Below are 117909 nucleotides of genomic sequence, written 5' to 3' on the forward strand. Positions count from 1 at the left end.
CGAAGAGAGTTGAAGACTATACAAAAGAATGCTTAGCTGAGAACACGTGCTAGTTGCTACATCCATCTCACATCTAAGAATCACTAGTCTCTTGCTTGCTTCCCGCTTTTCTCTTTTTATCTTTGCTTTCATGCATGGATTTCTCCTTCCACCAAATTTAGTACTACTTAATTAGTACTACTTCAACTATTAACTTATTTCTTACTAGTACAAATCCTTGCTCATCTACTTAGACCACACCAATTTAAGTAAAAAAAAAATAAAAAAAACTACCCTCTTTCTCTCTTTCTCTTAAATTTTGATTATTTTCTTAATTTTCAACTACCCACAAGCTAATTAGTGAGAGAATCATCATTTTTAGAGAGAGAAACAAGTTAAAATGTAAAAATTTTCCTACTAAAAATACCTCCCCTTTTCTTTAATCAATAGTTCAGATCTTAATCTTGCTCAAAAACAGCAACTCCCCTCTCCTACTTTTACCTTCTCCAAACTACAAAAACTCTACTTTCTTTTCTTACTTCAAACCAAACACTCCTCAATCTCACAATCTTTACTTCTACTACCAATCTTTTGATCCCTTTTTCCAGTTGTTTTCCATGGAATTACAAGCTTTGAAACATGTTTGTAAGTTTTGCAAGAAAAGATTTCCTTGTGGAAGATCATTAGGAGGTCATATAAGGTCTCATTTACCTAAACCAGGGTATGGACTTAGAGAAAATCCAAAGAAAACATGGAGAGCAACTGATCATGGTGAAGTACTTTTGAATTCTTCTTTTTCTTCATCATCTAATGAAAGTGATAACCCAAATTTGAGTAAGGTGGGCCCAATTCAAGGGAAAAGATCTAAGTTTGTTAGAAATAATTCTCATTCCTCTGTTTCTGAGATTGTTGAGGAAGAACAACAAGAAGAAGTTGTTGCAATGTGTTTGATTATGCTTTCCCAAGATGTTGGATCTTGGGGTGATCATATTTCTTCATCTTTTGTTAAGAAAAAGAAGAATAGGAAACAGAAAGTGCAGGGTAATGATGATTCTGTTTCTGGTTACTTGCAAAATGAGTTGAAATTGAAGGGAATTGAAGTTTCTGCAATTGGGTTTGGATCAAATCATAAGAATAATACTGGAAAAATCTTGAAATCAGAATTTTCAGCTTCTGGGTATGTCGGAAATGGTGCAAAAAACAAGGAATCTGATGTTTTAAGAAATGGGTTTGTCTTAAATGATGAAAAAAAGAAGTATACTGAGAGTAAGAGAAAGATTGGACAGATTTCAGCTTCTGGGTATGTCAAAAAAGGGTCTAAAATGGAGGAAAATGAAGTTTCAGAAGATGGGGATTTTTCAAATGATCAAAAATATATTGATCATGATGAAATTTTTCATAAAAGGAGCAAATTTGAGTGTACTACTTGTAACAAAATATTTCACTCTTATCAAGCCTTAGGTGGGCATAGAGCTAGTCACAAGAAGCTTGTTGGTGGTCTTATATGTTCATCTAATGATCAAAAACAACTCAAGTTACACCAAGAACGAGAACAAGAAAATGTTCTTGAAATGAAGATTGGATCATCATCATCAATATTATCCAAGAAAAATGTGCAAAAACATGAGTGTCCGATTTGTTTTAGAGTTTTTCCATCAGGGCAAGCACTTGGAGGGCACAAAAGGTCTCATTTACTAGTAGCATCCAATCAAAGTCTGGGACGAGTCCAGAATACTAGTACAGGGTCGGCCGAACATAAAATTGGTGAAGTAGTTGAAAGATTATCAATTACTAGTGACACAAAAGACTTGCTTGATCTAAATTTTCCTCCTGTACCTGCCCAAGATGAGACCATTTCAACTACTAATGTTACTACTACAAGTAATAGTACTTCTATTGGTGGGTTTATCAAGCCTTATTGGTGTGTTGAAAGCTCTCATAAGCATGAACCATGTTTGGGATTGATCTCCAATTGATTGATAAAGATTCATATAGTATTATATGCTTATTGATTTCTATACATGAGTGTACAGATTACTGATATACTTTGCTATTGATTCATTCATTTTTCCTTTTTCAAGTATAAAAAAACAATGGATGGCCTAGTGTTGTACTTTTATTTTCATTTTTACAATCAATATAGTCCTTGTACTTATTCATCTAGTGAAAAGAGACAAAAGGTGAATTGCAATTAATGATATTTTTAGCAACTTGTGTTCTAATTCAACCTTAGACCTCTAAAAACTTGTACGTATCAGATAGTCTCGTAATAATTTATTGTTACTACAAAATAAAAATGTATTTGTACGTGTTAGATAGCCTCGTAATAACTTATTATCACCCCTTAATTTAAGTTTTTTTTGTTATTGAATGTTGGAGAATAATTTTAGTGAAACGGTGTCACGTAAGAATAATGAGTAAAATCAAGAGTTACTTTTGTGTGTGACGACGTAAAAATGTCCATATACTCATAAATTATTATATGTATCAGATGGGCTATTTAATCCATGTATAAGGTGCATCTCTCGTTAAGACTGTCTCATACAACAATTTGTATAAAATCAATAGCAATCTTGGATTAGAAGATTAATGAGTGAAATCTTGAAAGTTGGAAAACATGGATATAGAAGAAGAAAGCAAGAAAAAAAAGGTAGTAATAGTATGAGTAGAGTGAGAAAGGCAAAAGAGAAGCAAGTAATGCATATAGTGATTTAGTTTAGTAGTGTACACAAAGATAGCATATGAGCATAGGGTGATTGTGTAGTCATCAACTACCTTATACATGACAACCCATCTTACTTGCTCCTCTCTTAGCTCACTTAACTTAATACTTTTAGCATACAACTTGTGCTAGGTGTTTTCTTAATAATCACCAAGCTCATTGGAAAGATATCAACTTTTCTAGAGGACCACTCTTTTCATTATGAGCTCCTAATCACTTACACTTATAATGAGGTTGATAAGCTAACACCTAATCACACTTAAATCTTATTCAATTTTTTTTGCTTTTAATTGATTACTCTCCCAATCTAAGTTAAACTCCTCCAACTATGTACTAGATTGCAAGTTATGTGATTACATTTAGAAGATAAAAGTTTTTGCTTTTATTCATTATGAATGTTAGGTCTATTGAATTTGCTACACTAGAGCAAAATTACATGAAATCAAAATAAAATGATTTTGAGAATTTAATAATCTAAAAATGAAATCAAAGAGATAATACAAAATGAAAAATGCGACAAATTTAAAGATATCGACAAGAGAGTACATGCTTAGTTTGTGATTGTTCGAGAATATTAATGACTTTATTTAGCCTCAAACTAGTTTCAGCTAGTGTATAATTAGTGAATGTGGTTAATAGACAATTAACATGTTACAATGGATATAAATCAGAGGTGTTTGATAAAATATTTTATTGAAAAATTTTAGTTTAAATCGGTACAAATAGATGATTTGGCACTCAAACCCATTTATAGCCAGTGTTTGGTAAATTAGCTGCAATTAACTTTTTTAAGTAGATTGCTTTTAACGGCGTGTTCAAAATCAGCTAGGCAACCAATTGATAAAATCAATCACTCAAATCAATAATTGTAATAATCTATTAGTTGTTTGGCAAATAACATAATGTATTAGCATAGTTATATAAGTAATGTCAATGTCCTTAAAATCAGATCAGAAGATAGAATTTTCCAACCAAAGTTAGATGGCAAGAGTAGGCAAAGTGGTTGCTTCACTTGCTCTACTTGCTTGTGGACGGTGGTTACTACTTTCAGTCTTTATTTATGGCGTTATCTGTGCTTGCTTTTATTTTATTTTTTTTAAAAAGTGAATTTTATACCGTCTTCATAAAGAGGAGTGAGGACTAGCCTTCCATACTATAGACTACGTGATTCTAAACCTCTAGTATTACTCATAGATGTGAACTTAATAATCTACTGTTCTTTCAAATTTGCTATTAAAAATAACATATCTGTCGTAATAGTGTTAGTTTTAATTTCACTTTTATTTTTAAAATAATGTAAAAATACATGACATTTTTGGTAAAATTAGTTCATCTAGTACATACTTAGATTATAATGATAGATTAACCATATAATAATGTCCCAAACATTTACTAGTTTCAATTCATAGAACCACTATTACATTAATGTTAGTATCACAATTTTTTTTGCAACAAAATTTTGCTTTCTATATGAATGTTTATATATGAAATTATGAATGTATACATAACTATTTAGCATGATTTCCATTTTCGATTGTTCCTCTTATTTTCCATTAATTCTATTTTCGGAAATAGACTCATCACTTTTTTTTATCTAAATAATTCAGTCTCTGTCGTTATTTATTATTAAATATCTATATTTTTTCTAAGAAATACCGCATTGTATCTTTGATGCTAAATCAAAAGGAGGGAGGAGTGGTCAGAAAAAATGGTGCCAAATCTTGTATTGAAAACATGTCTAAGATCTACGGAGAGAAATCAAGGAAAGACATGATAAGCAAAAATTGATGAGGATGGCTTGAATGGTTAGACATAATCATAGTTTAAGTTGAGAGGTACTCTATATGTTTTGTGGTAAACAAGTCCATAATCAATGTTTGAGATCTAACAACTTTGTATCTTCATTAAAAAAAAAAAAAAAAAAAAAAAAAAGCCAAAATTGTAGAAAAGATTGGTCGTTGAAGTATAAATAGAATGTACTTGTACTTGAGTAGTCACTAATACTTCCTCCTTCATAAATCATCAAGTTTTTGTGAAAATACCAATGTACCTACAATTTGGTATGATACATCAAATTTGGCTCCATTCATAGATTATGCTCCTAGAAAGTCCTACTCATTTGTTCAATTAGAAAGTGATAAATCATTGTTCGAAGATAGAAATGATGCAGATTAAATGAAATAGATCAACATAGAAAATGCTGCAAATTCAATAGGATAAGGGTATTTTGTAAAAGAAAAAAAAAAAAAAAAGTGAATATGAGAAGGTGAAATTGACGTGTTGAATTGAACTGAATGTAATTCAACTATTGTGAATTGAGTTGAAAACAAGTTCTAGATAATGAATGCTCAACAAATAGTAGTAAATATTAGTAGAGGTGGGGGATTGTTAGGGCTAATAATCTTGGATTTAGGTTGTTCACAATATTTAATACTGAAAATTCTTATTATAACTTTAATGATTATGTTTATTCTATTTTTAATTATCATGTCATTTTCTTTATAAAATTCATTTAAATACATTAGTTCATTATCATTGTAATGTGTCATTAGGTGGTAATGAAAAATTATAAATAAAAAAAACATTTTTATAATTAACATTTTATTACTAAGGGAATGACATGAGATTTTTTTTAAAAAGTACAACACAAATCATTTTCACTACCATTATGTTACTACCATAAACCAATACGGGCTGCTAGTGTTTTGCTCTTTCTCTTTATGTTGAAATGAAGCAAAATAAGTAAATATAAGCCAACGAATTGAATGGCTTATTAGTGCTAATTTGCATGAGTAATTATGCTCATTAATAGTGTACTCGTCTGAGCACAACACAAATTTGCACAATAGGCTTCCAGCTTTGCACGCTTGCTCGAGCACAACGTGTGCTCTTCCGAGCAGTTTTTGTCCAACAACCAGTAGCATTAGAAAGGCCTACTCCTCCATTCCAAGCCATACACTCGCCTCAGCATGATGCTATCGCCAAATTACAAGTTGCACCATGCATTGTTCGCAGCTTGCTTGAGTTTAGTGTTGTTTGTCCAACCTTACACCACCCAACACACCCAAGCTCTTCCCATGCTACCAATGTTCACCATTACTTCATTAACCACATTCATAAAAACAATTATTGATTAACCCTCAACACTAATATTCCAACATGCCAATCTAAGTTAAGATCTAATTCTTTTCGGGTTTATATCCTTAATACCAACAATCTTTGCTCATTTGAACATTCAAATATAGAACACAATGCTTCTGAGAGACAGCCTAGCAACCATTTAATACTTAACACTAAACCCGAGTCTCACAGATGAAGTGTAAAACCCTTGATCATTTGGCACCACATTTGAGCAATCTACCGCACCGAACTAGGCAAAATCCTAGAAACTCCTGCCCACATTTCACTACACCGGGTATGGAAAATGCAGCACCTCACTGACTCCCCTATGCTACAATGCATGTCACTAACCTAATGCAACCTCCTTCATTCGGGATTAGGACCGACACACAGAATTATATAATATATCTGTATGTGCTGTCATTAGTTTAAAGAAGGGCAACAAAACTGGTATAAACACTTAGCAAACCATTCAGTTTACAAACTCAATGTCTCAAACTTCCTGTGGTAGCAGATAGAATAATAAATCTATATACAGAACTGCTCAAGTAAACATCCAAATTCAAGAGACCAAAAATTAATTTCAAAATATACCAAAAAAAAAAAAGAGAATATTCACCATGACAGCTGAAGAGAAGCATTTTAGTAACCATCATCGCGCTAAATTTTCATAGCTCCTGCAAGAAAAAATTGCACGGTGATGAGTCGCAGAATAAATTTAACGAAGAATCCGTGAACACAAGCAGGGATGGCCCTATAAGGGGGCAAGAGGGGCCTGTGCCCCAGGCCCATCTAAAAAATTATAACAAAGACGCTTTAATATATAAAAGTTAGGGCCTATAAGGCTACAATAGTAATATTTAGTAATTAGGGATCTATAATAAATGTTTTGCACCGGGCCTCTCAAATCTTAGGGCTGGCCCTGGACAAAAGTCTAACCACACATTTTAACTAATGCAGAGAAGTTAGACAGTGTAAATGAGTCAAACCGAGTAACCTTGTTTATGTAGAAGCTCATTGTTAGCTTAGTCAAATTCGAAATCAAGACCTCAAAAAATATGTTCATCTTAGGCTCATTCAATAACTATTACTTAACTAGGTTCATTAATTAATCAAGCTAAGCTCATAAAAGCTTTCTAGCTTCACTCTATTAACGCTAGTCAACCAAAGCTTTGTATATACAGTTGAGCAAGCTTCAAATTCTAATCGAGTAAATCAAAAAATTCTTTTTATAAACAAAATAGTTATTTGATCCCTAATAATCTTTCAATAATAAAATAAATTGGAATTCAAAAACATAAACTTTAAATGAGCTTTTTTTAACAAAACTTCAAAAAAGGGCTCTGCTTTAACTCATTTTAGTTCTGATTTGGAAATCCTTGAAATTTTCATTATGAAGCTATATTATCCGCTAAATATAAAATAACTTCGAGCCTACCGAAAATTTGTTGATCAAGCTAAAAGAATAAAGCTCGTTATGAGTCTATTAACAATAAATACAAAGCATGAAAAGAAAATCTCTTAATGAGTAGTGAAATAATAGAGCATAATCACAAAACACGACTCAAGATTAAATATGTTAATATCTAAACAATCAGAGGATTGACTTATAGCTCGAGCTTGTCTCATTTATTTCTGAAATAATAAGCACACTGGGGTCTAAAGGTTCAAACTTTATCCCTAAAACCCAAGAACTTTATCCCTAAAACCCAAGAACTATGGTAGGGGTGTTCTATTCAATGAAACAAACACTTCAATAAACTAGTAATGAAAAGCAATAAGAAACAATGCAATAAACAAAAGACACAATATTTACGAGGTTCACCCAATGTGGGCTACGTCCTCGGTGGTTGTTAGCTTGCTTGTATTATGTGAATAATCAATGGAGTTCTCAAGAACTCATACAATGGAGAACTACACTTGAAGAAGAAGAATAGAGAAAGAGAAGGGTTTGTGTTTGGCTTAGGGTTAGAATCCACTTAGGGATGTGTGTAGGGACTTATCGCGCAATGATACAATCCCGTATAACTTATCGCGCAAGAAAACAGACTTCGGCTGCTCCTTGCTCGACCAGTCGAGCAAGACAGGCCTGGTCGAGCGAAGGTCTTCTTTGGTCGAGCGTGAAGGCAGTAGGTTACTGATCTGGTCGAGCCACAGTGCTCGGGTCAAGCAGTTATGAAGGTGGGTCGAGCAACTGATCAGAACACTCTGATCTTCACGCAAAGCAGCAGGCAATTGAAGAGGGGCATCAACATACATCTTCAATGCACTTCCTCATCATCTACACACCTTCAAGTAGACCCATACACCATGATCAAGCAAGCAAGCATTACACTCCACTCATGGTGCACTCAAGTCACACTAAACTCCAAAAATTTCTTTTTCCTACTTCCGTCCACAGAAAATTTAAGGAGGCAGAAAATTAAAGAAGTTTCAGCTTAAACTTTTTACATCTAAATAAGCTTCTGGTTTTTTTTGTGAAAATAAAAAATAAACTCCGAGTGGTGTATTGCAATTGACGTTTCAAGTATCATAAAAGAATAGAATCAGCGCTACATATAAAGAAACTTTACACCAGCGCATAGATTAGTAACATTATGCTCACACAGGAATTCTTACCAAAACTTTATCAGATTTCATATTGGATACGGGATGTCAGGTTTACGAATCAACACCCTGTTCAAGACCCTTAGTATTCATCATCACATTTGAATCGATCTGTTTGTCAAATTTCTTTCTCCGACGTGCCTCAAACTCTTGAAAGCCTTCCATCTATTGTGTAACATGATTAAGCACCATATTAGCTTGGTTGAAACTCGCCTCAGGTGAAGTTCATGCACATTACAGATGATATAATTTAGCAAAGAATAATGGGATAGTAACTTGCCTGTTGAAATTGATCCATATTTATGGGATTGTTGTGCAAAGAAATACTCTGCAGAGTCTTGCAGTCTTTGAGTATAGTTGCAGGCATCTACAGATAAAAGTTGGAAAAAAAAAATACAAGAAGCATTTTTTCATAAGACAAATCACTAATCCGTATATTTATGGTTGAAGGATTTGGATTTTGGAGAGAAGGGAACATGAGGTGGATAAGGGGGGCAATGTTCCAGTGTTTGGACTCCCCTAAGATAACAAACCAAACAAGGGCTCAAAATGCACCAAATTTCAAAATTCAAGATAAATTATCCTAAATTGTTTAACCACACAAAATCCTTGTATTTCTAAGAGATTGTCTCCTCTCATTCTAGCCATGTTCAAACTCCAATAAAAAAAACTAACTGTATTGGGTTATGAATAATCTAGCAGGGCTTGGTCCCGATGCATAGAGGATTCAGACTTTAAAATGGGTTGGAACTTAGCAGGGCAAGGTATGCACTTAAGAAATCTAAAATTCAGCTCCACAACTGTTTAGGACAAGATGGTTGAAACTAGGGAGTCATGCATGATATATTGCAAAAATTACCAAATAAATAAAAAAACTTAAAAGGAAATACAAAAATAGTCCGGCAATGAGCAAGGAGAAGATTGTAGCCAGATAAAAAGTTCACAATAACAATTACAGAGTCGTTTACCTGTTTTACTTTGTTGTTATTCAAAGAGAGTGACTTCAGATGAATGAGATTACAAACAGAAAGAGGAAGTTCATCAATGGAATTATCTGCGAGTATAAGCATACATCTTAAACAAATTTCACTCATGAATTTCACTACACATCATATGCAGAAGGGGGTCAGGGACTCGGGGGGTAAGAAAGGAATAAGGGCTTGGACATATATGGCATAAATTATTAAATTATTAAAGGTTCATATGACCAATTTACTACAAAGGAAACAAAAACATTGTTGAGCAACTCACAAAATCCTCCATACCTGTACACACCAAATTGATACCAATACTAAATGGTACTGATGGCAATAAATTTTTGTAGTTTTGCAAGAAAGGTCTTATGTTAATCTCCATGATAATGCTTATCTACACCCAAACATCCTTTTTATATATCATTTACCATCTAATTCGTTAGCTTTAAAAAACTACAGGCTCAAGGGGCTGTCGTGCGCTGTGGTGCACTTTTGGGAAAAAAAAAGGCTTATGCCCTAACACGTAAGTTTGTGTATGTATTTAAAATTTTCACCTTGGACAAAGATTTGTAGTGTGCCTCATGTGCGTCTCATGTGTGCCTTGTGGATTGCGCTTAATTGGACTTGAAAACAAATATTTTTTGCGGGCACCTTGTGCCTAGGCCCTAGGCATGTCCTAGAAGACCTTTTTGAAACTAAGGATATTACCACTTAGGAAGGTGATATTGAGTGGTAACTGAAATTCACAAAGAAAAACACATGACTGGGAGTGGAGCTTCATTACTCAGGAAATTGCTGAGACCTTTCTTGCAAGTTAGGCTAAAATCGTTACACATAGCATGGGCAACCAAACAAGTCATCAATATTATAAACAACTAAAAATATGAAACCAAATGGAATAACTTTTGACGTAAGATAAGATTTGAGTAAACTTAAATGAACTTCAAATGTAAAACATCCTGGGAGACACTTCAAGTGGCAGCACAAGAAAAGCAAGAAGTTCACCATAAAGGAATAAAACACCTCAAATATTCATCTGATTTTTGATAACAGGGAGTCGTGGAAAGACAGAAGCAAAACATAAGATACAACTTCAAATTTAAATGAACAAATTAACTTTAAAAGTGCATTATTGTAATCACCGCATTAGAAATCAATATAAATTAGAGGCATGTAGTTCTGATTAACACAAAAAACCGGTTGTTAACAAGACAAAGGAGGTTAAAAATACCGTTTGCTTGAAGCTCCTCAAGTGAAAAGCAACTTCCGATTGATTCAGGAAGATACTTTAATTGATTGTTAGATGCATTCAAGAGCTTCAACTGCATCCCAAAAACAAATAATCAGAACAAGAAGTATAGAAAAGGCCAATAGATTTACTCGTGAATATTATCCTCTTTGACTTAACATCAAACATTTCTTGCAAGTTGGATAATGTTAATGAGATTAGAACTCAGCTGAGCATATCATATTTCAAAGCAGTATGCTCAGTGTACAAGACCCCCATTACTTATGTTCTAAACAAGCACGGGTTAGTACCCGCTTGGTCTCCCTCTAGCCACCAAAAAGAATATTTGCATGGATTCCTGATTTCCATGCAGCAATACATTTTCACTTTCCCTTTCTATTGTACTATTATGCACTCCTACTTTGTCTCTCTTCATCCACTTCCTCTCATTTACCCTTCCACCTTTCAAAATATGAATTTAAGTTTGAAAACTATTGTTAATCAGCATGCCTAAATAAACAAATGCATTTATAATCAAATACTCCATCTATCATCCTATCTTAATACATGTTAACATTGTTTAAAATACTTACTGGCAACATTTTGACTTTCTAGACACGCAACATGTAAAAAGTAACCTCGATTCTTGATGTTTCCTTGAAACATTTAGTATCTAAAATCAAGCCAGGAAGAAGCAAGAACCCATCATTTCAAAATACTAGCGATGTTTGACTTTCTACACACGCGCTTGACCATTAATATCTTTTATTACATGATACCAAAAATCATAACAGTAAATGTTTTCATACAACCAAACGATAATGATTGTAATCCTTTCTCCATTACAAATTAGCTGATACATAATCCTTTTGGGTCGTCTCACTCTCAATCTGACAAAAAATTCCCTTTAGTGGTGATTTTTTTCTCATCAACCTTATCACCTAATCTACTTTAGTGCATTTTACACGAACATCATATTAAATAGCAACTAATTTAATGCATTTATACCGTCCGGCCTTAATTTCCTTGTCTGCAATTCAAACTCTTCAGTCTCCAATCCTCCAATCCAAAGCCAAAATATTTACTCATCAATGAATTTGGGATGGGAAAGTACATATTAGTATTCAGTAGTTAAAAAAAGATGACGATTTACTGATAACAAAACATAAAATGGTGAGCAAAAAACAAGATGAAGAGAACAAGCCAAAACCGCAGGATATTAACTTACATTCCTAAGACTCCCTAGAGTCTCTGGTAAGTATGTCAACACGTTCCGAGACACAGACAATTGCTCAAGTCGTACCAGTTGACCCACTAACAAGACAGACTTTGTCAGTGACAATCACCATGATTTCACAAAAAAAGAGAGAAGCCCATCTTTAGATTGATAGAGAAGAGTACATTACATTCATCAGGCAACCCAGAAAGCTTGTTTCCATCAAGTGTCATTACTTTCAATGATTGAAGCTTCCCCAGGTTCATTGGAAGGCGTTCAATAAGATTGTCTGCTAAAATCTGAGAGAAGAGTTATGTATTAAATGAAATATGATACATTGAGTCATTAATATGGATAGATAGATAGATAGAAACATCATTCTATATACTAAAGTAAAGACCACCTAATCACACATGTCAGCCTCTGGTAAAAAATTTTCCGCTCAAATTAGCTTCTCATATACACTTTCTTATAACTTTATTGTAGCTTTCAAGACAAGATTACTATACATTAATGCATGCTATTGCAATTCTATATGACTATTAATTTTCCTATTTAAGATTAAGGAGATTTATATCTTTATACGAATTGGAATAATATATGTGATCATTCTATATACTAAAGCAAAGTCCACCCGATGACACGTGTTAGCCTGTGGTAAAAAATTTTCCCGCTCAAATTAGCTTCTCACATACACTTTCTTATAACTTTATTGTAGCTTTCAGGACAATATTACTATACATTAATGTATGCTATTGCAATTCTATATGACTATTAATTAACCTATTTAAAATTAAGGAAATGTATATCTTTATACGAATTGGAATAATATATGTGATTTTAGTAAGATTGAAAACAAATTTTCTTCCCTTTATATGTGTTGGAATATAATGTATTTTAGTAAGATTGAAAATAAATGTTCTATTTAAGATTTATCTTCTATATACTAACACAAATTACTATGATACTTTCTACCTCTAAATTGAGCATGCCTCTTTATTTACACTGTATATTATTAGTCATCATTTGATATGCTAAAATGTTTACTAAATGAGGTTGATAAATAACTTGATCGAGCAAGTGGCTAATTGCAAAAATATTTTTCTTCTATTGCGAAGCAAAGACAAAAAGAGGTCAAACAAAAACAAATAAACTTATTATTATTAAAAAAGAAATGGGTAACTCAAAGGCTTAAAGTTAATCAAATGAGGTGAGCAGCAAAGTGAAGGTGTATAAAATGTGGTCATTTGCAAGATTATGACTTTCATACACCATTTCTATTTATCAACACCCAGAAATAAATGTTGCGTTCAAAAGAAAAGTCTCCTAGAAAAGAGAAAGGCAAATGAGATAAAATTGTAAATTGATAATTTTTCTATGTTTGAATTCTTCTTTACATTTATAAATAATACTATGTGGAAATTCATTAAAATATATCAACAATTTAAGTTGATTATATTTCGCCAAGTACTTAGTCATTGAAAAAACGTTATTTAAAATTAAGGGGTCTTTCTTTAGTTTATTGTATGATATGATATGATGACTTCACTATCTTTGTCTCACTTGGTTTGTGCACATTTTCAAATATATTAATTGATGTCCTAATGCATCTTATTGTGTATAATTATAAATTATAAATAGTTGATATTAATAAATTGCATTATAACGAATCAAATAAGATCTCAATTGACTATAATTTAATTTATATATTTGGAATGATTCAAATTAAGAAAGTTAGGAATAATGTTAAAAACTAAATTGGGTAAATGAAGGGAGTATGTTTTAAGTATAGTTGAATTTGAATAATTAGAAGTGTTAAAAACTAAATATGGTACAGGAGTTTAAGGTATCTCGAGGAGAGATTTTCTTAAAAGAAAAGTTGGAAATTGGTAAGAAATTGATTTTTTGTTCGAACATCGAAAGGAGAGAGAAGCTTTGTGTTTTGGGTTTTTCAAGAATATATTTTCCTTATCTTACAAGTACTTTTTATTTTCATTTCGTATAAGTTGTTTAATCTAAAAATCAAAATAAGCATTTATCCATGCATTTTTCTTGTATATCTACTCCATTACATACGTTGTAGTATTTATAGTCTATTCAATTTTTGATAAAATAACTTTTTGTATATCCGTGTTTAACACGGGTAATCAACTAATATTATCTACATACATTTAATATATAGTAATTATTAAATAGCTCGTGCTTAGCACGAGTAATCAACAATTATGTTCTAATAATGTGTAAATATTGTTATTTATTATTTAATTTTCTTTGTTGTGATTTTTTAAAAATTATTATTCATAGTTCTCTTTCTTTACTTTTATATAATCTGTTTGTAACGATTATATTATTTATGCACAATAATTTCTAAATGTCTCGTGCTTTAGCACGGGTGATCATCTAGTAGATAGATAAACAATCCTAACTTATTAGAGCAAGCATCGATGGTAGTGATCAAAGAATAAGATAATATAATAATTTTGTTGGCAAAGCCCTAGAAAGGTTTGGATAAGATGCACCATTTTTCTGACGGCCCAGGCTCCAAGATCAAAAGAGTAATTTTTTATCGTACATTTTAAAGGAAAGGTAGCAAAAGCCTCCTTGCCCGAGGCACCAATTACCCAACAGCAGAATGACAACAGTCCATGCAGACATATGAAATCAAAAAGGAACTCAGCCAGTTATGAAGCACACAGATAAAAGCTCCAAACTTTTTACTTAACTTCATGCTGAACAACACATCTACAAAGTACAAACTCTACCAAGCACATACTCTTATTCTAATCCATCAAGGTTTCACATCAAAATATTATACTAATTTTTCAAAAGAGAATTAACCAGATTGTTAATCAAATTCAGAAAACAACTATACAACTGCAAAAACTCTCCAGGTTTAAAAAGGTAAATGATTCTTACCAAACGCTGCATGTTGATTAATTTGTTAATCTCTACAGGAACATCAACTGCAAAGACACAAAAAATGAAGAGAACTAATTGTAAGAAATGGAGTATGAAAGGTAATAAAGAGATAGACACATACCAACCATAAAATGAATATGATCATTTGCATAATAACAGACATATTGCACACAAAAAACACACCCCCAAATCTGTCTACTTTAGATGACTTCAAGTTCAAGTTTGATAGATAGAAGAGACAATTTTGTCAAAAAAACTCTTCAAGATCAGATGACTTTCCAGTAGTTTTCCCTAAATTTAGATGATATCAAAAATACTCAAATTCTAATTTAGTGTCAAGAAATTTTTTAGATTTAACATGAAAATACTCTTCTTATATTTCAACAATTCAAACCATTAAGGGTACGTTTCTTGTCAGATATTGTATAATATGAACTTCTAAGTACTCAATTGCAATGACTAGCATCAACAGCACAAAGAAATGATAAATTAACAAAAAAAAAATACACTATACCTATTTTGTTATGTGTTAAATCCACTGTGCGTACAACTCTGTCAAGGTCAAGAACTTCATCAGGAAATGTCTGCTCAATGAAAAAAATTCACGAGATGTTAGGTCTAAGCCTATTTAGAAAATTCACTTGAGAATCTAGAAAGAAACGTCAAAGCTCCTCTTCAAATATTTGAAATAATAACACAAATTAAGAGAGAATAACATTGGCATTTTAACTCGAAAAAAACATAGTAATGGAGCTAATGATCATGTTACTACACATCCTCTATACTCACCAAGATTATCTGTATTCCGATTGTAACAAGTAAGAAGTAGAGAGAAAATTAAAACAAATAGATCATAGCCCACAACATCCCAATTCCAGAAGGAATAGGATGTCTCAGAAGAGAACCAATTCCCCATATTCAGAAACACACAAGAAACATAACTTATTTAAAAACTTAAGCCAGATATCTGCTACCAAACTCTAAGGAGCCTTTAACAACTAACTTGTTGTAAACAGTGTTTTTTTAATATCAACACATAGTGATTGAACTAGCCGACACACTGAAAAACTCGATATAGATAAAAGAATTAAGGCTTTATAACATCTGAATAGCACATATCAAGGCCCATGGGACAACACAATTCACTTTCCTGTTATTTTCCCATCGTAAAACGGCATCTAAATTTATAATGTCAGCCTTATGACAAGATTCCAATATTCACTCTGTTAATGAGAACACAGGTTTCAATACCAATGATGCTCTTAACTGTTGGAATTGCCACTAATAACTCATGAGCATATAAGTTACAAAATCAGTACATAAGACAGCAGACAGGTATAAAGCAGTACTTCATATTTAAGTGTCCTGATACATGTGGAAAAATATCGAATACTTGAATGAAAATGACATGACAAATAGTTGGATTTCTCTTCCAAAATTATTTCTGTATCAAGAGTCCTAGTACCCTATTTTTGGACTCCATCCTCTCACAGGAACTTGTACCCTACTCTTTGAATCCATTCGCAAGAGAGGAGGGTATAAAGAGGCAGAAAATTAAAAACTCCGAAATTGATAGTCTCTGTAGAAGTTCAGTAGGTAATTTAACAAAAACTGCCCATTAGTTAATCACACCTAGTAACCTTCGAACCTCTTGCATTCAAACTAGTCTAGCAGATGAAGATAACATATAATACTCCCTTCTATTTTAACCAAATATCCCATTTGATTTTACACACTTGCCGATAAACTATTTCAATTCTAAATATTGCTAATGGTGCTTGGTTAAAAATCAAAAAAGTTGGTATTTATAAAATCCACGTTGATATGATTCAAAGGAGATTACACTTGACTATATTTTAACTTATAGATGAAAATAAAGTACAAACTAAGAGTGATTTGCAAATAGTACCAAATAAACAAATGGGACAATTGATCAAAATATGAGGGAGTACAACTACATCAATCATCCATTCCACACCTAAGTTTGGACTGTTTGCTTAGAAAAAAGGTTGATACTGCTCCCATAGTCCCTAAATATGTGCCCCATATACCCCAAAGTCTCTCACATGTGGTAAACATCAAGGGACGGAGGGAGTACACTATACTATTTCTTTTTAGAATCTAGCAAATTCTGACTAATTTGACTCTCAAGTTAATTTTGACTAATGTGACTTCCAATGTGTTATTTCTTTCTAGAATCTAGTTCATCTCCTGAGTTATTGTTGTAGATACTTTTTATGAAAAGTAAAACAAATTTGCTTTGGAAAATAAAATGCATATTCCAATTTTATTCTAGCCACTCAATAAAGGTGAGACTTGAAAATAAAAAAATAATTACAAACCAACTGTACTTCTTCTCTCTCCAATTATAAACATAGAATCTAACATTTAGCAATAAAGAAAAAAAATCCACAATTGCTCAAAAGCCAGTCATAAGAATCAACATTTCTCAGTAACAATAACTTGAAGATCATCAAAATACTGATATATATTATATATCAAATTCAAATTAGAAAAGCCCATCATTTCTTTTCCCAGTGAACATTCCATTGAATCTTAACTGGAATACTCAACACACATTTTACATTCCCAGCACAAAAAAATGAAACCTTGAATTTTAAAGTCATATCGAGACCTCAGATATCACCCACTAAATGTAATTAACCAAAACAACAACAAAAGGAACAAACTAAACCAATTTAAAAATTGGAAAATCGGAAATTTTCTAAAACGCCACAATCATATTAATGTAATTCAAAGAAAATTTCGTTAATTCAATTAAAACAAAGAAAGACCTTTAATTTGGAATCTCTTAGAGCAACAATCCCAGTGGAACGCCAACGAGCAACTCTATTGGCTTTAGAATCAGCTGGTTGACTCGAAACACACCCCATTATTATCTGAATCCTCTTTGTTATTGCATTGACCGATCAAAGAGAGAGTTTTAAGCAAAATTAAAAACTACCCAGATGAGAACATCAAAAGCAAATTCAGATTATGGGAAATCCTCACAAATTGTAGCAATTTGAATGGAAATGAACGTTGAAGAGTTTTTGTAGGTTTTTGATAAAATTTGATTTGATTTGATGATATTCAATTGGAATAATGGGAAATACCGCGTTTCTGCTTTCTCTATCATCAAGTTGGGTATTGGGTTGTACAATTTTAGATTACTTGTCCGTTCATTTGTTGACTGACTTTATTACGTTCTCTTTTGACGTCATGCTTTCTTCCTTAGAAAATGTTTTGATTCCCGATTCTTATTTGTCGCCACCCTTTTCATTTTATCGCCACCCCCCCTCCTAATAAAATTACGAATTTGCCCCTGATCTTTAAAAATTTACAAATTTGCCATTGAGTTAATAACTTTTCATTTTCATTTTTTTTTTTAATTTTTTTTAATTATTCTTATTTATATTATTATTATTATTATTATTATTATTACGATTATTATTATTATTATAACGGTTATTATTATTACGGTTATTAATAATAATAATAATAATAATAATAAAATTAATAAAAATAATAATAATAAAAAAAATTAAAAAAAAAAATACCAGTCACACAAAACGTGCGACTGACAGTCGCACAAAATGTGCGACTGACAGTCGCACAAAACAGTAGCACGTTTTGTGCGACTTGTATTTTTTTTTTAATTTTTATTATTATTATTATTATTAATATTGTGGTTGTTATTATTATTATTATTAAATTATTATTTTTGTTTTAATTATTATTGTTATAATTGATGTAAGAAAAAAAGCGTAAAATTTTATTATTAGAGAAAACCCAAAATACAAATATTGGCTAGATTATAGAAATTAGGAGTTTATAAATTACTCCAATACAGAAAACCTTAGCTAAAACAAATTTTTTTGGGATGATGCAAAACTAATGCCCAAGACTCCTTTTATAAGGAGAAGAATAACAAGCCTTTGTTATTCTTCCGATGTGGGATAATGATAAACATTAATCTTCCAATGTGGGATAATGAAAAACATTAATCTTTCAATGTGGGATAATGACAAACATCAATCTTCCAATGTGGGATTCAAGACATAACCTTACATTGGAAGATTGATGTTTGTCATTATCCCACATTGGAAGATTAATGTTTTTCATTATCCCACATTGGAAGATTAATGTTTATCATTATCCCACATCGGAAGAATAACAAAGGCTTGTTATTCTTCTCCTTATAAAAGGAGTCTTGGGCATTAGTTTTGCATCATCCCAAAAAAATCTATTTTGGCTAAGGTTTTATGTATTGGAGTAATTTATAAACTTTTATTTTCTATAATCTAGCCAATATTTGTATTTTGGGTTTCTTCTAGTAATAAAGTTTTTCTCTCCTCTGCATTTGGACTTAGTCGACACATTGTCGGTAAACCACGTAAATTTTGTGTGTTTTGTGTTTGTCAATTTTTATGCTTTTTTTCTTACATCAGTTATAACAATAATAATTAAAACAAAAATAATAATTTAATAATAACAACAACAATATTTATAATAATAATAATAATAATAATAAAATTAATAATAATAACCGTAATAATAATAATAATAATAATAATAAAAGTAATAATAAAAAAAAAAAAAAAATATCAGTTGCACAAAACGTGTGACTGCTTTGTGCGACTGTCAGTCGCACGTTTTGTGCGACTGATATTTTTTTTTTTAATTTTTTTTAATTTTTTTAATTTTTATTATTAATGTTATTATTATTATTATTATTAGTATTATTATTATTATTATTATTATTATTATTATTAATAACCGTAATAATAATAACCGTTATAATAATAATAATAACCGTAATAATAACAATAATAATAATAACCGTAATAATAATAATAATAATAATAATAATAATAATAACTATGATAATAATAATAACAATAATAATATAAATAAAACTAATTAAAAAAAATTAAAAAAAAATGAAAAGGAAAATTTATTAACTCAATGGCAAATTTGTAAATTTTTAAAAATCAGGGGCAAATTCGTAATTTCATTAGGAGGAGAGGTGGCGATAAAATGAAAAGGGTGGCGACAAATAATAATGCCCTTTTGATTTTTAGACTTGTATTATATGTATATAGTTGGAAAGGTGATGCGTTAGAGTGTGATTAAAGCCATTCTTAGTAACGGTTTTCTTAATTGACATTTTATTCATAATCATGAATTGCAAATATAAATAAATAAATAAATAATATAACAAAATATATAATTTACTGTCATTTTGAGTTTGCCATTGCAAGTCGGAGAGAGTACTTTATATATTTATATCATGAACGTGAAGATTGTTGTACAAAACCCAATTTGAGAGAAATTTTAAAAGTTAACAAAATAAGTATTAGCCAACTATTTATTCAATTGATAATCAAATTTTGTCTTACATAAAAAGTAAGTATTACTTCTCGGTAAAAGTTATAGGTTCAAATCACATTTAATCATCTCATCGCTTAGTCTACCTTATAATAAGAAAAATATTTAAGAATCTTTTCCCAAATTATTATTAAAAAAAGTAATACGGACTTTACAATGTAAGATAAATATTTTCCACTATACCATCCATGTAGAAATTTAAATTAATAAAAGTGCCGCCGAGTAAAATAACAATAACAATAACATGTATTCCTTACTTGAACATGTTTTTAGAAGTGAAAATAGGTTATTCATTTGTTTGACATTGTACTTTTGATTTTCAACATATTGTTATGTAAAATAGTGATATGTTGAAGCATACACAAATTCTCCCATGAGACAGTTTCACGATAAAATTATTTTTATTGGACTGATTCAATATTATACACACACTATCTTTAAGTGATTATTTATAGCCTTAAAGTGATCACTTATAATATTAAAGTAAATAATTACAATAATTATAATAGTCAAACGAATTAACACATTAAAATATTTGCATATGTAAAAGAACACATCTGCACCTATTTCTTCTTAGTTTGCCCAGTTTATCCTTTACAAGGCCAGCTAAAATCTCTCAAAAACAAGCAACTGACAAGATTAAAAAGTTAAGACCTAGCGAAATAGCTTGGATATACAATAATACAAGCAAGCTTTTATTTTTATTTTATTTTTTTTGCCATCGTTAGTAATGAGAGCATCTTTAAGGATTCTAAAATTGAAACCACTATTATCACAGTCCAAAAACAAAAATTCTGTACATCTTATATATAATTATGCTTTTGGGAGTCAAGGGAAAAGGGTGACAAAATTTTCCCTTAAAACACAACAGTAGAGAATCCTACAAAGTACAAACCCAGCAACCTACAACATACAGAAGACAAGCCAACTATACACAGCCACAAAAAAAAACTCACCACAACCAACCAGTAACATTACGAGACATCATCTATGTGGACAGTCGTAACGCCATTTCTTGCAGAAGAGCTCGTTTTTGTGCGGTGTTGATAACTTGACTTGATTCTGCATTTTCTAAAATATCTGTGAGTATAGAAGCAGCATGGCCAAGAGGTTCCTCAGCTGCTCTCTTCAACATGAACGCCTACAAATTTTTATTGAGAACATTCAAGTAACATATCTTAGCCATAGCAATGAAACATCAACAAATGGACTCATGGATGCCAAATAAATGCCACGTGGAAAATAATCATTTATTGTAATGTAAAGTTTTTGGCAACTACACAGACTGAGGTTATATTCGCAAAGGATAACCCAGAAAGCGAGTTGCAAAGGGCGGTAGTGATACATTAAAAAGAAATCGCTTGAGAGAAAAAAAAAAGCAAGTTGCACAAGATAACCTAGAAAGCGAGTATATAGAGTGTAACTTTAGCACAAATGACATAACGAGAGACACTATAAAGCTAGAAGAGAAAGTAATTGCTCCAAGTAGATGCTTTAGATACCTTGGATCCATATTTTAGAGTAATGGGGACATTCAACAAGATATGAACCCGGGTGGCAAAATTGGAGAGCGGCTATTGTAATATTATGTATTGAGGTATGCTCTTAAAGCTAAAGGGCAAGTTTAATCGAACGGTCAATGGATAGAAGCCGGGATTTTAGAAAGGAACATAGTAGGAAGATGAGAGTAGCACATATACGAATGCTTTGATGAATGATTGGGCATACCTTAAGAGATAGAATTTGAAACAAAAAGACATAACAAAGGGTTTAGGAGTTGCAAATATCGAGGATAAGAAGAAAGTGAATCATTTAAAATGGTTTGGGCATGTGCAAAGACGGAGTATTAGCGAATTGGTAAGAAAGATACAATTATACAAAGTTCAAAATCGGGAGACTTTAAAAGAAGGCAAGGGCAACCTAAGATGACTTGGAGGACACAAGTGGAAAATGATAGGAGTATAAAAGATCTAGACTTACAAATTAAAAATAAAAGTTGGAATGAATGGAGAAGAATCCATGTGGACGACCATTGTAACCGATATATTGGTTATGTAGCCAGGCTCAATCTTTTGGCAATAAGGCTATGACATTGTTTCCATTATATTCCAAGCAAATTCCATGACCAAAAAAGATGGCAATCCTACCACTCTTTCGTCATAATAAACACAACCTCTTATTTCTATATCCTATTTACCTCCTTTAACATTTAATCAATGCCCAGCACAATTCATATACTACCTATTACGACACATTTTATCAAATCAGAGTATTACAGGCGGGATGTTAACCTCACAAATACACAATCAAAAAGGCAAAGACCAATTCATTCTTAAGATAAGCCCCCTGATAATTACCGAGGCTCAGAGCACCAAACTGTAAAGAATCACTATATGCAAGTATGAATATATTAGCAAGGATTACCAGAAGCAGCTGTAAGATTGTTTGTATATATATTTCTGTGAATGAAGAAGATCAAAACAGAATACCCCACTTCGAGAGGAGGAGCTCTCCAAAAATGAGCAAGCTCAATAACAAACTTTTTGATACCCCTTTACAATGCATGCCTCAAGTATTTAAACAAAACAGAAATAACAAACTGCTGACATCATTCACAACATTAATGACATCATAATATATTCAAAAATATTAATTAATTAATTCTTAGCTGTCCTCTTCCTTGTGTATGTGAATACGATTGGTGGTTTATTAGGCTGACCCGGTTGAGTCCTTGCATCACCCCTGCCACAAAGAGCCACCTTGTCCTCAAGGTGAAAGTCAGGAAAGCGAGCATTCAAAGAAGCATAGTCTTCCCAAGTGGCCTCAAATTCTGGCAGACCCTTCCATTTAACCAACACTTCCGCAGTTACACTTCCTCCAAGAGATTCATTACGAACTCCCAAAACCTCCTCTGGTTCAACCACCAAAATCATATTCTCAGTTAATTGAGTAGGAATAGTAGGGTTTACCTGAGCAGAGCCTACGGCTTTCTTGAGCTGTGAAATGTGGAAGACCGGGTGTATCTTGGCGTCGGGAGGTAAGGCTAACTTATATGCAACCTTCCCAACTCTTTCCAATACTTCAAAGGGTCCAAAGTAACGCGCAGCCAGCTTTTCATGTAGCCTGGTAACCACTGATTTTTGACGGTAAGGTTGTAATTTCAGGAACACCAGATCCCCAACTAAGAATTCCATATCCCTTCTTTTAGCATCTGCCTTTTTTTTCATGATTTGCTGAGCCCGTAGTAAATGAGCCTTCAAATCATCGAGTATGGCATCCCGTTCTTGCAACTGTTCTTCAAGAGATGAATTTGCTGTACTACCCTTCTCAAAACGAATCAATGCAGGAGGATCACGCCCATATAAAGCTTTGAAAGGCGTACTTCCTATTGAATTGTGATGGGAAGTGTTATACCAGTATTCTGCCCAATCCAGCCATTTACTCCAGCCCTTAGGTTTATCTCCAACAAAACACCTAAGATACGTTTCAACTCCCTTATTCACCACTTCGCTTTGACCATCCGTTTGTGGGTGGTACGTTGTACTCCTCTTCAAGTGAGTGCCTTGAAGGCGAAATAACTCCCGCCAAAAGTGACTCATGAAAATTTTATCGCGATCAGAGACGATAGAGGAAGGGAACCCATGTAATCTGACAACTTCATGAACGAACACTGCTGCCACTCCTTGGGCTGTAAACGGATGCTTAAGAGGAATGAAATGAGCATATTTCGATAGACGATCCACTACCACTAATATCGTATCGTAACCATGAGATTTCGGCAGCTTCTCAATGAAATCCATCGTGAGGTCCTCCCAGACCTGAGATGGGATGGGTAGAGGTTGTAGTAATCCTGCCGGACTGAGGGTTGAGTGTTTGTGGCGCTGACAAATAATACAGGAGGATATATATTTAGATACACAACGCCTCATTCCTGGCCAGTACCATTCTCTAGCCAAACGTTGATACGTTTTAAAATCCCCAGAGTGACTCCCAATAGCTGAGTCATGATATTCCGCCAACAATTTAGTAACCAATTGCAAATTGCCAGGAATGACTAACCTCCCCTTGTATTTAAGGTTTCCATGCTCGATATTATAGCCTTTAGGCACCGTCTCTCCTTGTTGAATGGCAAGAACCAATTGCTGAATAAATGGGTCCTTGTGTAGTTCCTGTTGGAATTCTTCCCATTTGATACCTCCTGCTGAAATGAGAGTGTTGCAATCAATTTCGGGTTGTTCCTTACGTGACAACGCATCGGCCACCTTGTTATGAGCCCCTGGTTTATACTGAATTTCAAATTCATACCCCAAGAGTTTACTCATCCATCTTTGATACTCCGTTCCCACTTCTTTCTGAGCCATAAGAAACCGGAGACTTTGTTGATCTGTGCGAATAATGAACTTCCTTCCCAAGAGATACTGGCGCCATTTTATTACTGACAGAACGATTGCCATTAGTTCTTTCTCATATATTGATTTTTGCCGGGCTCGTTGCCCTAAGACTTTGCTGAAAAAGGCTAGGGGATGATCTAGTTGCATAAGGACTGCTCCTATCCCAAATCCCGATGCGTCTGCTTCAATGATAAACAGCTGATTGAAATCTGGCATAGCCAATACTGGTACCTGGGTCATAGCACACTTCAAGGCTGCAAAGGCTTGGGTGGCCTCCTCACTCCACTTGAATTGATCTTTCTTGAGTTGGGCAGTTAGGGGGGCTGTTATGGATGCATAACCCTTCACAAATTTACGATAATAACCCGTTAAACCCAAGAATCCTCGGAGTTCCTTAATGTTTGAAGGAACAGGCCATGAGGTCACTGCTGAGATTTTTGATTGATCCACCGCCACTCCCGCCTGTGAAATCACATGTCCCAGATACGCTACCTCCTTCTTCCCGATATCACATTTTTTCCAATTGGCGAACAGTTGATGACTAGAGAGCAACTCTAATACTTGTTGTAAATGCAGTATATGTGCATCCCAAGACTTGCTGTAAATCAAAATGTCATCGAAAAAGACCAAAACAAACTTCCGTAAGCAAGGTCGGAATACCTCATTCATCACTGCCTGGAACGTGGCAGGAGCGTTAGTCAATCCAAAGGGCATCACCAAGAATTCGTAGTGCCCTTCATGTGTACGGAAAGCTGTTTTGTGGATATCTTCGCATCTCATTCGTATTTGATGATATCCTGATTTAAGGTCTAGTTTACTGAACACCGTAGCTCCACTCAACTCATCCAATAATTCATCTATGACCGGAATAGGGAATTTGTTTGGGACAGTCACCTTGTTGAGTGCCCTATAATCCACACAGAACCGCCATGACCCATCTTTTTTCTTCACCAACAAAACCGGGCTGGAAAAGGGGCTCTGTGAAGGTTGGATTATTCCTGCTGTCAACATGTCTGTAATTAAGGACTCTATCTCATTTTTCTGTCCTTGAGGATATCTATAAGGTCTCAGGCTAATAGGATCGGTACCCTCTTTGAGCACTATAGCATGATCATAGGTTCTCTTAGGAGGTAAACCCAAGGGCATGTTGAAAACGTGCTTAAACTCTTGCAAAACCCCATGTAATATTGAGGGAGCTTGTCCCATATCCAACTCGTCATTCTCATGTGGATCACTTGACATTTGGTTGAATTCGACTAAATATCCTCCACCCTCCTTCTGCAACGTTCGTATCATGGCTTTCAATGAGATTTTAGTCCTTCCCAGCGAAGGGTCCCCCTTAAGAGTTATGTGCTCACTGCCTAACTGAAATTTTAGTGTTTGGGTTTTCCAGTTAGTCATGATAGTCCCCAATTTCTCCAACCATTGAATTCCCAGAATAACATCCGAATTTCCCAGAGGAAGAGGAAGGAAGTCCTCAATAATAACCATACCTGGAAGTTGTAAGTTGACTCCCTTGCACAACCCTGCTCCTTGCACGGATTCCCCTGTCCCCAATGACACACCGAACGATTTTGTAGGTACGAGTGGTACACCCAACGCTTCAATCACTTCTCTGGAAATGAAGTTGTGAGTGGCTCCTGGGTCGATCATCACTACTACTTCCTTGCCCATTATGTAACCCAGCATTTTCATAGTACGAGGGCTCGTGAATCCCATCACAGAATTGAAGGATATTTCGGGTTGTGGTTCATCCGCCATCTCTGTATGCGCCATCTCCTCCGTTTGCCCATCTGTAATCAATTCGAATTCCTCCCCATACTCCTCATCTTGTGAAATCAACACACTGAGCTCCTTTCTACGACATCTATGGCCAATGGACCATTTGTCATCGCACCTGAAGCATAATCCCTTCTCTCTCTTTTGTTGGACCTCCCGCTCTGTTAATCTCCTTATTTCTCCAGATTTTTGGTTTAAATTTGTGGGAGTGAAGGTTCTATTTTGAGGGTGGGGTGTGATTTGGTTCTGGGAAGAGGTGGGAAGATTCGTGGAGTATGAAGATGGAGGAAAGGTATTTAGGGATTTTGGATTTTGTTTTAAAAAAGGGAAAGTTTGGGTTTGGGCTGTATTTTTACGAGGAGGCCCAATTCTTAACTTCTCTTCCACTTTTGCCGCCAAGTCCATCGCATGGTCCAAGGTTATTGGGCCTAGTAACCTTATTTCGGCCCGTACCTCTTCCTTGAGACCATTTATAAATTGCCCCATAGCTATTTCTTCAGGAACACCTTCCAAGGGAGCCAAGAGCTCTATGAATCTTCTGCGATACTCATCTACTCCTCCTAACTGGCGATTACTCAACCACTGTTCTTGGAGTGTGCCGGTGGAGGTGGATCGGAATTTCCTCAGGATCAATCCTTTCATTTCGCCCCAAGACGTCATAGGGTGACGCTTGTGCTCCCATTGATACCAAAATAGAGCGTCACCCTCCAGCGCCACCACCGCCGCCTCCAGCTTATCCTCCTCTGAAAGTCGGTAAAACTTAAAGAAGCGTTCAGCACGGAGGATCCATCCATCCGGATTCTCTCCATTAAAGGAGGGCATGTCCAACCTCTTGAATCTCCAATTAGCGTTGTTAACTGGGTTCGAACCCATACCCCCATCATCTTGATTAAGAAATTGATTTGGCGAAAACCGACGTGGTGGTGCCCTAGCCTCTGATTCTCCTGACTCACCTTCGTAACGCGAGCGTAGGGCCCCCAACGAGTCTCGCACCTCTCGCTGGAAACGCTCCTGTTCCTCACGGTTGTGCGCCACCTTCCCTTCCAACTGAAGTGAAAGAACCGTCAACTCTCGCCGGAGATGTTCCAATAATTGTTGCTGCTGTTCAACTCGCGAGTTAGCTAGGGCATTTGCAATCTCCTCAGCCACGATTGAACGCATCTCCGTCACCCCTTGTTCCAGTTGTTCGATTCTCTGATTTACTGTGGAAGGGGCCATCTTCTCTGCTCACTGATCGACGATGCTCTGATACCAGGTTTGTAAAGAATCACTATATGCAAGTATGAATATATTAGCAAGGATTACCAGAAGCAGCAGTAAGATTGTTTGTATATATATTTCTGTGAATAAAGAAGATCAAAACAGAATACCCCACTTCGAGAGGAGGAGCTCTCCAAAAATGAGCAAGCTCAATAACAAACTTTTTGATACCCCTTTACAATGCATGCCTCAAGTATTTAAACAAAACAGAAATAACAAACTGCTGACATCATTCACAACATTAATGACATCATAATATATTCAAAAATATTAATTAATTAATTCTTAGCTGTCCTCTTCCTTGTGTATGTGAATACGATTGGTGGTTTATTGGGCTGACCCGGTTGAGTCCTTGCACAAACCAGTAGTTATATTAGGAATCCTCAAAATAAATGAGATCACATTGGCACTGTTTCTTCTAGACTTTCCATAGAACTGGAAACTAGATCGTTCAGTTTCCATTATAAGAACTTTGCCATGTCCATATGAGGGAGAACAAATCATTGCCACCACAGTATGATCTAGTAAGGACTTGATTTAGGCTTTGACCTTGTTAAATTTAATAAATAACAGGAAAATATAGTCAAACAAAATTCAGAAAAATTCAAATAAGAGCCAATCAGTTAACATTAACATTAGTGCATATATTTTAGTCCAGCCACGTTATTAGATAAAGTTTCCAAAATCTTAGACCAGAGCATCTTGTGCAACTACTTAACAAAGATCATAATCCTCAGTGGCTCAGCTGTGAGTCAAAGGCCAAGCGAAAGGAGATCTTCCCTCATCTTCCAGCCAATGATAAAAACGGTTCCTTGCCAAATGGCTAGTCTCCTTTCAATGAAACTGTAGAATGAATGAGAATTTCCCTCATGGTGTCTTAACATTCACAGAGCTTCATATCGAGCAACAACCCCAGCCAATGATAAAAACGGTTCCTTGCCTAATGGCTAATCTCCTTTCACTGGAAACTGTGTAGAATGAATGAGAACTTCCCTCATGGTGTCTTAGCACTAGCAGAGCTTCATATCAAGCAACAACCCCACCCCCACCCCGCATCTCTTTTTTAAATTAAATCTCAAGGATATGGGCCGGTTGTGGTATGCTAGGTGAAAGAATTATGCCTCAATCTAGCCAAGTAATCCAAGTGAAATGCAAAAGACTCCAAAATGTTGACTGAGAGATGCATATGCTTCGAAAATCACAATCGAGTAAAATGGAAACACAAGCACACAGGAAGGAGGGGGATACCTGGCCATGATGAGATATGTACAATGTACAAGGTTCTTGCAACCATGGTTCCCCATCTATCTGAACAGGCAATGCAGCAAACAACTGGATCTTGATGTTTTGCCCTTGTGCAAGTCTTTGTGCTCGAGAAAGTCCTACCTGCACCAAATTGTAACAGAGAGATGTTAGATAAAAGTAAGATTTAAGGCCTACCCATTTGGAACATTAAGCCAATGCAAACACTTCAATGGAATTGCTGTTAAGGAAGATCAATAACAAAATCTCAACCTTTAACAAATAACAATCGCTGCATGGACAGTAAGCCTAATGATTCTACTAAGATAATCAGTCCAAATCCTATTATTGATCAAATAAAGATCCATCATCAGACAGTTGAAAGCAAGCCTGATTTGGGGGATCTGGAGTAGAAAAGGAATTGTCATTGGACACTAAAACTTGGGGCTTGGAGGGGGCAACTTCTGTACCAGTGGACCAATTATTTTTGCAATTGATCAGCATTTCGTTAAATGTCAATTAAAATGTAAAATAAAATTAACACGGAGCGAATATCAACAGATGACAGAAAGCAAGTGTTTTTGGGTGTTAACTCAGCTGGCTGCCAGGCTGTAAAAAAATACAATCCAAAAACTATCAAATTACAGATCTGAAAGTTACAGCATCATTTTTGAATCCCCTCTCTATCCCACCAAATTACCACTTTTAAATGTCTTCAAGCGTAGAGATACAACTCCAACCTTTTACTGCTATCAAAAAAACATCAAACCCAAGTAAAAACTTTCCAAGAAGTGATTTCGATGCAAAATTACCTTGCTATTCCATTTTCTACACTCTTATAAATAGAAATAAAGGCATCTAACTGACTTACTAGTTACTACAATTACTTTAATGAAAGCAGAAAAACTACTTTACCTGAAGCTTTCCCAAATGCCATGTTCCTGATATGCTCACAACTTCCAAAATCTTATCATGCATCGACTGGGGATCAAAATTGCCAAAATTTTCATCCTCATTGTGCCACAAGTCCACTCCGCCCATGTAACTTCCAATGTTTGCTACAAGAACACCTTCTGCATCCTACAAACCACTAGGAATATATCTTACTAAAATGTAAAATAGGAAAAATGGGGGAGGAAGAGCAAGAAAACCAAGTCCACATATAGCAAGAACACAGCAGAAAATAGAAAGTAGGAAGCCAGTGTCAAGTAAGATATGAACCGACATATGCAACTTTAAAAGCAAGCAAACTCTTGCAAAACGTCTTAGTGCCAGAAGTTTAACACTAGGGAAGGCCAAAGTAGATAATCCTATTTAATCCAATCCAGTCCATCAGGTAGTAGAGCACAAGAACAGGTACTAATGAATATTAGAAACAAAATTACGTGCACTTGCATATATAATATAGAAACAAATTTTCAAGAACTCAACAAAATGGAAATACTAATGAAGAATTGAAGATGAGACAGTGACAATCGATATCCCCATCAAAACCTGTGCATCAATTAAGACAACAAAATAAATCCATTAATGATGAATAAAAACCCAATCTCAAGTTTGTCCACAAGGAAAAAGGAACCCAAATAGCAAGCTACTCCTTCTGTTTCCTAATAATGTTTATAATTACTCTAGTAGTAGAATGTGGAGAGGGAGATAATGGATGAGAGATTGGAGGAAACCCACGGTAAGAGTGTGAAAGCACTTTACCAGAAAACGAATAAAATGAAATTCTAAAGATCATTCGGGCATAGATGGTATACAAAAAGAGTTCAGAAAAATATCAATCACAATCCCATGAAGAAATTTTACCAACAAATACAAATATACAATCCAAAAAAATCTCTTAAATTAACATGTGGGATACACCCTATCATCTAATTGTATTACATTGCTTTTTTTCTCATCTTTACGAAAAAAAAGTTAAAATTACAACAAGAATAAAGTAATAGACCTTAATACTATTAGATACTACCAAAAACCTAGGAGTGAATAGAGAGAAACAGAAACATCATAAGGAGTAGATATCAGCAGCTCATAAATATCAAACAATATCATCATACCTCAGGTACTTCGATTTCAACACCATCTACCTCCACACGAACCTGCCAAGGAAAATCTTCAAAGATTCTATCCATGATAATCTTTGCACCTTCTTTAGCATAGAGGACTTTGTTCATAAACTGCAAGAAAATAATTGACAGCGATCAGAAAATAAATTCTAATTTTAAACACAAAATAGGACCAACTTAAAGCAGCACAAGGAACAACCAAATCTCAACGATCGTTGATGAGGTAGCTAATTGGTAGATTTCCCTGCCATTTAGGAGTCTCCATTATGTTTTTTAAGACCAAGCATTGCGCTAACTTCACAAGCGTGACTATTGTTGGGTTATTCCCTCCTACTTGGAGGATAGAGCCCAATTATTTGAGCTTAGTTTTATTTAGTCTAGCTTTACAAGTGTACATAAAAACATAAATACATTTGTAGTTTTTGTATAACGAAAAGGAAAAAATGAATCTCGTAGTTTCAGAGCTGCCAATTAGTTCACACTGATCCAAGCCAAAAAGAAAGAAACTACAAAAAGAAGACTTGAGATGGAAACTTGATACAAGCGCAGAAGTGAACAGTTATTTAGTTGCAAAACTGAGGACAGAAAAACTTGAGAATACACACTCGTGGTAGAAGTCATTTCTTCAATCAACTACTCTGATTTCCTTTTTTTCATACCAAATGCCTTGCAAAGGAATTATGGAAAGATTTAAAATAAACCAAAGAAAAAGTCAGGGATCTGACCTACCGAATCATGGTTTTAAACTACACTCACTATTCCGATATTCAAATTTGAGGGAGAGTAAATTCAAACAACTTATCTTCTTTTGTTATGTCTTTAATGATCAAAAATATGGGAGACGAAGAAGATTAAAACCAGTAACTCAGTAAGGGAACTTTATTTTCTTTTGTTAGAGCAAATTTAAACAAACAAGGTCGTCAAAATTATGTAGGTTGTTAATTGTATACCATTGGCAACATAGTTATGTTCTTAGATCCACCTCATAAACAATCAACATTGTAAACTTCCCCCGTTTATCTCTTGTTCCTTCCCTCCAGCAGTCAAAAGCCAGCCATAGGCTCTTTGTTGATCAAACCACTAATTTTACACATCCTACTCCATATGTAAGTCCTAAGCCAATTCTTAGTCATCAATAGCTTCATCCACATACAGATCCAATATTCTTAATCTAAACCCTATAAAATAATGGCAAGATTAATTTCAGTAGACTGAGCAAAATACTATATCTTGGTCAATAAGTAAAAAAAAATATATATATCACTTAAAAACAATTTATCACTTAGCTAAGCACACACCATGAAAAAACCCAAAAGGAAGTATCCTAACAATCTATGAACTTTAACTATCTGATATTCATGTTCAAAACTCATATAGAGCCACATAGCAGCAGCATCTTAGAGAAGACTTCACATTAATCTTTTGCATTTCAAGATAACTTAGTTCCCCTACCACATTTTAAGGTGAACTCCATTTGATAATATCTAATAAGATCTCAAACAATCTTACCTATTCCAAGTATGCATGTCGCACACATTATACAATAATTAAACATTATGGTTGTTTACCTGACTGTAAAACTTCTCAGGATTTTCTTCCCTTAGATTATGTATATCTAGAGCAACTTTTGCATCACAACCTATTCCTGCAGCATAACAAATGCACTGAGCAATTATAATGATTGAATGAACGTCACAGCAATTACATGAGTACAAGATATGAGTAGGATAACAAGTTATCATAGTAAGTTAGTAACCAAAATAAAACAAAGTGAATCGAATCAGCCTCTGACACAATCATATAGCTAAGTTTTGTAAGGTTCAAATTGACAAATGTAAAAGGAACAGTGCAAGGAAATGTGCAAACAGAGATGAATTTCCATACGAAAGACCTTGATTCTAGCCCCAAAAAAGAACAAATAAAAGAGAAATCAAAATTCCAAAAATAATAACAGATGAAAATATGATGTATTAGCATCCTATAACACAGGTTTCTAGCAAATTAAACTTTTATCGAATTAAATTCACCATAATTAAGCTAAACCTTGAGAACCTTCTACAAAAGATAAAAGCTCATCCGACCAAAGAAAATTTTCGAAACACTACCATGGAAAATGTATTCCAAAATTAGATTAGTAAACAAAGACAATGGTAATTGATTTTCCATAGCAATAAGCCACAAAGTATGAGATTTTTGTTTGACTAACCTAGATAATTATTCATGAATTTGGGGGGTTGAAGTTCTCTTGCTTGCTGATTCAATATTGATATCTTCCATCGGTCCAGAATAGTCATTGCAGCATGCTCTATGTCCTGCAATACTCTACAAAGTCCTCCTTGTCTCTCTAATGATCCCAGCCCACCACCCCAAGAAAGAACTCTTGCAAGATCATTTCCTGTTCCAGCTGGGAGAATTGCAACTGGAGGAGGAGAAATAAAATTCTGTTTATCTACAGCGTTCAGAACCCAACCTACAGTTCCATCTCCACCACAAACAAGAATTCGGAAGTGTGGCACTTTTCGGAACATGTACAAGCCAACCTCAGGCCCTTGATTTGGACCCAACTCAAAAACCTGCATACGGGCAAAGTTATCCGATATCAGAAAGAAAGATCTAGTAGGAAAAAGAAAGAGTGTAAAGATACACACACACACAAATGGCAAGGTTCTGTACATCTACCTAAAGCCAGTCAACAATGGGAATGTACTCCTCCCAATAACTTCACCTCTGATAAATGCATTTTTTTAGAAATAAAAGAATTATTAAAAACTATAAGAAGGGAACAAAAAGAGGAATGAGACAAAAATTACACCAAGAAACTCCAATGACTCCTGCAAAGATCTCCTGACGAATACCCAAAAACAAACCATTAGCCTTAAACCAAAGCGAGGCTAGGAACTTGACTCTCTCCCAAACTACATCTGATGGAAGACACTTATCCTTAAACGTTCTTCTATGTCTTTTTATCCAAAAAGGCCCAAAAAATGGCAAAGATGCAACATCTTCAAAGATTACTAAGGTGGCTCTTCGATCCAAAACCGAAAAATCCCATTCAAAAGAAGCCTCCAATAGCGACATTTCACCCTCCAATATGTTGCTATGAGGGGAAAAATAACGAGGGCAGATGGAGTACGATGGAATATGCATACATAAGTTCTCTAATAGTAGTGAAGCACAGATAAAATAAAGATCACAACTTCAAGAAATCAACATTTCATTATCATGATGTCACTATATGGCTCACAATTGGGCAAGTTTTGGAGGAGTCAATTGCACATAACCATACCCTAGTACAATAACCAAAGAGGTTGCTTTGAATTGACCCTTAGTAGCAAACATCCTCAGAATAAGTCATTTTACAATAATATATTAAAATATAAACCATCAAACCAAAAAGCTTGAGGAAAGCAATTCCTTGAAAATCCAACCACCAAGAATCTAAGAGACTAAGAATACTCTATAGAAGTTTGTTTCATTCCATACAACTTATAAGCATATAATAGTGTTCCCTCTTGCATGCACATTCTTTTTTCAGAGAGGGAAGAGAAGGAACTTGACCGAAAATTCTTCCACATAAAGCTAGTCACCAGGAGCACAGATAGGGGATTCACCACGATTTTTGAAAACAGAAACCCTTTGTAAAAGAAAACTTGAAAATCTTTTGAATGAAACATTAATTTCAACAAAATTTGGTCAACTAACCTGAACTGGATTAAGTAGCATGTTCAACCGCACACGAAGCGAGTCACCGCGCTGCGCTCCACTCTTTTTATTTATGAACACTAAAATAGGTCTTGCATCAACCGGAAGATCAAGAATGGCATATCTTAGGTTTTGAACAACATGGTCATCTTTCTGAGAAAATGATGTACTTTTCTTAAGATCAGATTTTAGTTCAGTATGCTTATCTACATCTCCATTACAATTTTGATTTGCTGCATTACAATCACCATTATGATTGTCCTCAAAACTATGAAATCCATTAATTGTGACATCGGTACTTGGAGTATCAGTGGACATATTATAAGCCTTACCACCATCAACTGGATCACCTGAGGAACTATTTTTATATTTTTGCCTTTTGCTTTGACTTCTCATACGTCCCCGTACAGTGGAAGCAATTTCATTCGCCCCTTGAGTAATTGAGCTCAAAATTCCACCAGAAGATGAGCGGCCCAATTCCCTGACACACAGCGGAGACAAAATCAATCGTCTCAACGGACCAAGATCACATACATCTCCTGATGCATTAGACATGTTGGTGTGGCAATCAACATGCACTAGCCTTTGGCACCATAGACAGCACCATATAGGAGATCCACTAAGAAAAGACGCACTGCATGGCTCTTCACAATAGCTGCAGAAAGAAGTTTCATCAGTTTGATCTGTAATCTCTATCCACCGAATAGCCCATTGGTGAACAATATGCTCATATCCTAGCATCGAAATACACTTGCAATCCTTATGTGCATTCGGAGAGCAAACTAGGTGAGAAGCTGCTCCACAAACGCTACATCGGTTGATAAAATTGTCTGAAGCCGCCATCGGTCCTAGAGTTTGAGAAGGAGAAAAAGATTTTAAACATACACAACAATTCCAATTCTTTGCACGGGTAACACACTCCAAAATCCAATTATGTGCAGCTTCAGGAGCTTTGTTTTTTGCCTTTGGATTTTTTTTGGATCTTGCTACAGCCTTCATCCAAGTCAAATTGATATTTCTTCTCCATTGAAAAGCAGTGAATAATATAGTCAAGATACCAACAAGACCAGCTAGAAAGCAAGAAAGGATAAAAAAACGCGAAACAGCCACTTCACTCGTATTCTTGCCAACCAAAAAATCAGAAAGATCATCCATTCTTCACTATGTAACTTTCTACAACATAAAAGGCTGATAATTACAAACCATCTTCTTAACAGGGCAGACAAATTCAACTGCTACTCTCATTTCCAACACATCTATTCCCTAATTACCAAACCACTAACTTTCCAAACACAAAACCATGGGGATGACATCACATAAAGCCACCATTCAACTAATCAGCCCACATCAAGTAACTAACATCTCCGCCCCATCATAACTGTATGAAAGAAAGATCCTCTCAATATTTAGTTTACAACTTTGCAACAACTTACTTCAGTCAGAGAGCATGAAACGAAATTGATAGCACTTAAACCTCATCAAAAGCACAAGGATCAAGGAATGTATACCGTAAAACCTGCAAGGCAGAGAACAATTAACAAGTGATTACTAATATTGAAAGGAATCGCCAATATCATATATTGAGGATGTTCTACAGTTTAACGTTGAATGTTGTCTCGGTTGATATATATTAAACTTTACTTAATAATCTAATAAATTGCATATACATTTTCTTAAGCAAGTTATAACGTAGATTATGTTATCATAAACACAAGGGAAAGGATAATCGCACGGGAAAGGATGAAGGACTGTATGCACAAAAACCTGCAAGGCAAAGAACAAATAGCTTTAATTCAAAGGAAACGCTAAAAGAAAGTCTGCTAACAGTAAGATGATATCATTCACAGAAAGAAAAGGTAAAAACAAAGCCAAGAAGTTTCATTAACAAGTAACAACGCAATATTTTGCCTAACTTTGAGATATTTATCATAATACAAGGAGTCATCATCTAGTAAGCCAAGCAGATTTAGAAATTTACTCCAACAAATACATAAAACTATTATTTTTTGCATCGAATTCAGTCAGTAAACAGTTAATTGATTGCTTTGCAGGAAGTTTGATTCCCTAACTTCAATTTGAACTCGAACTAAAAATAAAAAGTAAAATCCACACCAAATTCAAATAAGTAAAAAAATCAATCAAACAACAAAATCGATCATATTTTAGGAGCGCAACAAATACAGAAGCTCAATGTGAACGTGAAATAAAATCAATGAAAAATGATTCGAAAGGGAAATAAATATAACTTACCAAAAAGATGAGAGGAAACGGGAACCCTAAGGGAGAACGCCGGAAGATGTCGAAAATAAATTGAAGAGCAAACTTTGGAATCGATTAAAGCAAAACAGTACTTATAAAAAAAATCAACAATGAGAAATGATCCTTATTCATGAATATTGTTGTTTATGGGAGAAGTATGGAATGCATTCCTATTGCCGACGTCGACGTGGGGTTGGATTCTTTTGGGGTAAATGAAAGTACTCTGAAATGAATCTTGTTTAATTCGATACACATGGCTGTCGGTAAACTTGGCTCTTTCCAGAATGTGGGTCCACTTATAAGAATCATGTTAACGTCGGATCTATTCCCAGATTAATGCTAAAAAACAGATTAATTCTCACTTTGCATTTTTTGGGAAATTATTTCCCACAATACCGTCCACGTGGAAAATTTATTTATTTTTTTTTATTTTTTTAAGACAAAACCGACACTTGAGATGGCGGTTTGCCTTAAGCACAAAAACGCCACATGAAGTGGCGGTTTGGTGAAGGCAAACCGCCATCTCAGGTGGCGGTTTGGTCCAGGTAAACCGCCACTTCATGTGGCGGTTTGCTTGTTGCCTGATTTTTTTTTTTTTTCTTTCATTTTAAAATATTGAACGCAACATGCATTAAAGTAGTTCAATACCATCAATTCCATAATAATCAATTACGAACCGGCTTGTTCTAAAAAAAATAAATATGAAAATAATACAAAGATATATTACAATTATGGAAACTCATACAAGAAGTTCAAGTCATATAAGAATATACAAAGTTTGTTAAACTACAACCCCCGGCCCCTTTTGTTTTGCGCACCGGTGGATGATGATGGTGTGAACTCGTCAACCTCCGCAATGACATTAAGAGCAGGAGCTCGTCGTTGACTAGCACGCTGATATGTGATAATCCTTTGCGGAGGCGATGGATGTGGAGGAGGAGTGTTGATGGAAGACGGGGGAACGAACGACGACATAGTAGCGGATGTCGATGGCGATCTGGAAGACCGACCTCGAGTAGATGAACGCTGGTGGCCTCTTGTGGACCGAGAACTGGATCCTCCGGAAGAGCTACCTCGATGGGCTGAACTCCTTGGAGAAGGAGTGTGGAATGCGTCATCTACCTCGCCAATGACGGGTGGAGTCGGTATGAGGTACTCATAACCCGCCTGACTCAATGCATCGGTCAACGACGCGTTAATGGAGCCTAAGGTCTGAGAACATAGCCGATACCCCACGTCAACTGGCGATGTAGCGGCCCCTTGAATCGTGTCATTACATTGTATGAGCACCGATCGGATGCGCTCAGCCTGTTTGTTATCATTATATTGTTAAAAGAGTTACTTAAAACGTAATTCGGGTTACTTAACATTTCTGTGAATGTATCATGGCGTACACTAGGACCTGATTCTGGAAGTTCCATGCTAGTCATGACTTCCCTCGCATTATCCAAATTTGCAACCAATTCAACATAAACCTCCATTGCCGTTCCAGGGGCTTGTGATGCCGCATAAGCAAGAGCACTTATGCTTTCATCATTCTTCATAGGGACTAACACATTTTTCCCAGTCACCGGGTATTTCATCTCTATTTTTAACATATAAGAGTTGCGATCACAACCAATTACATCATACACTTTGCTAACAAACACCTCAAAAGTCGTATTTTGACGATGGATAAACATCACTGTATTTAATCCTCCATTATATCCAACATCGGATCCAGTATAACTTACTTCCCCACCCCAATACACTATAACGGGATAATGATCCATATTCTGCAAGTACAAACATATTTTTCATTTGATTTCACATACACTTAATTGTTGAATGTGAGTAAGGGAAGTGTAAATTTGAATACAAGAATTTGTGATATTAAGGTATTACAACACTTGTTAGAAAGTTCATTTCACCCCTAGTAGCTAAAAATAGCATGAATATATACAAAAACCATTAAACTAACCCTACAAAGTAGACCTGGGAAAATTTGATCGGACCCGAAAATGAACCCGGGACCCGACCCGACAAAACCCGAACCCGACCGACCCGAAAGCGACTTAATCCGAAACATGACCGACCCGATAATTACCCGACCGAAAACCGACCGGAAACCGACCCGTTTTGACAGATATAATATCAATTTTTAGAGTAATTTCAATGTTAGAATTCATTTCAAATAAAATTTTAGTTTTCAAAGTATCTCAACATATTGAGTATATCACTTGAACCCTATAACTCATCAATAGATATCAAAAAACACGTATTTAACGTGTTTTTAGCCATCGTAATTATTTTTCTTTAAAAACTGGACGTTATAATCATCTTAATTGAATACATGTATCTTGTTAAATCAGTCAAATGAGCTTTTAATTCTTCTACATTTCAGTAAGCAAATCAATATAATTTATACGAACGTTTCGCACGTTTGAATGAGCTTTTCAAAAAACGAATGTCGCTACCCTAAATTATAAAACGCGTATCTTATAAGACGAAATAAGTACTTAGTTAGTTGTATATCTTTCCAACATGAAAATTGTGAAGATAATTTTAACGTCATTTTTATCTTATGTTACAATTATAATAAACAAAATAACTTTTATAAAGCGCGTATCTTACAAGTCTTTCAAAATAAGTATTAATTCCCCTATTTTTCTTGCACTTAAATGAACCTGACATACCAACTATTTTTTGAAAATCGTACATGTAATTTCTCTAATGATTTTTTTTAGACATTTTAATGATTTTTTTTTATGTTGAATTAGTCGATTGGATATTCTAATGTTTTATGGTAACCCGTTGGGTCAATCCGAACCGACCCGAAACCCAGAGTGATCCGACCTGAAACTGACCTGATCCGAAACTGACCCGACCTGAAAATAACCCGACCGAAATTGATCCGACCCAAAACCCGACCGACCGACCATTTTCCCAGGTCTACTACAAAGTAATAAACTTTCATTGAAGCATTTCATCAAACACTTTATATGCATACAAAACAAATCCTAAAATTCAATTACAAATGTGTAAAACGTAAGCATAAATCATGAAAACAATAGAATGTAACAAACATTTAACGTTTTTATAACTTCAATTCAAAACAATAATGAACAAAATAAACAATTTGCATATTGAACAAAAATTAGGGTTTTATTCATACCTTAAATGAGGATGAAAATAAACTAGTACACAAGGAGAAGATGGGAATGTAGTTGATTAGTTTAGTGGAATGAGAGTAATTGTAAATTTAAAGTAAATGAGAGTGAAGAAATTTTTTTTTTTTAGGGTTATACCGGCAAGAAGCAAGAAGAGCAAAATGAATTGTGAAAAATGTCGAAGGAAGCTGCTGTTTTGTATTGATACCAAACCGCCACTTCAAGTGGCGGTTTACTCCACATATTAATTTTTTTTTTTTTTAAAAAAAAAATTCACTTAACCAAACCGCCATCTCAGATGGCGTTTTACTTCAGATGCATGAATAAAACCGCCATTTCATGTAGCGGTTTTATTAAAAAAAAAAAAAAAAAAATTTCTCAAAGCAATCCTATGTGGACGGTAAACTTGGAAATACTTTCCCATTTTAAGGAAAGTGGGAATTTTTTTTTATTTTGGCCATAGATTGGGAATAGATTCGTTAACGTCTCATGTCAAGAAAAAAAAAAAAAAAAAAAAAAAAAAAAAAAAAAAAAAGTTCGTCTTGAGACCGTTTCATTTTGAGACGGGCTCAGCCTCATATACTAGTCTTTCCTCTTTGATTTGCATTACAGAGTAATATTATTATTCTAAAAGAATGGAAATAAATGAAGAAAGAGAATAAATTGTATTGATGGAATTAAAAGAAAGTTAAAATGTATAGATAAGATTAAAAGAAATTGGTAGGTCATTGTCTAGAAATAGAAATGATGCAAATTAAGTAGAACGGACCAAAATGAAAAATAATGCAAATTCAATGGAACGAAGGAAGTAATTATTTTATTTTTGCAATTTACCATTTAAAATTGCAAGGGATTACTTTAACACACTAATATACATGAGATCGTTTCATTTAATAATTTGTGAAGGAATAAATTCATTAATGTGTCGATCTTATGAGATTATTGTTATTGGGTTGGGCCATATATATTTAGTGCGTTAAAATGATCATTTAAAATTTTAAAGTAATTAATTAAAGAAATGAACTAATGAAATGAGTTATCTTATGGTGAGACGGTCTCACATAAGTCGAACTAAAATGAAAAGGGTTATATTTTGTGTGTTTGCTAAAGAGGCTTGAGCTTGTTTTACCAATGGACCAGTTTAATGCTAGTTCTTTCCGGAACTAAATACGTGCTATATTATATGCTTATGATAGTACAAAAGCTCCTTTGTATGTTTGTTTTGCTTGACGTCTTTGGAATGTTTGAAATGATAGATTTTGGAATGATAATTCAGTGGATGTCCAGCCTCTTTTTTCACAGGAACAAGCTTATGTTCAATGATCGTGGTTTGTTAATGATAAATTTCGACGCATCTAAAAAGTCATATGTGTGAAAGCTATTTCTTAGAATGCTTTATATCTAAACAAGTAGTGGTTTAATGTAGATGAGCAAGTTTTAAGGAAACTAATATGTTTGGTTGGGGTGGTATTCTCAAAAACCATATAGGTGAAGTATAAGCAGCAGTATCAGATTTTCATATTAGAGGCGAAAATTATTCAAGCATTTTAGAAGCGAAAGCTTTGGAATTTGCAATGAAATGGGCTATTGATAATGGAGTTAAGCTATGTTTTGAACTAGACACGCAAAGAGTTGTTGAAGCTATGAAAAATTTTAAAACTGATATTTCTGAATTTGAGTTATTATTAATCGTTATAAAAATCTTATTAATGATTTTATATCTTGTACATTTTCTTTTGTTTTTACAGAGACCGTAACAAGCAGCACATATGCTTGTTTACAAGTCTATTGATTTTGGTTGTTGTATGATATGGATGAAACTTCTTTCATCCAATCAAATATTTTGAATGAAATGAAAAGACAGTTTCCTTTTATCTCAAAAAATAACATATTCAACTGGTGTTTGGCTAATGTTTGTTGGTTATTATCTTGTTTGAATTTTGATGATAGTATTAGTTGTTTTTATTGCTTTTACACTAGCTTAATGAACTACATGTTTAGAGAAATATTTTATAAAACAAAATATATTTGAGTAATTGGAGATGGCATATTCACGTCATAGACTAATAATGATATCTTTCAACAGGCTCTTTTTGTCCAGCTACTAATTTAATTTGTTTATTTAGACTTTTTGTTACTCAACTATTTATTTGTTTATTTGTCTTTTAATTATGGCTTAACAGCTTAATATAGTTTAGCTTGTGTTGTAATTTGCAAGTAATCTTTCATATGTAGGCTCAATGTTACTCATCACTCCTTTGCATGGCTCTCTATTTGAGGATTTATTTGACTGCAGGGTAGAATATAGTATGTTTTTTATCTTCTCTACTGAACCAAAACTTTGTCTTGGATACTTGGTTGATGACTATAACTATAACTATTGTTTATGAAAAAAAAATTCAGCCAACAAGCGAAAACCAAAAAGCTAACCAAATTAGCGTTAATATGGTAGCCTAAAAGCCAGCTGATTAGCATTTTTCAAACATTTTTTTATTTTAAATTTTTTTAATATATTTGTATATTTGTCAATTCCAAGTATAAATCTTAACAATGGCCCAAAAAATCTTAAATTTGGTACAAGAGTATTAATAAAAAAAACTGAACCGTAGACTTTAAGAGTGCAGTGGTTATACCCATACAATCGTTGCGTATAAATTTTTGTGATATATTTTCTCCGTTTTAATTTTTTCGCAATATTGGAAAAATTTATAGAAACTATTCACTTATCTCCTTTGATTTATGAATAATTTGTAATCTACAAGTTAAAACATAGTCAAGTGAGATCTTGTATGATTCATCTTGTTGCAAAGATTATTAATATCAAATTTTTATAATTTTTTATTATACATAATTGTAAATATTAAAGATTAAATTAGTGTATTGGACCGTATAAAAGAATAAACGTTGCAAGTATTTTAGAAGGGAGGAAGTATTATTAGAATTTATTAGACAAGTATTGTTGAAAATTTAATTTTAAGAAAAAGAGGTGCAAATATTCATTAAATATTAGCAATATTGCAATAATATTAAGTTGACTTTTTAATGTGGTGAGTTTCAACTATATATTTTTGTTTCAACTCAAGTTTTTGTTTTTAGTGAGGGTTCTATTTTAATCATAAATTATATTAATTTTACTGTATAATAGCAAAAAGGAAGTTTGAATGTGAGCAAGTTATTTATCTTTTTTTTATTGGATAGTATTAATGAAATTTGACTGATTTGCATTTTTTACACTTATCATATTTACAAATGTATATTTTCGGAAAAACTCATACATTAATAGATGCAATAAATAACAACTATTCTAATTACACAGTTGTATATAAATACACTGTTTAAAAAGTTATAATGGGAAATATCAATATACTGTGTAGAACATTATATATTGTCTGATAAAATTTTAGAATTACTTCACGTCGAAATTATATTACAGAATACATTATATTTATTCCAATGCAATTGGAATTACACTATTTAGAAAATTATACAATAAAATGCCATTGCGAATAAAATTATACAACAATTTAGGAAATTACTTAAAGTTATTATAACCTTTTTTTCCATCAATTGTTATTTAAAACTAAAATGACATAAATGTATGTTTGGATTGGGCCATTTCATTTGAATTGATGAAATTGGCCCAATTCCATTATCTGACTAAGCTGAAAAATTGAAATTGAAATTAGTCCAATTTCATCACAATTCCAACCCAAGTAAAAAACAAACTCTTCATTTCCAACCCATAACTTCCCTAATTTCAATTCCTATTCAGCCCAAATATTTTTTATTTTTTTTATATTAAATATATATTAAAATTGCTTATCTTGGAAAATATTTTGACACTTTGGCTATTATGTAAATTTTTCATATTTTTTTTGCTTTTCTTTTCAATTTTTTTTTTTTTAAAAAAAGTTCAAAATGGGCCCATTTAAGCATTTGGGTCGACCAGTCTAAAAAACTACAAATGACTAGTGAATAGGATTGGACTTCATGTCCACCAACAAGAATCAGCCATAAATCCCTTGGGAGTAAGAAAATTTGAAAAAAATAAGATTATTTAACAACTTTATTCAAAAAATAAGCTTCGTGAAAACTTTATTCCCAAAATAAGTGTCTGTACATCCAAACCTACGCTTGGTGTAATGTCACTATTACTAACAGCGAAATAAAAAAAAATTAGTAAAGTCTCAAGTCGCTGTTACTAACAATGTTACTAACAGCGACTTTAAGGTTGACTGGTCAACTCCTTAATCTCGTAGGCTGGAATGAGGAAATAACTGAAATGACGAAAAAGAAACTTAAAACGCATTAAGTCACTGTTAGTAACAGTGACTTGAGGCTTTACTAATTTTTATTTTTTATTTATTTTCATTTTTTAATTTTTTTTTAATTCGCGGTTAGTAACAGCGACATTACACCAAGCCTAGGTTTGGATGTACGAACGCTTATTTTGGGAATAAAGTTTTTACAAAACTTGTTTTTGGAATAAAGTTTTTACAAAGCTTGTTTTTGGAATAAAATTGTTAAATAATCTTATTTTTTTCAAATTTTCTGGGAGTAATAAGGTTTTAGAGGAGTAATAGCTAGTTACCATTTACTCCACAAATTTTTGTGATAGACGGTCTCTCTGATAGATGCATTAAATATATGGGCTAAATAACCCAACTAATAAAAATTAAAGTGAAAATAAAAATATAAACTTCTTGTTTTGAGGTTGCTTCTTTGGAAAACGGTCTCTTATAAGAGTAGTTGTTTACTCTGGTAAAGCAACTACTTTTGCTTAACAGGTAGCAATGGGCCCGTTTGATCAACGGTAATAATTAGCACAAATTCTTGTGAGTGGCGATCTCTTTGAGAGACCATCTCTAATTGGACCAACCCATTATATAATTTTTGAAATATTGTAAATAAGCATTAAAAATAATGTAAGTAAACATTTAAGATATTAAAAGTAGGCATTAAGGATAGGTAAGTAAGCATTAAGAATAATAAAAGTAGACATTAATTTTTAATGGGTTGGGCTTAAAATATATCTCTCAGACTAACTGAATAATTAGTGGCAATGGAAATAATTTTGTAGTGTAAATTTTCATGATATGTATCATGTCATTCCCATGATAATGAACGTTTAATCATTAAAAATTTAAATTTAATATTTTTGATTGAATGTAATTACAAGGTTATCCAAACAATGTTATAGAATTTAAATTTGGGAATTCAAATGCCAATATTTTTCAAACAACTATGTGGATTTGAAATATAGGAATTCAATTATTTGATTTCCAAACGAGATTGAGGAATTGGAATTGGAATTTAAATCCATAATTTCAATTTTTTGAATTGAATTACAAAAATTCAAATGAAATTCGTGTTTTCAAACGCTACCTAAAATTCAATTAATTGATCTTTAAACTCGGTCATTTACATTGTTAGACTATCATAAGAACAATTTTGAATTTAGAAAAAATGTAAAGTATAATTTTCATTCTAAAATTTTATTAAAATATTAATATAATTAAAAATCCGTGCATTGCACAAGTTTGTATCCTAATTTACTATAATTATACTCAATGGAATTACTTGTTCAATGCATCTACTATTATTGGATTTTTTTTATTTATTTGATGAAAAACAAATGGCATATAGTGGCCAGAATGCTGGTAAGTGGTAATTAATTGGTAAAGAAAGACTAATATAAGTAAATCAAAAAATGTAGACAAATCGGCCTAAACGAGATATCAATGCTTAAATATCAAATACACGCAACTTTTTTTTTTTTTTTAAATTAATTTGTTTATTATTATTGATAGCAAGCATGCCAAGCAACATAAATACAACTTAATATAGATCAGAAACACATCTATAGCTATCTATTTTTTCCATCAATAATCTCAATTTTTTCCCTCCAATCTCTCGATCCAACCAAAATGTTAATATTAATATAATTATATAAATACATAAATTTATGATACAATATATCCAATGCAGCATTATTCAAGAGATAATCTTACCTTGTATTATTTTCTACGGAATATATTAGTTGAATGAGCCTAACCACGATATTATACCATTTTTGGTTGACATTGTGTGAGTCTGTGAGATGTATACTCCCTCCTATTCGTTAATTTAGGAATATTTTTTTATTGGATCAATTTATTGATTATGTTTTATTTTTATTTTTATCATTTTTTTTTATCCTTTTACCCTTACTACAACTACACAATAACACATAAATATTAATGCCCTTTATGGAAAAAGAAATTTTTCCACCCACTTTTAAGTGGTTTCCTATCCATCTTTGATTTTGGTGCAAAACCCAAATATCCCTTTATCTATGAATAGGAGGGAGCGACTCTTGTAAAACACACGATGTCAATTACGGACTTACGGTGATTCGCGATTCGTATCTTGTCTGTCTGTCCCATATGGTAGCTTGACTCGTACGGTATAGATGTTTGTTTGGGTTATGGTTCATTTCGGATCACGTGTTTTGGGTTGATTTAAAATTGAATTTTGTTTTATTTATTTTTACATAATTTTAAATCCGTTTAAAAATTGGATCAGATAGATACGATATTAATTACAAAGTCGGATAAATATTAAATCGTCAAATTTGTTTTAAATTAAAAGCGCTTATGGTCAACTGAGCCGAGCACAAAGTAAAACAAATATTTTTAATCAATAACCGTGATTTGTAAATCACCACTAAAAGACATAAAGAATAATATTAAAATAAACAAACCAAAAAAAATAAATTAAAATAATAAAACTCTTACCCTATCACATCTTACCACTAAGGGTGATTTATTAACCTTACAAATAACCGTTATTAATTAAGATCTTCTCCAAAGTCAAACGAAAAGCACAAATTAAAGTCAAACTACATACTTCGATATATTTAACTCAACTAGATTTATACTTTCTTCATATATTAATACTTGTTCATTATATATTTTCACACTATGTAAGATACTAATTTGATCCTTCATATATTTTATTAAAAATATAACTACTTATATAAAAATATTATGTGATACTCCAAGTTGACCAAATCCAATAACAATATTTTTTAAATATTAATAGTAATTAATAAAAATTAACGTAAAATCCAATGTTGTGCAATGAATAATATTGAAATTGCACAACTAAAAATATGTTATTCAAGATTAATTAAAATATCTTAGAAAAATCAATAAAATTATGAGATTAATCTAGGATATTTGTTCATTACCATAGACAATTAATTAGAGGATATATATATATATATATATATATATATATATATATATATATATATATATATATATATATATATATTAATTTTCATAGTTTTTTTAGTTTAATTCTCATGGTTTTACATCAAGTGATTTTTAATTTTTTTGATTATATTTTAGTGTAATATATACATAAATTCTCATTTAAGATAGTTTTTTCATGGCGCAGTCTAAATTGGACTAATTAAATAGTCCAACGAAATTAATAAAATCATTAACATTTGTATATTCACTTAATATATTGTGTATGTTTAACATGATATTTTAGTTTTAAAGATTAATTGACACTTAAATATTAAAACATTCATAAATTTGAATTTCTTATATGAACTTGTCTAATCGTGAAAAGACTAATACAAGAGTTACTTAATAAATAATTATGAAGTATCCATTGTAGCATCATTCAAGAGATGCATATCTTACCCATTTGTATTTTCTACAAAATACATAAGTAGAATAAGCCAAAAAACTAATTATCATGATATTATACCATTTTTGGATATATTGTGTACAATTAATAATTTTTATAATATTTTGTGTGCCTATAAATACCACCCACTTCATGTTACATTTTATAAATAAGCAATCCCATTCAATTTAAAAATCATTTACTAGTTTTTTTATGCTAAAAAATTGTTTTATTTGGTTTAAAAATGTCTCATTTCTCTCAAATTGTTTTAGGATTTGTTGCTATCATGGCCTTAGTGACCATGGTAATTGCTCAAGGTTGGACAGATGCACATGCAACGTTCTACGGAGATCCGAAGGGCCGTGACACTGAAAGTGAGTTTAAACGAATTCAATTTAACCATTATTTTATTTGATTTTATAATTAAATGTTTTCCTCCTAATTATTAATTTTTTATGAAAAAACACTAAAAGGATAAAGGATTTAATAATGAAATACTAATAGATTACTATCATGAACTATTGGTAATTAAATTATTTTAGTGCAAGACTAATCTTTGGATATTAATGTGGATTTTTGTTTTTTGGTATTTTAAATTTTGATTTTTAAAGTCATGTGATATACTTTCTTTGTTCTATAATATATGCAATACAAAAAATATTACATTATTTATTTATTAAATTTAATTTGTGATTAGTATTTGATACTTCTATAAATTAAAACATATGTATTGGACTGCATAAAAAGACAAAAGTTATTTTGAAACAGATGAAGTATGTCTGAATATAAAACTTGTCAAAATAATTGGAAAGATAATGTTTTGAAAACTAACAACTTAAAAGTGAAAACTATTTCTTCAGATTTCCTATTTTTGGTTTTTTGTTTTAAAAAATAAAAACGAAAAAATAATAATGAATAGACTCATAATTTCTCATTTTACGGTCGTATTATTGTTGTCCTATAGTTTGTTTGCTAATTGTTATACAAAACTTATGGTAAAAAATTACACTCCATCAACTATTTTGAGTTACCTTATTAATTTCCCCACCAATTTCTTTAAATTCAACATTTTTATGATTTTTCTACAATAATCTCTTCTATTAATTAATCATCATGAATAATCTCAATTTTAGGGGTTATTTGCCTAGAGTAAACTTAGGTAACCCGTTGATCTACTATAGCAAGTTTTATTTTAAAAAAAATAAATTAAAATAAAATGCCAAAAAAAATTAATTTTAAATGTTAAAAAAAAAATTCTGATATTTTTTATCATTCAATGTCAATTTTCAAAAATTTTCTCTAATTTTACATTTATTTTTAATTTACTTTTTTGGTGAATTATCTACTATAGCAGGTTAATGTGTTAACTAAGTTTACTCTAGTCAAATACCCTAAAGTTGAAATTATTCATGGTTAATCAATAGGTGAGATTATTGTAGAAAAATTATGAAAATTTTAGATTATTCATGGTAAATTTTCCTTTCTTTAATTGTTATCCAACATTAATATTGTCTTTTACTTTTAATGTTATTGTAACAATGCAATTGTTCTCATTTTTCTTAATTAATCTTTGTACTATTTTTCTAGTTGCTAATTACGTAGATCGACTGAGAGTATATCATATATATATATATATATATATATATATATATATATATATATATATATATATATATATATATATATATATATATATATATATATATATATATATATATATATATATATATATATATATATATATATATATATATATATATATATATATATATATATATATATATATATATATATTTATTTATTTATTTATTTATTTATTTCAAGTTTCTAACTATCAGTGCTGTTCCGTTTATTTTTAGGCTTCATAACAAAAGTTAAAAAGAATTCTAAAAATTTAAAGCATAACGAATAATATAATACATCTTTTATTTTCTATTGTTGATATTTAAACTACTTTATAAAAAAACACTAAAAATTATTAGTTGGCAAAGAATTTAAGTTATATCAAAATATAATTCAAATTAATATTACTTGCTTCGTCAAAAACATCACTTATATACATAAAAATAAGATTTTTGGACACTAAAATTTTGGGGCCTTGAAAAGTAGGCTGGTAGCCCGCTTTATCCCTACTAATCGATAACCATGCTAACTATCAGCTGAATTTTTATTTTCCCCCCACAATTCATATACAATAATTAAAATTTAACTAATTATAATGATAATTTTTTGTTTCAATACATACACAGAGGGTGCATGTGGTTACAACACAATCACAGAAGGGTATGGGTTAGCAACAACAGCCCTAAGTGAAGCATTATTCAACAATGGTTCAACATGTGGTGCATGTTATGAAATCCAATGTGTAAACTCAAAATGGTGCAAACCCGGTGCTGGATCCATCAAAGTAACTGCCACTAACTTATGTCCACCCTCCACAGGCCCATCAGCCTGGTGCAATCTTCCCTTACAACACTTTGATTTAACCCAGCCCATGTTTCTTACCATTGCTGTTTATCAAGCTGGGATTGTACCTGTTCAGTATAGGAGAATTCCTTGTGTTAAACAAGGGGGGGTTCAATTTTTTATGGGTGGAAACCCTAATTTTTTATTGGTTTTGGTTTATAATGTGGGTGGGGCGGGTGATGTTACAAATATGAAGATTAAGGGGGGGAGTAATGTTTGGGTACAAATGTCTAGGAATTGGGGTATGAATTGGCAGTCTTCTGCGGAATGGTTAGGACAAGCTTTGTCTTTTCAAGTTACTATTAGTGATGGAAAGAGTTTAGAGTTTGATGGGGTTGTGCCCTCTAATTGGCAATTTGGTAAGTCCTATCAAGGAAACTCTAATTTTTAACATGTGATTGTATTTTTATAATATAATATATAATATATGAAGGAATAATTATTTATTATTATGAGTTATTAATCTAATTGTGATTTTGATATTAATTTTGTCATCTTTATCATCAACCCAATATCCCGCTCGAAAATAAGGTCTGGTTGAGGAAAAGTGACGGACCATTCATGCTCATACTTCCTTTAAAGAAATGACTAGATTTGTGGTTAATTTTATCCAAAAAAGTAAGAGCCCTCCTTAAAGAGGAATGTGAGTGACGTAAATGCCTCAAGAATACTAAAATTACCTGCAGAAAAACAACATTAGCAATTCATCCGTACTAATATTGTTCAATTAATTGAAGGACACTTGGCCTTATACTTGCGATGTTTCGTCATTCTAAACTTTTTTTTGTCATACTTTTAAAGTAATTTGAGACCAAACTTTCTTGAGTTATCACTAATTATATATGTGCTTCACGTTTTAACAAAAGTTCGATGGTTAAATTATACATAGAATTTATGATGAAATTAGGAGACATAAAGAAGATTATCATAACGTATGTGTAAATTTTATAGTATAAATTAGGAATGGCAATAAATTGAATGTGGATCGAAAATCAAAAAATTTATATTCAAACATGTTTTCTGAAAAAGGACTAAATTTAAACTCAAATTCATATCTAATAGTTTAGATATATGGTGACTAATAACTCGTGATATGGTTACTTATCACCAATACTAGTATACTTTTTTATGGAATGGACCTATTTTTATACTTTTCCCTCTTATCTATTCAAGGAAATTCATATCATAAAAAGGTCGTAAAAATGTATGAAAATTCATAAATCGTACTCCCTTCACTAAAACCAAATGTTAAAAGAGTGAGAGCAGTTTTTAATACTCTTTTTATCACTATTTAACCCTGAAACTGAAAATGTGCATGAAAAATAAGTTCCACATAGTTTAAGAAATCAATTAAGCTTGTAAGTTACAAATTAATTAATACTCATTTATAAATAACGCCACTAAAATTATATTTTATTAAATTACCGAGTAAATCGAGAAAAGAAAATAATTAGGTGATGAGAGTAAAGTCTAAAAAGTAGTACTTGTTATCTAACTGAAATAATATTCGATTTTCTATAAAAAAATATATATAAATTAAAAATTATTTAAATCAATCAAAAGTTTCCAAAGACTTGTGATCTTGTTGCCATATTTGGCAAGACGTTTAATTTAATATAATCAAGTAACTCCATATATGTTATTTTGAGATTTTTTTGCTTCTTTAGAAAATTAGATTAAAAAGTGAGTAGGCTTATTGCTCTTAATAATTCAGTCAAAAGTATTAAAGTTATTTCAATTAATATATTAAATTGTGATTTATTTATATATATTTATAGTCCATAAAAAAGCAAGATTCTGTTACCAATTAGAGTTGATCCAAAACAAAAAGTTGCACACATTTATTATTATTATTGTAAACACTAAATAATAAGAGTTAGAATGGCTGTTAATCCATTTTTTTATACAGTAACTTCAATGGTTGGTAGTGGGATCACAGCAAATTCAAGGTGCCTATAATGGTTGGGATCATGCCCATGCTACATTTTATGGGGATATCAAAGGTGGCCAAACCATGTCTAAGTGAATACATTCCATTTCATTTCATTATGTAGGTGCCAACCAATTAGGTTGGAATTTAGAAGGATCGAATATACGTAATTCTACCCCTTGTTAAATAATAAAACTAATAAAAATGTTATTTTTGATTTATCGTTGGTAGTAGTAAATATTTTAAATTCAGTCCATTATAATCTAAAACCAAAAAAATATAAAACTTTAACGTGTAACTAAAACGTAATATTTCTACTTTTAACGTTTATACATAGTTCTTTGAATAGACATGTCTATCGAACACACATCTAATCTTAAGTTGAATATTTAGCTCACTCTATACTATTATCTTGAATACGTCAGTATATCATGTAGTGACTAAATTATTATACGAATGCATGGAATTCAGGGTCGTCTCGTTTTCTTTTGGACCCCAAAGCGAAAGATAAAAAGACCCTTAAAAATCTAAGGTGTAATATATAAATGATACAATACTCATTTTGTTTTGTATTGTTAATATTTTAACTATTTTATAAAAAAACCCCTATAACTCATATATTACATAGCAAAAAATGTAAATTATACCTAAATTTAATACAAGTTAATGTCAATATTGTATATGAAAAAAATATCTTTTAGGCCCTATAAAATTTAGAGCCCCTAGGCGACAACCTACTTTACCCTTGCTAATCGACTGCTATGTCATGAATACAGACGGTGCATGGTGCATGGTGCATGTGGTTACAAGGACTTATTCAAACAAGGATACGGTCTAGAAACAACAGCCTTAAGTACGGCACTCTTCAACAATGGATCTACTTGTGGAGCTTGTTTCGAAATAACTTTGTGTAGACTTGCAATGGTGCAAGAAAGGCGCTAGTCCGATTCGCTTTACCGCCACCAATTTCTGCCCTCCATATTACAAAGAAACACCACAAGCATGGTGTAATCCGCCTCGAAAACATTTCGATTTATCAATGCCTATGCTTCTTAGAATTGCTCAATATAAAGGTGGAATTGTACCTGTTCATTATAGAAGGGTTATATGTCAAAAAAAGGGTGGTGTTAAATTTGAACTTAAGGGAAATCCATATTGGTTAATGGTTTTGGTTTATAATGTTGGGGGTGTTGGAGATATTGTTGGGTTAAATATTAAGGGTGGCTCCCAATCTAGTTGGGTAAATATGAGTAGAAATTGGGGACAAAATTGGCAAACTTGGGCAAGGTTACAAGGTCAAAGTCTTTCATTTCAAGTTGTTACAAGTGATGGTAAGATGTCTTTGTTTAGTAATATGGTACCTAGGGTTTGGAAATTTGGTCAAACTTATGAGAGTAAGATTAATGTTAATTAATCTAAGGTTATATTTTTATGTTTAGGAGAATTTTAGTTCTTGATGATCAAAAGGTTGTTATTTTAATTTCTAATTTATATTTCTTATTATTTTTCATTTTTTCCAAATGAAAACTTGACAAAGTTTCTTATCATTATAAATCTTTATATTTTTGGGACATTTTTATGGACGAAGTAACTTAATTTGTATAATACATTTAAAAAAAATTAAATATTTACACCTTTAATCTCTAAAAGTTAAATTTTTAATCAATGGTATAATTGTATCCTTTCTCTCATTATAATTCACTCTTTTTTATGTAATAATTTTATGGTATGTTTAGCAATTTGGAATTCATTTTCAAATATTTATTTGGGCCAAATGCTATGTTTGGCAAATTTTGAATTTCAAAATGTGAAATTAGGTCAATTTCATAGAATAACAATGTAAACTGTGGTCAAATATCAAAATTTGCAAATTCCAAGTATATAGATGTTATTTACAATTCTTGAATTTGAATATCGAAATTTAGTTTTCCTATTTTCAAATTAATTCTATATTGTCAAACACTACCTTACTCTATTTATAATTTCAAGCAACAATAATCATATTTATTTTGACCAGTACTTTTAAATAAATTTTGTCGCTCATTATTACTATCATTAGTACCTCCACATATTCTAAATGAGAATAATGAATAAGAATAGAGAGAGTATTTATTATTTTACTACTTGACTTTTTATGTTTGATAATATATCTAATCAAGATTATGAGGATTGAAATTCAATTTATAATTCATTTTTGAGTAGCATTAAAAAGATATAATCATATAGGCTAATCTATACATCAAAAATGTTGATAACATCAAACCTTTTTTTTTTGAAATCAAAGAATTATCCGCGTAATGCATTCTGCAGTTAAATGTAAATATTTTTTTGTTTAATAACAAGGTAGACTAAAATGAGGAAAGAGTTAAAGTAAAAAATTATATTCAGAATCTTGTGAAAGCTGTAAGAAATTATCTAGAGATAGTGGAAACTAACTAATAAAATATGACATAGAATAATAAAAATTGACAAAATTTAAACCACAAGTCACAAAATTTAAACAAGAAGTCAAATTCACGTCAACTAAAAAAATTAAAAAAGTTTTCAGTTGAACTTAACTCAATTTCAAAACGGATCAAACCTTAACAGATATACTCCCCCCACCTACCCAGTAGAAGTTTAAAGATAAAAAAAGATCATATTTGAATATACTTCCTTTTTAGAGTATCCAAGTCACAAGTAATAGTGGGAATTGTCCAACTAGTACACCAACAATCAATGTGACGAATACAAAGAATGATTCTTTTCATACAAAGTAAAAAATGTTAATTAATCAGCAGCAGTGCTCAGCTCACCAACAAAATCACACGCTATTTGCTCTTGAAAATACACATTCCTATATGGGAACAGACGCCGCTACCATAAGCTATTCTTTACAAAGTCTGGGTTAGTGGTAAAAACAACTTAATTAACTAAAGAATTAGTAAGTTCCTAACTACTCAGCTATCATATACAGTTGAATATCAGGATTCAGGATGGAGTATCTACATCTGCTTTGCAGAACTTCCATGATCCATCTTCTTGTCGTCTTAGAAAGTAGCTGATTTTGTATGTGCTGCAATCATATCCATTACAAACAAATATTACTAACTTTATTTCTTAAATGAGAAACAATGAACGAACAAAGCAGAGGTAATATATCTACCGAATGACTATGAAAGAAGTGTGACATGAGTCTCGTGTTAATTAATCATGTGTTAAATGACAATAAAGTGTAAAAGAAATTTAGCTTAAAGGTTAGGAGTAACAAAATGATTACTAGACCTTAAGCATTGTTTGAAGATGGTGAAGGACACATCACACTTTGTGATTGGTTTGTATGGGAATCATAGTACAATGTACTATATTGGAAGAGTATCTTGACATGTGAAGAATGGAAGAGGAAGATTTCAGTCCTAGGTTCAAGGTGCAAGAACATTGGAGACCGGTCTTGCATGAAAAAGGAAAGAGGAAGCTCGAAAACAGTGAGCTGCTGCTCGCTCGACCCAGACTCGGTCGAGCCACAGGTCGAGTAGGGGTCGAGCCATGCATCGGAACTTTCTGATGCTAGCTGCTGTCTCGTGATACTTGCTGTCCCATTTTTCCCCCTTTGTCTATATATTGTTGTAGTTCTTTAGTGTATGGTAAGAGAGCCAAGCTTAGAGCTTGAGGCTCCCATTCTCCTTACCATTCTCTTTTTAATTCTCTACTCAATGTATAGCTCACATACACTCTCCATTGATGTAATTCCTTCAACATTGTAATGAGCTCTCAAGCTCCTATATCCTTTAAACACATAATGATACACTAGCCAAGGATGGTGGATGTAGCCTCATTAATGGTGAACCACCTTAAAGCTTGGTATTATGTTTACATTACTTTCATTGCTTAAATCACCTTAATACTTGCATATAACCACGGTTCATTAGTGGACCTTTAAGCTATGGTCATTAACTTTTCGTGCCACCTTTAGGCCCATGCTTCCGCATTCGTTAGCCTACTCTAACAGACTAGATTATTGTTTTAAAAATAAGATTTTGATAACAAAAGCAACAAAAGGAGATGCTTAAAAAAACGAATGTAGAAGTGAAAGTTCTTCTACTTAAGGACTTCCTAATGCTTGAGTTTGGTGGTAGTACATTAATTCAATTCAATGGTTTTAAGTTAAGTTAAACCATTTCAGGCTACTTTCTGTGCTTTTAGTTTGAATTGTTGGGTAAGTTCTATTCAACTAATGAACTTAAAAAGCTGGAGTTTGTTGGAGTGCAATAGTGGACCAAAATCTTTTTATGTTAAACCATTTCAGGTTACATCCAAAAAGAAAGTGCAACAATTTACAAACACTTATATCCCTCAAGATCACAGCACATAAGATTTAGCAACTAATTCATATGGATGCTATATCATTAGAAAAGTCGATTACTTTATTATAATAAATCTTATTATGTTAAACTACAAATAAATTATATGGAGAAAATCAAAAAAAAAAAAAAGGTATCTTAGATTAATAGGGTTTTAGAAATCTTAGTAATCAGTATAGTGCCTAACTACGGTATATGATCTGGAAGCAGCTATTGTTATTTGAAATTCCCCTAAAACATGTATCCTATGAATAGTGTGAGTGTGTGACCTATCTAGGATAAACTTTCTGGTTTAACGAATTTGTCAAACAAAAAGGGCGGGAAGTGGTTTGGAGGGAAAGCATCAACAAATTTTGTCAAACAAGGTGCACTCTCCGTCCTTACCCCTTCCCTTCCCCTCCTTCCCTTTCCCTTCCTTTTCTGTCTTTTCTCTCCTAATTTGTTATCCAAACATGTAGTGTAGTACCAATGAATCAAGAAAGCATGGCTACAACAATACTACTCCCTCAATTCCTTAAAGGTTGCCCCATTTCCATCAAAAAGGCTCACAGAGGATGCTAAGGTGGGGGTGAAATGAAGAGACAGAAAATATGAGTATAAAGATTACAAGGATTGGGGTAGAGTGGGGAAGAAAGATGCAACTGTCTAAAACAATTGTGATGATGATTGAATAGCTGCATTACCTATAATACGTTGGGTTCTTTGGTTGATTTTCACCGATAAGCTCTGCAGCTTCCTCTAAAAGGATATCAATTTCCGCTGTTTCTGTGCCCGTGATGTCTGAGAAAATATCAGCACGTAGGACGGACAGTTGCAGCAAAACAAATCTCCAAAAACATGATTTGGCTCTCGCAGCCTCTGCCAAAGCTTGCCACTGCGAAAAAAGCACAATTATAAATAAGTACATTACATCTTACAAATCTAATAAGCATTGCATTAGAAAGCAACATGCGACAAAAGTTGGTCAAATGCTACCAAGGTCAACTTTCAGCATACAATTTGTATTTCTATCCCCCTTTGGACTGATAGAGGCCATATAATACTATAACAGCTACTCCTGTTATGTGCATGAGTTTGACACACTCTCCATTCCTATTTTTTCCCTTTGAGTTTGAACCATTCCAATTTTCAGTTGTAGTCCCACGTTCTCTCTTTTAATCTCATCCACAAACTCCTCTTTTTAACACTTTATCCACATATTCCTTCCATCCACTTACTTTTGGTTTTATTTTCCAACTACTAAATTAAAACATACCTCTCTATGTCACACTCTAGGGGACGAAGGGAGTAATTCATATACGTATGAAACCCATAGACAGCTGGCAATATTACTCTACACAGTCTAAGCTCATTATAAAACAAGCTAAAATAAAGTATAATCAGCAGAGCCCTACCTCAACCAGCATAGCCTCATCAAGAATGTCAAAGAGCAAATGAATTTGATGCTCAGGTCCAAGGGCTTCAGCTTTAATCACTTGCCACTGCCTTACGAGAGCTTCAGCTTCTTCAAGAGTCAATATAGTCTTATATGCAACAGGCGCAGGTGACGATAAGCTAGCAGTAAGAGATGATTTCTGCCTGTTTCCAGAGCTAGAATGATTTTTGACTCCTGATTTCAAACTTGATAAAAACTGCTGCATTGCTGAAGTGAAGTTTTCATGCATGTTTTTATGCTCAGAGTGACCACTAATAGAAGACAAGGTCGTTCTTCTATTGACCAATCTGGAGTCATAGAAATGGGCACTCTGCCTGCCCAGGAGCTTTGAAGTGGTTGCAAAGACAATACAACCTAGAACTGTGACAAATGTTATACGCCCAACAATATTTCCTTGAGTCATCCCGCTGAAAGTAGCTTGCTGATGGTGGCTACCAAGTTCTCTCTTCAACTGTGGTGATGGGGAATCAGGAACACTCTGTATGGCAGGTTTTTCTTGTTGTAATGGGCTTCCCAAGTTAGTAAGAGCCAACGGCTTTACAGAAGGCCCAATATGTTGGGATGATAACAATGAAGCAAGACGCTCATCAGATACTATTCGATCAGATGAAACAGCAGGGGATATCACTCTTCGGTTCACATTTGGGATAGCTGGTGACAGATTTCGACTTTGCTTGTTGCCAATGGCTTTCTTCTCCTGACCAAAAAACCCAGCCTACAGAAATACATATAAGATATAATTCACAACTGCTTAGAATTAGAAATCTTCCAACACAAATTCAGAATTACTATCATCTTACCAATGATGGAGAAAAATCTCGTGTATCTGAAAACAAGCACAGCACAGAATCTTTCAGAAACTTTTCCTGAACAATATAAAGAAAACATATCGAATGAAAAGGAGTCAAAGTATTGCTGCTGACGCACTCAAAGGAATAGAGTATCTAAAATAGAGTATAAACCAGCATGATCATATCAACAGGTAAGATTTGTATCATCGGGAGCAGAAGAGTACAAGAAAAACAACAAAATTAGCAAAAGATAGCATGACTTACATGCTTGCCATTCCAATGCTAATGACAGTATGACACCTATCAAACATCTATATGCCCCAAAGCAGTACCATTCCATACTTTACAAGGACCCACATAACTTATTACCTCAGAGGAATATGGAAAAGAGTTTTTAGTGACATTTAGACTCTCACTTACAGATAGACTAAAAATGCATGATCCACATAGACAAATTTCTATAACAGTAAAAGCACCAATGTGCACAAAATCCATCATGACAAAAGGGTAGCACTAATCCACTATCGGACGTTAACCGAAAGTCGGTAATGCAAAAGGTCCATCACAGCCAACAGCCAAATTGATATTATAAAGCAAATTCCATACTATTGCAAATTATCACCATTCCTAGTTGCTCTAGATAGCAACTAATACTAGTTAAAGAATGAAAAAAAAAAAAAAACATTGATCTAAAATTCTTAACAATCAACACACAACCTGGGTTCAACACATAAAAAATTAGTGTATATATTAGTAGCTGACATACCAAAGAATAATCTGTCACAGAAGCATCTTTATCGCTCTTTCTTAAAAGTGAGTTCCTTGACGCCGAATATTTAATAGATTCAACCTGGCGAAGCCTTTCAAGAGCATCAGCCTTACTACCCTGAAAAAAAAAACGTTTTTGCAAATCAGACAATAGGCAAAAAAAACATACATGCTGAAGTTTCAAGATAGAAATTACCTGTCCAAGAAGAAACAAGCAAAATAATTCTTCAAGTTTCAAGTCAATACCATCTGACACCATCAGACACTCGCATATTGATCTTGCTTTGGTGATCTACAGAAAGATGAAAGTCACATTACTAAGTGCAACTGTGCAAGCTAGCACAAACCAAAACTTCTAATTCAGAAAAAAAATATATCATGAACTTCCCAAGAGCATAGTTATTTTTACTACTAATGCATTTAAAAGATTAAGAGTTCGAGAATGCAAAATCAAAAGATGCTAAGATACCCTGACAATAGAGTCCAAACATGTAGGACAGGTGAAAGTGCTCAACAAGACAACTCTAGACTTCTTACAATGTTCACTTCAAACCAAAATTGTGTACCTTTAAAACTGCCAATTTGTGAGAAAACATCTTTTATATATCTATATATCAACACACACACATATATACATACATAAACACCATATAAGATAAAATCTTTAACAAAAGATACCAAAAACACATTTTCCAGCAAAAATTCAAATTTCCTGCTGATTGACTTTTTTCATTTACCCGAACTTGATGGTTACCATATGATAAAAAAAATAGTATGAAGTGTAAAAGCAAAAAATATGTAGATTAGGTGGGGAAAAGGCCAGAAAAAATGGTCAAACACCCAATATAATTCCTTTTTGCCAGATTATGGTTTCTAGGTTCTTTGTTATAAAGTTTCGTTCTTCTAAGGTGTACTTAGATCATAGTGCAAAAATATGTTTTAGTCACGGTGAGACGTTTCAAAGTCAATGTTTATGGTTCTGTGGTTGTTTCTTTTGGTCGTGCTAAGCTCAATAACCTTTACAATAAGGTCGCGTACTTTCAATATAATGGAATAGACTTACTAACAAAAAGCATAAAATAACAAAAACACAAAAGCAATTAAAATATAATCGATCCTTTCAACTGGTTTATAGTTGTGCTTTTTGTCATCTTCGTGTTTCCAAACCACTCTAAACAAACAGATTCGTTCACCATCTCAATAAGATGAAAAGCAAAAAATCATCAAAATTAAGAACATACATCATCTAAAATGCAATTTATAAAAAACCTTTATTGATAGAAAAATAATTTTCTACCAACTTCGATGTCAGAGAGGATTACCAAATCTTTTTGCCTACTACAGAACCCAAAAGCAATGTGAGCCATTAGTGCAGTGTAGAAACAATCAAAATCAATCACCACCCTTTGATTTTGAGAGCCAAGAGATTTCTTATTCTTCCGCACTGATGCTAAACTTTCCCAAGGAATCAAAGCAACAATCTCTGAAGCCATGAGTTTACCCAGTGCATTGCTTAAGAAGCAAGGCCAATCTTTGACTAGGCATGTAGCCTCTACATCAAGACCTTGTCTCAGCAATTCTTGCAAAGCTGCAATTGCTCCACGCCTGCGCTCAGCATTATCCGGTGTCTGAGGCATTGCCAATAACTCCAATGTGCAAGCAGGTGCTAGCTCTTCTAAAGAACCTTCAATCTGCAGTCAAGGAAAGAAAAAGAAAACTACAACAATGAACTAGAGAAAGGAATCTACTCAATATGTCGTTGTAATCCATTTAGCACAGTAACTTGTGAAGCAAAAGCAATGCCAGATACAAAATTGCACAACTAGATATTCACCATTGTATTTCACTTTTTTCGTTCATTGTGTTTTTTCCCATTTTCTTTAACTGCATACACAACAATCATCAAATGTTGCTTTACAAAAGTAGTTCCATATATAAGTACTAAATTAATTTATGCAGCACAAATAGAAGAACAAGTCAAAATCATTAGAAATATCTTTTTTTTTATAACCACTTGGTAAGCTATATTTTGACCACTCCAAAATAATGTGCCTTCTAAAAGAACTCAAAAAAAAACAGACAGAAAACATATCAGAACAAGATATCCATAGAATTAGTTGGTCTTCATTGCATTAATAGCTTTGCAGAGATGCAATATCATATGAAAAATGCTATTCTTACTTACAGATATGAGATAAGAATATCATAAAGGTAATGTACCTCACAAAGAAGTTTCATTTTTCCAAGGGATGTTTTACTCCTTAAAAGACATTGTGCACTAGCAAGAGCTTCAAATCCTTGAGATACTTTATTCTTCTCCAGATGGGTCTTGGCAATTGCACACTTCAAGAAAGCACCTATAATAAGAAGGGGATAGATAACAAGGCTGCCAGAAATCACAGCAGCAATACTTGATACCTCATACTCATCTTACCTCTGCAAGAGCCATAGAAAGAAGTATATCGTGAACGTGTAACTTGGAATCAGGGCACAGGACAGCTGCTCGGCCAATGTCTAAAACAAGCTTCTCTTCCCCAACCTACACAGTTAAGACAATAATTTCTTGAAATAGAAATTTAGGAAAAATCTAGTATCACAAGGGTTCCAACAGCAGTCAGGGCAATGGACCAAGCCAAATTCTGGCACGAAAACAAAATCACATACAAAAAGCTCACTTATTACTTTTCTAGGGAGCAGCCAACAAGGCATCTTCTTTAACATTCCCTTCCCAGTCAATCTAAAACCTAGTATTGCTTCAGTGCCTAACGCAGCATAGCGCCAGCAAGTAAGATCATCTATAAAAATGGCAGCAATTGTTCATCCAACATATCTAAGGGAGGTTTGAGCCAGGAAGGTCAAATCCCTTATCCTTGTAAACAAAGTGGTTGTTTCCTATGCCCTTTGATTGCAAAATCAAATGCACATGATTTAATAATCTAAAACCAATGTTACTCGAAAAGAGATACGATACACTACATGGAGCAAAAACGGATATGGGAAACGTTAATTTAAAATTTTGGGAATGAAAAGTTTCGGTTGATAGGTTCCTTTTTATATAATATTTGATTCAGTTTTATATTGCATTTTTTATTAGAACATTAATGTGGGATCGGGGAACTATCTCCGAACGTTAATTAGAGTTTTGAAAACAAAGGTTCTTGAACGGGATTTTATATCCGGTGTCTGGTACTCCGGTAACTATGTCTAAAACAAAAATAACTTCAAATATTTGTCTCTATCGAGGCTGGATAAAAAAAAAAAAAAAGATGAGAAAATAAAAAATAATCAAGCTTACCCTACCACATAGTCCGATTATGTACCTCTTGAAGAAGACAAAGAGCCCCAGGTAACCAAGCCCATGGAATTCGAAGAGTAGACTTTGGAGGAATTTTCTCCTTAATATCCCCAGCATACTCTGGCTCAAAAAGAAGTTTATCTCTAACGTCCATCAACAGATCCTACAAATAAAAATAGTATAACATCAGATAAGACATTTAGAGACTAGTAAAATCTCACATAAAAAACCATTCAACAGTTGTTTCTACCTGACGAGCTGCAACAGCTTCCACTGAGTACCCTTCTTCAACCTCAGCATTTTTCAAATCCATCACAGACTTCACTATTTGATCCTTCTCTGCCTTATCAGGAACACCTATGATCTGTATAATTATAGGTGATGTGAGTTCTCCATCCCAAATTTAACACAGTATATAGGACTTTTGTTCCAATTTGTGAAGATACAGAACTTATAAACAATTAGAAAAGGTGCACAGCCTCTGTCCCCACAGAGCACCTAACAGCTTTGTTACTTAGATTCTTCACTTCACCTCAATAACATGTGTCACCTCAACACTCCAACACGAGTACGACACTTTAAATTTGTTTCTTGGGCCAAAATTATTGAAATAATTTACAAAATAGCTGAGTCTATCATTTTGCCATTAGCACCCAAGTGTAAGCAACATAACCTATTGAACACTAGAGAATCTCGGGCCGTCAGTCAAGGGAAGTCAATGTTATTAACAAAACAAAAAAACTAGGTGGTAAGATATGAACTCTCAACCTCTAGTCTAGTTTAAAAAGTATACTCTTAACCACTAAGCTACATCTTTCTATTGTGAATGTTAGACAACAATTCAGTTTTCTATAATGACCAAAAATTTCCTGGAAGGTCGGGTCCATTTAGGCGTACATGAAGATCCACCATTGCTACTAGAGACAGTCACATTTACAATAATAAACCTTCCAACTACAGGCATAGCCACTACAAATAACTCACAGGTAGATGAAAACTCATGATACCATTTCTCCCCTTCGCATTACAATAAACAGAGGATACCAATGTAACGATGTAATTTTGTCCCAACATCCTGCCCAAATTATAGCAATATAGGCTGAGACTTAAAAATTGCAAGCGACTAGTAATTCCTATGGAACAACGCTGCATAAAAAATATCATTCCAAAAATAAACTCCACTTCACTATTCACATAACAACATGATCAAGCAGCGTTCTTGGCCAGAGAACACCGCCGGGAAAGCAGAGAAATATTTTAGCAACACTGAATGTAATGAGACTAAGAATCAAGAGTCAATGATGAATTTCAAGGTCAAATATGAGCTTAAATCGTACTTCCTTTAATCCAAATGACTAAAACATGTAAGTGATTATAGCTAACTCCATTTGCCACCAAAAAAATGCCACTCTATAAATTCCAACTCAATGTCAAAGTAAAATATAATTGAATTGTAATGATCATACAGCATCAAGTGTACTAAACTTTCCTATACCAAAGCAATTTTTATACAAAGAGTACACAGTTTAACAAAAAGTTCATCAAACAACTATTTAGGATCGCGCAAAAAAACGTTTTACAATTTAACCTATTATTTTTGGAAAAACAAAATACAGAAAAATATGCATTCTCAATAATCATAGTCCATAAAAGCAACAGAAACTCTAATAATACAACACAAATAACTAAAATCAAATCTTAAAAAAGTGAAGAGAAAACTAAACCTGATAACAAGTAACGGGAATCTCAACGCCGACATGATTAGTAGAAGAATGACCATTAACATGAGCATCCAAAACACGCAATGGAGATGCATTTGCATTCAATCTCCATCTCTTTCTTACCAGAACAGATCTTGAATGATAATCATGATGACGATGATAATTACTTCTATTATTATTTCCGGAAGCGAAACAAAAGAGGGAAGAAAAGGAGTAGAAGCTTGTCGAACAATGTAGGAGTTCAGGAAGAGAGAGAAAATAACTGATAATGGTAGTCCGGCGACGAGAAGAAAGCGAACAGCAGTGAGATGAGGAAGCAATTTCAGGTAGCAAAGCAGGAATCGACGCCATTATAATTGCAGGAATTGTAAACCCTAAAAAATTTGAAGAAGAAAGAGATGAATCATATCGAAAGAGAAAAGGAGGTTAAAATGTGGGAGGTTGATTAATGGAGTAATTGAAAGGATTAATTGGGGAAAATATATAAATAGAAGTATATATATATATATATATATATATAATACTAGTGAGCACGACTGAGTGAAAGCCGAGAGGTGCTCTCTTCAGTCCTCACTCAATCTATCTGCACAAACAATTCCTTTTCCCAAAAATAATAATTTTCTTTTTCTTTCTAATGCTTCTGTCTTTTCCTTTTTTTTTTTTCTTTATTTATACTCTTATTCAGGTGAATGACGACAATGATAACTGAAACTAATTTTATCTACAGTAATGACCCCACTTGGCCCACTATATTATTTTTTAAAAAAAAATTAATTGAAATTTTATTGATTTTTTTATAATAATTCAAAATTTTAATTGAACAATACCAATTAAGAAAGTTGTTTGAATCCAAACAAGTTAAGTAATGAATAATTATAATTCATACTCCCTCTGAACCAATTTAATTGTCTCTGTTTCGGTAATGAAACGAGGAAGTGCAAAAGACACTTAAAATACCTGGAGATTGATGGAAGAGTGATCAAGTGAAACGGTTTATAAGAGAAAGCGACTTGAATTCCTGCAATACAACACGTTAGCCTTGTCCGGGGGGTGATCTCCCGGAAAACCCCTCCGACGCTCAAGTTAGAACGTAGATCGGAAATTAATGAATGACAGATTGTAGAATGAATGCAAGAAGGAAGGTCGGGATTGGGATTGCTAGTGCTAGTGCTAGAGTTTAGGAAGGCTAAGGAAGTAATGTAAGCAAGGATACTAGGAAAGCTATTTCAGATGATCCTCCCTCCTTGATGGTAGCCTCTATTTATAATGGTGAAGAAGGGGAGTTATTTCTGAGAAGAAGTGGACTAACATGGGAGTAGTGGGAGTAATGGGAGGTGGACTGGTCAGGGGAAGAATGGACAGTTATTCATCTGAAGCAAGGAGAGCCAAGCATGTATGAAGAGTGGAAGGTGGTGGGTGGTTATTCTCCTTAAAAGGAGGATAGCCACAGGAGAGGGATGGCAAAGGATTTAAGTATTCTGGAGGTAAAAACCCATGGGCCTGCCAAAGAAGAAAAGAGGTCCAGCCAAAAAGCCTATTGACTAAAAGTCAAAGTCAAATCCCGAAAGGTCAAAGGGTATTTTAGGGATATGATGCTAATTATTTAATTAAAAACAATACCATGACATTTAGCCCCACGCATGAAGGACAATATGAGGGGAGAGTCCCGACGCCCTGAAATATCTTCCTTTATGCGGATAAATATGCATCCATCGTAATTGATTTAGTGAAGGGACACGATCATAGAGAACATGCGAAAGCCCCATGAGGATGAACACATGCCCAATCTGGCGAATTTTCTGATGAATCATGAAAGTTGAGCTTGAAAGCTTTGAATCGACTGTTCATATGCCAAATTCCGAATTGTAACGAAAAAGATATGACCTTTTAAGCTTGTCAGGCAAGAACACATTGAATACGGGTCAAACGGACATATGAAGCCGCGGCTTGAAGTATGCCGCGAAGTAGCCCCAGACGTGTTAATACAACAGCGAAATAGTGAATGTGGGATCTAGATTCCGCGACATCATATTTCGGCCCTTGCTTTCACTGATATTGCAGAAATCAGGTATTCAACAAAACACCCAAGGAGGGTCCGACTTATCGACTGTGCGGATTAAATCAACTGTCTGTTTTGAACTGATACCGCGTAACGTCAAGGGTATTTACGAATCAGATTCCTGGTAATGACGCGGCATTGCATTCTTCTCAACATTTTTACCCCTATGGTTGAACTATGCCGCGAACTAATAGTTTGCGTCTTCATTCGTAAGTTCAGCACGGGAATCCTCCTTCAATACTTAGAATATTTTGAGAAAGAGAAGGACCACCTGGGGGTCCGACTTATCGACCACACGGATATCTTTAAAAATATTCAGTACTTGGTCCAAGCAGCCCTCTTTATTCCAGCATGATACGGAATGAGCCCCAGAACTCGCATCTTCGATCCCACGGACACACATGAGAGGTTCTATACTTAGAATTTTTTTTTTTTTTTTTTTTTTTTTTTTTTTTTTTTTTTACTTGGATTAGGGTCATTTGGGGGTCCGACTTATCGACCATACGGAAATCTTCTTAAGAAATTTTCATGTTTCCTTCCATCACATTTCATTTGTCGTGTCCATAAGTCGGACAGCTGAACGTCTGACCTTAATTCTTCAAATGATTTCCCTTTCAGGAGATTCAATTTAGGGTCAGACTTATCGATCCTCCGGACATTGTCTGAAGGACTTAGAATAATTATACATATTCTACCCTTCCCTGGGAGTCCGACTTATCGACTCACCGGCTGGATGGTTTGATACTTAAACAAATTGATGATGTTGCTCTTTAATTGAGGGTCCGACTTTTCGACCTCCCAGCTAAATTCAAGGATTTAACACTTAGAAAAAATTTGCAAAATCACCCCTTCAACTAGGGTCCGACTAATAGACCTCACGGACATTATTAAACACTTAAGAAGAAATCTGTTGGCTTCCCCTCATTGGGAGTCCGACTTATCGACTTCCCAGCTTTCATTTGGAATTTCAACTTTTCTTTCAACTGTTCAAACCCAAAGTGAAGCATTTATTGCTGTTATAAATAGGGTAGTTGGAATAGTTCCATCTTACCTAATCTTCATTAACTCTTTTCAAATCTTCAAATTGCAAGAGAGAACGTAGAGAGAGACGCTCGGACAATCCTCATCCCTCCTTCAAACTTCTGACAAATCCTTCGAAGATCTTCAAGGTCTCTGACAGATCTTCACCAAATTTCTGACGAATCTTCACATTTCTCTAAGGTATTCAAACTTTTCCCAGATTTTTCGAATTTCTTCAAGTTATTCTTCAAACTGTTCTCGAATTTCTTGAATATCTTCAATCTGTTCATGAATGCTAGCCTAGAACTTTGAATTTGTTTATGAATCTAGTCTCCATTCTTTACAAGTTTCGGCTTTTACTTTATTATTATCATGGATGTCGCGACTACTAACTCAGACACCAACCCTACTAACTTGCCGGAAACTCCTTTGATAGTACGTAGGCGTCTTAATAAAAAGGGTTTACCAATGGATGACTCGGATGAAAGTAGTTCAGTGAGAATTACCCCCCATTATGAACCAATAAAAGCTGGGGATGAGTCGTCCGTATCTCCTATATACCCTCCGGAGATTATGAAAACTGCTCCTTGGGAAGTGAGCATTGCTTTCTTTCCAAATTACTTGCCGCGAATAAATCCTGACCTAGAAGGGTTATTGTATGTAGATATGGAAAACCTTGAAGGATCAGCCGAGTCTTCAGGAAGAGAGAGTGCGGCGCCAGCTCCTCCTCCATTCTACATTCCAGACGGCGGGCCTCTAAATTACTTTATTGACGTACAGACTAAGAGAGATCTAGACAACCGTCGGGAGGCCATCTCTCAAAAATGGGGTTTAAAAGATAACATAAATATTATTACCCCGGGGAATTATGACACCGTTAGGTTTCCCCCTCCACATTGTATAGCCGTATACTTCCCTTATTTTGAATTAGGGCTTAGATTTCCTCTTCACCCGTTTTTTAGAGAGGTGTTAGAGTTTTTGGACGTCTCAGTGCCCGAGTTATACCCGAACGCCTGGGGTTGTATGGTGGCCTTTTTGATCTTGTGTAAAGTTTTGGCCGTGCCACCAACACTCACAGCTTTTAGATATATATTCAGAGCCCGCCTATGTAATTCCCAATCATACGGCTGTGGCTGGATTACTTTCACCCACCGTCGAGGACTGAAGATAGTCCAAGACCTCCCCGATAACCAGAAGGGGTATAGGACAAAATTCGCATACTTATACAACTCAGAGGGATGGAATATCAAGACCTCTTTTGATATAAAGCCCAATCTCTCGGGTTTTAATAATGGGATCCCGCAATGTTCCTTTAACGATGCGGTGATCATAGAATATGCAAAGATGGACGTTCAATTGGGAAGGAAACCAATGAACGTCCAACTTAATTGGATACCTGGTCGTCCTGAGCTGGAGAATGAGAACCTCCTCTCAGCCTTCGGCATTAGCTTGGCTATCGATCGGAGTAAGAGTTGCCGAGTTTCTTCCTTTCCTTTTCTATAGTACGTTTGACTGTTGCTAACTCATGCTTCTACAGGGATAGCCAAGCAAAATCTTCGAGCCAAGAGTCCTGAACTAATGAAGAAATTCAGTGTTCTGAGACTTGCTTCAGGGGCCATCCAGCGGGCCGAGGATAAGCCTCTTCCCCTTCCTCCAAAGGTATATCTCTATACAAAGTTCTGTTGAAAAAAGATTTTTGTTGATTCTTCCTAACCTCTTCTTTTGTAGGACTCGGCAACCGTGGAGAAGGGTCTGGAGGACGTGCCTTCGGAGCAAGAGGCTCTCCGACTTCTTGAAGAAAGAAAGCAGGTTCATATCCCCGATGAATCTGAGAGGGTGGTTCCTCCTCAGACGAGGGGTGCGACAAAAAAGAGTGGGAAGAAGAAGAGGAAGCGGGATTCTTCTTCCCACAAGGAGAAGTCGGCAAAGAGGCCCTCCGTGGGCGCGGTCCCTACCGCCCGGCCCCTCCAAATAAGGCCAGTTGAAGAGGAGACCTCGCCCCTTCAAGACTCTCCACGGCCATCTTCAGATAAAGGGAAGGAGAAAATGGGGGAATCTTCCGCGGCTCCCTCCTCTCAGTATGCCGAGGTTTACCGTCGTCGGGAGGTTTCCCCTTTTCGACGCGACACACCCTTTCCGGAGCTGGGGCATAAGGGCTTAGTAGTCCGCTTTAACAGGGCGACGTCCAACTTAATCAGCAAAGTGGACGTCGACCTTTTAGAATCTATGCCCCCCCGTGATAGGGTGCGTCAAGCACAAGCTTCGGCGGCGGAGGTAATAACTTTTAAACTCAGTAATATGATTATTTTTTGCTTCCGGATTTCTTTAATAATCGTTCCTTTGCAGGCGTTCATACGGTTGGCCTTTGAGCTCGACGCCAACCGTCAAAGTGCCGCGGACCAGGAAAACATGGCCGCCCTTACCTCCCGCTGCGAAGAGTTGAACGAAGAATTAACAAAACTGCGGGAGGACCTGCCGAGCCTCAAAGAAAAACTGGCCAAGTGCTCTGAGCTGAAAGAACGCTTGGTCAGAACCGAACAATGGCGGGAAAGGGCGAGGAAGCAGCTGGATCAGATCGTCGAGAACTTGGATGCTGCTTCCACCAGGTCCGCGAGCATCAGCCATGAGGTCGGCTTGCTGATGGATACTCATGCCAAGCTCGTTCATCAGAACCAGCAACTAATGCAGCAAGTGTCGGCCGATTCTTCCCACTTCAAAATGATTCTATCCGCGGCTAAAGTATACAAATTGTGCCTAACCAGGAAGGCCCGGATAGCTCGAGATTGGCTTCTCTCGGATGAGCCGGAAGCGTCGAAGTTTCTCGGAGATCTGACGGCCGAGATGGTGAAGGCCGGAACCATGATTAGTGACGAGAAGTATCGTCTGGCTGCCGCAGAGTTGGGCATGGATTTTACTTCCCTTCAGCAAACTGCTGAACAAAAGGGGAGTGAAGCTTTGTCCAACCTTGCTCCTGTCTTGGACGGGGAGTCGGCGGTACTGGTCGACACGGTCTGGGACGCGGCCGAAAAGAGGGCCTGGTCTGAAAAGATAAATGCCGAGGCTGAGAGGGAGGCTTTAAGTCTCGACTTGGAGCAGCTGGCTCTCTCTTCTCCTCCGGCGTCAGATGTCCCAGAGAACTTGACGCTCTCCAACCTGGAGGTTCTATGCCTTGATCTATCGAATCTCATTATTGACGAAGGCCGGAACCTCCAGAGCTTGTCCCGGGAGTTGTCTGAGATCGGGGTGGAGCCGTTCAATGTTGAAGATTATGTCAGCTTCACCCCGAGTTTTGAAGAGGGAAGGATCGAATCTCCTCCGCCGCCGGGTGAAGATGTCGAGGCCTTTTTTTGACGATGTATAATCTTGTATTTTAGTAACCTTGTTTTTTGTAAACATTCAACTATATTTTGAATATTCGATGTATATATTCCTGATTTTTCGTGATATCCATGCTTCTATTTGTTGAGCCGTGGCTTCTTTCTTCTGAGGCCGCGGAATACTACTTAAAGGACGTGATTTTTCGATGTCACGTATAGGCGACATCAAGGAAATTTGGACATAGAATATTTTCAGCCTTCAGACCCCAGTAGGGGGGTCCGACTTGTCGATGTCCCGGTCGCGGGTAATCTTTTTGGGAGACTTGGGATTTTCTTTTGAACTCAGGGACCCCAAACTGGGGGTCCGACTTATCGACGTCCCGGTTGGGAAACATCTTTTGGAATATTTTGAACTAGGGGGACCCCAAACTGGGGGTCCGACTTATCGATGTTCCGGTTAGGAAACATCATTGTAAAGACTTAGAATGTTTTGAACTAGGGGACCCCAAACTGGGGGTCCGACTTATCGATGTCCCGGTTGGGAAACATCATTGTAAAAACTTAGAATGTTTTGAACTAGGGGGACCCCAAACTGAGGGTCCGACTTGTCGAAGTCATAGGTTCGTTAGTGACTTAGAATAACTTGATAATGGGACCTCTCTCAAGGGGTCCGACTTTTGGATATTACTGATTTAATAAGATTTGCAATAGATTTTTACCAAATAGTTGCGAACATAGGTGCCAGATAATCTGAAATTGAAACTTCTGTTATAAAGGATTGATAAGAATACAAAAGTGAATTCGAATGACAACGCAACTACGTTGCGGGATGAGTGTAGTCGCGGATTGATGCTGCTAACACTGATACTAGTAACTGATTGCCCCTTGCAAATTTTATTAAATGTAGAATTTCTTTAGGTGGTCTCCATTCCATGGACGGGGTAGTTTTTTCCCTTTCATGTCTTCTAGTTCGAAAGTTCCCGGTTTGATGATGCGGGTGACTTTGAAAGGGCCGTCCCATTTGGCTCCTAACTTTCCTTTTTCCACGATCTTTCCCGTAGCTTCTATTTTTCGAAGGACCAAATTACCCATTTGAATGCGTCTGGTTTTTACGTGGCGATTGAAGCTACGGATCATCTTCTGTTTTTGTGCTATTGATCTCAGCATCGCGTTTCCTCTTGTTTCCGGCAGCAGATCTAAGTTTGCTCTTTTTCCTTCCTCATTTTCGTCGTGTGAGTAGTAGGTGACCCTTGTAGAGGGTATGCCTATTTCAACTGGGAGCACGGCTTCAGATCCATATACTAAAGAGAAAGGTGTATGCCCCGTTGCGTCTTTGATGGTTGTTCGGCTTGCCCATAAGATGCCTGGTAGTTCTTCATCCCAATTACCTTTGACTCCCTCTATCTTCTTCTTAATGCCATTCAGGATCTCTTTGTTTGCGGACTCCACTTGACCGTTAGTTTGCGGCCTGGATACTGAACTGAATCTGATTTGGATGTTAAATTTGTCGCAGTACTCGATAGTGTTCTTGCTGACGAACTGCCTTCCATTATCTGTTATGATCACCCGGGGGATGCCGTACCTTGTGATGATATTTCTCCATATAAACTGACAGACTTGTTTGTCCGTGATTGAACTAAGGGCTTCCGCTTCTACATATTTTGTGAAATAATCAATGGCCACAATGATGAATTTGCGTTGCCCTTTTGCCGGAGGGAAGGGACCAAGGAGGTCCATGCCCCACTTGTCGAAAGGCAAGACGGCTTGTATGGCAGTCAAGTAATTAGACGGCTTCCTTCCTATCTTTGAATGGTATTGGCATTCAGGACATCTCTTGATCAAGTATTCCGCGTCTTCTCGGAGTGAGGGTCAATAATATCCACTTCTCAGGACTTTCCCGATGACAGTTCGCACTCCCTGATGTATACCGCATCCTCCTTCATGTATTTCGCGAAGGATATAGTTTCCTTCTTCAGGGGATACACATTTCAGGAGGGGGTGTGTATACGACTTCTTGTAGAGCGTTCCTTCGTGGAGTTCGAACCATCTTGCTTTCTTCTGGAGCATATTGGCCTGGCTTTTATCTTGGGGAAGCGTCTGATTTCGCAAATATTCGATGTACGGTTCCATCCATGTATCTGATCTGTCGATGGTGTTGACCATGAAGTTGATGCTGGGATTAGGAAGTACTTCCCAGATAATGTCTCGAGCCGCGGATGTTTCTGCTGAGCTGGCCAGTTTTGCTAGGGAATCAGCTTGTGCGTTCTGGGATCTTGGAATGTGCTCCAATGTGAACTTGTCGAATTTTTGAACAAATTCTTTCACCTGCTGCAAATACATCTTCATGCTATCATCCTTTGCTTCGAATTCTCCGTTGACTTGTCCCACGATCAATTGGGAGTCAGAGAAAGCGGACAAGTTTTTCGCTCCCGCTTCGTAGCAAATTCTCAATCCCATCAATAATGCTTCATATTCTGCCTCGTTGTTAGATGCTGCGAACTCGAACCTGACTGCTCTTTCCATACGGACCCCCGCGGAAGACATGATGAGGAGTCCAGCTCCACTAGCTGATTGTGTTGAGGACCCATCTACATACAACTTCCACTTCTGATTGGGTTCAGGATGACAGGGGAAGGTACTTTCAGCAATGAAATCAGCCAGAGCTTGAGCTTTGATTGCCGTTCGAGGCTCGTATTCGATACCGAAATCCGCTAGCTGGTTTGCCCAATCTGTGACGCGGCTTGACTTGTTTTTTCCTTCCAGTATCTTTTTCAAAGGTTGATCAGTCCGGATGATGATCTGATGGGATTGAAAGTAGGGCTTCAATTTTCTGCTTGCCATAACGATTGCGAATATGACTTTTTCGACTTCGCCGTAGTTTCCCTCAGAGCCGCGGAATGCATGACTCACGTAGTATACGGGAAACTGTTTCTTTTCCCTTTCCGCAACCAGTACTCCGGATAACGAATACTCGGAGACAGAAACATATAGGACTAGTTTCTCCCCTTTGATGGGAGAAACTAGTTTCGGTAATGTGGACAGGTGTTCTTTGAGTTGGCGAAAGGACTCTTCTGCTTCTGCTGTCCACTCGAACTTCTGTTGTTTTATTGTCTTAAAGAAGGGGGAACATTTATCCGCAGACTTGGAAAGGAATCTTCCGAGAGCGGCTATGCACCCCGTGAGTTTTTGTACTTCTTTTACTGAGGTGGGGGATCTCATGTTTTGTAAGGCTTGGATCTTATCGGGATTTGCTTCAATGCCCCGCTCGTCTACCAGAAAGCCGAGGCACTTACCTCCGGTAACTCCAAACACGCACTTGTCGGGATTAAGCTTCATTTGGTGTTTTTGAAGGGTAAGGAAGGTTTCTCGTAAGTCCGCGGCGTGCTGACTTGCTTGTTTGCTCTTTGTGATCATATCATCCACATATACTTCTAAATTCCGTCCAATCTGAGATTGGAAGACTTTGTTGACCATCCTCTGATAAGTTGCTCCCGCGTTTTTTAATCCGAAGGGCATGACCTTGTAGCAATAGACCCCTATGCTAGTAATGAAGGCCGTGTGAGGTTGATCTTCGGTGGCCAATGGGATCTGATGATAGCCGGCGTTGGCATCCATGAAGCTTAATAATGCATGGCCTGCCGTAGAGTCGACCAGACGATCTATCTTTGGAAGTGGATAATCGTCTTTGGGGCATGCCTTATTCAGGTCCGTGAAGTCGACACACATCCTCCATTTACCATTTGGTTTTTTTACCAGAACAACGTTGGATAGCCACTCTGAGTATTGGCATTCTTTGATAAATCCGGCTCTCAATAACTTCTCAACTTCCTCCTTTGCGGCCTCAGTCCGCTCTCTTCCTTGATGTCGTAGCTTTTGTTTCACGGGTTTATGGCCTGGTTTGATGTCAAGTTTATGACACGCGACACTGGTAGGGATGCCAGGCATTTCTTCCGTGCAAAAAGCAAAGACGTCGCGGAATTCAGCAATGGTGGCCACTATGTCCTGCTTGACCGTGTCAGGAAGATCTTTCCCTATCTTGATTTGTTTCCCCTTGAACATATCTACTTCCTCGTATCGTTCTATGGGGCGGGGCCTTTCATGCGTGTTGGGATTTTCCCTGTATACGCTCATGACAGCGGGGACCTTGTCTTCCCTCTTTCTTTTTGCAGGTGTCTCGGAAGACCTGCGCTTCAGGGTGTTAACGAGGCATTGGCGAGCCGTCACCTGGTCTCCTTTCAGAATGCCAACTTGCCCGTTATCTGTTTCGAATTGCAGCAGGAGTTGATGGGGAAAGATGGCTGCCTTGATCTTGTTAATGAGTGGGAGCCCCATGATGGCATTGTAGGGAAAGTTGAGATCTACCACTGTGAACCGTATGGGCATGGTACGGCTTTCATTTTTCTCCCCTACCCGTACGGGGAGAATGATCGTTCCCGACGGAATGACCTGACTCCCTCCAAACCCAATCAGTGGTTTGTCTAGGGGTTGCAAGTGCTTCTCCTCGAACTTCATCTTTCTCAAGCATTCCATTGTAATAAGATCAGCCGTGCTTCCCGTATCTACCAGCACCCGTCTGACTTTCATTTGCCCGATTTTAAGAGTGACTACCAGGGGGTCGGTATGGGGTTGTTGCAGCGGCTGGGAAGTCGTGGCATCGAACTTCATGACCGGTCCTTTAGATGCGGCCATGGGAGGTCCTTTCAGCAAAGTGTGGACGCTGTTTTTTGTCGCGCGAATAGTGGGATATTCCTCAGTGTATCCCCCAAAAATCATGTTGATAGTTCCTTGGGTGTCGAAACTTTCGCGTCTGGCTTCGTTCCTCTTGGGGGATCGGCGTTTTTGTTGCCATGGCCTCCTTTCTCCTTCTCTTCCAGCATCATAATCTCTCCTGTTGATGAACCTGGACAGTTTTCCCTCGTCAGCCAACTGATGCAAGATGCGCTTTAGTTCGCGGCATTGTGCCAGAGTATGGCCGTGTTCTTTGTGGTAGTCACACCACAGATTATAGTTGCGCCTATCAGAGGGGGTGGTAACAGGAGGTGGAGCCGGCAATTGATCTCGAACAGCGAAGAAAATGTCCCTCCTGTTTCGATTGAACATTGGGTCGTTGCCTCCATCCCCCAGATTCCGCGTCCTAGTCTCCCCTCCTGCTACATATACCTGTCTGGCTCGTGGAGGTCCCATATCAGATGGTGGGCCAGGACGACGCGGCATGTAATTCTTCCCCCTCGGAGAATGTTCCTCTCTACGTCGTGAGGATTGAAGAGAGGATCCGGCTTCCTTCTTTTCGGATTTACGCCGTTTCGGGTCATGGGCCTGACATATCTCCGAGGCCGTGACGTAGCTTTGGCATTGTTTCATGGCCTCTGCATACGTTTTTACTTGACTTTCAACCAACTGGAACTTCAGCCGTTGAGCCTTCATTCCGTTGATTAGGGCGTTTAGCGCAACTGACTCCTCCAAATCAGTTACTTCCAGCACTGCCTCATGGAATTTCTTTAGATAAGAGGATATGGATTCTCCTTCCAACTGAGTGACACTAAGCAGGTGGAAGTTTGATTTCTCCTGCCTTTTTGAGGCTACAAAATGGCCCAAGAACTTGTCCTCTAGTTGGGCAAACTTGTGGATGCTTCCTCCGGGAAGGGAGGTGTACCATGTCAAAGCTACTCCTGTAAGAGTAGTTGGAAAGAACTTACACCATAACGATGAGTTGGTGGTGTATAACAGCATAAGATTCTTATACGCCGTCATGTGCTCCTGTGGGCATGACGTGCCATCGAAAGCAGCCATGTTTGGTACCTTTATTTTCCCGGGATTGGGAGTATTTAGTATCTCCATGGCCAGGGGGGAGACTAATGATATGGGTTCTTCGGGGAGGACACTCTTGGTGGCCTCATTCCGCGGCATGGTGGCGGAAATGAGGGGGCGGCTAGAACCAGCGAGTTCCGCCTTCTTTCTTTCCTCCCTTCTTTTATCTAGCAGGGACTGGACGCTCTCGGACGTTTTTCGTTTTTTGCTCTCTAGGAAAGTTCGAGCATCTGGAGTGGCGGTTTTGGAGTCGCCATCTCGTGTATCTGTGGTGCCAGGGTGTGGATAAGTCTTGGACCTTTCCCGCCTGTTCTTGTTGCGTCTGCTGGAGTGGGAAGTCCTCGAGTTCCCTTCTTGAGATTCATGGGATTTTGGTATCTCAGGATGGGGCTCGATTCGTTCCTCCAGGTTTTTTATCTGTGCAGCCATATCTTCCAGTACTCGTTGCTGAGTAGGGGTATTGTTTATGACGGCACGAAGTTGTTCAGAGAACGCGGCCGTGAGATTTCGTGCTAGCATGTCCAGATCACGACGGGTCACGGCTTGATTGTTAGCGTGACCTGCGGAAGTGTCTGTATCTGTGCTATGCACTGTTGCAGTTTGTGTAGGATTCTTTTTAGGAGCCATGACTTTTTGTTTCAAATCCCCACAGACGGCGCCAAACTGTTTCGGTAATGAAACGAGGAAGTGCAAAAGACACTTAAAATACCTGGAGATTGATGGAAGAGTGATCAAGTGAAACGGTTTATAAGAGAAAGCGACTTGAATTCCTGCAATACAACACGTTAGCCTTGTCCGGGGGGTGATCTCCCGGAAAACCCCTCCGACGCTCAAGTTAGAACGTAGATCGGAAATTAATGAATGACAGATTGTAGAATGAATGCAAGAAGGAAGGTCGGGATTGGGATTGCTAGTGCTAGTGCTAGAGTTTAGGAAGGCTAAGGAAGTAATGTAAGCAAGGATACTAGGAAAGCTATTTCAGATGATCCTCCCTCCTTGATGGTAGCCTCTATTTATAATGGTGAAGAAGGGGAGTTATTTCTGAGAAGAAGTGGACTAACATGGGAGTAGTGGGAGTAATGGGAGGTGGACTGGTCAGGGGAAGAATGGACAGTTATTCATCTGAAGCAAGGAGAGCCAAGCATGTATGAAGAGTGGAAGGTGGTGGGTGGTTATTCTCCTTAAAAGGAGGATAGCCACAGGAGAGGGATGGCAAAGGATTTAAGTATTCTGGAGGTAAAAACCCATGGGCCTGCCAAAGAAGAAAAGAGGTCCAGCCAAAAAGCCTATTGACTAAAAGTCAAAGTCAAATCCCGAAAGGTCAAAGGGTATTTTAGGGATATGATGCTAATTATTTAATTAAAAACAATACCATGACAGTCTCATTTTTTTATTTGGCAAAGTCTTTTTAGTTGTCTCATTTCTATTTTTGTCAATCTTTTTTTACCTAAATATCTTTAGTTCACACAAGTAATTACGAATATAACTCCATGTACCTTACTTATCCAACTACCCTTTACTACTTATCCTTTTTAATGGACCCCACACCATCATTAATAACCGTGCCCAAGCAAATGGGACATATAAATTGATTCGGAGGGAGTATGAAATAAATAAAAAATATATATTTTTTGTTGTTGAAACCAACCCACGACCACCTCTCCCTTTCCCTACTACCACCAGCACCAATCCCCCCAACGTCAACAATCTTTTTGCCAAACACCACCGCAACCACACCTTCCCTCTAAACCGATCAATCTCGCAAATCGGCAACATAACCATTTCCTATCATCACCATTATTTTATCTCTCTTCTTCATCTTCAGCCTTATAACAACACCAATTCATCATCACCTTCACTTTATAATACCCAAGCCCCTTTGCCTCACCAATACTTGCTGCTCCGAACTTTCCATATGCTCTCATGAGCATTCCTCCGGATGATTTAATACTTACCACTTCATTTAGAAGCCTCTTCAATTTACAAAACGTTTTCCTAAACATTTGGCTTATTCAGCTAACTCGTCCACCTTTTCTCATTTTTCAACAATTTTTAGCTTTTTGGTCCACTTTTTTATACTAAATAGCCAACAAATAATACCTAGTTTTACAAAACATCTCCCTACACTGTTAATTTATTCTGTAATTTAGAAGGCATTACTTTCAGGTGGTCAAATAAGCCAACTAAAAAATCATAACCAACAACCATTTGTCAAACAACCTCATAGAAACTAATAAAACAGTGTTACTGATTTTCCTTATTATATTACAATTGACATGTAATTAAAATCAGTGAATCGAATTGTTAACGATGTTACTGATTTTACCTATTATTATTAATAAAAAAATCTTTAAATGTATCAAGCTAGCCCATCATGATAATAAAACACATATAAAAACATATAGGAGAACATAGAGGGGTGATAGGCGTGTAAAATTAAAGTTTTATATCGTATTTTTTCAGGATAGATATGGATATGGATTTAATGGCTAATGGGTGGATATTGAAATGAAAGCCTCAAAGAGGTTCAACAATGAAAAACAAATGAAAGATATAATACAAAGATGAACACAAGTGTTTTATGAGGTATCTTGGATACCTCCCCCTCAATTGTAGTTCATTATACTGAATTCAACAATTTGAAGTATAATAAATCTCCCTTTCTCTTGAGGTCGGATTTGCACCTTGGGACCCGGACCCGGACTCGTCAAATATTTTCTAGATCCGACCCGGATCCGATGGGTCTCAAAAAATAAGACCAAGGCCCTTAAAAAAAGGCGGGTCCAACAGGGTTTTGAACACATGACTATCCCTAGTGTAGATTGTATACGCATTTAAGTCATACTTTAAATTTGGTGTTTAATTTTTTCAGTTTACAAAACGTCAAACTAAATTTAAAATGAACACCGAAATAAAATCAAATTTCAATACAAATCATATCAAAACTAAAAAATAGTCAAACTAATTTGGTTTGGTATTTGCTTTTTCAATAATTTGCAAATTACAGTCTTAAAGTTTAGCACTTTTGCGAATTACAACCTTAATGTTTATTTTTTTGTTAATAATAGTCACCAAAGTATCAAAGTATACAAGTCTAAGCCAAAAATACAAAACTCTGATCACTTAACGTAAAATTCCAACCATCAAAATGGTAAGAATTTTGTATTTTAGTTTGATCATGCAAACTTTAATACTTTAGTGACTATAATTTGACAAAAACTAAACATTAAGACTGTAATTCGCAAATTAGTCTTCTTCTTTTCTTTTCTTTTTTTCTTTTTTTCTTTTTTCTTTTTTACCGATTGTTGCTCACACTTTAGTAGAGAATTAAAAAGGCTTACCACACCTTGGCGCGTATTTTACCGTCCCCAAACACAGGCTTGGTCGGTGTAGTCTCTAACCGCCAACAAAACTTCTATATATAACATTCTTGCTGTTATTGCAAAATGGGTCGTCTACTCTTCTTCCTCCATTGTTAGCCAAAAACACCCAAATCGCCATTACCTTTTTCCTTCGAGAAATCACCGACAATATGCACCGTCTTTCGTCATTCGAACTTCATTTTTCTCTCTGTAACTTTAAGTTAGTAACATTTATTCACCACTAATATTTATTTCTTCTTTTATTCTAGTGGCATTGATTGAAACTGAAGCGTTTTTGCAAATTATTTGCGCAGGGTTTTACGACGTCGTGGTTTCCAAAGAAGGGTTTTGTTCTGCGCCGACTTATGTTTCCGATGGAGAAAATTCGGCAGCTTTGTACTGGATAGTTACTAATCCTACTCTAGCACCTGTTCATCTTGAAGGTTACCTATTTTATGATGGTTGCGTTATTTTTATTAGGGTTTGTGGTTTAGGGTTTAGGTTTTGTTTAATTTTTTTAAGTATTTACTGTTATATGTTGTTTTAGTTTTACGTTTTTGTTGTGCATTTTTTTGTGGGTTGTGATTTTTTCTTTACTGTACTACTTATTTGGTTTGTGGAGATGGAGATGGTGTTTTGGAGATGAAGGATAAAATTATTAATTGTTCGTCTTAGTGGTTAACGGTCCATGTTAGTGAAGAATGAAGATTGACAGAACCAACCTTTCTTAATGACGACGAATCAAATTTATTGAGACAAAATCAATTTTAATCTGAAATAATTTAACGAATTAAAGACATTTTCCCCCCTATTGATTTTCGGGTTATTTCTACTAATTTTAATCCAGTTATGCTCCTAATAAGTTTTTCAGTCACTTCATCCGCGCATTTTCACTTCTCAAAAAATAACATTCATTTCTTATAATTTCAGTTTAATACTTCAGTTTCAATGAGTCATAAAGAACAAGCCTAAATCATTGATATTTATATATAATATAATGAAAATGTTTGACTTTATAGTTTGCTTTATATTTTTTTTATGTAAATGTTAGTGAAATACTAAGCACACTAGGGTCTTAAGTTTCAATTTTTATCCCTAAGAATCACCCAAGACCAAGGGTGTTCAATGCAATGAAACAAACACTTAAATAATTAGCAATGAGAAACAATAAGATACAAAGCAAAATCAAAGACACAAGATTTACGAGGTTCACCCCAATGTGGGCTACATCCTCGGAGGTGGTTAGCTTGCTTGATTATGTGAAGAAACAATAGAGTTCTCAAGAACTCTTAAAAAGAAGTATTACACTTGGAGAAGAGAAAAAAAAGAAGGGAAAAGGTTTGTGTTCGGCTAGGGTTAGAATACTTGTAGAGTGAGTGTTGGGACTCCTATTTATACTAGAAGTCATATACAAAGGATTGTGCAAAAGCCCATAATAAAACAATCCTGTATAACTTATCGCGCAAGAAAACAGAGTGCATACTGAACCTTTGCTCTACCGGTCGAGCAATAATAGACCTAATAATAGACCTTGGTCGAGCGGCTTGGATTCGAGCAACAGATCAGAATACCCCTAAAATGGCAGATATTCACTCGACTGGTCGAGCCATTTGGTGGCTTGGTCGAGCGCCTCTTCCTGTGTCGAGCAAGGTGATTAGAGGCTCACTAATCATCACAAACTGCTGCTGCCTTGCACCTACTAACTTGTGCCCACTTCAAATCCCACTCGAGCATTCCATGCACATCACATACATACTCATACACACTACCATGCATCTAATATCATCCCGATCACATGTCATTGCTGCACTCAAAGTCACACCAACTCTAACAGTTAGATACATATGTGTATAGTTCAATCCCTATTTTATCGATGTTTATTATATATCTTTCGTTCAGATTTGCCTGGGTTTACTCGAAGTGTAAATGTTAGATACATGGTCAGTTTGTTTGCCTCATTTTTATTACTACCTGCGTAATGTTTGAATAATATTAATTTTATTTATTTGATCTTGCTATAGGAAGAATACATTGGGAGCATATCTGATTATTCCAGGAATGGGCTCACATTTCGTCATGTACACTGCCAAGATCCAAGGTAGTGTAAGAGCCCTTAACTTATATTCTATGTATGACGTTATATAGTGCGTTGAGCTATTTCATATGGTGAGAGCAGCTTCCTGCATTTGGATACTTATTACAATCTCATTATCTAGGCCGTTGGGGTAGAGACACTTGATTTTGTTTGAGTGATGACTCGTTATCTCATTGTGTACAGATAATTCAAGATCTGCTCTCCCTCCTGGTGATGTTGAAAGGTAACAACGCCTAACCTGATGTATTATATACTTCTCCATCGACGCTTCTGAGTTGAAATTTCATAACACCAGCTGATGGTGTAGATAGTATGTCTTTTATTACCCATTTAATTTGGATTTTTTTGTACCTCCTCTTTTGTATTGGTCTATTCCTTATGTTTATAATAATTCTTTGCAACGATAATCACCAACATTACTCTGTTTGTGGTAATAGGCTTGTATTTGTGGTTGATGGAGGTGTTTCTTTGACAAATGGATCAGACACCAGGCACAACTTAATGGTATATATCTTTTTCTCTTATTTTTCGGGCATGTTTTTTTTACATTGCGAATTTCTAATAGTTTGGTAATATATTTAATCACATACTTACTGCAAAGTCAAAAAAGCGTTGTCCTTGGGATAGACTTATGGTTGGGATCTTTTGACAGATAGGCTAGTGTTATATTTGGCAAGATAGTCTCAAAGCTCTCGAATCCAATTTGAACTAACTTTGTGATTTGTTGAACTAGTTTATACTTCTTACTTCTGCAATTTCTAGGCTTTGAAATCCTTAAATTTCATGTTGGTTGCTGGGCTGAATTGTTTAGTACCACCTATTCCTCATGAAATAAACCCTGTTATTTTTTGAGACTTAAGAGCATTCTCTTATCCTTTGAAATTTACTATGCCATGTCCATAGTTACATGGAACGTGGAATGTAGCCACGTTCCACGATCCGGGAACATTCGTCCCCTATCACCACGAAACACAACCCAAATCGCCTAAGGTGACCTCCCGGTGTAGAAGACCTTTTTAAAAGGTATTTGCCCTTGCTTTACAAATTAAAGCAAAAAGAAGAAAGGAAATAATGAGATGAAACATAGAAAACTAAAAAATTCCTCTTAAAAACAATTTCTTAAATTCAAAAATCATTTTAATTTAATTGTGTTTTCAAAATATTTTTTTATACATGATGCATCTCGTACCCTATCGTTCTCGAATCAATTTAGATTGTGTTTCTTGTTCCTGTTTCATCTCCATTCCAAACCGAATGTCATTTCAGGTAATAATGGCCACGTCCTTGCATTGATGGATTATTTTTTTCAATTTGAACAGTATCAAATTTCTTGCCAATGTAGTCTCTGTTTCTATTTTTTCTTAGCAGCATACCAATCAATGGGTTTCATCTTGGTTATGGCGGAAAGAGTTTCAATTTGTGAAGAAAAATTATTTCACACTTAATCCGAGCAATCAACCTTAAAAATTTAGCCTTGATGGATGGAACTTTAATAATACTTTTTGAGCATTTGACACCTATATTTGGAGTTTGATATCCCAAAACAGGTTTTCAAAGTATTGAGCTTGCCCAAGGCTACAAGCCAAGGAAATGCTAATGGGGTACCTTAAATTTCCACACGATTTTAGCTAAAGGGAGGTGGATTGTTAAGGAAAAGATAAAATAGAATAAAAATGAGGTGCAAGATTAAAAAAAAGTGTAAAAATATCAAATCCTCTTATTTGGATTTGAGGAGTGAAAGCTTTCTAGAATGGAAAGAAATTCATTCATAAACAATCTCTTTGAAGAGGGTCTTTTTTAAAGAAAAAACCAAGAATTCTGACCTCTGTCATCTCACTTATAAAATGTGTCAACAGAAACATTATGTCTAGTGGATCCTCAAAATACTGCATATTTTTGGAATATATTTTTCAAGGATTATGTGCAAAACGTACTTTTGTTTTCCTCACATTCAGTGCATTAGCAAAGAATTTCAAGGTTTAGGAAGAGCAAAAGAGTTTATGAGTTACTAATTTACTTTGTTTTTCTGTTACTTTTACTTACCCAACACGATTTTTTAGAATAGAGGTATGGATCAAGAGTAGTTTCAGGATAATTGTGCACTTTGCGTACCTTAGACATTACTCTATGTGTTATATTCTCCGGGGTAATCCTATATGAACGTAAAGCATTACATTAAGTATCTCTTTTCCAATTTTTTATTATATATATAGGACTCGGGAATGCCCATTATTGCATTTGTTTCTTCACTTTTACTTGATTCTATCTGATCCAAAGTTTTAATTTCTTATGTAGGTGGATTCATATGCTTATTTGCCTCCAAACTTTCAACATTCGATTGACAGTGCCGTGTCGGCTACACTTGTTGTTTTTGAACGAAGGTTTATCCTACATTCTTCTTTTGTTTTACAACAATACTGCTTTTGTTTTGTGTGATTATTCGTTTTCGTGTGTTATCATTTGATAATGAGTTTTGCATTGAAAATACATTGTTTGTTTTGAGGAGGTGAGATCTCTGTATTGATTAGTACTGAAATTTTTTGGAAGTTTTCATAATTTTTTGTTTTTGTGAATTTTCCATACATGAATCATACTAAGTTTATTTGATTAAGGAACTAGTTGGAAGTGTTGTGAGCACCTTATACATGATCTTAGTGCACATATTTGAAGTTAGGCAATATCGAAGATGTAACTATTTAAGTTTTGTGTTACAAATTTTTGTTTGAGATAATACTTAAAAGGATTCAGGTTTTGCGATTTGGATAAAGAATGGAATTAATCTTTAATTGTGGTTTTTGTCATAGGCAAACGCTAAGGGCTAATATATTTGAAGTTAGTCTGTATCGGGCTGTAATTATTGAAGTTTTGTGCGTAGTATTAGTGTTAGAAATTTATGTTTGAGATAATATTTGTAAGAAAGTCTAGAGATTTGGATGAAGAATGTAATTAATGTTTAATTGTGATTATTGTTATAAGCAAATGTTATGGGTTATATATGATCTTAGTGGATATATTTAAGTTAGTCCATATTAAAGCTATAACTATTAAAGTTTTGTGCGTAGTACTTATGTTAGAAATTTATGTTTACAATAATAATTTTAAGGATTCAAGTCTAGAGATGTTGATGAAGAATGCTATCAATGTTTAATTATGGTTATTGTTAGGAGTAAAAACTAAAGGTTATACTATTTGAAGTCCCAAAGATATTGTTAGATTATTCTGAGGAGCAATTTGATTCATATATTTAAACTTAGTCAATATCAGAGCTGTAATTATTGAAGTTTTGTGCGTAGTATTAATGTTAGAAATTTACTTTTGAGAAAATATTTAAAAGGATCAAGTCTAGAGATTTAGATAAAGAATGTAAATGATGTTTAATTGTGGTTATTGTTATAAGCAAAAGCTATGGGTTAATTATGATGTTAGTGGATTTTTTTAAGTTGGTCAATATTAAAGCTGTATCTATTGAAGTTTTGTCCGTAGTATTTATGTTAGAAATTTAATTTTGAGAAAATATTTTTAAGGATTCACGTCTAGAGATATTGATGAAAAATGCTATTAATATTTAATTATGGTTATTGTTAGAAGCAAAAACTAAAGGTTATAATATTTGAAGTCTCAAAGATATTGTTGGATTATTCTGAGGAGCGATTTGATTCATATTATCATTTTGAGGATTTTGATTTTAGGAATGTAGATTCAATCAAGAAAAAATTTTGGAATTGATGTTTGTTGTTTAATATTGAGAAATATTGTTATTTAAGGTATCTGATTTGAAGTGTCTTATGGGAGTTTATATACTGTGATGTTTGAATTTTATAATTATTAATTATTGGTTAGTATTAAGAATGTACCGAGTTTCTTTCGCAGGTTTGAAGAGTAAATATAATTTAAATCTGGAGTGCAACTCGTAGACTTGAGGTTTTGTTAAGTACAAGCATGTTATTTCATTTATATTTTGTAAGGATGACATAAGATTATGATTTTGGGATATAATAACTCAAGGTTTTTCAATTAATGCACTAGTTGAAAGTATTGTGAGTACCTTATACACGATCTTAGTGGACATATTTGAAGTTATGCAATATCGAAGTTGTAACTTATTAAGTTTTGTGTGTAGTTTTGATGTTCGAAATTTTTGTTGGACATAATACTTATAAGGATTTAGGTTTTGAGTTTTGGATGAAGAATGGAATTAATGTTCAATTGTGGTTATGGTCATAAGCAAACGCTAAGGGCTATACGTGATCTTAGTGGATATATTTAAAGATAGTCAATATCAGAGCTGTAATTATTGAAGTTTTGGGCATAGTATTAATGTTAGAAGTTTATGTTTGAGAAAATATCGAAAAGGATCAAGTTTAGAGATTTGGATGAAGAATGTAATAAATGTTTAATTGTGGTGATATTAATGTTATGAGATAATATTTTTGAAGATTGAAGTCTAGAGATGTTGATGAAGAATGATATTAATGTTTAATTGAGGTTTATTGTTATGAGAAAAAACTAAAGGTCATACTATTTGAAGTCTTAAAGATATTGTTGGATTATTCTGAGGAGTAATTTGATTTATATTATCATTCTGAGGATTTTGATTTTAGGAATGTAGATTTAATCAAGAATAAATTTGGGAATTGATGTTTGTTGGTTAATATTGAAAATTATTGTTGAAGTTTTCTGATTTGAAGTGTCTTATGGGAGTTTATATACGGTGATGTTTGAATTTTATAATTATTAACCGGTGTTATCGGTTAGTATTAAGAATGTACGGAGTTTCTTTCGCAGGCTTGAAGAGTAAATGTAATTTAAACGTGGAATGCAACTCGTAGACTTGAGGTTTTGTTAAGTACAAGTATGTTATTTCGGGATTGAAATAAAAGTAGGATATCAGAGAAAAATGTTTTGTATTTTTTGAGGAATCTAGAGTTGTAGACGTAGGTTAATAAAATGTTATGGTTTATATTTTGTAAGGATGACATTTTGACTATGATTTTAGGATATAATGACTCAACGTTATTGAATTAAGGCACTAGTTGAAAGTATTGTGAGCACCATATACATGATCTTAGTGGACATATTTGAAGTTATGCAATATCAAAGTTATAACTTTTAAAGTTTTGTGTGTAGTTTTGATGTTAGAAATTTTTGTTTGAGATAATACTTATAAGGTTCAGGTTTTGAGTTTTGGATGAAGATTTGTTTAAATGTTTAATTGTGGTTATGGTCACTAGCAAAAGCTAAGGGCTATACGTGATCTTAGCGGATATATTTGAAGTTAGTCAATACCACAGTAAGTGCAATGGAGGTAATTTTTGTCATCATCTTCTGGCTTGTTTGGGTTTTTGTACGGCTTTGTTTTTGCTCCTGAGGGGATATTCTCCAATGATGGGCTTTGTTTTGTGTTTAGGCCACTTCCGATTCCTGAGGAGTCGTACTCCGATGATGGATTTCCGGTGAGAATCTCTCTTCTAGAGACTTCTCTTCTAATAATGGCATAGGCTTCTTCAACTGATGGTAAGGGGATTTTGTTGAGTATGTCCGTTCGATCTTGGTCAAAGGTTTCAGTGATCCCTGATAAGAACTGGTACAACTTCTGTCTCTGTGTGATTTCATTGTATATTGTGATGTCCTCGGGGTGTTTCATGGGGTTGGGGACTCACCTGTCGATCTCCTTCCATATTGCTGACATTTTCCCAAAAAACACCTCGATGGAATCTCCGTTCTGTTTCATGGTGTTGGCTTTGACTGTTAAATCATACACTTGCAATTCATCTTGTCCGCTGCTATAAAAAGATTCTATCCCCTTTCATAAATTATGAGCCGTTGGATAGTCGAGAAATTAATTGACCAACTCGGTCTCAATATTCTCGATAATCCAAGAAATGACTTGAGCATCTTGTTGGGTCCATTTTGAGTTATCCTGGGTCGTTTGTTGGTGGTGAGGGAGCAATGATATGATGTGATTGAGCTTCCCTCGCCCACTTATGGCCAGGTATATTAATTTTGATGGCTCTTTTTTTTCCCGGAGGTTGATGGCCCGATTTGAGCCTCTCTCTTGGTTGGTTCAGTTTGTGTTTAGTTGGGTTAGGATTTCGAGTAGCTGGTTCATTGTAACTAGTTGTTCAGTTACTTCTACCATTGTTTTCTGCTCGCTGGTTTCCGACATGATTACAGGTAAGTGTGGGTGGATGATGAGGCTAATGAACGATTTTGGTCCCTTGAACCACCGTCGGCTTTGATACCATGAAGAGTTGAATAACTCTCGATTTAGGGTTTTAAACTCTTAATTTTATTGCTTTTTTTTTAATTTCTGATTACAATGGTCTGTGCTTGTACGGAGCATTTGTTGCTATAATTACACAGATTACAATCCCTTAATTAGCTCCTAAATATTCTGAATTATGAAAATGTACATTAATAATATATTCTGTTTTATTCTTTGCTTCAGGTTTATGGTTAAATTTCTATGTTCTCCCGAGTAAACAAAGATAAAGCATGCATATACTTAATCCGAGTCTGAATTTGATCAAGATCAAGGATGATATGAAATATCCAAAATAATTCATGGTGTCAATGTAAATACACTAATACTTGCCGCATAAATTGTAGAATAATATAATATCATTGTGCAAAAATAACATCAATGTTTGAGAGGTTGCAGGAAACAACAAAACTCAACACAAATGCCAAGAGTTTTAAAAACTGACTTGTGAAACTACTACTAAACAAGGAAAAAAAAGCACTATCAAGTTTTACTTGATGGTCGAGGCCCCATGTAGTTCGTCATCAATCCCATTATAGCAAACCTGGAATCCAAAACCAAAAAAAAAAAAATTAATTTAAATATGGAATTATAAAGAACTCAGCAAAAATCAATGGAATTCCATGTCTGTACACTGTAATACATCAGATCCATTAGCTCAATCTTAAGCTACTTTTTTGAGCCATTTTGATAAGAGACTAATAATAAATGTAATTTTATGCTGTTATAAAGTAGCTTTTTATACGTTACTATGTATTTAAAGTATGAATATCCTTTTCATAGATATTATGTTTTAGAGATTGGAAAACTCTTTATGATAACTTTAGTTTTGAAATTTCTGCTTATTCTTTTGGTAACCCTTAGTTTCATATTGGTTTAAACTATGACCTTATTCACAAATGACATTGAGTTAATGAATTGTTAACCATTAAAACACCAAAATCTACAACCCTTATGCTTAAAAACCTCAAATTGGTGTGATTTTTTGAGCTCCTAACCTATAACTTTTATTAAAACAATGTTGGAGAGAAAAAGTCACAATTTGGAGACTAAAGAACCATATTATTTTGAGTCTGCCTACATATTCTAATGTTTTAATGGTTGACGACTTATTAAACAAGAAAAACCTAATGTCATTTGTGAATACGGTTATTGTGCAAACCAATTTGATACTAAAGGGTTACCATGTCCAAAAGGATTATAAAAAAACTGTCTACCAGGAGGAAATTTTGAAACTAAGGGGGTTACCAAAAGGCATTTCCCTTAGAGATTTATTAGATCAAAATGTAAGATCGAGATATTTTAGATTCCTGATAAATAATAAATGATGGATACCAATTTAATTGGCTTGAAATTCATTAAAAGAAGACTAAAGAGCAATATCCAAAGTAATCAAGCATATAAATAAACGACAAACCCATGCTACTCCCGGCTCATTGCAAGGGGAAGCTTGCAACTACAGCCTATGCAGGCCCGCTCAGATCAGCGGAGAGTTTGTTCTCAAGGTACAATTATTGGCCTCTTGGTAAGTTGTTTTCATGGTCGGTTAGGACCTTAATTTAACACAAGTTGTTTCCTAGTGTCATGGAGGTTGGGAATGACACGAAAGATTTAAGGTAAATGATCTTTATCATAACTCAACTCTTTTAACAATTGACACATATCAGACCAAAAGTGCATCACTCTTTTCAAGCATCCACATAATAATATTAAAGGGCCACATAGCCAGAAAATTAGTCCCTTCATCTCATTGAATTTTTTCCATTCCATTTCGTATGTCAGAGGTTTTTGAGTTGTTGGGTCATACTCACAGGGACAAAGGCGTATGCTAATCTCAGACCTACAAAAGTACATGCACAATCCCAGTTTACTGATATGTGATATATTCTATTTAATGTTTGATTGCTAACATTAGTTAACAATAAGAAACTAAATATAGCCATATAAACTAACCCGAAGAACAAAACTAAACCCAATAACACTCGTATGGTGATCAATGAACATGACTATTTGTTTAGCTAACTTTAGATAACTCTAATACCCAACTAAATCTCAATAAGCACATCTTCCGAAAGTTAAAAAAAAAAAAAAAAAAAGACATCCACTCCTTCACATGAATCACTATAAGTGGCCTTTATAACGTATATATTTCCTAGATGGACCTCTAATTATGATGTTTTACCAATAAAAACTAATAAGGCTAAAATTTCATACATCAAACCTCTCAAATCCCGCCTGAGAACCACTAATGAGATTGAGGTAATACAATATTGCGTAGTAATCAATGTCACGTTGTTCGCCAATCTCCTCACTAATTGCAAATCAAAAATGGCAAATTATGGTCGTCTGAGCTATTTTTATGCCAAATCACGAAGTTGAGAGGTAAATTAACAAGCAAATTGTGTTATACTAGTCGTAAGTAAACAGGTTCCGAACCGCCCCGAACCGCGAAACCGTGAAACCGCTGGAAAAAAAGTTGCCGGAACCGTGAAACCGTCGGAAAAAACCGTCGTGAACCGGGTAAAAAACCCGCGGTTTGGAACCGGAACCGGTCCGGGAGAACCGGTCCAACGATTCCATGGAACCGGAACCGGTCCGGTTGAACCGGCTCAACGGTTCCGTGGAACCGGAACCGGGACCGGTCCGGTTGAACCGGCCCACCGGTTCGCCAAAATATGAACGTTTGTTACCGTTAACTAGCCGTTGCATTCTCCTCTATATATACTCATCACTTTCAATCATTTTCATTCACAACTCATCTCTTCTCCTACTCTCTCTACTTACTCTCTCTACTTAATTCTTTAATTACGCAATTATTCTCTTAATTACATAATTAGTCTTTTAATTATTTCTTAATTTAGTTAGTTACATAATTAATTATTTATTTATTTCTTAATTCTATATTTCTATTATTACTTCAATTAGAGGTGTTCATTCGGTTGATCGGGTCGGTTTCGGACGGGTGTTATTCGGTTCGGTTGCATTTCGGATCGGTTATTTTTCGGCTGTGTGTTACAACGGGTCACACTCGGGTCGAGTCGGTTAGCCACGGTTCGGTTAGAGATCGGTTATTCAAGCTATCGGGTTAGCATCAGTTCGGTGTCGGTTGAAGTTCGTGTCGAGTGTCAATCGGTCTCGGGTTGTCATCGATTACTAATTGGTTCGGTTTTTTCGGGTACAGATCGGGTTCGAGCTTTATTTTTCGAGTAGTTATCGGTTACGGATAACTATTGATCGGGTCAATATCGAAATAAGTTAATAGTCAGGTTTTTAATTAATATATGCTCATTTACTTACAAAAAATAATTACCGATTGTTTTATCAGATATAGCAGATAGAGGTGTCAAACAGGTCAGGTTGGGTCATTTTCAGGTTCGGAACATATATAAATGGGTCAATAAACCCTTAACCTGAACCTGACCCATTTAATTAATGGGTCAAAAATTGAAACCCCGACCTGATCTGTAGCAAATCGGATCACCTGCTAATGACCCATTTAACCTACTTTTTTTTAGGTCATTAAATTCATATATTTCAGGTCATTTGACCCATTTAACCTTAATTAAAGGCTTCCTCCAAAAATAAACGTATGCCACTTAATACAGCGAGCACACGGTATTCTTTAGTAAAAGGTGAAAGAATAGTTCGCTTTGTGCTCACGGCGTGGCTGCGTAAGTTGGTATGAGATCTGTGGGAGTGATTTAAAGAATTTTTCTTTTATTAGTATCTTTCATAGCCGATGTGGGACAACTTCCTTTATTATTGAAAGTCATCTTCAGCTTAGCCAATGTGGGACAACTTCCTTTCTTATTGAAAGTCATCTTCAGCTGAAAAATCCCTCAATACATGGTAATTGGTATTATCTTAGTTTTACGAAGTATTTGGCAAATGTTAATCCGTCTTAAATTTAATAAATGGGTTAAACAGATTTTTTTCGGGTTTAAATATTCAACCTGAACCTAACCCATTTAATAAACAGATCAGGTCGGGTTGACCCATTTAATTAATTGGGTCAAAAATCTAAACCCAAACCCGCTAATTTCGAGACGGTTTTAGATCAAATTAGCAGGTCGGGTCAGCTTTTGCCAGCCCTAATAGGCAGATCAATTTATTTCAATTAGTTTATATATATATATATATATATATATATATATATATATATATATATATATATATATATATATATATATATTTATTTATTTATATTTATATATATATTCTGTATGCAATCTCTTCTGTATAGAACTTGTGTTCTTCCTTTTTCCGTATTATTAGAAAATTGAAATTGGACTTAATTTGCTAAATTTAGGTGAAAATTTGATTCGGATTTATAACAGTTCAATTTACAATCGGTTCGGGTTAAAAACAGTTCGATCTTAATCGGTTTTAGTCAGGTTACATTCGGTTACGTGCATAATTCAGGTCGGATTTGACTCGGGTCGATCACTGTTCAGTTCGGGTAACATCGGTTAAGGTTTATATGTCGGTTATAAAATTCGGTTGCAATTCGAGTTTGATTTTGCCATTTTCGGTTATCAAACGATTCGAGTGAAGTAACGGTTCAGGTAATTGCGGTTCGGTAAACCTAAAAAACTTACATTTTTTCGGGTCGGATAATTTTCGATTTCGGATCGGATTTTCGGGTCGGGTTTGTTTTGAACAGCTCTAACTTCAATATTATCAATCATGTCTTCATTTTTTAAAAAAGCCACAAAAAAAGTTACTAAAGTGGCAAAATCATTGGGAGGTTCCAGTTCCTCCAAAAGAAAGGTCACTTCTACTCCGTCGGTATCAACAACACCTTCCATTAGTAATTATAATTATGAACATAATTATCCGGAAGGGTACGACCCAGAGTTACATAATTATGCAGAAGAAGTGGAAAGAGAAATACAAATTAATGAAGAAGAAGAACAAGAAGAGGAACCAACGACCCCAATTGGGATACATATATCTCGACAGTCATCAACAAGATCACATGAAGAACAAGGAGAACAACAACAACAAAGACAAGCTCGTGGTAAACGAGTCAATTTCCAAACTATCGGTTAGTTTATAATTTTATTCTTCAAATTAATTAAACTTTAAATTATTTATTTATTTAATTATAGTTTTATAATTTTAAATTATTTATTTAGATGAAGATGAACCAGTAAGACAACCTTTTCCGGCAATGCCACCTCCTAGTGGTAGAGCTGTTTCACATGTGTGGTCGTATTTCACAAAAGAACCAACCGAGAATCCAGATATTTTCTTATGCACTTGTCAAATTTGTGAAAGTCAAAGAGTAAAGCCCTTATTTTCATACAGTTTTGCCAGAGGTAAATACTTTTTAAGTTTTTTATACATACATAATACATTCATACATTATATATTCATATTTTATAAACATTTATTTATTGTGTTTTGTGAATACGTGTTAGGTGGTGGTACGGGATCTTTTAACAAACATTTGGCAAAGAAGCATGGAATCACAAAAGAAACTCATGCAGCAAGCGGCAGCGGGACCACAAGTGGAAGCCGACAGACACAATGGGACATTCCCAGCACAGGTATGCCTTTTAGATATAATCGTAATGACATGATTGATGAATTTTCTAGGTATGTAATTTGTGATGAATTGCCTTTTAACCACGGTGAAAGTAGGGCATACGAACGTCTCACTAGAAAAACTTTGCAACTACAATATAGAGCAATCCCTAGGAGCACTCTTAAAAGACGCATAATTAAATTATACGAATCAATGCGCTATGAATTAGTTGAAATGTTTAAATCGTTTAATGGTAAGATTAGCATAACAACTGACATTTGGTCTGCTCCCCCACATTTAGAACCTTATATGTGTGTAACAGCACACTGGATAGATCGAAATTGGATTATTCAAAAAAGAATAATTGCTTTTGAGACAATGCCAGAAAGACATACCGGTGAAAACATAAAATATAGATTAGTAGAGATATGTAGAGAATGGAACTTATTAGATAAAATATTTTGTTGTTCAACTGATAATGCAACCGCGAACATTAAATGTATAGAACTTTTGTTTAACGAACCTGCTTTTAGTTTAATCCTTGGGGGTAGCTTATTACACATACGTTGTTGTGAACTTATCTTGCCAAGCAGGCATAAAACAATTAAGTGATTTATTAGAACCAATTAGGGATATAGTGAAGTGGCTTAGGATCGGAAAGATAAAAAGACGATATAAACAATTATGTGACCAATACCAACTTTAAAAAGTGTATTGGTCATTAGATACTCCTACACGTTGGGGCTCAACCAACGATTTATTAAGAAAGGCGATTGCTTATCGTTCAGTAATAACACAACTATATAGTGAGTGTACAGATAGTTTCATAGCTGATGACACTTGGGCATTAGCTATAGGTGTACATAACATATTAGAAGCGTATGACCACGCGACTAAGATTTTTTCTTATGTTTATTAACCGAACGTTCACTTAGTAATAAGTGAATGTATTACTATTTTTTATCATCTCCTTAAATATACACATGAAGATACTAACCCAAAATTGAGGCCGATTCTTGCAGACATGATGGAAAAATGGAAGACATATTTTACCGATTTTCCTTATATTTATGGAATCGCAACCATTTTGGACCCACGTTTTAAAACTGAGGTCCTTACTAAAGTAATAGGATTTTATTACCAATCGTTAGATCGTCCGTCTACTGATGTACATAATTATGTAGGAACATGTAAAAAATATTTAGCAGAACTCTATGATTTTTACGCTAGTGTATATAACCCGAAACGCGATATGTCTAGGCGTGCTAGCATTTCGGCACGTCCCTCTTACTATAATTCGGTAATAGCTAACATAATGAGTCAAGATGATAGTTTTGTAGGATCATCTTCTTCTTCCTCGACCTCATATTTAGAACTAGATAGTTATCTTAAACACAACTTTGAAATAGACCAAAGTATCTATAATATTTTGGAGTGGTGGAAAGAAAAATCTGTAAAATTTCTCATTTTATTGAGAATTGCAAAGGATATCCTTGCAATTCCCGCGTCAACAATTGCGTCGGAGTCTGCTTTTAGTGCAGGTAGAAGAGTTTTGGACGAAAAGCGATCTCGTCTTGCTCCACATAGTATTCAAATATGTGTTTGCAAGAAAGATTGGAATCAAGCGGAGATTCGAACACAAGGACTAAGGAATGATGATGATCAAGACGACGATGATGATCCATGGATGATGATGGATACATCTGCATCATCGTCAGGAGGAGAGTCAGCGGAAGCATCTAACCAACCACATGATGATGACGAAGACGAATAGGATCAATCCGACAAGCGACAACGATAAATCAACATTCAACAACTATAAATAAAAGGTATGACAAAGAACTACGTGGGCTTTGATTCTTTCGGGATACGTAGGCAGTTTAGTATTCATTTGGGTACTAGGTTCAAGTCCATTTTCTCCCTTTTTTTATTAATCATCTTTATCGACATTATCATTGATTCGTTTCTTATTAATTTATTTTTTTCCATTCTTTTTAGTAAATATTTCAATAACGATGACAACTTGACATGCAATGAATTTCGCTAATAATCAAATAATCATCAAAGGTACGTCCGCGATATTATAGTATTTTTTTATTATACAAATATTTAAAGAAAAAATAAAAATGGAACCGATGGTCCGACCCGCCCGTTCCGTGAGTTGGAACCGCCGGAACCGCCTCATGAACCGCCAAGGAACCGTTTGGAACCGCCCGGAACCGGAACCGTTCGCGACAGGTTCCATATGGAACCGGAACCGGAACCGGATGGAACCGGAACGGAACCGGACCAACCCGGACCGTGGCCATGCCCAGGTATAACCAATTGCAAGAAATCAAAGATTAAAAAAAGGGATGAAAGAAAAACTGACATCATGGCCATGGAAATCTGCTTAAGATCAGTCTCAATATTTTTCATATTGACCAATGATTGCGCACAGAAGATTAATGCCATCCAAGATCCCAACTTATACTGCATCGTAGATTAAAACAAATTTAACTACCATTCATCTAATACCAAAATAAACGAAAACCTGGAAAGAATTAAGTAAAACTAAAAAGAAAAACTAGAAAAATTGATGGAATAGAAGAATACTCGAAACATAACGCCGACAACAGCGCATAAGACGGCGAAAAAGCCGGAGTAATCAACGGGAAGTTCAGGAGGAGGATCATGAGGTGCTTTGTTGAATGGCTTTGCCGCCGATGGTAGACGTGGATCTGAACCTGACGATGACATTCTCGATTCTTCTGGATTCTCCTCTCCTCAACTCTTCCTATCTCTACAATTCGCTGGCTTTTTTACTGGACTAATTGGGGTTGATCTGAGTTCCGACTTTTCAGTCCTGATCCTACTATGTCTATATGGCTTTGGGTTTCTTTACGACGTCGTTTTTTACTACCAATTTTAATTTCCATTAAATTTTTGTAGTTTTCAATTTCCGAACTTGTTTAATTTCCCAAAATACATTTCTTTGAGAATTTATATTTTTTGTCGGCGTAAGACGGAGAAATCCTTGAGGAGACATAAATTTGTATTAAACATAGTTTCATCGCTAATGATTATAAATTAAGTTAAATAGCTAAATTAATTTAGTTAGAATATTCGTTTTTGTACTTAAAAGTAATTATTTTTTCGTTGTATAATGTTTAACATGTCATTTTATGTTAAAATTGACATTTGGATATTAAAACACTCACTCTAGTTATCTAAAAGAGTCATTTTTATTTGTCTCACCATAAGACAATCTCATACAAAAATTACTCTATAAAAAAAGCGACAATTTTACATTTTTGTAAGTCTTGAAAAATTGACCATTTCATAAGAAAAGAAAATTGAACCTTTGTCACTAAACGAAAGGCCTAGACTTTAACCACTATTAACTCATGATTTTCAAAAAATTATTCTTGTTTATGCATGTCCATTTTTAACATAATTTAAGCTTATTTGGTGATTTGATGAGAAAAATTGGTTAATATGATGAATTTTGATGCGGACAAGAAAGTTTATGTTTTTGGTTGTGAATGAGAATAGTACATAATATATTAAGCAATCAATTCAATATGGACGCGAATAGATAATTTGAAACGTAAAATTAATACAAATATATTTTGAAATTGCAAACTCATTCAGTGGTTTATATTGCAAGTTTGCAACGTATATTATGTCTCAATGCTAATCATTATAATAAAATTTAAAAAAATTTGATGTCATTTAAGTTATTTTTCATTTTATCATTTCCTATCTTAATGGGTAAAGAGATTTTAGTTACTCTCGTGAAGACGACCTCAAACAAGGAACCTAAATTCTCATAATATGTCTCACCCGAGTCCTGAACTATTTAACCCATATATAAAACGCGTACGGGTCTTTTAGTAAGACTGTCTCATATAACATTGTGTGAAAAAATTTTGTACCAAAATGGGACTATGGAAATTTGCATAGATTGGAAATGAGAAATGATACATTCATATTCAAATTCAAATTCTTTACATACAACAGCAGTAGCATGAATGTTAGCATCAGTATTCAGTAATCAGTAGAACTAATCCATTTCTCCATTCCTCCCAAATTGCGTCTTTTCTTTACTCTTTACAATAAACAAAATCTTAGCATCCATCACCAGGGTCTAATCCATCATAACTAGGAACTAGCAAAAATTTTATACGAGTAAGAAAAAAAATCGGACGAGAGGGGAATGGAAAGGAAAATGAATCCCAAGTTCAGGGCTCGAAATCCAAGCACCGTGAACTGACCAAGAATTTTACTTGAGAGGCACCCGAACAAGCATACATATCAATTTCCTAACCTTAAACTCTACTTTTTAACCACTTCTACAACGATGGACTTTCGTTTTCCCAATGTATTACAACATAGGCGGGAGCAACTTAACCTTTACGGCTTTACCATTTGAAAGAAGATTTACAATGACTTCAATTTTATCAAGAATAACGTAATTGCCTTAGATTTGATAAGAACAGCCTCGATTTTCCGAGGCAATCTTACTGTCTATAGACTTCTCCACCATCTTCATCAGGGCAGTGCCATGTGCGGGAAATAGAACTTTTATGCAAAATTAGGGGAGATGTGAAGACAATAGACCCATTTAGAAGGAAAATCAATTTATCAATCATGATCAAAGCGAAAGACATTGTACCCTCTCAGGAACATTCCTAGGCATGGAATGAGCAGAAACATATCTCTGTGGAATAGGTTTGAGAACTGTTGCAGTTGCATCAGAGGATGATGATTTCTCGGTCCCGTCAGCTTGACCTCGACCATGAAACCTTGCAAAACGGTTAATAACAGAAAACCTCTCTAGATCCTGGCATTCTAGTCTGAAGTCCAGAATTGATGCACGCTTGTCCAATCTGAGTAGTTGCAAATCAACATCAGTCATGAACCATGAGCATATAGCCCACATAAAAGCACCAAGAGTATGGCACAACACAAAAATATGCTCCAATGCTATCAAAAAGATGCCCCGACATACATGGGCTGTAGGCATGTCAAATTAGTAAGGTATGCAAAAAACTAGATTTTCTGTATTTAAAATAATCAGAAAATTAATTATAACCAAGTAGGTTAGATTTAACGCCTGATTAGCCAATTGAAGACTAAATTTGCCTGGAATTGTTGTGGAAATTAGAGACCGCAAAAGACAGATTACAACCCAACTCTCAGGTACATCCCAGGAAACATCAAATTAAGCTAGTTCTAAACAGATTAACAGGACAAGAATTATTTTGGTCAAAAGAAAACAATGAACTGAATAACCATTCTAACGGAAACCTCTTGTTCTGCACCACAGCACACATGGAGCAAATTGAGGTGGAAAAAAATATTAGTAGGCTATCAACAGAGCACCAAAGAATAGTTACAGTATAAAACACAAAACTACAATGCCAGCGCTATTATCACAAAATAAATTACCTTAATAAATTATTTTCCAGCTCCTTTTCCCTAGTTACAAAATCTTCCACAGCTTTTGAGAAGTATTGATCTTGTATTCTTTCTGAAGATTTGACCTTCCCACAGAGGCTATAAGAATAATCATGGTAGCAAAAGTCAAATTTGGTGTACTTGCATGATTTAAAGAACCAGCTTTAGTAAAAGAATATACAACAAATCATTGCCTCAAAGTCATTAAGTGGCTCCCATCTAAGGTGGAGTTTTGGAGGTAGCCTAATGCCATTAAGTGGTTCCTACCTATGGTGGAGTTTTGGAGGGAAGGATCGGGTATACACCCTTATTAGTGATAATTAATCACTGACAAAGAGGTTGTACTTGATTGACCCTTGGTAGCAAATAGCATGTGCAACTTCACATGAATAAAAGTGCACATGATTTAATGAGTCATTTTATTATAGTCCATTCTAATCTGAATCCTAAGAACTATATATCTATGGCCCTATATAAATTTAGGAAAGTAAAGAATTCACAAGTAGAGCTTACGGATTTCCATTTTCAACTGCTGAATTACTATCCACGCCACAAACTAGGTTGCATGCATCACCTAATACAGATCTTGCAAGAGAGTATACAATGTATTCATAGTCGGAACTTGCATCAAGTGATAGAACAGTTGCTGAAGGGGGTTGAAACACTTGCTGCATAAGTTGAGTTGTTAAGAGTAGTCTTCTTTTTGGTCTAATTGTTGGCAATAGATCTTCATTGTTGTCAGTATCATCTTCAACCTGCACCAGGATAAGGATTTCACTTCCTTGGTGAAAATGATAAATGCAAGAGAAAATATTAAGTACAAGACTAATTTACACACCTTTTCAATTAATCGATTGGAAGAATGAGCCCAGTCTACTTCTGCCGAACTGCGAATAAGATTCACCATATGTCAAGTGAATAATACTTTAAAAATCAAACACTTAAATTCTAAGGGCTGTAGAAGTTTTCATCACAAATAGCTTCCTGTATCAACGTAATAAAGCTCACACATTATATGTTAAAAAAACGCTATTTTGAGGACAAGAAAAAAATGAAATTCATGATACAAACTTCAGCCCAAGACAGAAAACTTTTGCTATCATAGAAAATGAAATATTTTCTAAGACAGGCAAACTAAAAAAATGCTATTTTTATAACCTTATGAACAACGGATTAGTAACAGCACCCACCTCATGTTTTGAAGCCTCTTGAGACTCTGACCTATTTCTTTATTCCATGGAAGAAGATCTGATGTAGCGGTCTTCCGCTTCTTGGTCCTTGCAGACAATAAACTTGAAGCACAGACATGAGTGACAGATGCATGTAGAGAAGAAACATGCTCACTTGGAATATGTGATTTTGCAGCTTCACAAGTATTAACAATTTGACTACCCTCTGTCATAGCAGCAGTAAACTGCTGTTCCACATTCTTCAGCATAGGAATTCTTGGCACATTATGCCCTGGTAACAACTGGCCATTTTTGAAAGTTCCATAACGCTCAAACCAGGATGGGGCCATCTGTGGACTAATGCCAGTATTCTCAGACCGACAAGTGACATTAGCAGTCACAGATTTCTGAGGATCATTACGACCAAATGAGGGGGAATCCTGGGAAGGAACACTTTCATGTGGTAGCTGAAAAGAAGTATTTTGATCGCCTAGTTGTGGATCAAGGCCATCATCATGTCCCTTCAATCTCTTTGATTCCCGGTGGCTTGGATCAGAACCTATATTCCTCATATTTTGCATTTGATGCAGCAAAGAGTAGCTGTTATGAGCATTATTATTTGGAGACACATCCTGTAGACGCCTCACAGAAGGTTCTTCCAAAGAAACACCAGATTTCTTTACGGAAGGTGCTTCTGCTGTTTGGGACTCCCTAACTCCAGTACCTAGAGAACTTGAAGAATCAACTCTTATGGGAACATCTTGCTCATCTTTCTTCTGTTGGGTGAAAGAAGTTTCCGAAGCATCAGGTGAGTGAAACTGAGACTTGATCATCTCAGGAGCTTTAAAAGCAGGGGAACCTAACAATTGTTGTTGAGAAGTCCAAAGATTAGATCCTAGAGGTGACAGGTTATCCTTCCTAGGCATCCCAGCCATAACAGCATGAAGCGAGGCAGGCATTTGACGCATCAAAGCACTCATCCCCGGTTGATTGATATCCCTCCCAGACAACAAATTGTGTGAATTACCAGCAGTGTGATTAGTTATAGCCTGAGGCTGCATTCCACTTAATTGCTGGTCATGGTAAGCATGCCTATTAAAAGACACTGTAGCAGATTGATCACTTGGCAACTTTCCACCAGGAGTAGTCAAGTGCTGATTTGTAAGAGGGCTACTCAAACTGGAACTAGATGATAAGCGAGCAGAACGATTCTCTTTAAAGTTAGGAACTACAACATCAGCATCCTTGTTTCCCAACCCACCAGATTCATTCCCAGATTCCAATGGAGTTGGTTGAAGTGGAGAGGGTAAACAATGAGCAGATGACACAGACGCCAACCATGTATGTGTTTTATCTCCCATTTCAGAAGCTACATGACCTGAACTAGGGGAATCAACAGTTCTTGAGGAGTTTTGAAAAGCATCATTAAGATTCGAAGATGCAATTGCCTGAGAAGGAGGAGCCAGTTGTAAGCTAAAACCATGAGATGTGGGAAACTGACCCTGGCTAGGTATGTCAGACAATAAACTTTGCTCCTTGGATTGATCAACCTTGTGAAGAAGCTCAAGCATATTCTGGCTGCAAAATTTATATAGATTCATAAATTTAAAATTAATAAGAAACAGGAACACTACGCATACCAAGAGGTGCTCAATCAGGCAATCAGTCATGCTTTGGTTTTGACGTTTCAGCTCCAGTACTTTTCAAAATTTTTATGTCCTTAATTAAAATGTCAACTCAATTTGATTTACTATGAGTGCGGTTTGGGTTTGAATTAGTCGAATACTCCACTCAACATCTGCATATCTATTAACTAGATTGTGCAATTCACCGCAACAACACACCATAGGCAATTGCCTTCTAGATTATATATTATAAAACATAGGAAAGGCTTTATTATCACACAGTGGTTCCATGACTACAAACCAAGGTTCTCTAAAGGTAGTACCATTAGTAAAAGTGCAACCTTTCCTGGCAGACTATGTACATTTTTGGTCGGAACTGGGACATAATAAACAGAAGGGGAGGATTAGAGTACAATTGGCACTAAAAATATGAATGGAGGAAGTCGGATTTCCAGGTGAACAGTCTCTTATGTAAGTCGCAAGTCCCATGGGAAGAGAAAATACATATGGCCAAGAGCCAACCAAACACTTTCAGAGACAATTCCTAGAAAGCTCACAAGGATAACAAATTTTCTTAAATTCAAATTCTGAAAAGTGATTGATCTGTGTGAAGAAAATAAAGCCTATACTCAAGACCCAAAAACATGATAGTTCCAGCTCAAAATTTATGAACATGGACAAACTCCTACAGTTCTAGTTCCTCCTTTTCTTTTCTTTTCCAAAAAAATTGCATCTTCGAGTCAAAGATATTAAACACAAAATGAGAGAAATTTGTTTATGTTGGTTTGGGCATGTCAAAGAAAACAAGAAAAACACACCAGTTTTGTGTATCTTATAAGAGGAAGAGGTAGGCTAAAAATGACGTGCAAGAGGGAAAAATGACATGAAGAATTGGGATTTGTAATAGCATATGACAAGAAATAGTAATGATTCAAACTTTTATCCACCGTCTCAAAATAAACCCTACTATTGGTTAGCTCAAAAAGATCCATATCATAGTCTGAATTATTAAACGAAGGTTATCATAATAGTATGGATTATTTTAAGTTAAACGATAGTTGCGTTTATTTTGAGATGATTGACACAAGTTTGGATTATTACTATTAAACTTCATTTCTATTTGAGGTGTTACTTTTTGTTCCACTTTTTCCTACTTGGCAAGCTCTCTACTGAAATAAAGCAAAAGTATCACTTTCAGTGAGAAGCATCCCTCATGTTTTGGAACACCTGCAAGACTAAAGTGATAGAACCAAAAAAATAACACATGGGCCATTTGGAACATACAAGGACATTAATTCTCATGTTAACATAAATCAAGGCAACCCTAAAGTACTCGAAAAGATAAGCAGAACTAATGGAAACCTATTCCTAACACACAGAAAAACAGATGCAAACAATCATCAATGTGATCAAGTACACAATCAAAACAACATACAAAAGAACATCTGTAAGTATATATGTATACCTTATGAAAATATTAAAACTAAGAGAGGTGAAATCAATCTCAAGTTAAATGAACATGAAAATCAGGAAGCAACATAAATTTAAGGCCCCAGGATTTCCCTTATGGTATAGGGGATATAGATATATAATGTGAAAATGACAATTCCACACAAAACATTACCTAGTAGGTATTTGTTGGTTTGAAGAAGAAATTTCACTGGATCTCAAAAATTGGGAAGAGATATTAGGCAAGAAGCCAGGATGAAAACCACCGGATGATACTCCACGAGAAGCATTACCAGGTCCTTGGAAATTAGATGTCCGACCCTGCAGCAGAAGAAAATAAACCATCTATGTTGACTGAAATTCATACTATACACATGCTTAAGCGGATGGCTATATGCATGTATACAAGAGAAGGAGAAAAAGAGAGATGAGGGGAGGGGAATTAGCAAACAAGGAATCCATCTCTAACCTTCTCCATATCAGTGATGTTAGTGTTCAATGAACCATGAAATCTTGGGTTCAACTCTTGGCCTCTAATTCCTGCAGAGAGCTGAGCCATGGACTGTGAAAGCAAAACTTGTTTTTCTGGATGAGAAGAATCTAAATCCATATCCACATCTCCCATGGGATGATACTGGAATTTCCGGGCTACCAGTCCTCTTTTGCCAGTCTGATCTGATGGCTTCTCTTTGCCTCCGGAAAAACTACGTCGATCAGCAGAATTCGACCACATATTCTCTCTCGAAACACCAACTGAGGCATTATGAGGAAAACTGCTGCGGTGGCTATCACTGGAACTCTCCCTTCTATCACTATTTTCTGACTCATGCATCTCAACAGCTCCACCATCAGGGCTATTATCTGAAGATTCCAAGATAGGAGGTCCTTTACTCAAATTATGACGGTCCCTTACAGAACCCTCCAATCCAGATTTTCCAGAATTAACTGGTTTCCAAAAATCAAGATGATAACTATTAGGAAGTTTTTGGCCAGATTCAAGGTTGACTTTCATGTTGCTCAAACCCGGTGCACCAGTATCATCTTTTGGATTGACAAATCCACCATCCATTTTAATAGTAGAATTTGGAACAGGATCAAGCCTTGAAGCAGAACCAGGACCTGTATCCATGTATATCTGCATGTTATGATCTTTCTCAAGCAAGTTATTTTGGTAGCTAGAGGATATACCTCCATTTTCTGGCGCAGATCCAATGAAATTTGAAGCATTTGGTCGACTAGATTGTTGAACATTGTTATGCAAAAATGTATTCTGCTGATGGCTCCAAAAGCCAACATCCGCCCTGGAGCAATCTCTAGAAGTATTAGAATTTTCAACCACCCCCTTCTGCTCTGCATGTGACTTCTGCTGACTAATTTCCAACCATCTCCTTCCTTCATGTGCATTCATACTTTCTGTTTGTAGATATTCTTTCTTTTGATTTGGAAATGGCTGCTGTTGCCCAGAACTGTTCACATAATTAGGATTTGTGTTTGCATTATATGTGCTCACATTACTGGTGCCAGGTTGGGAACCCAGTGAGCCTCTCTGGGAGCTGTCAACCAAATTCCGTCGTGATTTCTCATTAGCGTGAGTAAATGAAGGATGCTGACTGCCAGATTGTGATCTGGAGTTCTGAGAGCCTAGACCATTCCATTCTTCCTGCATCCCTACATCAGTACTAGAGGTTTCTCCAACAGCAGACTGCATCAGAGCACTCCAGGTCCCACTTTGTACCGAAGAAAAGCCATTGAGGAGATCTGTGGCATCCCCACTACCTGCAAGTGATTCTTCACCAAATGCGTCCCAAATAGAAGTATTATCGTCATTGCCAAACAAAATCTTTTCTTCAGTTGGATCTAAACCAATAGTCTGCGAAGAACACTGATTTACAGATTTTTCAGTTAGCATGTCTGAAACCCCAGAAAATCCTTGTCCACCACGTTCAGACATCGGCATATTCCTCTGCTGCACCTGAGTCAGGCCTCCCGAATTAACCTCATGTCCCATATGCTGACTAGAAGCCTGTTCAAAAGATATTTTTCCATCAGATCCATATCTGGAGACCATATTTCCATCCTTCACATTCATCTGCTCTGCAAGTGAACCATATTGATTTCCGGAAAAAGTACTGGGAGTTGGAACCTGAAGCATTCCAGATTTATCGGTATTGTTCTGATAGAATGCATTTGAACTTCGTGAACCAGAAACAGGAACCCCATACAAAGACTGAGAAGTTTGCTGAGGAACCATACCCAAAAATTGCATCCCTTGGCTATGATCTGGGGTAACCATAAATCCATTGGAATATCCTGGCACAGAAGATGACATACCTCGTTGCTGCCAGTTAGAATTGCCAGGCATGACTGGAGGGGGCCATGCATAGTTAGATGTATCGCGCATAGGATTGCCATTAACAGCAGATTGATGCTGCCCTGCCGCCTGATTTATAAAGGGAGAAATATGGTTTGTTGCACTTCTTTGTATTGCTTCCGATTGTTGAAGCTGATGATGCCTCTGTAGCTCTTGCATCTGTTTCAGCATGAGTTGCTGCTGCAATTGGGTATCATTATTACCAGGCTGTTGCCGAGATAATGACTGCAGGATTTCTGTTTGCTGGCCATTCATATGCTGTTGGCCACCAAGAAAATTGAAATTCATCGGTGACTCTGAGCCTCCAAAACTTCCAGAGTTAGACTGATGTGAACCACTCCTCTGATGTGATTCAAGAACTGAGGGATTCCTTGTCATCATATTGTGTCGATCAGGTTCTGTGTTCACACCCAGAAAATTAGCCTCATTCTGCCTTGGATGGCCAACTTGAGATGGATGCATATATCCATTCATATTCAACTGCTGAATCTGTGATGAACCTTTCACAGATTCAGGTCTTGAACCTGGCCGAGTGAAGTTCAACCCATGAGGACCCAATGAGAACTGATGGCCTTGACCCCTCTCTACGTCTACATCATTTATACATACCAAGAAGAGTACGACAAAATTAAATGAAAAAAAAAATACAAAATAAACTAATAGATCAAGCAACATCAAACCTTGAAAAAAGAGAGGAAAACCAAAACCAAAATGTTAGCTACCTGATTGTTGTGCACTGTAATTCTCAGAACCAGAATTTACAGCCTCGCTTCCACTCCATATATTGTTATTAAACAATGGCCAATTTGACGCAACTTGTGTATGATGTTGGTCCTGTGACAAGCTACCTTGATCGAAGAAATTGTGGACCCTGTCACCAACTTCGTTTCCAGGCATAGATTATTCCTACTGTAATTCTTCAGAAGCTTACACACATGTCAAAACAAAGCAACCTGATACAGATACAAAAACTGATCAAATATTCACAATTTCAATATTTGATGAAAGTTCAATGCCAAAAGTAAGCAGAATCATGTGCGCAAAACAGACTCCTTTTCAGGTGATTTCAAATAAGGACCCTACATCCACATCCTCAAAGCTCTTGACATCTCATTCCACAACCATCACTAGAGCTAGAGTACATCAATAAGACCAAAATGATCTAATATCAAATACAGAAAAACTACCAAATGCATGTTACATGCATGCCTACTAGCAAGACACTTGCACAATCGCTGACACAAAACACATGGCCAGGAAAGATTAATATGCAAGATTAATCTCACTTTACATACATCAAGAACAAAGCTCTGACCACCTTCAAGAAGTTACTTCAATATCGGCATAAGCAAGTATATATTACTATGTTTAAACCAATTTTGAACTGAAAGCCATAAGGAAATCGTAGATGATTTCATCGTCTAGTAGCATCAAGTAAAGATGGACTCGCATTCCTTTTTCTAGTAGTTTAAAGCTTCTGAGAAAATAAATATAGATTATGGACTATAAACAACACTTTTCCAATTTTACACTTAGATACTTCATCATATTCTTTCCAAAGAAGGCAGAAATAGATTCTCCAATTCTCACTCATATGTCATATCCAGAAAGCTAGTATAGACCCTTCACCATAGAAAATAATAAATTACTATTTGGCGGTTACTTGTAAAGAAAGAAACCAACAAAGAACTTTAGGCATAGCGTCCACTTTCCAAGCTTTTAATTTTTTTTAAAGACTTTTTATAGTTGCAATCAAGTTTCTAACTGATAATTGCCTTCCCTTGATTCTATAAATTAATTATTCCAAAACATTTCAAGGCCATGCGTCCAGTAATGGCACACCCTTGTATCTTATAAAAGCAATATCTATAACTTATCAGAAAAATATAATTCTTTATAAGTTACATGTACATCTCATCACATATTTACATTATGGATCATTACTCAAATTGTGATCAAAAAGCTCTTTGGGTTTTCACTTTACATTCCCCAACATAGACGTAAAAATTATACTTCAAACCAACTTTGCCTAGCCGATTCACAGAGTGATATTTAAAACAAGACACCACTTTGATTATAAAGCTATACAAGTTCCAAACTAACATATTAAAAACAAGTTAAAGTAAACAAAGATACAAGCACTTATAATCAGGCATTAAGAAAAAACCCTGGTTACAATCCCCAAAAACTGTGAGCAGGATATCAATGGATTAACGTGCTCCTTGCAACAATTTTTCATATCGAAATTTGAAGACACTTGTTCTTCAATGAGCACACATTGCAAGTACACAAGAATTTCCAAGATCATTAAGTTCCAACTGAAAACTTAGCATTATAATTATCCTAGCCACTTCCTATCCCTAACACAGAGATAAGAAGTGATCCATATAATTCATATTACCAATCAACTCATAATCAAGAATATAATTAAACCTTTTAAAACAAAAGTCCTTTCAAGCCTCTACCCTTCACTCATTTTGAACGGGGGAATCAAAGGACACTTCACCACAATTCAACAGTTATTGTAAACGCGACAAGTTATCGGACATCATAAATAATATGTGAGCCTAAATAGGCAAACTCAAGCAACACACCCCCAAACAAAACCTGAAATACAAAGCTAAAACGAAGTTCCTTTTCTGAAAACATAAGACTTCAAGCTAAGAACTAACTATAATTAAATAATCATCATGCACCTAATTTCATCAATCAATACCTACTCCACTACTATTCGAAATGTGGAGCAACTATGGGCAGACTTCTACAAAGAAAACCATTAAAAAGAAAAACCTTGACCGTAGTTGATACCATAAATGTGAACCAAGAAGTGTGTAATAAATTCTCATACAACTTGAATTAGTAAAATAAAAGTGTATTCTCCTTGAATCTTGCAAGCTCTTCATAGTTCGCATTCTAAATTGGAGGGTTTCGAAGGTTGATAATTATTAAAAGAGGTATATTTATGGACAGGAGAAGTATCACACTGTAATATGCTAAGATCTATGAAAAGTCTGAACTTCTATATGGGCATAACCCTAAAACTTGCAACTTGTGAGGGAAGCAAAAGGACCTAGAATGATAGTGCATTTACAAATTGCCCATGACTTGCACACATAGGGAGAGGAAGAGAGTCAAACTTAATACCCACCTTTCTACCCTTGTTGTGAGACCACCAATGAGGTACACCCTCCAGCCTACAACAACCAATGTTGAACCCACTTGCCACCATTGTCGTTGCTACCACTACAAAGGTGGAGAAAGTAACTGAGTAAGTGAACTATAAAATCACACATCCCAACAAAAGCACCAACCTCGATAAACTAAAATCCTAATCCCATTCTAAAAACATAGTAACTCACAACTCCATACACATGAAAAATACATTAATTTTAATGACAATCAACGCAATCTAACAAAAATACTTTTTTGGAAATTGTATCTTCAAGGGCATCTGAGGCTGCTATGCTAATGCTTTTACATGCCAATAAGGACACTCTACTTGCACCTAACATGAGAAATTTTGTTCTAAAGTTTCCTCTTCAACAGCTATTTCTATACTAGTACTACTATAATAAATCCTTTAATACAACCTGAAACATTCCTTGCAAAGAGCACCACAGAGCATATAGTATTTAATTCGAATCCTCATCTTTCCCACAATTAAAACTTTGCTTATGCAATTACGATTCCCGGAAAGTGTAAAATTTTATAAAAAAAATCCACCCTACCTCATAATCATAGAAAATGCTAAACATTACAATACACCCTCAAGAAAAAAGGTATTAACTCAGCATTAAACAATATCAACAATAAGTTACTTACAAGTGAAAACAACGCAAAAACTCAACCAATACTGCTACAAGAGGTACTATACAAAAAAAATAATAAAATAATAAAAAAAAACAACTCACACATAGCACCAATACATGTAACACATCGCCAAAATAGACACTAGTAAGTAGTAACAGATAATTTCCTGGAAATCAGTAGACTACAAGAGTATAACTGACTGCCCTCCCTCAACCATCTGCACTCTCACTCACTCCAATAGCAGAACACTGAGCTGATTAAACCATTAAACTAATATGCTTGTCATAAGCTCTGATGCCTTAGCTAGTGTTTGTCACCTTATTCAAAAATTCAACAGTAAGTAGCAAAATACAAGCATGTGCATTAAAATCAAAACAAAATTACTACAGAGATGCCAAACATTAAAAACCACGATTTTAAGCACACATCATTCTTCAGAATTTAGACAATAATACAACAAAGTATGCAGAACAAGGATTAATATTTATTTATCAACCTGAAGCTCGCAGAAAACCCTAATTTGGGGAAAATTAGTTACGCACAAATGAAATTGAAAACCCTAATAAATTGAAATCTAACAAATTATGCAACAATTCCTTAGCAATCGAGCTACATATAAACTCCAGCAATCATAAATTCGTTAAGAAGATCAAATGAAACAAAAGAAATGATCGAAAATTTTTTTAAATAGTTTAGCTAAAAAGTAAAAGTATACTAAAAATGGAAAGATAAAGATAGAAATCACTAACCATAAAGAGAATCAGAGAGATCGAAAGGAAAGAGATGACAGTCGAAGAGAAGAGAGGATGAGGGTGTATTTTGCATTGCTGTACTCTTTTCTGCGCTTCAGAAACCAAAACCAAAACACTCTTTAACAAAAAAAATCCAATTTTATTTTATTTTTTTATTTGGCCTCCTATGATTTGTTTGCCATTATAAAGAAAAAATTGGAGCTGAACCCCTCACTTCAACATAGCTGATTGCCTAATAGTCTAATATACTATTATTGGCTTGCTCAACTCTTTTTTTTTATCTTTTTCAAATGTGTATGAATTATAATATTATATGAATTTTTTTGGAACATGAAAATCTAAACTTTATTAATACATTTAAAAAATAAAAAAAAATGTTTGTTTGGATAAAGTTAATTTAGATTTATGAAAAGTAGTATCTATTTTATATAAAAAACTGTGGATTATTGTTATTATGATCAATATAAGTTGGACTATTCAGAATAATTTTTTTAAGTATAATATTTACTCTATTTTTTAAAAATAATTGATCTAACTTTTTTAATCATTTAAGGTATGTTTGATGGGGATGGTGGATTTATTACAAGTACTAATAATGAAATACAAATTACAATTAGGAGGAATTGGTATTTTCCCTTTATTGATAGCTAAAACAAACTACACAATTATACTGAAAGAATATTGGAAGTGCAACGAAGACCATTACTCGAAAACTTGATACTTGTTGTAGGCGTGTACGCACTTTTCTTTTGTGATATTTCCCCCACAAAGGTACTTAGGTTTGAACTTGAAAATTCACAACGAGATACAAACAACACAATATACTCTTAGTACTTGGGGTGTACTACTTAACAACCAAGTGTATGAATGAATTATAAAACTTAGAAGATTGAAAAAAAGTTTATAACTCCGTTTGAAAATCACAAACAAGAGAAAAAGTATGATAGAATAAAATTCAAAAAAAAAAGGTATATAGTTGGAAAAGTCAAAGAGTATCTTGCCCAAGCCTCGGGGCTAAGCAACTTGCCCGATCAAGCAAACATTCTTGAAGAAGACAAAAAGATTAATGTGCTAACTAGGGCCTTAAGTTGTTTCAGTCAATTGAATGGTCAAACCATCCAAACACTCTATTTTCTTGCTACTAGCACAACCCAACTTGCATCATCAAGCCAACCCTATAGTTGCTCAACCGCCCAAGTGTGGGGTTGTTCAGTCGAGCAGCTCTATTTATTGCTCCAAATATCATTTTATCTTTTTTTAATTTCCCCCCTCAATTCCTATGCATTTACCTTTATATGTTTTCATTTCTCTTACCCATTTTAACTCCATTTGGTCTTATTTCCTACTTGAATAATATCATTTTGAACTTTAAAGAATTCAGATTTATTTTTGTCTTCTCCATTGACTAAGGTTGCGATAAAAGTTTTAGTAATAAATATACCCCTCTTTATTCTTAAATTTTGTATCCCGCTTTGTCTGATTTATTGGCTTCATCTCCATTATTAGTTTAGTTTAGGTTAGTGTTTAGTTTAGCCTAATTTTCTTCTTATTTCAAAGTTAGTAATTTTTTCTTTATCTACTCAAACTTCCACTATCAATGTAGTTATTATGCCTTCATGAGATACTTAATTATTGACATTAAGGGGGTGTTTGGTATGGGTTTTTAAGGGTTTGGTAATGGAATGGATTAACCCAATCCCTTACAATTTGTTTGGTATAAAAAATTAGAAACCCAATCCATTTCCTACAAGTAACCCATTCCCCTCAAATGTTTCAGCTCATTATGGAGAGGTAACATTGTTTCAGCCCATTTTGTATACCTAATTCCAGACCATAAAACCTTCAATTTTTCCTCTCCTCTTCCTGAACTCTCAGATTTAAATCCCTAATTTCTTTTTTTTTCATTTCTACGTCTTCCGTGGCAGAGTAACTTCTCTTTCTTCAGTCTTCACAGCTCATGTAAGTGTTTGATTTTCTTCAATTTTTGTTCAATTTAGTTGAAAGGGCTGAATTTAATCGATAAAGGCAATGTCTCTTTTACTTGGATCTGCTGCTCCTTCCAACTTCAATCATGTTATGATCAGCTAGGAAGTGGCTTGACCTTCTCCCCCTCCCTCTTCTATCTCGTTTAATATGATGCTATTAAGATCAGAGAATGTTATGCTTTCGTCAGATCTCATTGATTCAGTATATTCTTGCTCCATATAGAGGGCAACTATATCATCTTAAGGAATGGACAGATAGACAACCACAAACTGCAGAAGAGTATTACAATATGAAGCATGCTCGAGCAAGAAATGTAATTGAAAGATGTTTTGGGTTACTTAAAGGGAGATGGAGTATACTTAGAAGCCCCTCCTTTTTCCCTATTCGAACTCAAGGACGTATTGTGATGGCTTGTTGTTTACTTCATAATTTAATAAGGAAAGTGATGCCCACAGATGATGTAAAAGAAGAGAATATGAGTAATGACAATTCCGATAACGATTCTGATGATGAAGTTGAATACATTACTACAATAGCTACTTCTGATCGATGGACTAATTATAGAAATACGTTAGCTCAAGATTTGTTTAATGCTTGGAGGGCAAGAGTTAGACAAGGTTTGTACTAAACGATTGTTTAATTGTTTGAATGCTACGTCTGCCACACAATCGTACCAATAGATTCTTTAAGAACAAAATTCATACATTTCTAGTTTCTGATACTTTCTAATTATTGTGCATTGACAAAATATACATAATTTCACTTTAGTTTATATGTATATTGCAGGTACTTGAAATGGAGGTGAATACCATTAGCCAGGAGGGAAGTAGTAGAGGGAGGGGCAAGAATAAGCGCTTTTGGACATGTCAAGAAGATTCGATGCTTATAAAGTATTTACACCAATTGTCTACTGATCCTAAGTGGAGAGGTGAGGGCGGTTTTAAAAATGGTTACATGAGTAGGTTGGAAGAGTTGATTAATGGTGAGCTTCCTAGTTGTGGTTTGAAGGCTTTTTCGCACATTGAATCAAGAATCAAACATTGGTCAGAGAAATACAGTGCACTAGCTGAGATGTTATCTACTTTGGGATTTGGATGGGATGTCGATAAGAAGATGTTGCAAGTAGAGAGAGCAGTGTTCGATGAATGGGCAAAGGTAAATTTCTAGGATCTTTTATACATTACTTTGTGAATATTGTGCAAAAGGTCTACTCGTATGTTTTTGTTTCTTGTTGATTTGACTTTATTCAATGTACATGAGAGTAGGGTCTGTTAGGATTGTGAGCAGGGACTGTAGCAGTCCACATGATTGCTTCAATATTTTATTTTTTGTTTTGGAATAGGTTCATAAGAAGGCTAAAGGATTGTATGGGGTACCTTTTCCTCACTATGACATCCTTGAGGAGATTTATGCTAAAGATAAGACCACGGGTGATCAAAGTGAGTCTTTTGTGGAAGCAATCAATTGCATAGATGTTGAAGTTACAAAGAAGTCAATTTTCATAGCTAGTGATGAGGAGGATGATGCTGATTCAAGAAGTCGGTCAACTACTCACTCTATACAATTCAAGAAGCGCTCGATTAAACAAGAGAATGATAATTCAACATCTTCAAAAGAACCCAAGCTCAAGGAATTGAAACGAAAGAAAAATCTTCAAAGTGATGTTGATAATTTGGTTTCTTCTCTTCATGAAGCTACAAGTAATTTCGGGAAAATTTTTGATAATATTAATGTTAATTTTGGCACAATGGCTAATGCGTGGGCCAAAGCCGAGGAGAGAGAGCAGAAAATGGATGAAAAAGTGAATAAAGTCTTGGAAGAGGTTATGAAATTAGATAGCATCTCACCCTCTGAAGCTTTAGAAGTAGCTACAATTCTCATTGCTAAAGAACACAAGCTTCGCATCTTTTATCAAGCTCATTCGAACCTCAAGAAACAATATGTGCTCGATCTTCTTAAGAAAAAATGAAAGCGGTCTTCTAAAAAGACATGAGTTGAGATGTTGTTATTAGTGGTTGAACTTGTAGTATGTGCTTGCAGATTATTAGTTGAATACTTGCATAATAGTATTGCAAATTGCTATGTTTTATCTTATAGGCTTGAACTATGTTGAGTTTTATCAAAGAAATCTTGTTTAATGTTTGCTTAAGTTAATTTTTGTTCAAAAATGACAAAATGTCCTTTGTAGATTATTACAAAAAATATCAACTTATGTAACAAACCAAACAATAAGTAAGGGAAACGTAAACAAGTGTTTCCCTTACATTGTTATTCCAAACAACATATAACCATAACCCTTACCTTTACCCTTACCCCTCTTTATTAATTCCCTTTCCCTTACATTTTCTCTTCCCATACCAAACACCCCCTAAATGTCGCAATGAAAATGGTTTTTAGTTTATTTTCATAAAATTTCAAACATATCTTTTTTACATAATTTTCTTCTGTCGCTTAAGATCATCTTTCTGAAGGTAATGAATAAAAGTAAATTTTATAAAGAAAAATAATAATTATAGTAGGACAACTTTGACCATAAACCTTGTGAAGTTGTTTTTTTAGCTAAGTTACATTAAAGTTTTAATATCATTTCCACCAATTATACCGATAACCAACAAATTGTTAACGTAATGTTATTTTTTGAACTACTTTTGTAATTTTACATCTTTTAGTTATAATAGATATAGTGAGGATTTTATTGCAGATACTTATTTCGAGTTTTCTTTAAGATTCTAAGCATTTTGGGTTTCTATTCATGAAGAGGTTTTTAAGATTCTAAGCATTTTGGGTTTCTATTCATGAAGAGGTTCTTCACCCGTCTCATAGTGATCGTAAGTTCTTAATTTATTTTCTTTGCAGCTTTTGTGTTTTATTTCATTGCTTATTTTTTTAATATTTTTTCGTAGCTCTATAGATTTGAGTATATATTCATGAGTAGTTAGTCTCTAGGGTTGGGGCTTAATGGCCAATTAGCATGTGGTAGGGAGTGAATAGGGCTTGATGATGAGATTTTTCTTGTCATAGTGCGATGACTAAGAGTCTAGAAGCTTAGGTTTTCATTTAAGAAAGGCTAATCACAAAAGGTGTGCTTATTGCTTAACCTCCCTCGATAGTTATTCGTGTTCAATCTTATATGATGGTCTTAGGTGTGTTTTTATTCCTTTTCCATACTATTTGTTTGAAGGGAGAGAAGCTCAAAAATTATGTAGGAACCCTTACTGAATCTTATAATAGGCTAATCACTATTATTGATTGGCGATTAAAGAGTACAAATACTCTTATGTTCCATTAAAACCATTATGTATGTATTTAATAAGAGTACTTGTATTGTGTAATGTTTTAACACTATTTTTGATAGTTTTATTGACCTTTAATTTATTATTTGAAATTTATCAATAATGATAGAATAATACCATTTTATCAAACTACAAACTAAAATCATGAAAGTAGTTGCATATTTAGATAGAAATTGATCAATTTAATGTCAAAATTCATCACTTATAGATCAAATTGAAATTTTTTATTTTAATTGATCTGTTTAAGTTTTACTTTACGTTGAAATTAATATCTTTAAGGTTTAAATTAAAAAAAGCCCAGAAAATGAAAAAAAAAGAGAAAAGTGTGTAATGCTGTTACATGCACGAATTAGGACCGACCCAAATTGACGGTTTCATAATAACACTGTTTTGTCAAAGTTTTTGTGTTAAATTTAGGTCTATTTTAATTTCATACTAACAAACCCCAAAATTACAGCTATATTTACAACAGTTTCGAATTATTTGGGTAAGATTTATTTTTTGAGAAAATATAATCATAATTCTTAAACATCGCCACCTTTTTCATTTTATCGCCACCCCTATTTTAATGAATTTACGATATTGCCCCTAGACTTAAAATTTCTTATATATATTCCAACCTCACTAAATAATACCTTTATCACTCTAAAAACACTAAATTAAAATATAAAATTTGTGGAGCGAAAGCTAAGGAATTCAAATCGCAAGCAATGATACGAGGTAATTTTGAATCGAATTTAATTAAATAATATTTAAAAAAAAAAAATAAAAGAGGTAATTTTTTAAAAAATATTATATTTATTACTGTTATTATTATTATTATTATTATTATTATTATTATTATTATTATTATTATTATTTTTATTAATTTTTTTTTTGTAATTTTTTTTAAAATATTATTTTTATTATTAAACCATAGATTAGGCTAATAAAATAATATTCAATATTAAAAAAAATAATTTACTTTAATAATTAAAATTTCAACTAAATTAAAATGTTTATAAAATAAAATAATTCTAATAATAATAAAATACAAAATGATATTAAATAATAAGAAAATAATAATAATATAAATTATAGATTATTTAAATTAAAAAATAAAATAATTTAAATAATTTAATTAATCATAATATAAATTATAAAATAATTCAAATGAGTAATAATATAAATTACAAAATAAATAAAAAATTATTTAAATAATTTAAATAAAAATAATATAAATTATAAAATAAAATAATTTACTACAACGTATATTAAATAATAATACATAAATTATAAAATAATTTAAATAATAATAATAATATAAATTATAAAAAAAAATTATTTAAATAATTTAAATAAAAATAATATAAATTATTAAATAAAATAATTTAGTACAAAGTATATTAAATAATAATAATATAACTTATAAAATAATTTAAATAATAATAATATAAATTACAAAATAAAAAAAAATTATTTAAATAATTTAAATAATAATAATATAAATTATAAAATAAAATAATTTAATACAATGTATATTAAATAATAATAATATAAATTACAAAATAAATATAAATTATAAAATAACTTAAATAATAATAATATAAATTACAAAATAAATTTATTTAAAATAATTTAAATAATAATAATATAAATTATAAAATAAAATAATTTAATACAACATATATTAAACAATAATACTATAAATTATAAATAATTTAAATAATAATAATATGATTTACAAAATAAATAAAAAATTATTTAAATAATTTAAATAATAATAATATGAATTATAAAATAAAATAAATTAATACAACGTGTATTAAATAAGAAGAAAATAAAAAATAATTTAAATAAAATAGAAATAAAAAAAATATAATTTTTTTTAAAAAAAATTTCAGTCGCAAGTGACCAAATCGCGGTCCAGTCGCACGTTTTTTGCGACTCCAATTTTTTATTTAAAATTTTTTTTAAAAACCAACAATTCGAATCGATTAGAGTACGTACCTAATCGGATTCAGAGTCGCTTTGGTTAGCCATTGTAAATTGATTCCAACTTTTAGCTTGTTTAAACTCAGAGAACGTTTTTAATGAAATTTTAAAGAGAGATTACTGTGTTTGAGTTCGTATATTATGTAGGG

General features: G+C 34.7%; 11 protein-coding genes and 1 non-coding gene across 23 annotated transcripts; 6 read left to right on the forward strand and 6 right to left on the reverse strand.

Moving 5' to 3' along the window:
* The first annotated feature begins 275 nt into the window (after nt 1-275).
* On the forward strand, nt 276-2119 carry LOC130798640 (zinc finger protein ZAT9-like). The gene has a single exon (XM_057661710.1). It carries the CDS (start codon nt 597-599, stop codon nt 1953-1955), a length of 1359 nt encoding a protein of 452 aa, XP_057517693.1. The 5' UTR covers nt 276-596; the 3' UTR covers nt 1956-2119.
* A 2527-nt stretch (nt 2120-4646) lies between these two features.
* On the reverse strand, nt 4647-17936 carry LOC130797615 (plant intracellular Ras-group-related LRR protein 7). The gene is made up of 10 exons (XM_057660273.1): nt 17561-17936; nt 15280-15349; nt 14763-14809; nt 12037-12145; nt 11859-11944; nt 10634-10724; nt 9397-9482; nt 8709-8795; nt 8441-8593; nt 4647-6498 (listed from the first exon to the last, which is right to left on the reverse strand). Exons 1-9 carry the CDS (start codon nt 17657-17659, stop codon nt 8483-8485), a joined length of 786 nt encoding a protein of 261 aa, XP_057516256.1. The 5' UTR covers nt 17660-17936; the 3' UTR covers nt 4647-6498; nt 8441-8482.
* Nucleotides 17937-20367: 2431 nt separating this feature from the next.
* On the reverse strand, nt 20368-37116 carry LOC130798631 (diacylglycerol kinase 1). Of its 7 annotated transcripts, none has more exons than XM_057661698.1 (10): nt 36850-37116; nt 36332-36363; nt 36074-36115; nt 34600-35977; nt 33104-33470; nt 32466-32542; nt 30889-31008; nt 29744-29908; nt 28835-28972; nt 20368-21297 (listed from the first exon to the last, which is right to left on the reverse strand). In XM_057661698.1, the coding sequence occupies exons 4-10, from the start codon at nt 35752-35754 to the stop codon at nt 21145-21147; spliced, it is 2175 nt and encodes a 724-aa protein (XP_057517681.1). In that variant the 5' UTR covers nt 35755-35977; nt 36074-36115; nt 36332-36363; nt 36850-37116; the 3' UTR covers nt 20368-21144. The 7 variants fall into 7 exon arrangements, 6 of the variants coding, with proteins under 6 accessions (XP_057517681.1, XP_057517680.1, XP_057517678.1 ...); XM_057661697.1 differs by having other exon boundaries at nt 36267-36363; XM_057661695.1 differs by having other exon boundaries at nt 34600-36115.
* A 10756-nt stretch (nt 37117-47872) lies between these two features.
* On the forward strand, nt 47873-50584 carry LOC130797929 (expansin-A23-like). The gene is made up of 2 exons (XM_057660727.1): nt 47873-48064; nt 49940-50584. The coding sequence occupies exons 1-2, from the start codon at nt 47935-47937 to the stop codon at nt 50545-50547; spliced, it is 738 nt and encodes a 245-aa protein (XP_057516710.1). The 5' UTR covers nt 47873-47934; the 3' UTR covers nt 50548-50584.
* Nucleotides 50585-52037: 1453 nt separating this feature from the next.
* On the forward strand, nt 52038-53500 carry LOC130798743 (expansin-A23-like). Its single transcript, XM_057661842.1, is given in 4 exon segments — nt 52038-52043; nt 52096-52178; nt 52863-52992; nt 52994-53500. Coding segments are annotated over 4 exon segments (726 nt in total).
* A 1266-nt stretch (nt 53501-54766) lies between these two features.
* Nucleotides 54767-65057, reverse strand: LOC130797963 (plastid division protein CDP1, chloroplastic). Of its 2 annotated transcripts, XM_057660769.1 has the most exons (12): nt 64440-65057; nt 62966-63079; nt 62741-62878; nt 61855-61959; nt 61641-61763; nt 60743-61111; nt 59617-59712; nt 59419-59538; nt 58662-58727; nt 57821-58576; nt 57110-57300; nt 54767-55141 (listed from the first exon to the last, which is right to left on the reverse strand). In XM_057660769.1, the coding sequence occupies exons 1-12, from the start codon at nt 64785-64787 to the stop codon at nt 55057-55059; spliced, it is 2511 nt and encodes an 836-aa protein (XP_057516752.1). In that variant the 5' UTR covers nt 64788-65057; the 3' UTR covers nt 54767-55056. The 2 variants fall into 2 exon arrangements, with proteins under 2 accessions (XP_057516752.1, XP_057516753.1); XM_057660770.1 differs by lacking the exon at nt 64440-65057 and having other exon boundaries at nt 62716-62878.
* Nucleotides 65058-67707: 2650 nt separating this feature from the next.
* On the forward strand, nt 67708-70866 carry LOC130798744 (uncharacterized). The gene is made up of 4 exons (XM_057661843.1): nt 67708-68980; nt 69053-69174; nt 69244-69789; nt 69862-70866. The coding sequence occupies exons 1-4, from the start codon at nt 67888-67890 to the stop codon at nt 70864-70866; spliced, it is 2766 nt and encodes a 921-aa protein (XP_057517826.1). The 5' UTR covers nt 67708-67887.
* Nucleotides 70867-80049: 9183 nt separating this feature from the next.
* Nucleotides 80050-88680, forward strand: LOC130797479 ((S)-ureidoglycine aminohydrolase-like). Of its 3 annotated transcripts, XM_057660074.1 has the most exons (7): nt 80050-80222; nt 80317-80445; nt 82024-82100; nt 82281-82320; nt 82535-82601; nt 84393-84478; nt 88546-88680. In XM_057660074.1, exons 3-7 carry the CDS (start codon nt 82061-82063, stop codon nt 88577-88579), a joined length of 267 nt encoding a protein of 88 aa, XP_057516057.1. In that variant the 5' UTR covers nt 80050-80222; nt 80317-80445; nt 82024-82060; the 3' UTR covers nt 88580-88680. The 3 variants fall into 3 exon arrangements, 2 of the variants coding, with proteins under 2 accessions (XP_057516057.1, XP_057516056.1); XR_009038867.1 differs by lacking the exon at nt 88546-88680 and having other exon boundaries at nt 80072-80222; nt 82281-82407; nt 84393-86976; XM_057660073.1 differs by lacking the exon at nt 88546-88680 and having other exon boundaries at nt 80074-80222; nt 84393-86976.
* Nucleotides 88674-96826, reverse strand: LOC130797478 (protein Asterix). The gene is made up of 3 exons (XM_057660072.1): nt 96485-96826; nt 96261-96361; nt 88674-88903 (listed from the first exon to the last, which is right to left on the reverse strand). The coding sequence occupies exons 1-3, from the start codon at nt 96626-96628 to the stop codon at nt 88843-88845; spliced, it is 306 nt and encodes a 101-aa protein (XP_057516055.1). The 5' UTR covers nt 96629-96826; the 3' UTR covers nt 88674-88842.
* On the reverse strand, nt 91913-92028 carry LOC130799040 (U5 spliceosomal RNA). Its single transcript, XR_009039187.1, has one exon. It is a non-coding gene; the product is annotated as a U5 spliceosomal RNA (small nuclear RNA).
* A 1009-nt stretch (nt 96827-97835) lies between the features above and the next one.
* On the reverse strand, nt 97836-110718 carry LOC130797460 (uncharacterized). 3 transcript variants are annotated; one of them, XM_057660047.1, is made up of 10 exons: nt 110505-110697; nt 106668-106898; nt 104763-106535; nt 104044-104693; nt 103750-103895; nt 100522-102078; nt 100170-100218; nt 99845-100086; nt 99323-99430; nt 97836-98760 (listed from the first exon to the last, which is right to left on the reverse strand). In XM_057660047.1, the coding sequence occupies exons 2-10, from the start codon at nt 106840-106842 to the stop codon at nt 98526-98528; spliced, it is 4935 nt and encodes a 1644-aa protein (XP_057516030.1). In that variant the 5' UTR covers nt 106843-106898; nt 110505-110697; the 3' UTR covers nt 97836-98525. The 3 variants fall into 3 exon arrangements, with proteins under 3 accessions (XP_057516030.1, XP_057516029.1, XP_057516028.1); XM_057660046.1 differs by adding an exon at nt 109094-109188 and having other exon boundaries at nt 104044-106535; XM_057660045.1 differs by having other exon boundaries at nt 104044-106535; nt 110505-110718.
* A 1817-nt stretch (nt 110719-112535) lies between these two features.
* Nucleotides 112536-113312, forward strand: LOC130798745 (uncharacterized). Its single transcript, XM_057661845.1, has 3 exons — nt 112536-112580; nt 112681-113110; nt 113280-113312. The coding sequence occupies exons 1-3, from the start codon at nt 112536-112538 to the stop codon at nt 113285-113287; spliced, it is 483 nt and encodes a 160-aa protein (XP_057517828.1). The 3' UTR covers nt 113288-113312.
* The last annotated feature ends 4597 nt before the right edge of the window (nt 113313-117909 follow it).

This window comes from Amaranthus tricolor, chromosome 13, assembly GCF_026212465.1.
Source record: "Amaranthus tricolor cultivar Red isolate AtriRed21 chromosome 13, ASM2621246v1, whole genome shotgun sequence".
Taxonomy (NCBI): domain Eukaryota; kingdom Viridiplantae; phylum Streptophyta; class Magnoliopsida; order Caryophyllales; family Amaranthaceae; genus Amaranthus; species Amaranthus tricolor.

Excerpts from the sequence above, each read along its gene's own strand:
- LOC130798744 (XM_057661843.1), top strand. The coding sequence starts at position 67,888 with ATGGATGTCGCGACTACTAACTCAGACACCAACCCTACTAACTTGCCG. Across the intron at positions 68,981-69,052 it reads TAGCTTGGCTATCGATCGGA|GGATAGCCAAGCAAAATCTT; the intron begins GTAAGAGTTGCC and ends ATGCTTCTACAG. Across the intron at positions 69,175-69,243 it reads CTCTTCCCCTTCCTCCAAAG|GACTCGGCAACCGTGGAGAA; the intron begins GTATATCTCTAT and ends CTTCTTTTGTAG.
- LOC130798745 (XM_057661845.1), top strand. The coding sequence starts at position 112,536 with ATGTCTCTTTTACTTGGATCTGCTGCTCCTTCCAACTTCAATCAT. Across the intron at positions 112,581-112,680 it reads CTCCTTCCAACTTCAATCAT|ATCTCATTGATTCAGTATAT; the intron begins GTTATGATCAGC and ends TGCTTTCGTCAG.
- LOC130797460 (XM_057660045.1), bottom strand. The coding sequence starts at position 106,842 with ATGCCTGGAAACGAAGTTGGTGACAGGGTCCACAATTTCTTCGATCAA. Across the intron at positions 100,087-100,169 it reads CCAATCGATTAATTGAAAAG|GTTGAAGATGATACTGACAA; the intron begins GTGTGTAAATTA and ends ATCCTGGTGCAG. Across the intron at positions 99,431-99,844 it reads GCAGTTGAAAATGGAAATCC|CCTCTGTGGGAAGGTCAAAT; the intron begins GTAAGCTCTACT and ends TTATTCTTATAG.
- LOC130797963 (XM_057660769.1), bottom strand. The coding sequence starts at position 64,787 with ATGGCGTCGATTCCTGCTTTGCTACCTGAAATTGCTTCCTCATCTCAC. Across the intron at positions 61,112-61,640 it reads AAATGAAACTTCTTTGTGAG|ATTGAAGGTTCTTTAGAAGA; the intron begins GTACATTACCTT and ends CCTTGACTGCAG. Across the intron at positions 59,539-59,616 it reads GCTTGTTTCTTCTTGGACAG|GGTAGTAAGGCTGATGCTCT; the intron begins GTAATTTCTATC and ends TTTTTTTTTCAG.
- LOC130797478 (XM_057660072.1), bottom strand. The coding sequence starts at position 96,628 with ATGTCATCGTCAGGTTCAGATCCACGTCTACCATCGGCGGCAAAGCCA. Across the intron at positions 96,362-96,484 it reads TTGTCGGCGTTATGTTTCGA|TATAAGTTGGGATCTTGGAT; the intron begins GTATTCTTCTAT and ends TCTACGATGCAG. Across the intron at positions 88,904-96,260 it reads CAGATTTCCATGGCCATGAT|GTTTGCTATAATGGGATTGA; the intron begins GTCAGTTTTTCT and ends TTTGGATTCCAG.
- LOC130797929 (XM_057660727.1), top strand. The coding sequence starts at position 47,935 with ATGTCTCATTTCTCTCAAATTGTTTTAGGATTTGTTGCTATCATGGCC. Across the intron at positions 48,065-49,939 it reads GAAGGGCCGTGACACTGAAA|AGGGTGCATGTGGTTACAAC; the intron begins GTGAGTTTAAAC and ends ATACATACACAG.
- LOC130797479 (XM_057660073.1), top strand. The coding sequence starts at position 82,061 with ATGGGCTCACATTTCGTCATGTACACTGCCAAGATCCAAG. Across the intron at positions 82,101-82,280 it reads GTACACTGCCAAGATCCAAG|ATAATTCAAGATCTGCTCTC; the intron begins GTAGTGTAAGAG and ends CATTGTGTACAG. Across the intron at positions 82,602-84,392 it reads ACACCAGGCACAACTTAATG|GTGGATTCATATGCTTATTT; the intron begins GTATATATCTTT and ends TTTCTTATGTAG.
- LOC130798640 (XM_057661710.1), top strand. The coding sequence starts at position 597 with ATGGAATTACAAGCTTTGAAACATGTTTGTAAGTTTTGCAAGAAAAGA.
- LOC130798631 (XM_057661698.1), bottom strand. The coding sequence starts at position 35,754 with ATGGATGATCTTTCTGATTTTTTGGTTGGCAAGAATACGAGTGAAGTG. Across the intron at positions 32,543-33,103 it reads ATTCATGAATAATTATCTAG|GAATAGGTTGTGATGCAAAA; the intron begins GTTAGTCAAACA and ends GTTATGCTGCAG. Across the intron at positions 29,909-30,888 it reads TTGAAATCGAAGTACCTGAG|GATGCAGAAGGTGTTCTTGT; the intron begins GTATGATGATAT and ends AGTGGTTTGTAG.
- LOC130797615 (XM_057660273.1), bottom strand. The coding sequence starts at position 17,659 with ATGGGGTGTGTTTCGAGTCAACCAGCTGATTCTAAAGCCAATAGAGTT. Across the intron at positions 8,796-9,396 it reads ATAACAACAAAGTAAAACAG|ATGCCTGCAACTATACTCAA; the intron begins GTAAACGACTCT and ends TTTTATCTGTAG. Across the intron at positions 8,594-8,708 it reads ATATGGATCAATTTCAACAG|ATGGAAGGCTTTCAAGAGTT; the intron begins GCAAGTTACTAT and ends GTTACACAATAG.